This window comes from Electrona antarctica (genome assembly GCF_951216825.1).
Source record: "Electrona antarctica genome assembly, chromosome: 21".
In the NCBI taxonomy this organism is placed as follows: Eukaryota; Metazoa; Chordata; class Actinopteri; order Myctophiformes; family Myctophidae; genus Electrona; species Electrona antarctica.
Genome location: NC_136802.1, coordinates 39,323,541 through 39,467,719, shown reverse-complemented (window position 1 = coordinate 39,467,719; position 144,179 = coordinate 39,323,541). Strand labels below are relative to the sequence as shown.

Below are 144,179 nucleotides of genomic sequence, written 5' to 3'. Positions count from 1 at the left end.
GCTGCCCTCACTTCACACAGGTGTTTTTTATATTATGCAGCTGTTAATTCAAAAATGTACCTAATCCATTAAAACCTGAGGCTGATTCTACAAATGCCCTCTAAATTAGTAGTTCTCACACTTTTAAAAACATTGAAAACATAAAAAAAATGTACTGTACAAAGATGTACTGTACAAGCTTGTGTGAGGTTTCAACTGCATGTGATGTCATCCAAAGTCTCCTTTGACTACGGTGGCCCATTTGGGACACAAACCCTGTAGAGAGTATATAGTTATTATGAAAGACAATCTACAAAACAAATAAGAAGGAAAATAATCTGAGCGATAAAAATAAGCGATTTACATATATGTACATCTGCTATTTTTGAACAGCCACCACTAAATTAAAAAAAATGGACACCAACCCGAAGAAAAGCAAAGGCTCACTTTTGGAATGCTCCAAGTATTTATTTCACAAACACAGCAGGCAAACACATACAACGTTTCGACCGGTATTGGTCTTTTTCAAGTATGAAATGAAGTATACTTGGAAAAGACCAATAGCGGTCGAAACGTTGTATGTCCTGCCTGCTGTGTTTGTGAAATAAATACTTGGAGCATTACAAAAGTCTTCATGATATCTGTTAGTTTGGCTCAGCACCAAGATCGGAGGATGTGTGCTGTTCCATTTTATTCTGACTCGTCACCAACCCACCACTGCCCCCTGCAGACGCTGCTGGTGTATGATCTGTTGAAGAAGAGCTACGTGAGGAGACAGACGGGCATGTCCATCGTCCCCTGTCCCCAGCACGAGTACAGGCTGGTAGAGGACGCCCGCGTCCTCATGGGCCCGTCAGAGACCAGGTGAGACACCGTCCCCTGTCCCCAGTAGTTGAGACAGACACCAGGTGAGACACCGTCCCCTGTCCCCAGTAGTTGAGACAGACGCCAGGTGAGACACCGCCCCCTGTCCCCACTAGTTGAGACAGACACCAGGTGAGACACCGTCCCCTGTCCCCAGTAGTTGAGACAGACACCAGGTGAGACACCGCCCCCTGTCCGCAGTAGTTGAGACAGACACCAGGTGAGACACCGTCCCCTGTCCCAGTAGTTGAGACAGACACCAGGTGAGACACCGTCCCCTGTCCCCAGTAGTTGAGACAGACACCAGGTGAGACACCGCCCCCTGTCCGCAGTAGTTGAGACAGACACCAGGTGAGACACCGTCCCCTGTCCCCAGTAGTTGAGACAGACACCAGGTGAGACACCGTCCCCTGTCCCCAGTAGTTGAGACAGACACCAGGTGAGACATCGTCCCCTGTCCCCACTAGTTGAGACAGACACCAGGTGAGACACCGTCCCCTGTCCCCACTAGTTGAGACAGACACCAGGTGAGACACCGTCCCCTGTCCCCACTAGTTGAGACAGACACCAGGTGAGACACCGTCCCCTGTCCCCACTAGTTGAAACAGACTCCAGGTGAGACATCGTCGCCTGTCCCCACTAGTTGAGACAGACACCAGGTGAGACACCGTCCCCTGTCCCCACTAGTTGAGACAGGCACCAGGTGTGACACCGTCCCCTGTCCCCACTAGTTGAGACAGACACCAGGTGAGACACCGTCCCCTGTCCCCACTAGTTGAGACAGACACCAGGTGAGACACCGTCCCCTGTCCCCACTAGTTGAGACAGACACCAGGTGAGACACCGTCCCCTGTCCCCAGTAGTTGAGACAGACACCAGGTGAGACACCGCCCCCTGTCCCCAGTAGAGACAGACACCAGGTGAGACACCGTCCCCTGTCCCCAGTAGAGACAGTCACCAGGTGAGACACCGTCCCCTGTCCCCAGTAGTTGAGACAGACACAAGGTGAGACACCGTCCCCTGTCCCCAGTAGAGACAGTCACCAGGTGAGACACCGTCCCCTGTCCCCACTAGTTGAGACAGACACCAGGTGAGACACAGTCCCCTTTCCCCACTAGTTGAGACAGACACCAGGTAAGACACCGTCCCCTGTCCCCACTAGTTGAGACAGACACCAGGTGAGACACCGTCCCCTGTCCCCACTAGTTGAGACAGACACCAGGTGAGACAACGTCCCCTGTCCCCAGTAGTTGAGACAGACACCAGGTGAGACACCGTCCACTGTCCTAGTACAAAAGTATTGGTATTAAATGTACTAAAAGTACCAAAAGTTAAAAGTATGCATTATGCAGAATGTCCCATTTCAAGTTTGAAAATGTATACAAATCGTGTATACAAATCAATCGTGTATACAAATCACAAATAGCAAATCTACAAGCTCACAAGGTTTCACACATTGTAAGCTTGTAGGTCTGATATTTTCAATTTATGGCCAAAATGTATAGGGCTGAAGTGGTTAATGTATGTTTTGTAAATCATAATACAAATCTACAAAGTAACTATTACAGTTTTCATCAATTGTAGTGGAGTAAATCGCTGACTGATTATTAACCCATTTTGGGCGGGAACCCCTTTTGGTGTTTGCATTACGTTGTGCTTTAGCTATTGAAAAATCACACCCGTGTGAACTGAGTGGTGCAACTACACATTTATTGTTATAGTTACTGTACATTAGAACCAGGAAAGCATCTGTGTCATAAGTACTCTCCGCATGAATTCAGTCTCAACAGTGTCACTTGAAGGTCACCCACTCAGTGTCGGTGATGTCAGTGACGTCACATACTAACCATAGCAACCATGCTCACCCGTACAGGCACAAACACACACGGGTACTAACAAAGCTACGAGCTTGTAGGTCTGCTATTTTTGAAAAATCGAAGAACGACTGACATAGAAACATAGCTTTTTCAGAAAACTGTCAGGATGTAGAAGACATTTTTAGAATCTGATCTCAGGTCAAAATGGGTTAAAACAATATTTGGATCCAAGATGCAAGGTGCAAAAACTAAGCGCGATTGGGTTAGGTTAGGGTAATTCAATCTGGACGGGAACCCGTTTTGGTGTTTTAACTAAGCATTATGTTATGCTTTTAGCTATTGAAAAATAGCAGATCTACAAGCTCATAGCACGCCACCGAGTGGCGCGCTACGAGCTTGTAGGTCTGCTATTTTTGAAAAGTCGTGAAAATGTAGCGCAAATCTGAATATATTCTTTCAGAGCGAACGTTTTTATGTCAAATCTTTGCTTCTGGGGAGGTCCCTGGAATAACATATTTTCAGATGGGGGTCGGCGGCCAAATACATATAATTCTAGGGGTCCTTGACATTAAATACTTTGAGAACCACTGATACAGAACATAAGGTTTCTCAGAAAACTGTCAGGATTTAGAAGAAATTTGTAGAATCGTTCCCAGGTCAAAATGGGTTAATGAATCTAAAATTAATCTGTTTTGTTTAAAGATATTTTTTTGCGGCTTATGCCTTTTATTGGTTTTTTGAAGGGACAGACAGTAGGCTGACAGGAAACGGGAGAGAGATGGGGGAAGACATGCAGTAAAGGCCGTGTCGGGCTCGGGAGTCGAACCCGCGGCACACTGCGACTGGATTACCAGTCGGGTGCCCAGACGGTTACGCCACCGCCTGGGCCCCAGACCTCATTTTTTACACTTTGTTACTTCCTCCGTTTAGCATCTTGCTTTTTTCCTTTACGGCTGCCACCTAGTGGCTTACCAGAGGAGCTGCTGGAGGCGGAGGAGGACTTTGATCCAGAGATAGAATCTGGTGATCCAGAAGAACCCGTGGACCCAGAGGGCGTGGTCATGAACGTGGAGACATGGGGCACCTCCAGGTTCGGCGCGCTATTCACGGACCGTTCCAACTCCTTCCTCACCTCGGGGTCATCGGCGTCGACCACCTCGGAGTCCTCGGCGTTGCCCACCTTGGTCAGCAGGAAGACGAGCAGCGCGGGGATGACCGCGGCCAGGACGGACGGCTCCGCGAGCCACCCCCACGCCCCCTGCCTCTCTGTGAAGTAGCGGGGCGGGCCGGCGGAGTGCAGCCGGAGCGGGTATGGCCGCGGGACCACCTCGGAGGGCACGACGTAGTTGACGGCGCGCGCCCTGGTCTTCCCCGTGGACGCGATGTCGACGCGGATCGGCTCGAAGCGGTACGCGGGCGTCGTCACCTCCACCACGTAGGACCCCCAGGGGACGTTGTTCACGGCGAAGCCGCCGTCCGTTCTCAGGAAGCCCACAAACTGTCGTCCATGTCCGCCCACCACCAGGACGCTGGCCGCGGAGACCCAGTCGCGGGTGTTCGCGCCAGGAACCGTCGCCGTTCCCTCGATCTTGAAGAGCGCGTTCTCCGGTCCCGGAACCATTTCCGTGCCCTCGATCATGGAGGGTGCGTTCTCTGCTACCGGAACCGTCGCCGTGCCCTCGATCTTGGAGAGTGCGTCCGCTCCCGGAACCGTCGCCGTGCCCTCGATCTTGGAGAGTGCGTCCACTCCTGGAACCGTCGCCATGCCCTCGATCTTGGAGAGTGTGTCCGCTCCTGGAAGCATTGCCGCCGTGCCCTCGATCTTGGAGAGTGCATTCTCCGCTCCTGGAACCGTCGCTATGCCCTCGATCTTGGAGAGTGCGTCCACTCCTGGAACCGTCGCCATGCCCTCGATCTTGGAGAGTGCGTCCACTCCTGGAACCGTCGGCCTGCCCTCGATCTTGGAGAGTGCGTCCACTCCTGGAACCGTCGCCGTGCCCTCGATCTTGGAGAGTGCGTTCTCCTCTCCCGGAACCGTCGCCCTGCCCTCGATCTTGGAGAGTGCGTCCACTCCTGGAACCGTCTCCATGCCCTCGATCTTGGAGAGTGCGTCCACTCCTGGAACCGTCGCCATGCCCTCGATCATGGAGAGTGTGTCCGCTCCTGGAAGCATTGCCGCCGTGCCCTCGATCTTGGAGAGTGCATTCTCTGCTCCCGGAACCGTTGCCCTGCCCTCGATCTTGGAGAGTGCGTCCGCTCCTGGAACCGTCGGCCTGCCCTCGATCTTGGAGAGTGCGTCCGCTCCCGGAACCGTCGCCGCCGTGCCCTCGATCTTGGAGAGTGCGTTCTCCTCTCCCGGAACCGTCGCCCTGCCCTCGATCTTGGAGAGTGCGTTCTCTGCTCCCGGAACCGTCGCCATGCCCTCGATCTTGGAGAGTGCGTTCTCCGCTCCCGGAACCGTCGGCGAGCCCTCGATCTTGGAGAGTGTGTCCTCTCCCGGAAGCAGCGCCGCCCTGCCCTCGATATTGGAGAGTGGGTTCTCCGCTCCTGGAACCGTCGCCATGCCCTCGATCTTGGAGAGTGAGTTCGCTCCCGGAACCGTCACCAAGCCCTCGATCTTGAAGCAATGACCGTTCGGCTGCGTCGATCCACCCGCGCCAAGTCCCGTTTCCGTACCACAGAAACACCACGCCTGAGCCAACACAGCCAGCAATAAAAGACAGAATGCCGCCGTTCTTCCCCCGAGCAACATCTTCTAAGACGTTGTATTACTTAAATTGTATAGCTTTGTTGGAAATGTACTTTGCAGCTTTAGCTGCTCGGTCAGGCTACTTAGTCAGACTACTCAGATTTCTCAAACCGCTGCAAAAGTGGGTAAATGTTTTCTTTCCATGTCATTTGAGGACAAATGACATGTCGTGATGACAATGTAGTGATGTCACTGCATGCCATGGTGGTCATTATGTCGTCTGTCCACAAAGTTATAAAGGTTAGAGAGCGGACCGGCGATTGAGGGCACCATATATGGGGGTCTTTCCCATGTATGGGGAAAGCCCCCATCAACATTCCATATGTTGATCCTTCCCCATCCATCCTTCCTCTTCGGTGTCTCCGTTTTGACTGATACCTGTCCATTCAAACTCTAGACGGGCCTAGTCTAGTTATTAGTGCAGCCGCGCCCGGCAGCCAGGGAAAACTGGAGTTCTCAACAGACCCGAGAATTATGGCCCGGCCCTCATCAAACGCTGTACACATATGGAGCTGACCTGTTCTGACATTCCATATGTTGATATGTTGACCTCATCAAACCCTGTACACTCAATACATGCTCCTTATATGGCCAGTACAGAATACATTACATGTTGATCTGACCCCCCCATGCCATGGGGCGAGCAGACTGCTAAGCGACCTCGCCTTTTAGGGCGACCCCGCCCTAAAAGGCGAGGTCGCTTCTCACCATCAGGAGTCTTTACTGGTAACTCAATGGCTCAAAGTTGAGAGCGGTCTCAAAGAGACACAGACAGAATATGCCCAAATATGGAAATAGTACTGATGTCATACTGACATCATCGTACTGACATCATCAATTAAAAGGTCATCAATATCATGTAATAATGATCAAATAATATCTTTAAGGTTGATAAGGTGCAAGGTTAAGGTGCAAGGTTGATTATTGCGACCGTATGTCGCATTTACTATGAATACCTGCATCTCCCGTCCGTCTGTCCGTTCGTCCGTCACCCACACCTCCATATATGGTCATGCCCCGTGACATCATGTCTCCATATATGGCCACGCCTCGTGACATTATGTGACTTCACGAAGACCCTTAGATCTCCATATCTGGTGCCTCACGACATGTCACGCCACCATATATGGCCATCTCCATATATGAATATCACCACACCGACCTCATCTAACTCTGGATCCATATGGAGAAGACTGGATCTGACCTCATCAAACCCTATACACTCAAGACACGCTCTATATATGGCCAGTACAGAATTCATGTTGATCTGACCCCCCATGCCAAAGCACCAGCAGCACTCACCCAGCGGTCTGTCGTCTGCCACCACCCGGGCGGACGCGCGCACGCGACCTCGCCCTTTGTCGCCCTCAGGGTGTCTCACTGGTATCTTCACATCATGTAGACTCTTCTCCCTTCTGGCCCCAAAACTGTGGAACGCACTTCCCGTTGCAATCAGAACTGCAGCATCACTCCCGATCTTCCGCCGTAGTTTGAAAACCCACCTTTTCAGACTCCACCATGGCCCATAGCACTTACCCTACCCCCTTAGACAGCACTTTTTAGACTTAGATAGCATTTGAAACAGACTTATAGCATGTCATGTAGACAGCACAATAATTGCATTGTATGTAGTCATAGCACTTCATAGTATATATGTACAGCATAGTATAATATATATGTATAGTTTATATGTATAGTGTCATTATATAGATATGTTCTAGTTACGTTCTTAGCTTACGCATGTTTCTTGATAAATGCTTTTTATATATGTGATGTATTCCCATGCTTTTTGGTCTTGCTTAATGTAAGTCGCTCTGGATTAAGAGCGTCTGCTAAATGCCTAAATTGTAAATTGTAATTGTAGATATGAACAATGGACAGGTAGGTTCCTTTCCTGCCTCACACAGTGTGTTAATGTTGATCCAGGGACCACCTGATCCTGTGGGATCTGGACTCAGGTTCCATCAGAGACCGGATCAGAGCCCCCCACGTGGAGTCGCTGCTGTCCGCCAGTGCCGTCCCGACGCAGGGACCACCTCCTCCCGCCCCCAAAACACGTCAGTTGGCTTCCTACAGTACAAACGTTGCTGGGGCATCCTATAGTGGGGTCCGGGGACCCCTGGTGGTACTTGAGGTGTAGTTCAGTGTAGCTCAATTAGAGATAGTTAGGAACCAAATGGACCCTTATGGGTCTGTGACTCAGAGAGTGTACAAATGGAACCAAATGGACCCGTACACTCTCAGAGTTACATTAACAGTGGTTTTACTATATAAATTGGAGGTACCAGAGATGGAAATGCCATTAAATCAGGGGTCCGTAGCATAATGTGTGTGAAACTGGGGGGTCCATGAAATGAATACTGTATGTTTCGGAATCACTGCTAGAGCCGTCAGGGTCACTGGCATATGTTTTCAAATGGGGGTCCGTGGCCTAATAAATGTTGATCTGGGGGTCTGTGGCCTAATAAATGTTGATCTGGGGGTCCGTGGTCTAATAAATGTTGATCTGGGGGTCCGTGGCCTAATAAATGTTGATCTGGGGGTCCGTGGCCTAATGTTGATTTGGGGGTCTGTGGCCTAATAAATGTTGATCTGGGGGTCCGTGGCCTAATAAATGTTGATCTGGGGGTCCGTGGCCTAATAAATGTTGATCTGGGGGTCCGTGGCCTAATAAATGTTGATCTGGGGGTCTGTGGCCTAATAAATGTTGATCTGGGGGTCTGTGGCCTAATAAATGTTGATCTGGGGGTCCGTGGCCCAATAAATGTTGATTTGGGGGTCTGTGGCCTAATAAATGTTGATCTGGGGGTCTGTGGCCTAATACATGTTGATCTGGGGGTCTGTGGCCTAATAAATGTTGATCTGGGGGTCCGTGGCCTAATAAATGTTGATCTGGGGGTCTGTGGCCTAATAAATGTTGATCTGGGGGTCTGTGGCCTAATAAATGTTGATCTGGGGGTCTGTGGCCTAATAAATGTTGATCTGGGGGTCCGTGGCCTAATAAATGTTGATCTGGGGGTCCGTGGCCTAATAAATGTTGATTTGGGGGTCTGTGGCCTAATAAATGTTGATTTGGGGGTCTGTGGCCTAATAAATGTTGATTTGGGGGTCCGTGGCCTAATAAATGTTGATTTGGGGGTCTGTGGCCTAATAAATGTTGATTTGGGGGTCCGTGGCCTAATAAATGTTGATCTGGGGGTCCTTGACACAAAAAGGTTTGGGAACCACTGTCTTATAGGACTTAGAGGAGCCCACCGTCTGTTAGGGCATTAAGCAACTAGTCGACTAGTAAATCCACTAGTCGACCTTGTTGGTACTAGTTGACTAGTTGATAAGAAAAGAAAAAAAGTTTTTTTTTTTTTTTTCCCCCGATTTTGTAGGCCTCAAGATCAGGTAGATTATAGTTATAGTCACCATGTACACAGTTTTTCAATGTACAAATATTTATTTTCAAAAAAAAAAAAAGTTTATTTTTTTAATTTATTTAATTTTTTACATAATAGGTAGTTAAACAACTAGTCGACTAGCCTTGTGGCGCACGAACGCCCTCTAGGGGGTGCGTGACATGAAAAGGGGAATGGCGGTTTTATGGTGTCATTTAGCACAAATGGCAAAATCTGGTAAAACACTGTTGTAAGGAGATGTATAGAGCAGCTGTGTGAGTATACAGCAGCTGCGTGTCTCTCAATGCAGTGGCATTCTGTGATTATTTTGCCATAATCCTATTAAAAATATATATCATTGGCCTGGGCCGTGGCTCAGTGGTCCAGGCACCTTGGCTGGTAATCCAGTCTGGCAGTGTGCCGCGGGTTCGACTCCCGGTCCCGGCGGCCCCCGCTGCGTGTCCCCCCCCTCCCCCCATCTCTCTCCCCATTTCCCGTCAGCCTAATGTCTGTCCCTCCATGAAAAAGGTATAGAATAAAGGCGAAAGCCACAAAAAAAAACATTAAATATATATCATTTTCGGCCAAACACGACTAGACTGAGCGCTGAGCGGTGTGTCAGCGGCGTCAGGAGGTAGCAGGGGGGTGCATGGCCAAAACAGTTAGGGGACCGCTGCGTTAAGATTGATATCTTGGGAAGTTAGCCATGCTTTTGTAGCGAGTGTTGTGTATACGAGGCAGCCGTCTCCGTTTTAGTATCTATTATTTTCGCCTTTGACATGATACTAAACAAAAAAAAATCACACCCGTGTGAACTGAGTGGTGTAAGGTCTTATATAGACTGATCAGCTGTGGTCTGACGTAATGTCTGACGTAATGAAATCACACCCGTGTGAACTGGGTGACCATAGCAACCATGCTCATTTTGGTAGGACAGACACGTAAACGGACAGACACGTAAACTAACAAAGCCAGTTGTAGTAGTGGTTTACACCACTCAAAAAAAACAAACGCTAATTCCACTTCTGTCACCATGTTTCAGTAGTAAACCATAGCTATGGTAAAATAAGGACAGACACAGTATGGGCGTCCAGCGTGTATTGTGGCCCGTGCCAAACATTCCATTCACAGGTTCAATGTCAAGTTCAATGATGTATGACTAGTCGATGGCCTATCACATCGATCTAGCCCCTGTAACAACTGTCACTGTTCTCCATGATGTTAATACAGTGATGTCGTGGGAGCTGCGTACAGAGAGGGCCTCGGCCAAGCGGAGGAGGACGGAGAGGAGCGCCGAGAGGGGGAGAGAGGAGCAGAGGAGGCTGGAGGCTGAGAAACACAACGCCATCGACCAGTACCTCCTGAGTGGAGATCAACAGGTACAGTATATATGATGTTCAACCATTCAGGCCTGACGTCGAAATTTAAAAAAAAAAAGTTTTCTAAATCATGACAATTTTCTGAAAGATTTGAGGCACATTTTAACGATTTTTCAAAAATAGCAGATCTACAAGCTCATAGCGCGCCACCGAGTGGCGCGCTATGAACTTGTAGGTCTGCTAATTTTTCAATCACTAAAGTTTAACGTAACGCTTAAAACACCAAAAGGGGTTCCCGGTTCCCGCCCCGGAATGGGTTAAACCCATTAAGACCTTAGATCAGATTCTAAAAATGTCTTCTACATCCTGACAGTTTTCTGAAAAAGCTATGTTTCTATGTCAGTCGTTCTTCGATTTTTCAAAAATAGCAGACCTACAAGCTCGTAGCGCGCCACTCGGTGGCGCGCTACGAGCTTGTAGATCTGCTATTTTTCAATAGCTAAAGCATAACATAATGCTAACACCAAAAGGGGTTCCCGCCCAAAATGGGTTAAACCCATTAACGGCCAAGCTACACCAGGCTATTCTCGCGCGTTTACCCTAAACACGCGGCCCGCGCGTGCGTTTTTTAAAATAGGAGTCAGGACTGGACCTAAATTAAACGCACGTACGGGAGAAAAAGCCTGGTGTAGCTTGGCAGAGACCAGATTCTACAAAATGTCTTCCAAAGACTTCTGAAAAACTTATCCGTGGTGCACTGCTGCTGCTCAACACCTTTACATGTCAAGGACCCTCAGAATTATCTGGATTTGGCCGTGGACCTTATCTGAAAATATGTTGTTCCAGGGACCCCCCCAGAAGCAAATATTTGAGTTGAAAATGTCCACTGTGAAAGAAAAGGTGAAAACCCACCTTTTCAGACTCCATCATGGCCCGTAGGACTTGCCCTAGCCCCTTAGATAGCATTTTATACAGACTTATAGCATGTTACGTAGACAGCACTATAATTGCATTTTATGTAGTCATAGCACTTTATAGTACATATGTATAGTGTAGTATAATATAGTATGCATAGTTATTAGTTTAATTATATAGATAGATTATATAGATACTTACCCATGTTTCATGGCAACTACTTTGTATGTGTTGTATGCCATGCTTTTTTGTTATTGCTTAATGTAAATCGCTCTGGATTAAGAGCGTCTGCTAATTTAGCTATTGAAAAATCAAAGAACCACTGACATAGAAACATAGCTTTTTCAGAAAACTGTCAGGATGTAGAAGACATTTTTAGAATCTGATCTCAGGCCCAAAAGGTATATATGATGTTATAAAGTACCTTCTGAGTGGAGACCAACAGGTATGAGCTTGTAGATCGACTATTTTGGTGAAAATATGTGGTGTAGAGAGTAGAGACAGAAGAAAGCGCCGTCAAAGTACAGCTCAGACTCGGTAAAACGGTGTTTAGTAATAAACTATGATTTAATTTTGTGATAGACTCCTTCCATATGGGGCGGCAGTGGCTCAGGAGGTAGAAAACCGAAAGGTTCCCACTTCCCAGTATGATCCCTCATCCCGGGCTCCCCCAGAGTGAGTTAGTTAGAGTTAGAGTCAGAGAACCCCTAATCGATGAGCAGGTTGGTTCAGCCTTGCATGGTTTTCTCCGCTATCGCCCATCTGTGTATGAATGTGTGTGTGAATGTGGCTGTGGCGACTGTGGCTCAAGAGGTAGAGCAGGTCGTCCAATGATCCATGGGTCGGCGGTTCGAATCCCGGCTCCTCCTGTCTACAAGTGTCCTTGGGCAAGACACTGAACCCCAAATTGCTCCTGATGTGCTGGTTGGTACCTTGCATGGCTTCCGCCGCAATCGGTGTATGAATGTGTGTGTGAATGGGTGAATGTAATGCACAATCTATGTAAAGCGCCTTGAATAAAGGCGCTATATAAATGCACAATTTACCATTTGTAATGCACAATCTATATAAAGCGCCTTGGATATAAGCGCTATCTATATAAATGCACTATTTACCATTTTAGACTATTGTTCCTGTGTGTGTTCTTCATCATCATCAGGTGGTGGTGTGCTCCTACTTCTCTCACCACCTCAACGTGTTTCGCGTGGCGGCGGTGGGCGGCTCCTCCCATCAGGACCACCTTCTGCACACCCTGGAGGACCAGCCTGCGTCGCTGCTGGGTCTGCGCACGGCCGCCCTCAATCACCCCGGCACCCACCTGCTGCTGGCGGGGTACAGCCACAGCCGGCGCACCCCCCACCTCACCTTGTGGAACCTGAGCACTGGCACGGTGGGTGCAACGCTTAACCCGTTTTGACCTGAGATCAGATTCTAAAAATGTCTTCTACATCCTGACAGTTTTCTGAAAAAGCTATGTTTCTATGTCAGTAGTTCTTCGATTTTTCAAAAAATAGCAGACCTACAAGCTCGTAGCGCGCCACTCGGTGGCGCGCTATGAGCTTGTAGATCTGCTATTTTTCAATAGCTAAAGCATAACATAATGCTAACACCAAAAGGGGTTCCCGCCCAAAACGGGATAACTCATCACACCACTTTTACATTGCCAGAGATTCGAGCGATGAAATCTCATTGGAATGCTTGTTTTTCAATGAGACTGTCGAGTGTGCAGCGACGTCGTCCACCCCTCCTATATTCGCTTGCAGAGTCTCAGTGGCGTGCGCAGACATTTAGAGGGGCAGGTGCTCAAGTGAAAAAAAAGGGCACCTTGTGCAGTGCGTGGAACCGGCCGGTTGCCTTAATAGTTTGAGATTTATAGATTCTGGGGCCTAAATAATATATTAGAAGCTTTTTATCAAGAATTGATCAATGTCACCATGGTCCACATACTGTACTTTTTTTTCAAAAGGGCACATTGTCAAAAGGGCAGGGGGTGCTCTAGCACCCCCTAGTGTCTATCTGTGCACGCCACTGGAGAGTCTATTTGAGCAAGGTTTCGCGGCCCCAAACACTATTGGTTGAGAACTATTGGTTATTTGATTGGTTCAGGTTACGTCACAACGCATGAACGCACTATTGGTTATTTGATTGGTTCAGGTTACGTCACAATTGATTGGTTCAGGTTACGTCACAACGCAATGACCGACACTCCATATCAGGACAGTTCTTTGCGCAATATCACCGTTGGAACGCTTGCTCTTTGTGTGTGCTCTTTTAAATGGACCAAAATAAAGTTGACATACTTTACTCCTCTAAGGTTCAGAAGAGGCTGCAGAATGAGCCAGGGGTGTGCTGCGTGTCCATCACGGATGACGCCTCCAGAGTGGCCTTTGCCGTCACGGGAACTAACAAGTAAGATAGACTTCAGCTATAGAGTGTCGCAGTCTATAGCTGAACCCCTTTTGGTGTTAGCGTTATGTTATGCTTTAGCTATTGAAAAATAGCTCATAGCTACGAACTTGTAGGTCTGCTATTTTTGAAAAATCGAAGAACCACTGACATAGAAACATAGCTTTTTCAGAAAATTGTCAGGATGTAGAAGATTTTTTTTAGAATCTGATCTCAGGTCAAAATGGGAGACATTTAAGCCTCAGAAAAGGCAACTCTTGTTTCGACAAATCGGGACAATAATTTCTTTTACTTCGATGGTTATGTAGACATGTCCAGTAAAACGTTATTGTTGTAACCTCCTCCCTGTCAGAGTGAAGGTGTGGGATCCATCCAGAAGAACTCATAAGAGCATCGCTGGTTATGGTGACCTGAGGATAGACGTGTCCAGTAAACTCTACCTGACGGAGGGAGGAGCCAAAGCCATTCTGCTGTCAGGTACGCGCAGGGGCGGCCTTAGGAATCTGGAGACCCGTTTCAAGACCAAATATGAGGCCCCCGTATATACCCGATAATTACACAGCAACAACACCACCTCTCATCCTGTCGTCCCTTCACAATAAAGTGTCTCCCCTTGACCTCCCAATGCCGCACATTTTACCCAGGTTATTAACCCATTTTGACATGAGATCAGATTCTAAAAATGTCTTCTACATCCTGACAGTTTTCTGAAAAAGCTATGTTTATATGTCAGTGGTTCTTCGATTTTTCAAAAATAGCAGACCTACAAGCTTGTAGCGTGCCACTCGGTGGCGCGCTATGAGATTGTAGATCTGCTATTTTTCAATAGCTAAAGCATAACATAATGCTAACACCAAAAGGGGTTCCCGCCCAAAATGGGTTAAAATATGTGTCAATGTGTTTAGCTACTAGGGGGGCATCAGTCTGTGGGACCTGGACAGACGTAACGGTGTTATGTGTCGTCTCCTCCACTAGGGGGCATCAGTCTGTGATGTAACAGTATTATCGGTCTGTGATGTAACAGTATTACGTGTCGTCTCCTCCACCAGGGGGCATCAGTCTGTAATGTAACAGTGTTATGTTTCGTCTCCTCCACTAGGGGGAATCAGTCTGTGATGTAACAGTATTACGTGTCGTCTCCTCCACCAGGGGGCATCAGTCTGTAATGTAACAGTGTTATGTTTCGTCTCCTCCACTAGGGGGAATCAGTCTGTGATGTAACAGTATTACGTGTCGTCTCCTCCACCAGGGGGCATCAGTCTGTGATGTAACAGTATTACGTGTCGTCTCCTCCACCAGGGGGCATCGGTCTGTGATGTAACAGTATTACGTGTTGTCTCCTCCACCAGGGGGCATCGGTCTGTGATGTAACAGTATTACGTGTCGTCTCCTCCACTAGGGGGGCATCAGTCTGTGATGTAACAGTATTACGTGTTGTCTCCTCCACCAGGGGGCATCGGTATGTGATGTAACAGTATTATGTGTCGTCTCCTCCACTAGGGGGGCATCAGTCTGTGATGTAACAGTATTACGTGTCGTCTCCTCCACCAGGGGGCATCGGTCTGTGATGTAACAGTATTACGTGTCGTCTCCTCCACCAGGGGGCATCAGTCTGTGGGACCTGGACAGAAGCGTTGTGTTGTCTGTGTTGTCTCTGGACGCTCATGTAGACTGTCTGACCGTGCTGGGAGGAAGAGGAGGAAGAGGAGGTAGGTGTTACAATTATTACATAATCCATTAGTTGAGATAATCGCAATAATTTTTTTGCATAATCGTCATATTGTTTCCATGTTGACAAATGGTAGGGGAGAACGGGGTAAGATGAGCCAGCGGGTATGTTGAACCACCCCCTTTATCTAGAAAACTAGAAAACTGTGTTGCCATGTGACTTTAAATCTAGTAAGCATCCATCATTTACACCTGGCTGTGAAGTTGGGAAGCACATGGGGAAAGTAGAAAGCATTCTTTTACACAAAAAAACAGTTTTTGTCGGTGAAAGTAAAATTTCGACACACCCATGTAAAATTACTGTTATACAAAGCAAAATGTACCTAGGTCTAAAATGTAATATCATACACGTTGATGATTTGCCAATGGATATAACCATGTGAATCATTTAGCAAATACATTGTCTGAAGTATAGCTTATTCTAGTCATTGTTTTCTAAAATGGTGGCTGGGGTAAAATGAACCAATGTCCGGGGGGTAAATTGAGTCAATGGGAATCATTATTCATATTTGTTTTATTAAGTCTTTGCTACTCAAATTATACTGAATGACCTTTAATTTGCATGTACATACTCATTTAAGAGAAGTTTGCAATATTGTATTAACAATATTGCAAATTTAAGGTTCTGAATAACAAACTTTATTTAATTGTCTTAGTCTTATTTATTTGTTTATTTATTATTTAAACAATATTATTTGCAAAAGGGAAAACTGTTATTATATTATTATCGATAAGTGAATACATTATCTGCTCAACTTTAAGCTTTTAACATTAAAATATCATGTGGTTCAACTTACCCCTCGACTTGGATCAACTTACCCCTTACCTGGGGCAAATTGAGCCACATGACCACTTTTTTAAAAAGGTCATATTTTCATGGCCCTTTGTCATAGATGCTTACTCATCATTTCAATTGATAGAAGACATCCTGAAATATGGGTAGATCATTAGATTTTACTGCCATCTCATTTTGCCTTGCTTCCAGGACAACTTAAGCAAAAAGTGGTTCATCTTACCCCGTTCTCCCCTACATAGGTTTTCCAAACATTTTCCAAAAACGCAGAAAGAGCTGCGTTTTTGGAAAATGTTTGGACATTTTCGGAAGATGTAATCCAGAATTAATAGTATTTTATTTACCGTTCGTTAGCTGTTTTTAGCATCCATCGCTAGCCTCCGGTGCAGGCTCCCATAGTGTGTAGTCATCGAATATCAACTTGCACGCATGCAATCCAAAGTATTTTTAGGGCTGAGATTGAGATGCACCATGTTTAGAGCTTAAAGGAGCATTCAGTGATTTGGGTGATTTGGAAAACCACCCAGTCCGCCCCGGTAACAAAATGTGCACATGCACACTCTACAGTGGGGGGAAGTGCAACAGGCCAACAGCATGTGCACCAAGGCCCCTCTCATCCTGATTGGATGAAGGTTTTGCCACCTGCCACCAAAACTGAAACTAGGGTTTTTTTGACCCCAGGGCTCACTGGGGACAGGGAGGAACTCCTTATATGGTCAGCACACTCTATAGTAGGGAGGATTATCCAGAAAAAAAGAAAAAATAAGTGATATTTGAATTAAGTCAAATCACTGAATATACCTTTAATATTACTTTATCCAACATCGCGAAAACCATTGTTTACACTGAGGCCTCATTCACACGTACCAAACACCAATCAAGCAATGTTTGGTCGTTTTTTTGTTTTTTTGGGCCACCACAATGCTTTTCCAATGGGAGTCACATGGTTTGATCAAACATTTGTGTTTGATCGCTGATTGCTGATTGCTCCCCCCTCATCAAACAAAAATGTTTGGTCAAACCATGTGACTCCCATTGAAAATGAATTGGAGCAGCAATCAAACAGCAATCAGACATCACACACGGACCGAACATTTGTTGTGTAGGTGTGTACGAAGCCTCAGAGAACACGGCACAGACTGAAGCTATGACTCATCACACAAACACTTCCGGTTCAACGGAAGAGTTCACAATTGCTGTAAAAGTGTTGAAGTTTTCCTCAGGATTTTGGCAACAGTACCGCGTTTAGCCACCAGCATGTTATCGGTTAATTTACAAGAAGTCTACACAATTAGATAACCTAGAAGAATTATTTTTGAGTGGTGCAACCACTCCAACGAACAGCAATGTCCGTGTCTGTGTTTGTGTGTGACCAGTACCAATGAGTACCAAAAGTGGCGCTGTTGTGCCAGAAACGGAGAGAGAGAGATAGTGCTGCATGTTGCCTGCTAATGAGAGAGAGAGAGACAGAGAGAGAGGGGGGGGGGGGGGGGGGGGGGATTTGCACCACTCGGTTCACACGGGTGGGATTTTTATTAAACGCTTGCCTGTTATCTCTCCTAATGGTACCACGGCATGGCATTGTGGACAAAATCTTACCCAACAACAACAATATGCAAAGTTTTTGAGTCTGAGATAGTCTTGCATAGCCAGACAACTATTCCACAATCTCCGAATGCTATATAGAGTCTGGAACTATTCAGTATTTAAGTCCGACGTCATTTTGTAGTGCTACGTTACGTCCGGGTCCAAGTGGCACCAGCTCCCGTCCGCATCTCATTGTAAATAGAATATCTAAACGCGTGAATCTTTTTACAATGACGTTATTTTTCAGAAAGGAAGCCATTGAGGGTTAAAATGGGTCTTAATGCTTCCAACTCGAGTAGAATTATTAATGTTTTGTACAAGTTTCCATGACAAAAAAAAATATGATGTGGAGACAATAAAGACTATTATTATCATTATTATTGAAGGTGGTAACAGTCCATTTGCTCAGTAAAATATTTCGGGGGCATATTTAGAATGTTTGCAGGCTTGAGTATGTTGAATCTAGTTTGCATTAATGAGGATTTAGTTGACACAATGAAATAAAATGGCGATAGTATTCCGTGTGGGGCAGACGGACTGTCACAGCCAGATTTGGGAGAGCAGCGCAGCTTTGTTGTTGCGAGGAAAGCGGTAAAATGAGACTTTCGTGGTTGTTTTCGTCTCAGATTTAGTCCGACGGAGCGTCACAGTATAACTCTATGGGGACACAAAAGCGAGACAGAAGTAGGACCCGGAAGTATCTCACGTGCTCGCGCTCACGTCACAGCTAAAATACTGAATAGGCTACACCTCCCCAAATCCGAGCAAGGAAGCTGCCATTTCCGTTCACGGAAATATATTTTAAAATATCTTTAGGCCTACATTTTATTTTTTATTATTTTCTAAAGCAGCAAGCTATGTATGCTACTACTGTATGCTTAGATGATTGTGACTGTAAAGACAAACCGGAAGTGGGGGAGGAGGCTTCACTTCCGCGTTATCGCTTGCTAATGATCAGAGCTTCCGTTGCTTCAGACTGTATGACCTTAAACATTTGAACATTGTGGCAGGCAACAGTCAGTCTCCACACGAGATGAGTCTGAGAGGCTAAATCTCATCAAATGGTGGTCGGTGGTAACCTGACTCCACCAGATGGGGCAGCAGAGAGTACACTGGCTCCCAGTGTACTCTCTGCTGCCCCATCTGGCGGAGTCAGGTTAGGTCGGTGGCTCAAATGCCCAATAAATAATGGACCCTCGATATGAGATAAAAGGTTGAAAAACCACTGGGTTAAAGTCAGGGGCGTGCTGAAGGCGTATCCTAGTGGAGATAAGCTCCACTATTTCTGAAGGTGCACGCACGCACGCACCCTCCACGTGCACGCGTGTGCCCGGGAGAGTCGTCAGCGCGAGTTGACGCCGCCGCCGCAACACCTAGAACAAAATCCCTCTCCCTCGCTGCTTTGCATAACATTTCTTGAGCTTCAGCCAGGTGAATTTAATCATCACACCAATGTTGTTAATCAAGTTACATATGGGCCACCTGTGACCTGTAGACTAGAGCATGGGTTCCCAACATAGAGTATATAAAAGGATAGAGACTGAACTGGCGCGAAGCTCCGCCCCCCCCAGCTATTCATGTCAGTGGAAGTTGCTCAGTGGCGTTTTGAAGCACCCGGAAGACTGCCGGAAGTACCGTCTCAGCACGTCTACTTCCGCATTTGACCACCAGATTTTGGTGGTCAAATGCGGAAATGCAACCGAGCGCTCAATGTTAAAGCCCAGCTGCACGGGGTTTCCCGGTCATGAATCCACGGGGCCGCCTGTAGTCCCTCCTCCTGCCACTAGGGCCCAGAGCTTCAACGTTGAATAGCCTCACTGGCCCCTTGGTTCCCAACCACTGGTACTAGTACCACTAGTGGTACCCCCCTCTGGTGGTACTCAGAGGAGGGTACCACTAGTGGTACCCCCCTCTGGTGGTACTCAGAGGAGGTAGTTGTTCTGACCAAGCAATTGGTTGAAATAGGCTCTCCAGCCGTGCTGAAATGAGCATGACCTAGCCGTAAGATTGTAGGAGGGATTAATCACATTAGAAATATATCAGTTGTGCATCAGAGCAGCAGCAGAATTGTCTTAGGAATGGAACAAAACAATAAATTACATTTTCCTCCTGGGTTAATAATAGCTGAATAGGATGGGGCAGGTCTACGCTCCTGTATTTCAACATCAGTTATTATGGCGGTACTTGGAGTGCCAGATATTTTCTGTGGCGGTACTTCAGTATAAAAAGTTTGAAAACCCCCTGGACTAGAGGACTGGGAGGACCCTACAGAATCTGTAATCTCTTGGAATGGATCCTTAGCAGAAGACACAAGAACCAGAGCTGTACCAGAAACTCACAAGGTTATCCCTGACCGTTGTTGGAAGTTCTGATTGTTTTTGTGTGATTATTTTAGGTTAGTAGCCTAAAATAAGCTACTTATGTGTCATAAAACTAAAATGGAAAATAATTAATTGAATGCGACTAAATAATATTATAATTACATTTAAAAAAAGGTTTTCCATCCCATAATGTTGAATAGGCCTACAGTATTTCAACTGTAGCGCTGAGCTGAGCGGGTATGTGCAAACGCGCACACATGCATGTGCACATGCACGTGGCGTGCACGTGACGTCATTAAAATATAGCTCCTCTAGTCCACAGCACACCACTGGATAGTTGTTTCTGTGACATTTTACGGTCAACTTACTTTAAATGTTGTAACGGTCTCCCAGCCCTAGGAGGAGAGGTGGGGGCTGCAGGAGGATGCCACCTGCTGGTGGGACTCAGCCACAGCCCTGTCCTCGTCTCCGTCACCCTCAGCTCCTCCCACCCCGTTGCCACGGCGACCGCGGTGGTCCCAGAAGAGGAGGAGGAGGAGCAGCATGAGGAGGAGGAGGACTTCTTTGGGGAGTCCAGCAGCAGTGAGGACGAGGAGGACTCCTGAGACTTCTCCCAACGTTGGGGGGTGGGGGGGGGGGCTTCAAGTGGGGCATCGGGATGGCAATTAGCCATTCGCTAAGCCCCACCCACTGTCAACCCACTGCCAAGCTGTCCTTCTCACCCATTGAGATGCATGTTAAATTACGGGATTTCTCCATATAAATAATCGATCATTTCAGTAGCAAGAACTTCAAAATGTCCTCTAAATCTAGTCAACAAGGCCTGCAGTATATACAGTAGGCCTGTATGCACTGGACAAATGTGCATGTTTTTTTTTGTTTTGTATGTTTGTTTGTGGCGTATCTTTGGTGTACTGTGAGTTAATTTATTGTGTGAGTCTCTTGTAAGCCTGTGCGGGCTGGGCATCTTGTGATGCAGGACACTATAATAAATAATAAAAACAAAAACTGTCGCAGTTTACAATTTAGGCAGTTGGCGACTTACAGTAGGCCTAAGCAAGAACAGCACATGGTAATACATACACCAAATGCATATAAATAGTCATCAAGAAGTTAAGCTAAGAACCTAACATCCGTCTAACAGTAGAATATCTGTACAATGAAACTATGCGTACACACTATAGAGTGTTATGTTTACATAAAATGCCTTACAGGTGTCTACGTTAGGGCGACTGTGGCTCAGGAGGTAGAGCAGGTCGTCCCATGATCCCTGGGTCGGCGGTTGGAATCCCGGCTCCTCCTGTCCACATGTCGAAGTGTCCTTGGGCAAGACACTGAACCCTACATTGCCTCCAATGAGTCGGTCGGTGTGAGCTTGCCACCATTGGTGTGTGAAATGTGGGAAGTGAGGACGCTGGTGTCGACTGTTCGCCGCTTCACCTCCCAATGCATGAATGAATGAACCATTGTAAAGCGCTTTGAGCACTTGGAAAAGCGCTGTGTGTGTGTGTGTGTGTGTGTGTGTGTGTGTGTGTGTGTGTGTGTGTGTGTGTGTGTGTGTGTGTGTGTGTGTGTGTGTGTGTGTGTGTGTGTGTGTGTGTGTGTGTGTGTGTGTGTGTGTGTGTGTGTGTGTGTGTGTGTGTGTGTGTGTGTGTGTGTGTGTGTCTTTTTTTACATGATGATGTATTTTGCATAGAAGTGTATGTCTTTAAATGTTTTGATGAATTGAAAATGGAGGACCCTTATATGTAAACAAGTCTTATAGTGCTTTTTCTCTGGTTTTATCCTCTTGGCAGATTTTGTATTGACCTGTACTTTCCTTGAACTAGTGGTGCATTCAATTAATCGATATGGCAATATATCGATCGGAAATCCGGACGATGGGGGAATCGATCGAGAGGCTGCTGTATCGATACAGCAGTAAACGGCATGAATATCTGGCTGACGCAGTGTTGACCAAACGTAACCCCCCCCCCCCCCCCCCCCCCTTGCAAGTTGGGTGTTAGGATGTTTAGACATTTATTTTAATTGAATGATCTCTGTGCTCATGAAAGTGCTTTATTGTATGGGTGTGACATGGTCATTATTTTGAATAAACGTTTATATCGAGATATATCGTACTGTGGCCTCTGTATCGTGGTACATATCTATCGTGAGATTGCAAGCAATATCCACCACTACCTTGAACTGTACCCATTCTGCAAACTGTTAATACAATTTCCAATCAATCAATTAATCAATCCATTTATGTGCATTTCATTACAATCTGTATTAAACTTTAGCCTCGGTTCAAGACGGTCAGGGACTTTATGGTGAACGATTCTGATGGCTCGTAAATCTCCATAAATGTACACAATCCAACACAAAGTATTTAAACACAAAGTGTGTCTTGTTTGTGTGTCTTTTATTCATGCTAATAATGTGTGTATTGTGATGATGACATGAGACATAAGCCACTCACAATAGCATCGTTTAACCAGACAGACGGACGGACGGATGGGACATCGGCCAGAATGTTTGTTTAAACCCCCCCCCCCCCCCCCCCCCCCCCCCCCCCCCTTGCAAGTTGGGTGTTAGGATGTTTAGACATTTATTTTAATTGAATGATCTCTGTGCTCATGAAAGTGCTTTATTGTATGGGTGTGACATGGTCATTATTTTGAATAAACGTTTATATCGAGATATATCGTACTGTGGCCTCTGTATCGTGGTACATATCTATCGTGAGATTGCAAGCAATATCCACCACTACCTTGAACTGTACCCATTCTGCAAACTTAATACAATTTCCAATCAATCAATTAATCAATCCATTTATGTGCATTTCATTACAATCTGTATTAAACTTTAGCCTCGGTTCAAGACGGTCAGGGACTTTATGGTGAACGATTCTGATGGCTCGTAAATCTCCATAAATGTACACAATCCAACACAAAGTATTTAAACACAAAGTGTGTCTTGTTTGTGTGTCTTTTATTCATGCTAATAATGTGTGTATTGTGATGATGACATGAGACATAAGCCACTCACAATAGCATCGTTTAACCAGACAGACGGGACATCGGCCAGAATGTTTGTTTAAAACTGACTGATCATGAATCAGACTGGAAAACTGCTGTCTGGAGTTGGACGCCATCTAGTGTTCACCAGCAGATACTACATGTGTCTGAAGATGCTGTAAATCAGTGGTTCTCAAACGTTTGAGTGGCGCAAGCAACCAAGACAGCTGTGTGTGTGGCTGTGTTCCTCATGTGTCCGAGCACGGAAATAGCGTTATAGCGTTTGTTCACCACCAAGTGTCACTGTTGCACAGCCTAACACACAGACACACAGGCCAGGGAGGAGGGACAGTACAGTACAGTACAGTACAGTACAGTACCACTCACTTCAGACGGGTCTGATTTTCTCATGTCATGGACCCTCAAATGAATGTCTGTCGGCCAGGGACCCCCATCAGAAAATATGTCGGCCAAAGACCCCCATCTGCAAATATTTAATGTGCCAGGGACCTCCAGAAGAGAAGAATTATGTTAGGAAAAAATTGTATGTCGTCGAAAACCATTTTTCATCTCAACCATTTCATCTCTTTTTTTAAATCGTTGAAAATCATGAAAAACGACATTCTACATGTTTGTGTTATTGTTATGAGCACGAAATGGAGCACACAAAAAACACCAGCTGCTTCATGCTGTCAATGGTTCTGACTGACTGATTGTTTAGTTGGTAGTCTGGTTGGTAGACTGTTGACTGAAAAGAGGGCGCTGTTTTTCCAATTTTGCCGATGCGTTCTCAGGTTGGTTAGTTATTGACTTAATTGTTATGCTTCACTGCCTAATTTGTTTTCAAATGCAGTGTTGCGTGGATTTCTCAGTCCTCGTGCATTGAAATTGATTGATTGATTTTTTTTATTTCACTTCACAGTATGCAGAATATGGGTACATTTCAAACGAAAGCACGTAAGTCAATACAAAAACTGACGAACCATGATAAAGCACTAAACTCGTTTAGGCCTACGACAAGCCAGAAAGGGTCCAGCTGCAATTCATTAACAATGATAATTTGTATTTCTACGTTTGCGTGCAAGTTCAACACAGTGTTTCAGTGTATAGGCTCCATACAGCAGTAGCTGCATGTTGAAATGAAATGAAATGAAATCTATATTTACCCAGGGTATCTGGGCTAAGCTCAAGAACTTGTTTCCAGCCAGGCCCTGCTCATAGAACACATTTCATCGTAGTGGTTGATGCCTTGTTCAAGGGCATTTCAGCGGTGGTAATTTTAACGTGTCGGACGGCTGGTTCGAACTGGGAACCTTCCGGTATCTAGACCGCGCCGCTATCCGTTCGGCCACCGCTGCTTGCGCATACAGTCAGTGGCGACTGGCGAACCTGCCCAACACACGCACGAGCAATAAAAGCAACAGCAATCCGTCAATCAATCAGGTGTTACTGTGGTCTGTGTGGTAGTGGTGGAGTCAGTGCGTGCGTGGTGTCACAGAATTCCACAGGTAACCGTTTTCGTTGTAACAGCGGTTTTGGAGGACTGCTCGACCCTCCCTCCCTCCCTAGTCCCTTGAGCGCACAGCCGCACACACGTTTTACACACGCTCCCTCTCCTCCCCTGCACAGAGTGCGCGGACACGCACACACGCTACAGGGCGCATAGGCCGTCGTAGGAGCGGCTGACAGCGGCGGCATCTCTCTCTCTCTCTCTCTCTCTCTCTCTCTCCTCTCTCTCTCTCTCTCTCTCTCTCTCTCTCTCTCATACCTCACCAGTCGGAGCTGCAGGCGGGCATACAGCAGCGAGCAGCCAACAGGAGAGTAGTACATGCAGGAGCAGCCTAAATAATAACGTTATCCTTTGTAGCGGCGGCGTCCCGGCGCATCTTTTCTAAAAAGAAAAGAGAAAAAAAACAGGACAATATCATAGGCTAATCTTCACCACCACCATCATCATCATCATGGACCTGCTGGACAAGAAGGAACGTCGCGGATCATCAGCCGTGGTGAACCTCAAAGGTTTGCTGAAGAGAAACTGGCTCCTGATCGCCACGGTCGTTTCTGTGCTGTTAGGTATGTGATCGATCCCTCCCACCCACCCATGCAACAATGCATACACGTCCTCACCTATAGCCCAAGATTTAGACTGGTAGATGTATTTAATCAATTCTGACATTGAAAATGTCATAATCGATCAAATACACCACGAGAGTCTACATCTTATAGGATAACATGCACCCCATGCGCAGGCATTGTCTGTCTAGAATCATGTCTGGGGCTGGGGGGGATCCATAAACCCAAGCGGGATAGTAGCCTATATATACTGTCTACTGTCTGTGTATCATAATCTGACTGCTATTCTGCCTTGTAAGACACAAATCAAATCATCTTGCATCTCTATAAGGTTCATGCTCCGGGGGGAGGCATGCAGATAGGGCAGGGGTTTGGGTTAACAGGGTGTGTGTGTGTGTGTGTGTGTGTGTGTGTGTGTGTGTGTGTACGTGCGTGTACGCTACTTTGGATGGGTGATGGCATTGCTTCTCTCTCTCTCTCGCATATGGTGCTGATCTCACTTTCACCAGTGTGTGTCTGTGCCTGTAGCTCTGTCTCAGTCAAACGTGACTAGACTCAAGTGACAGGCTATAGCGTTTTCGCCCCTAAAATCCTCTACTGTGTTCGTTTTAACACTAAAGCGTGTGCAAAATGGGGTTTATACTGTGCAAATGGACCCAAAAAGGGTCCATTTGCTTCCAAATAACGTTTTTGGGTCCATCTGTTTCCATTTTGCACACTCTCAGAGTTACATGTCAATTCAATTCAATTCAAAGGGCTTTGTTGGCATGAGAAAACATACGTTTACATTGCCAAAGCAGAAAGCACAATACAACAATACAGCAATACAATCAAAACAAAAATGATGTACATTTGAAAGTCAGAATCTTCAATAGATCAATTTCTATGTACCAAGATCACTGGATGCAGGTATAGTGCAGGAATATACACAATGATTAGTCTTTAGGGTGGTTGTGTTCCGTTTGATATCCTCCTATCACAGCAACTCACAAATCTGGCAACAAGTCTATAGTGGACACCTTGGACATCATGGGGCACATTGATGTAAAATTGGCTATTCTATCCAAAATGTTAAAGAATATATATCTATTTGCATCACTGAAATGTTTTTTACTTAATGGTCTTAAGTAAAAGAAAGTACACATGATCATTACATGCTTCAACATTAGACAATTAAGGTCTAATATTTCTACAATTGCTACATGTTCACATCATGTATACAATTGACATTACTTAAGAAGACTTCAACATTTTCAAATTGTTTAACATTTTGGACAAAATAGCCAAATTTACATCAAGGTCCACTTGATCTGTATCCGTCTGTCTACCAGTGTTGTTTTTGTCGACTAAAACTAAGACGAAAAATGTTCGTCGACTACCTTTTCTCACTGACGAAAACTAAATGGAAACTAAATGAAAACTAAGCTGACTAAAACTAAGACTAAATGTATTGACAATTTCGTCAACAGATACAACTAGACTAAAATGTTAGGAAGGGACTAGTGGACAAGTCATTTTACACTTGGTTGCATGCTGAAAATAGCAGATCTACAGATCTACAAGCTCAACGCGCCGCGTCGTGTAACATGAGCCATTAGGACACAATCAAGGCCCGCCAAAACACATTTTAGTCGACTAAATCACCTGTAGATTTAGTCGACAATAATCTTATGATATTTAGTCGACTAAAACTAGACTAAACACTAAAACATTCCAGGTGACTAAAATGTGACTGAAACTAAATAAAAACGTTTCAAGAGACTATGACTAAAACTAAAATAGAAATGTGCTGCCAAAAGCAACACAGCTGTCTACCCATGTGGGGTTGTTTGGACCCTGGTATATTGTTGCCCTAACTTGAATGATCAAACATCCTGAGTAATAAAAAAACATGGATTCATGTTTTGGACCCGTATTGGGTCCGTTTGCTTCCATTTCTACACTCTCAGAGTTACATGTGTGTACCTGTGGGCTTGTATACCGTAGGATTGGGTTAGCTCAACCTGCAAGCTATAGACTAATACAATATTGATGATTCACATTTGACGTAGAAAGTCGGGTTTAACCCACTATATTTTAAAGGTATATTCCGTGATTTCACTTAATTCAAATATATATTACCAGTAGGGGCAAAAGTGGTGCTGTTGTGCCAGAAACAGAGAGAGAGAGATAGTGTTGCACTGTTGCCTGCTAATTACACAGAGAGAGAGGGGAGGGGAGTGGGGAGTTGCACCACTCAGTTCACACGGGTGTGATTTTTTTCCTCCAAATCACCCAAATCACTGTATATTTAAGAGATATGCAAGTGGTGTAGTATGAGTGAATGAAAATACATTGGATCACAACCGATTCAGAAATCATTAATGAATGAATGAAAGTAGATTGGACCATTACCAATTGATTTGACCGAGCGGATACAAAATGATCCGAGCATGAACTAAGATGTGACTGTGCCTTAAAACGGCAGTGTTATATTGAGCAGACCTGAGATTTTATTGTAGCTTATGAAGGCAGCAGTGTTTGCATTATGCAAGACAGTGGTCGGGATAAACAGCACAATAAAACCCATGACATTTACAGGAATTGGATTTTGTCCCCCACACACACACACGCACGCACGCACGCACGCACGCACGCACGCACGCACGCACGCACGCACGCACACACACACGGACACACACGGACACACCTGTCTGTGTGATAATAGTGGGATTTTGACAGCTGCTCTCCCCTTTTTGAGTGGTGTAAACCACTCCTACAACTGGCTTTGTTAGTTTACGTGTCTGTTCGTACCAAAAAATGAGCATGGTTGCTATGGTCACCCAGTTCACACGGGTGTGATTTCATTACGTCAGACATTACGTCAGACCACAGCTGATCAGTCTATATAAGACCTTACACCACTCAGTTCACACGGGTGTGATTTTTTCTTTATAGAAATTTGAATGTGGTACTGTACGTACGTACCATATAGAAAAGGAAAACAGGCAGGCAGTGAAGCACATTACGCTACGAGACAAAGCATAATGAAACAATTAAGTACAAGGTATAAAGTGCATCTATGTGGTTTAGCAGCATTTTATAGGGCAATACCTGTAGATTTGTAACTGAAGTAACTTGTGCATAAAGTGCATTATTGCTTGCTTAAAGGACCACTTCACCACTTTTCAACATCTCTTCATATAATTGGTCCTCACTAATGTTCATGATAAAACACCACCATTTTTTCCTACTCAGTCTGTGTCTCATAGGAGGGCTTTGGGCAGTTCGGACACCCGTCCACCAGTGACATCATCATTAGGCAGATTTTTTTTAAACAAGATTTGTTTTAAAATATATTTAGATTTGTATTATCGTGAGAACGATGGCTTCAACTTTTGCATTGCAACTTTTCAGGAAAAGAAAGCCTGACGTTTCTATTAGCTTGGATTCACCATCGATGACACTGGTGGACGGGTTTCTGAACTGCCCACAGCATTCCTATGAGACACAGACTGAGTAGGAAAAAATGGTGGTATTTTATCATGAACAATTAGTTAGGACCAATTATAGGAATAGAAGTTGAAAAGTGGTGAAGTGGTCCTTTAAGTAATTGAGGATACGCTGTCAAGGTGCACTAATAGACAATTAGGGTTCAGGTTTGGTTGTCGAGTAACCTTTTTTAGATTGAACTTCATCCGTTGGAAGAGTGGGTCCTCAATTACTTCAGGTGCACCGTAATTACGTGTATCCAGTCTATCCCATATCCTCCTGAGTCCTGTGTCTGGGAAGTTAACGTTGACAAAAGCATGCATGGGCATGAAATACAATCTCTTATGGTCAAAAGTAAATCATTCCTGGATAAAACAGCCCTGAACCAATTAAACACCATTTGTACACTCTCAGAGTTAACCCATGTTGGTGTTAGCATTATGTTATGCTTTAGCTATTGAAAAATAGCAGATCTACAAGCTCATAGCGTGCCACCGAGTGGCGCGCTATGAGCTTGTAGGTCTGCTATTTTTGAAAAATCGATAGCTTTTTCAGAAAACTGTCAGGATGTAGAAGACATTTTTTAGAATCTGATCTCAGGTCAAAATGGGTTAAATGAACATTGCTTTTACAATATAAATTGGGGGTCCCAGAGATTGAAATGCCCTTAAATGGGAGTAAGTAGCCTTGCCGAGCCATGAGGCCCATAGGGGCAGGAGCCTATCTCCTGTTTCTGTAGCGTGAGGCAGCTTGATGTACAAGTACACTCCCTGGACATAACGCTAGTATGTCGCAGGGACTTACCCCCAATCCAACCCTTGATGCTGAGTGTCAAGCAGGGAGACATTGGGTCCCATTTTTAGAGTCTTTGGTATGACCCGGCCGGGGATTGAACCCCGACCTCCCAGACTCAGGGCGGACACTCTAACCACAAGGCCACTGAGCTTAAATGGGAGGCCGTAGCCTAATTCAGGTCAAACCTGCATGGGGTCCTTGAAATCAAAATGGTTGAACATCACTGTTAGAGCCGTAAAAACCTTCTCTTGTGGGGGTCCTTGGCATATATTTTCTAATGACGGTCCGCGGGGCTAATGAGTGTCGATTTGGGGGGTCCTTGACATGAAAAGGTTTGGGAACCAGCTGCTTTTACACCACTTGAAAGCAGATGACGACGACGATGTCCCAGATGACCTGAGAGGTCTGGATATAATTCTGGACGGGTCACAAAGATGATTTATTTTTAATGTCACTGGCATACTTTTTTGAATTCCCTGTAGCGTGTTTTAACCGAGCATTGATCTTGTCTATGCCCAAAAAGGAGAATGTCAGGTTGCTTTAAAATGCTTACGGGCAAACATTGTAAACATTGACTAAAGATTGATTGACCCAAGGCAACCTTTCTTCACTTTATTATGGTCACTCTCCACTAATGATTATGTTTAACACCAGTGGTGACAAGTAACTAATTACAGGTACTCAAAGTGCTGTACTTAAAGGGGCATTCCACTCATTTTCAACATTTGACTATGTCATTAATATACCTTAGAGCTGTTGTGTGGAAATAATAAAAAAGTCCCCCCATGCTGTGTTTCCTAGAACTGGAGGTCTGAAAAAAATCATTAACATGGTGAAACACATCTTGATGATGTCATCAAGATGTGTTTCACCATGTTAACACCATGTTTCATACTTTTCATACTAGGAAACACAGCATGGGGGTACTTTTTTATTATTTCCACACAACAGCTCTAAGGTATGTTAATGACATGGTAAAATGTTGAAAATGAGTGGAATGCCCCTTTAAGTCAGCATCTTAACAATCAGTTTATCCACTTTGACCCCATTGTTTGGCTATTCAAAAACAGCTGATCTGCAAGCTCACAATGGGTCGCAATGTGACACGTTGTAAACTTGCAGATCTTGCAGAAATTTTAACACAAATCTTCTCTTCTGAGGGTCCCTTTAAACCATTTAAATCAAATTAAGGTAGGCTAAGATAGATGTGTAGTGTGTACCATAGGGAGCTTTAACGCGATTGCCTTCACGACAAGATGAATCACCGTTTCAGCTTGCCTTTACCTGTTATCATTTGTTAATCAAAGTAACATTGTGTGATTAAACGTGTGTGTGTTTTCTAAGACCGAGCAAGTTAAAGTCAAAAGCCTATACCGACTCCAAGGCTTATAACTCTATGCTTGGAGTCTGGAGGCAACTGTGGTTGCACTGACCGTGTCACGTCTCGTCTGCAAGGCTGCAGCTGGGTGCCCCTCTGTCACTGTGTGGTCAGTGTGAAGTCTGTGCAGAGCGGTACGTGCGAGGCAGCTGATTTATTCTTCATTTTTATGCCGGTGTCGCATGGCAAATATAACTAATCTACAAGCTCACAACGTGTTGCATCACCGACGCATTGTGGACTTTTAACTCTGCTCTCGTTTTACACACGGCACTGTCACATGATTAAGTAAAGCTTAGGGGAGACTTCCCAAGGGGCCAGTGAGGCACTCCAACGTTGAAGCACTGGGCCCTAGTGGTAGGAGGAGGGACTACAGGCGGACCCGTGGATTCATGACCGGGAAACTCCGTGCAGCTGGGCTTTAACATTGAGCGCTCGGTTGCACTTCCGCATTGGACCACCAAAATGTGGTGGTCCAATGCGGAAGTAGACGTTTTGAGACGGTCCTTCCGGGTGCTTCAAAACGCCACTGAGCAACTTCCACTGACATGAATAGCGGAGGGGGCGGAGCTTCGCGCCTGATCAGTCTGTATCCTTCTTTATACTCTATGGAGACTTCTCCTGCCTTCTGCCTCTGACTGAGGGTTCCGTGATCTCGCGAGACAAGCCGCCGATTAACGTCACGTGAGCCCAGAGTCTCGCGAGAACTCGCACAGCATTTTTAGTATTATTATTTTTTAAATCCGAACCTTAATTCTTTTACATTCGATTATTCTTTATTTTTTTATATCCGAATATTCTTTCGAATATGGAATATTCGTTGGCAGCACTAATAGCCTTCATAGATTGTGGAATTGTTGTTGTCTGGCCACGCGAGACTACATCAAAGCATCAGAAGTAGCAGATGCGTGTGTTGGGTGGGGTCGGGGATATGGCCTAAGATTAGTGCTTTTGTAAGTTAACACTTGCTATGCATCCCATTGTTTCTCAACCGTTGACTACTACTGGTAAAATGTCCTAATAATACTCAACCAGACAATCCGGTGCACTTCCCCCTTCTTGAGAATCTAACTCCCTTTTTCTGTTGAATTTCTTGAACTCCAACTGACTTACAAGTCAGTAAATGACTACATGGATGGGCTCATCATAGGTCACCAGGTCATGCAGTTCACGGTTTCTCAACTAGTGGAAAGAACATTTAAAGGAGCATTCGGTGATTTGGGTGATTTGGATAACCACCCAGTCCGCCCCGGTAACAAAATGTGCACATGCACGCTCTACAGTGGGGGGGAAGTGCAACAGGCCAACAGCATGTGCACCAAGGCCCGCCCCCACTCGATCATGATTGGAGGAAGGCCCCTCTCATCCTGATTGGATGAAGGCTTTGCCACCCGCCACCAAAACTGAAACTAGGGTTTTTTGACCCCAGAGGCTCACTGGGGACAGGGAGGAACTCCTTATATGGTCAGCACACTCTATAGTAGGGAGGATTATCCAGAAAAAACGAAAAAACAAGTGATATTAAGTAATAACACTGAATATACCTTTAAAACAAATCAACAAATACTACATTACTAAATGCACGGTCAGGGACCACATGCAATACCTCCAAGGACCACCAGTGGTCCACGGACCACCTGTTGAAAACCCTTTCTGTTCACACTGTTGTTTGCAAGTGATCAGATCAGATCCGATCAGTGCAGCTCCCTGCCATAGAGCATCGCAGTCCCGCCCCCTACCCTGGACCAGGAAATGATTCTCCGTTCATTTTCCTCATAGACATTTCAGAAAGTATTTATTTAAAGACGTTTACGCCGCGGACAAAGCCAACTCGAGTCGTGACAAATCATGACAACAAACGCAATTTTTTGGGCCGAACAAATAATTAGAAAGAAGAAAAAAACGACAGGTTACAACACTTTTTTTGTTGTTTTTCTTCTTTGTAATTATTTGTTTGGTCCAAAATATTGTTTGTGTTGTCATGAGTTGTCATGACTCGAGTTGGCTTTGTCCGCGGCGTAACCGTCTTTAAATAAATACTTTTTGAAATGTCTATGGGAAAAATGCATTGGGATTCATTTCCTGGTCCATGGTAGGGGGCGGGACTGCAACGCTCCATTCAGCAACACTCTGTCCAGAAACCTCTTATCTCCATATTCTAACTTGTTGTCTTTTTCGTGAATGAACGGCCCTACTTGATTATCCCATTTAGGCCTGACCTCGACATTTAAAAGAAAATCTTCTAAATCCTCCAGTTTTCTGAAATAAATATTTTCACGATTTTTCAAAAATAGCAGACCTACAAGCTCGTAGCGCGCCACTCGGTGGCGCGCTATGAGCTTGTAGATCTGCTATTTTTCAATAGCTAAAACACCAAAAGGGGTTCACTTCCCGCCCAGAATGGGTTATACTACAGCGTCACACGAAAGCATCAAAAGTATAGCAGAGCTGCTACTTTTGCTATTTTTTTTTCTTTTCATTTGAATCCTAAAAAGTATTGGAACGGTCTTAGACATGAGAGGTTTCCACTCGACAGAGTTTTTCAGTTCAAGCCTGACAAAAGAGTGATTATTTGAAAAAGTGATACAAAACCTTCCAATCGGATGCATGTGTTTGGTGGTCCGACGTACTAACAGTCCGACAAGCATTATAACCGCATGCAGGAAGCCATGGGTGAGTCTTAACCAGCCACACGTGTCTTAACCGGCCACGCACATGTCAGGAGCCACACGTGAGTCTTAAACGGCCAAATATGTTGTCGTAATAATACAGTAATAATGTAATTTGACCTCAATCTAAAAAATCACACCCGTGTGAACTGAGTGGTGTAAGGTTTTATATAGCATGATCAGCTGTGGTCTGACGTAATGTCTGACGTAATGAAATCACACCCGGGTTTTTGTCCGATGTGAGGTATTATATAAGGTAAGGTATTATATAGCCTGATCAGCTCTGATATGACGTAATGAAATCACACCCGGATGTGATTTCAAAACTGGCTTTTTTTGTGCAGAAAAAAATAGCATGGTTGCTACGGTCATCCAGTTCACCCGGGTGTGATTTAATTACGTCAGAAATTATTTTGAACATAGCAACCATGCTCATTTTTTCTGCACAACAAAGCCAGTTGTAGGAGTGGTTTACACCACTCAACAAAAACAATCTCAGCTGATTTTGCATCTTCAATATATCCTGAATAACAGAAAAAAAGGTTGTCTGGAATTGTCTGAGGGGAAAGTGTTGAAATGGCCTGTACAGTATGGCCACCATTGCTGTAACAACTTGCTCAAATGTGCTGACATCATCACATTTGAGCAAGTTGCTATGGGAGTGTTTTTGTGCAAAACCTATGCAAAAGCATAAGGAAATTTAGAAAATATTGCCTTAAATAATAGGATGTCAATGGTGGCCATACTGTACAGGCCATTTTCAACACTTTCCCCTCAGACAATTCCAGGCAACTTCTGTTATTCAGGGTATATTGAAGATGCAAAATCAGCTGAGTTTGTTTTTTTTGCAATTAGATTGAGGTTGACCCTGTATTTTCCATAGATTTCCTGTACTATGTTGCCAATGTATGCACCCCCTTCCAATCTGAATTGGCCAAAAACATGCCCGGTGTGAGCATATACTGTATAGTCCTAAAAAACATTTCTATCAGCCTTTGTTGCTGGCATGGCAAATAAAGACCTTGAAACTTCAATTGCCAAAGTACCTTTTTTTAGTCCATGATATAGTGAAGTGCATGTGTGCTACCTACCTACCGGCCCCTAGATAGCAGTGATGCATTAACCCATTTTGACCGAGTTATACAAAATGTCTTTCTAAATTTTCTGAAAAAATATGTTTCTATGTCAGTGGTTCTCAAACTATTTCATGTCCAGGACCACCAGAATTATATGTATTTGGCCGCCGAACCCCCATCTGAAAACATGTTGTTCCAGGGACCCCCCCAGAAGCAAAGATTTGAATTAATGTTGGCTCTGAAAGAATATATATTCAAAGATTTGCACTACATTTTCATGATTTTTCAAAAATAGCAGACCTACAAGCTCGTAGCGCGCCACTCGGTGGCGCGCTATGAGCTTGTAGATCGGCTATTTTTCAATAGCTAAAGCATAACATAATGCTAACACCAAAAGGGGTTCCCGCCCAAAATGCGTTAAGCAATAAAGGAGTTGCCATCGGCCTCCAACGTTGGCAGACAACCTTAGGCCGGCTCATAATGGCAGTGGATGGAGCGACCGCAGTATCAAAGGTGTCAGGTATGAAATGGATCAGCGCTCCTGGAATCCTGGAACAGATTTTTGTTGGAATGCAACTTCAAAGAATGCTGAACAACCAAGAAAGAATCTTTTTGTATCTTCATATAATGGGAGCCGCGCCTCACTGATGTTCATTAGGAGATGGTACACCATTTCGGTCTATATACCAGTTCAGTGGCCTTGTTGTTAACGCATTCTGGGTGTTAGCATTATGTTATGCTTTAGCTATTGAAAAATAGCAGATCTACAAGCTCATAGCGCGCCACCGAGTGGCGCGCTACGAGCTTGTAGGTCTGCTATTTTTGGAAAAATCGAAGAACGACTGACATACAAACATAGCTTTTTCAGAAAACTGTCAGGATGTAGAAGACATTTTTAGAATCTGATCTCAGGTCAAAATGGGTTAATGTGTCTACCCTGAGACTGTCTGGGAGTTAGGGGTTTGATCCCCACCCCGGGGGATCAAACCCCTACATGTGTTCTCAACATGTTGAGTACACCAACGTTTTATGTTAGAAATGTTTAGTAGCCTATGGGTCCCCAGCATGTAGAAACTGCCGGATGCTAACTTGCATATGTTGACGGCCATGCCCCATCATCAATTTGTGATGACGGCATTGGCCGTTTTTAGCCCAATGAGTGTTTTTTTCTGCAAAACTAATGCTTGGAATGGATTCAGCATCATGAAAACCCCCTAGTTTGACATGTCACATGCTACATAAAGCATGATGACATTTTGAATATTTTGCCTTCTATAGGTTGTAATTGGTATGGTCACATATTATGCCAATTATGAAAATTGCTCAACATATGCAAGTTAGCATCCGGCAGTTTCTACATGCTGGGGAGCCATACTAAACATTTCTAACATAAAACCTTGGTGTACTGTGCGACTGGGCGACTGTGGCTCAAGAGGTAGAGCAGGTCGTCCAATGATCCATGGGTCGGCGGTTCGAATCCCGGCTCCTCCTGTCTACATGTCGAAGTGTCCTTGGGCAAGACACTGAACCCCGAATTGCTCCCGATGTGCTGGTTGGTACCTTGCATGGCTTCCGCTGCAATCGGTGTATGAATGTGTGTGTGAATGGGTGAATGTAATGCACAATCTATGTAAAGCGCCTTGGATAAAGGCGCTATATAAATGCACCATTTACCATTTACTCAACATGTCCGGGTTCACAATGGGGCTCTATGGGCTGGCTACTAGACTATACCTGCTTGGCATTCAGCATCAATAAGGGTTGGATCATTGGCGGACTATATGGACAGTTCAGTGACATCATTCATGGGTTGATGTCACAGCTATAGGCAGGTTTCTGAACAGTATAAGGGTCGTTTTGGGACAGCCTGGTGGACCCTCCGTGGACCCCACACCTGTCACAGTCACAGAATGTTGTCATTCACTGTACAGTCTAGGTCTTGTATTTCTATGTATTGTTCCCTGGTCTAGTTTTCATGGTTCTATGTTTGTTTGCTCCAGCTGTGTCTCATTTTGTAATCAACCCTCATGTGTATATCAGTCTTGTCCCCCAGTCAGTCCCTGTTGAGTCATTGCATCCTGTCACCTGTTTCAGTCTGTTTTAAGTTGTTCATGTTCACCTTGTCTTCTGTATTAAAACACCAATTCATGGTTTTGAACACTACATGCCTGGCTGTCCCGCGTTTGGGTCCTTACCTTTGATGAATTGAACATGGTGGACCCTATTGTAAACACGTGTAATGCTTAATTGGGTCGTCCACTCACAGTTAACAGCCTTTGTATTGAGTTTGTGCTTGAAATGAACTGTAATTCTGCAAACTGTTAATAAATATTTCAATCAATCAATCAATCAATCACTTCACCTACACGTGACAACACCCCACTTTGAGACACACGGTAGTCTAATTTACAAATCCCTCCGTTTTCCTCCATCGAAGCGTCTCGTTTGAAGGACTGGAGTGGAGACACAATCCATCCCATTCTGTCCACATCCCCCTTGGTGCTGCGTTGACCGTGTTCTATGATTACATGCATTCACTGTGTCACTCAGGGGCGTCATTTAATCCATTCTGACCTGAGATCAGATTCTAAAAATGTCTTCTACATCCTGACAGTTTTCTGAAAAAGCTATGTTTCTATGTCAGTCGTTCGATTTTTCAAAAATAGCAGACCTACAAGCTCGTAGCGCGCCACTCGGTGGCGCGCTATGAGCTTGTAGATCTGCTATTTTTCAACAGCTAAAGCATAACATAATGCTAACACCAAAAGGGGTTCCCGCCCAAAATGGGTTAAAGGTCCCACAGGGGATGACAACTGCCATGCCCGGGGCCCTAGCATTCACATTCAATCAAATGTTCTCTCTACCACTCTCTCTCTACCACTGAGTCAAATCATTGCAGATTTGACTGTTGTGTTATTCATACTGGAATCAGACGCTGCGTGCGTGCGTGGATGCATGCACGTTTTGTGTGTGTTCACGTGTGTTAAGGGTGTTCTTTTTTTGGGAAATAGCAGATCTACAAGCTCAGACCAAAAAAGTGAGCTTGTATAGCGATCAGCTATCTTTATATTCAAAACGTGTCGCTTCACACCACGGTCCAAGCTTGTGGGTCTGCTATAGTTTTTTTGTAATGTTTTTTTGTGGTTTTTGCCTTTATTTTATGTTTTTTTATGGAGGGACAGACAGTAGGCTGACAGGAAATGGGGAGAGAGATGGGGGGGGGTGACATGCAGTAAAGGCTGTCGGGATCGGGAGTCGAACCCGCGGCACACTGCCAGACTGGATTACCAGCCAAGGTGCCTGGACCGCTGAGCCACGGCCCAGCGGTCTGCTATAGTTTTGATGCTTTTGTATAGTAGGATGATCAAGTAGGGCGTTCATTTATGGAAGAAAATAATCGTATATATCTCCATCAGTGGCGGATCAACCCCCCCGAAGGCTGTGGCGCAACACCAAATCAAAAGGCCCCATGCATGTACTTTTTTACGTTGCCCATAGTGAATGAACGCGTGTGTGCTCGGCGCACCGCCAGCTCTATCGCCGCTGCTCCTTGCCGCTTCACCGACTGGATCTGCTATATTGGAGCCTCCTCCCGCCGAGTGGATAAGAAACTGTTGGATGACCAAAAACACCACCTGAGGGTTCCTGTGTCGCGTTACATTGAAATGAGAAGCAACAGCTAGCTGTATTTATTTGAAATAGTCTCGCACAGGTGCGGGCCGTAGGGCTTATATAAAGCGCCACTAAATTCCATTGTTAACCCATTGTGGGCGGGAACCCCTTTTGGTATTTTAACTAAGCATTATGTAATACCTTAGCTATTGAAAAATAGAAGATCTACAAGCTCGTAGCGCGCCACCGAGTGGCGCGCTACGAGCTTGTAGGTCTGCTATTTATTTTTTTTAATCGTGAAAATGCGGCACAAATCTTTGAATATATATTCTTTCAGAAGACTTTTTTTTTCTTTTTCTCAACGTCAGTCCAAAATGGGTAAATCCGGGACTGATCTCCATATAAAATATAGAGATGTGAGGTGTCGTGTCTGTTCAATATAAAGAAAGCGGAACTTGTATATTGTCATACTCATATATCGCTGGCAGTTTACAGGAGGAAAGGTTATTGTGTAACACATGACTGTCCTGTCAGTGTTAATTCTGTGTGAGTTTGGACGTCAAGAGGAAGCAGGTGGAGATGACATGACGAGGGCCGTCGCTATGGAAACGTAAAGGCAGTGCATGGAAAAAGTACTCAAATGTTTTCCAAATGTGATACTTTTACTCAAATAGTAAAAGTATCAATACTGCAATATAGAAATGCTATACTACTAAAGCACGGCTATTGTCAATTGGCCGAAATATATATACTGTATAGGGCTGAAGTGGTTAACCCATTTAGGCCTGACATCGAAATAAAAAAAATGTTCGCTCTGAAAGAATATATACTTCAAAGATTTGTGCCGTATTTTCACGATTTTTCAAAAATAGCAGACCTACAAGCTCATAGCGCGCCACTCGGTGGCGCGCTATGAGCTTGTAGATCTGCTATTTTTCAATAGCTAAAGCATAACATAATGCTTAGTTAAAACACCAAAAGGGGTTCCCGCCCAGAATGGGTTAATGTATGGTTTGTAATAATAATCAAAATCTACAAAGTAACTAGTAGCTAACGTTTTCAAATAAATGTAGTGGAGTAAAAGTACAATATTTGCCTCTGAAATGTAGTGGAGTAGAGGTAAAAGTATTGGAAATTGGAAATGCTCTGTAAAGTATAAATACCTCAAAAGTACAGTACTTAAGTAAATGTACTTACCGGTAGTTAGTTGCTTTCCGCTCGCCAACCTTGATGTGGACTGTCCGGCAGTGGCGTGCACAGACATTTAGAGGGGCAGGTGCTCAAGTTAAAAAAGGGCACCTTGTGCAGCGCGTGGAACTGGCCGGTTGCCTTAATCTATTTTGGGCGGGAACCCCTTTTGGTGTTAGCATTATGTTATGCTTTAGCTATTGAAAAATAGCAGATCTACAAGCTCATAGCGCGCCACCGAGTGGCGCGCTACGAGCTTGTAGGTCTGCTATTTTTAAAAAATCAAAAAAAACAAAAAAAAAGGGTTTTTTTTTTTTTTTTTTTTTCCAAAAGGGCACATTGCCAAAAGGGCAGGGGGTGCTCTAGCACCCCCTAGTGTCTATCTGTGCACGCCACTGCTGTCCGGGTTTAGAACGATGCAAAGCACAGTTCTTCATTTGGCATTCTGCAGTGGGGGGAAAAGTACAAAACTTGTTTTACTTAAAGGGGAAAACCACCCATTTTCAACATTTTACTATGTCATTAATGTACCTTAGAGCTGTTGTGTGGAAATAATAAAAAAGTTCCCCCATTCTGTGTTTCCTAGAACTGTAATTATGATTACAGTCCATTAACATGGTGAAACACATCTTGATGACATCATCAAGATGTGTTTCACCATGTTAATGATTTTTTTCAGACCTCTAGTTCTAGGAAACACAGAATGGGGGAACTTTTTTATTATTTCCACACAACAGCTCTAAGGTATATTAATGACATAGTAAAATGTTGAAAATGAGTGGAATGCCCCTTTAAAGTAAAAGTATCAATACCGCAATGCAGAAACACGCTGTTACAAGTAAAAGTCTGGAATTAAATATTTACTTTACCAGAAGTACCAAAAGTACGCAGAAAGTCCTGTTTCACAAGGTATATTTGTCACGGTTCGAGTCAAGACAGTGAATGAGGACCCAAGTGCAAGATGAGAGGCAGAGGTAGCTCAGTTCAAATGAAGGTTTTATTTTCACCAAACCAGAGGAGTAGGCATTCATCAGTGTCCAGGTACAGGCAAAGGTCAAAACACGGGTAGGCAGTCAGAAGTGAACACAGAACAAGGAGTACAAAGGGAAACACTAAACTGGGAAAACTAGGGGATCTGAAATACAGGGCAAACGAGGAGTCAAGGAACAAGGTACTAACAAATACTCACAGTGACAATAAATAACGAACCAACGGAGAACTGAAAACACAAGGGTATATAAATAGACAAGGACTAACTAGACACAGGTGAACACAACAGACAGATCAACACAGGGATTGGCTGGGAGACTAACAAGACACAGGAGGAGAACACTACACTAATCACAGGGTTAGACAAGGCAGGTAAACATGGGCAACACAGGAAACCAAGAGACACTAGATACTACAAAATAAAAGGTAAAAGTACACAAAAGTAAAACCCAAAACAAGGAACATAGGGAAACACATGAGGGAGACAGAACAGGTCACGGATCATGACAATATTTGCATTCAAATCTCTTGAAAATAGCATATCTACAAGCTCACAATGTGTCGCATTGCGACGCATTGTGTATAGTTAGGTACAACAGATGTAGGTTTAGATTTGGAGCATCATTTCGACTGTCTGGTTTGCTTTATTGTTTGTTTGATTGTTCTCAATGTGAGTGCGTTATCCAAGATGTTTTTCTGCAGGTTTGAGGTATTTTGAGATACACAAAGCAGGGGTATAGGACCTGATACGTTTTCATAAAACTTCTTCCTGTGTGTGTGTGTGTGTGTGTGTGTGTGTGTGTGCGTGCGTGCGTGCGTGCGTGCGTGCGTGCGTTCCAGGGATCGCCCTGGGTGTGGTGGTGAGGGAGTACACGTCTCTGTCTCACCTGCACAAGCAGTACTTTGGCTTCCCCGGAGAGATCCTGATGAGGATGCTGAAGCTCATCATCCTGCCGCTCATCATCTCCAGCATGATTACAGGTGTGCCTCATTAACCTTGATAAAGACTTAAAGGACTCGTTTACACGTACCAAACACCAATCAAGCAACTGTTTGGTAGTTTTTGGGGGTTTTTTGGGCCACCACAATGCTTTTCCAATGGGAGTCACATGGTTTGATCAAACATTTGTGTTTGATCGCTGATTGCTGATTGCTCCCCCCTCATCAAACAAAAATGTTTGGTCAAACCATGTGACTGTAGAGGAAATCTTGAAAAAACAATTAGGTGGCCGCACACGCCAATAGCCAATATTTTATTAGGGCCTCACTCAGACCTTCACAGCGTTGTATGAATGTTGTGAGTGTCATGGCCACCCCAATGCATTTCCAATGGAGGTCACATGGTCTGTTGTATGGCTTTCAGCTGTGTTTCGACTGCCCCTCCCCCTCACACAACACAAATGTTGTGTCAAACCATGTGACCTCCATTGGAAAATGCATTGGGCCGGCCATGACACTACACAACATTCATCCAACAAGCATACAGCAATGCAGTAAAGGTCTGAGCTCAGCCTAGGACAGCAGATAAGACAAAAATGAACCCAACGTTTTGGCGGTTAAGCCTTCATCAGGGAATACAGAGCACATAATGGTTCACACTTAAGTATGGTGCCAGAGAGTCATGCAACCAATCAGAAGGGGGTAGGGGAACACAGGTTAAGTCAGACCTGTCCCTGTGATATGAGAGGTAGGGATCATGGTCATGTGGTGTCTCAAGTTCACATACAAGAGGAGTTTATCTCAAAGATGACTATAAGGCCTCATAAGAGGCTCTGGAATATACATTCCTTGTCATAGAGACATAAATAAAATATTCAAAAGTTTTAAAAAAACGTGATCGGGACATCCTATATCTACAGGGGTTGATAACAGATTCTTGTGTGTCTACAGGCGTTGCAGCGCTGGACTCTGAGGTCTCTGGAAAGATCGGCCTGCGAGCCGTCGTCTATTACTTCTCCACCACCATCATCGCCGTCATCCTGGGTGAGAGCACACGTTATCATGTCCTCAATGCTATACGGTTCTGTCATCCTGGGTGAGGGCATGCCATGCGTTATCATCTCCTCATGTCCTCAATGCTATACGGTTCTGTTATCCTGGGTGAGAGCATGCCATGCGTTATCATCTCCTCATGTCCTCAATGCTATACGGTTCTGTCATCCTGGGTGAGGGCATGCCATGCGTTATCATCTCCTCATGTCCTCAATGCTATACGGTTCTGTCATCCTGGGTGAGAGCATGCCATGCGTTATCATCTCCTCATGTCCTCAATGCTATACGGTTCTGTTATCCTGGGTGAGAGCATGCCATGCGTTATCATCTCCTCATGTCCTCAATGCTATACGGTTCTGTTATCCTGGGTGAGAGCATATGTTATCATCTCCTCATGTCCTCAATGCTATACGGTTCTGTCATCCTGGGTGAGAGCATGCCATGCGTTATCATCTCCTCATGTCCTCAATGCTATACGGTTCTGTCATCCTGGGTGAGAGCATGCCATGCGTTATCATCTGCTCATGTCCTCAATGCTATACGGTTCTGTTATCCTGGATGAGAGCATGCCATGCGTTATCATGTCCTCAATGCTATACGGTTCTGTTATCCTGGGTGAGAGCATGCCATGCGTTATCATCTGCTCATGTCCTCAATGCTATACGGTTCTGTTATCCTGGGTGAGAGCGTATGTTATATCAGTGGTTTTCAACCAGTGGTCCAGTTGGTCCCCAGCTAAATGATGGAGTTGGTAACCAAATGGACCCTTATTAGATCTTTAACTCTTGAGAGCATAACATGAACTGAATTGTATGCTCTCAAGAGTAAAATTATTGTTAAACTTACTTAATTTTACAACAAGTCTACATAATTAGAGAATGCAGAATAATTGTTATTTTGATCAACGTTTGCCTGTAATCTCTCCTATGGTACCACATACAGTACCACAATACAGCATGGCATTGTGTACAAAATCTTATTCAACGACAACAGAATATTCTACGTTTGGGTCCGAGAGGCTAAATGGCATTAAATGGTCGTCTACTGTGACTCAAACGCAGAATAAATAATGGACCTTGATGTGAAAAGGTTTGAAAACCACTGCGTTACATCAGCATGTCCTCAATGCTACGGTTCCTATAGTCCAAATTGATTCAAACTCTTTGGACAAGACAAACAACGTGACAATCGTTCTAAAGGCAAGTCAGGGAACCATTTTTTTGTACATACTATAAATAAAACAGTGTCATTTCATTACAAATTCTACAAACAAATCCCTATTTTTGGTCTCGAGACCTCATCTCTGCACAGGAAAATAAGGCTGTCAGGCATCCCACTCTTCTGTGCACTGCCACAACGGCGGCCCACATCGTCTGTGAGCGCTGTAGTCATGTCTGTCACCATCACCAAGCAGTTACTCGTTACTACGAGCTTGTAGGTCTGCTACTTTTTGAAAAGTCATGAAAATGTGGCGCAAATCTTTGAATATATATTTCAGAGCGAACATTTTTAACTAAAATATTTGCTTCTGGGGGGTCCCTGGAACTACATATTTTGAGATGGGGGTCCGTGGCCCAATAGAGATAATTCTGGGGGTCCTTGACATGAAAAAGGTTGAGAACCACTGACATAGAAACATGGGTTTTTCAGAAATCTTTTAATGGATTGTCCAAAATGGGTTAATGGATTAAACACCTGTCCTCTACACCAGGTATCATCCTGGTGATGACCATCAAGCCAGGAGTGAGCCAGACGGCGGACCACATTGAGCGGGAGGGGACCACCCCCAACGTGACCACGGTGGACACCCTGCTGGACCTCGTCAGGTGAGCAGCAAATATTTGCAAATATTTTGTTTAGTCCACCCAACGAACGCACACAGTGACACGCATGTGAGCGAGCGAATAGCATTGCGGGATGGATGGAGGAGCGCGTTTCAGATTGTCGATCAGCTACTTTCGCCGTTTGATTTGTCCTAATGTTGGTGCTAAATAACACTTAGGCCTGGCATCGAAATAAAAAAAACGTTGGCTCTGAAAGAATATATATTCAAAGATTTGTGCCGCATTTTCACGATTTTTCAAAAATAGCAGACCTACAAGCTCGTAGCGCGCCACTCGGTGGTGCGCTATGAGCTTGTAGATCTGCTATTTTTCAATAGCTAAAGTATAACATCATCATCATCCTTCGAGTGCCCTCGAGATCTGCGACACAAGCTGTTTCCACTGGTCTCTGTTGGTCATCGTCACACCAAGTTAATTCACAGTCAGTCCTGTGTCCCTACTCAGAACATCTGGAAATGTGAGAGGTCTAAAGTATAACATAATGCTTAGTTAAAACACCAAAAGGGGTTCCCGTCCAGAATGGGTTAAACTCACTGCCAGACTGGGCGGGTGAAGAGGGGCTGCTTCAGCTCTGAGCAGATCCACATGGGCATACGCATGCAACTCGAGGACGCACGCAGGTTTTCGTTCAAATTTGATCACTTTTGGCTTTTCTTTTCCTTCTTCTTCTTCCTTCATGGGCCCCTATACGGCATCTGGGCCCCACGGTGCAAAGCACAGGTTGCTCCGCCGATAGTTACGGGACTGCACCTGGGAGAAATTATTAACCCATTTTGACCTGAGATCAGATTCTAAAAATGTCTTCTACATCCTGACAGTTTTCTGAAAAAGCTATGTTTCTATGTCAGTCGTTCTTCGATTTTTCAAAAATAGCAGACCTACAAGCTCGTAGCGCGCCACTCGGTGGCACGCTATGAGCTTGTAGATCTGCTATTTTTCAATAGCTAAAGCATAACATAATGCTAACACTAAAAGGGATTCCCGCCCCAAAATTGGTTAACCACTTGAACCCTATAGCATCACTAATTCTGGGGCACAACATGTGGCACAAATAAATATCTGATCTACAAGCTCACAGTGCTAAAAATAACAGAATGTCACAGTATAAATGTGTGAGGATAGAAGTCTCTTAAACTGAAAAGTGTGAATGTGAATCCCTGGGAATCCTTTGGCATTTGGAGGCCTATTTTCGGTCAATATATTTGAAACTGAGTTAGAGATTGTAACTGCAAATTAATTGCAGCCTATTACTGGGCTATATCGGTCAAAGTTATTATTTTTTTATTCACTGTGGAGATTTCTTAAGGAAAACCTTTATTTGTGTATGTATTTGGTTGTGGACCCCCCCATCTGAAAATGTTTTGTAGAGACCCCATAAGAGAATATCAATATTTGTGTTCTAAATGGGGTGCATACTTAGTTTAGACTAGTCATTGGTTAGACATGGGTTAAGGTTAGGTTTAGGTGTGCTGCCCGTGGGAGGTTAGGTTTAGGGTGAGGGTTTGAGATAGGTTGTAGTTGTAGGACTAACCAAATGACTAGTCTAAACTAAGTACTTTCTAAACTAAGTACTGCACCCGTTGTAAATGCCCTATAGCTCTGAGGGGCCAATGAAAAACCTTTGGTTCAAACAATGCACAACACCGGTACAACAGGAGCTTTCTGTTGCTCCAAAAGTGACAGGCAGACTATAATTATGTTCCTCTGTCAGTGCCCACAAAGAGTGAGCTCAGATCAGTAAACAGTAAGCAAGATTATACCACAGTTCGTTTCGAGGAAGCAATCCGATTGGTTGAAACGGCCTTCTAGCCGTGGGTTAAACCAGCACCATTCACCACCTAATCAAAACAAAGAATTCAGCTGCTCTGTTTTCCCAGAGCGCTAGCAAACTCGGTGGCTAGGCTAGCTAGTTTCTTGGGACATGTGTGGTCGTAGTGACCACATCTGTCATTAAAAAAATATATTTTCTTAGTTTTAAGGGTAACTGTTGTATAATTGCAATATTACACGAGAGGGTGTGGTTTAACGTGATTATTGCCACGACAGTGATGCGGTAAGGAACGAGACGAAGTCGAGTTCCGCAAGCATAACTGAAAACCCACACCCTCTCGTGTAATATTGCTTAAACAACACATGGTAACACATCAAATACATAGAAATAGTCATCAAGAATCATACGCACGCTAAAGGACCTCACATCCGACTAACAGTAGAATATCTGTACAATAAAACGATATGAGTATATACACTTTAACAGTCCGTGAGACCAAAACAGAAATTAGATATTCGCCCGTGACCAAAACGAGTGAAAATAGCAGATCTACAAGCTCACAACGTGGCGCTTCACGCCACGTTGTGAGCTTGTACATCGGCTATTTCCACTACTCCTTGAAGGGGCATTCCACTCATTTTCAACATTTTACTATGTCATTAACATACCTTAGAGCTGTTGTGTGGAAATAATAAAAAAGTACCCCCATGCTGTGTTTCCTAGAACTGGAGGTCTGAAAAAAATCATTAACATGGTGAAACACATCTTGATGATGTCATCAAGATGTGTTTCACCATGTTAATAATTTCTTTCATACTTTTCATACTAGGAAACACAGCATGGGGGTACTTTGTTATTATTTCCACACAACAGCTCTAAGGTATGTTAATGACATAGTAAAATGTTGAAAATGAGTGGAATGCCTTGAGTATTTGTTCTAATTTATTGGAATTTAATTTTTCTTTCATTTCTTCATGACATTCATATAGCCTTTGTGATGCATATTGTCCCAGGCAGGTTTTTTGGGCGGGAAACCCTTTTGGTGTTTTAAACATTGTTATAATTTAGCTAGTGAAAAATAGCAGATCTACAAGCTCATAGCGCGCCACCGAGTGGCGCGCTACGAGCTTGTAGGTCTGCTATTTTTGAAAAATCGAAGAACGACTGACATAGAAACATAGCTTTTTCAGAAAACTGTCAGGATGTAGAAGACATTTTTAGAATCTGATCTCGGGTCAAAATGGGGTAAGTCTCAGTCTTGCCCCTCTCAATTGTGGGAGGACTTTCACGGCCGTAATGGTGACGGCCAACCAGATTCGCCTGGAACCAGGCTATAACCAACCAGGACGCAGTATGCAAATATGGGGCGGGGCATTGTGAAAACAAATCTTAACACTGAGAGGGATGAGACTAATATCCACACAGTGATATTAGCCCATTTAGGCCTGACCTCAAAATTTAAAAAAATCTTCTTTTTCTGAAATAAATATTTTCACGATTTTTCAAAAATTAGCAGACCTACAAGCTCATAGCGCGCCACTCGGTAGCGCGCTATGAGCTTGCAGATCTGCTATTTTTCAATAGCTAAATTATAACATAATGTTTAAAACACCAAAAGGGGTTTCCGCCCAAAATGGGTTAGTATCACTATGACATTTAATACTGAAAAACAAAAACAAACAAAAAAAACATTGGATTTTGTTATTAATTCAATGAAAGGTTTTGCTTTTTTGAGATTGTTTTTTTTTTTTATGTTTGGAAATAATAATAATTAAAACTATAGAGTGCTATGTCTACATAAAATGCTATCTGAGTTACATACGTTTGGCCTTTGTCTACGCATGTAAAGTCTTCGAGGCTATTGCAAGTGCTACTGGCTAAGATTTGGAATATTGTGTGAGGGGACATGCCAGTATGTGCTGGTTTTTTTACTACAATATCTGTCCCTAATTTACCCTAATGTGTGCCATATTGCCAATATTTACTATAATGTCAGAGGGAACCTGCATGGGGCTTTGGATGAAAACAAATCACGCTGGATTTATAGACTTTGTTACGGGGCCATGCGCTAAAAATAGCAGAGGTTGTTGATAGGCTATTTTTAGGCGCATGCATGACGCCGGTACGAGACACCCAATGAAGTATATATAAATAAATCATGCTTCAGTGTTGCAGACCAAGGTTATTATAGTTATGACAAAATAACGAAAACTAAAATTGAAGACATTTTCTATTAAATAAACGATAACAAACTGAAACGGTATTGAGTGTTTACAAAACTAACTAAAACAAACTATGCTATTGACAATTCACGTGCCCTTAGTTTTCGTTTGTGGATGGTTGGTGGTGGTTCATCAAGGTTTTATTACACAATACTTACCTTTTCAATCCTGCACCTAAACAAAATAAGTATTAAAAAAACCCTAAAACGAATAAAAAACAAGTAAAACTATTAGCATTTTCAAAAATAGAAACTAATACAAACTGACAAATCCACTCTAAAAAAACTAATTAAAACTAACTGAATTAAAAAAAAAATATATATATATATTCAAAACGATTATAACCCATTTAGGCCTGACGTCGAAATAAATAAAAGGTCTTCTGAAAGAATATATTATATATATATTATATATATACTATATTCAGATTTGTGCCACATTTTCACGATTTTTCAAAAATAGCAGATCTACAAGCTCATAGCGCGCCACTCGGTGGCGCGCTTTGAGCTTGTAGATCTGCTATTTTTCAATAGCTAAAGTATAAGAAAACGGGTTCGCGTCCAGAATGGGATAAGCTTGTTGCAGGCCACTATTCATTCCCACATACTGTTTGTACATTCCCCCATTGCCTCTAAAGACCTATTCATACTCCAGTTTTAGGTGATACGGTGACCACTGTGACCACCGTGTTTAGTAAAAATGAAGTGAGTGGTGCAACTCCGTGTGGGGGTTCCTGTTGGGGGGGGGGGGAGGTTCCAGACCCCCAGGAACGCGCCCAGGGGGCCGGGCCGGTTCCGGCGTGCCGCCCCGCGTCCGAAACGGTTGAGAAATGAGTTACCGTGTGCCGGTCCCTCTACTGTACCCTCTACTGTACTGTACTGTACTGTACTGGCACACCCGAAATCATCATATATACAGTTAATATGTGCGTGTGTGTGTGCGTTAGGTTGCGCACATGTGGTGAAAAACAACCATGCTGTTTTCGTGCTCATACCCACCCACCCAGCCAGCCACCCACACACATAACTCCGTAAGGGAGTGGTTCAAAAACAGAGAGATGTGTTTGGGTGAGTGGCGACTCACTTACCACCGCGGCTCAGTGACGTCATGTTGTAGTTTTCGGTGGTCACCTTATCACCTAAAATTGGAGTATGAATAAGGCTGTTAGATTATCAGACGGCCCACTTTTATATGAGCCCACACGCGATTAGCACTCGCGAGTCGCGATAACAAATGAGACTGATCATCCTTTACATCGTCACGTCAGATTCGTGCCACTTGGGGCGAAGATACAGGACCCTGAAATGGCCCCTTCGGCCATTGCTGCACTGTAGCCTGGGGACTTTGCATATTGTCTATGGCAGGGTTCCCCAATAGGCGGCCCGCGGGCCATTTGGCCCCCTTGTGGCCCCTGGAAGAATAAAGGGGGTCCCAGATATAAATGGCATTAAATGGGGGTCAGTAGCCTATGCATGTCAAACTGGGCATCCTTTTCAAATGGGGTCTTGCCCTGAAAATGAATTTTCAGGGCAAGACCTCGACCTCGTGCGTGCGGACTCGGCCCCCGGCCTGGTACCCTAGTCAAAATATGGCCCTTGAGGAAAATTAATTGGGGAACCCTGGTCTATGGTGTTATGTTGTTCTGTGAAACAGATGCATGAATCAGAAGATGAATATCCTTGAGGGACAATAAATATTCTTTATCATTCCATCATTCCCATCATCACCTCCAACTGTCCTCTTCTCCTGTCAACAGAAACATGTTTCCTGAAAACCTGGTGCAGGCTTGTTTTCAACAGGTCAGTAAAAATACCATACTGTATAAACTCTCTTGGCGAGCACGCCGAGCACACGGCGGCACGCCAGTCACGCCACACACGCCTTTATCTGATGATGTGAATGTGAAACGCTTGTCGTCTCTGTCGGGTGGAAACCTCATATGTCTAAGGCCTCACTCACACCTAGGCCTGGCTCACACCTTTACAACAGATTGATGTATAGCTGATGCAAGCTCGCAATGCATTTCCAATGGGAGTCACATGGTTTGACACAACATTTCTGTTGTATGAGGGGGAGGGGGGAAGTCGAAACACAGCCGAAAGCTATACAACAAAAATGTTGTGTCAAACCATGTGACTTCCATTGGAAATGCTTTGGGGCGGCCATGACACTTACAACTTGCTTACATCTAGCATGCATCAATGTTGTATGCTAGATGTAAAGGTGTGAGTCAGGCCCTATATACAATGTTGTATGCTAGATCGATAGGGCCTGACTCACATTGGACGTTGGATGCTAGATGTAAACAAAGGGTAAGTGTCATGGCCGCCCCAATGCATTTCCAATGGAAGTCACACATGGTTTGACACAACATTTGTGTTGTACGGCTTCGGGCTGTGTTTCGACTGCCCCCCTCCCCCCATACAACAAAAATGTTGTGTCAAAACCACCATGTGACTCCCATTGGAAATGAATTGCGAGCTTGCATCAGTAAAACAAGTCTCATGCATCAGCCATACAACAATCTGTTGTGACCGTGTGAGTGAAGCCCAGCACTGTTGCTTTTCAGGGTTCAAATTCAAAAGCAGCAGATCTACAAGCTCGAAAAGTGTCGCTCTGTGCCACATTTCGAGCTTTCGGATCTGCTATCTTTGATGCTCATGTGTGTGTGACGCTGTCAGTATGATCATACAAGAGCGTTGATTTACGAAAAAACACAAACAATTAGAATATGGAGATGGAGTGAGTGACATTGTGAATCTAATCTCCATTGCAGGGTTAACCCTACTGTTGCGTTCACGCGAGGCATGTGCAAAGGTGCAAAAGATCACAGCATATGTGTTGTTTTGTATATCTGTTGCTCACTGACGTCGTCAGTAAGTAAGTAGCCTTACCAAGCCATGAGGCCAGGAGCCTATCTCCTGTTTCTGTAGCGTGAGGCAGCTTGATGTACAAGTACACCCCTGGACATGACGCTAGTATGTCGCAGGGACTTAGCCCCAATCCAACCCTTGATGCTGAGTGTCAAGCAGGGAGGCACTGGGTCCCATTTTTAGAGTCTTTGGTACTACCCGGCCGGGGATTGAACCCCAACCTCCCAGTCTCAGGGCGGACACTCTAACCACAAGGCCACTGAGCTGGTGGTGACGTCGTCAGGCGTGCGTCCATATAGTGATGTGTGTCGGAGGCGCGGCGGCCGGCGGGGGGAGATTGAGGAAAAACAACAACAATCCAGCATGGAGATTTATTATATTTAAAAGAATCACTATATTATCCACAAATGGCTCAATAAAGGAGAGGATGTTATACTATTCATTATACATGTCTTACATTGAGTAATTGACATTGAGCTTTTTTGTTAAATAAACATTTGACCTCTTATTTAAGTTATTTTATACCATTTTGGAACCGAAATAGGGAACCGTTAAGAACCGGAATCGATAAGCAGAACCGGAATCGGTACCGGACTCACACAAATCCTAACGATACCCATCCCTACCTATACAAGTCCTTTTGGACCTACTGTATAGGTATTATTTTTTGTCAGACAGAACAGGGGAAAAGTAAAGGCGGGGAGGAGGAATATAAAACAATTTGATTGGTTCGTGCTTCGCTGCGTCATTGCAGCTACACAGCTGTAGCTTTGTAACTTTGCATCTGGAAGTTGAACCCGGCTCAGCTTCAATTTGTAGCTTTGTAGCCTTTTGCAGCAGCTTCAGACGTCGGATTTGCTTGGTAGCTTCATGTCGCTAGACTGTATCTTTGCCTCTGTGAACATACCATAATAATACTAACCATTCCACTGAAGTACAAGACTAAAATCTAACATGTGGCCATTATTCCAGCTCAGTGTCCTTGTGGTTAGAGTGTCCGCCCTGAAACTGGGAGGTCGCGGTTCGATTCCCGGCTGGGTCATACCAAAGACTGTAAAGAATGGGACCCCATGCCTCCCTTGCTTGACACTCAGCGTCAATGGGTTGGATTGGGGGGTCAAAGCAACTACCGTAATTTCCGGACTATAAGATGCTACTTTTTTCCCATGCTTTGAACCCTGCGGCCTATACAACGGTGCGGCTAATCTATGGATTTTTACAGCTAACGGCCACTAGGGGACCTTCTAAATCTATCTCTATGGCCTCTCTATAGCCTCCAGTGCGGCTTGTACCGTATATGTACACATTTTGTTTTTTCCCCTACATTTTGCTGGTGCGGCTTATATTCAGGTGCGCTTTATAGTCCGGAAATTACGGTAATCAAATGATTCCGTAATGTAGGTACCCTCACAAAAACATGCAGTAATCCTGGTCTCTAAAACTACCTCCCCCTGGCCAGCCGGGGCGCCTGATGGAGGGGAAAGGAACTGGTCGGAATAACGTGTTCCTTCCGTAAATGCTGCAGCTCACTGCTCCTTGGCTGCGGCTCACCGCTCCAAGAGATGGGTCAAATGCGGAGAACAAATTTCACTGCGGTAACGTGTGTGACAAATCGTACGACTTTGACTTTGATCCCACTGCAGTACAAGACGAAGCGCAAAGAGCTGGAGCCGGCCAGGGTGACGACGGAGAACGCCACTACGACCATCCCGCCTCTCACGACCAGCCTCATGGCAGCCATGGAGGTAGGTGTGAGCGAGTTGCCATGTCGAACGTTGCGAAGTTCGCTTGGGCCAACTCAGCCCTGTCCGAGTTGCGACCCGGTAGGCAAGTCGAATAGTTTACTAGAATAGTAAATTGTCGCAGAACGCTCCCTACCTCTATGACGGTCCGTCTCACCCAATCACAAGCCAATGCTCTCCCTTCAGCCCCAGAAAACGGAGCCGCGTTCCAATCGCCCCCCTATGAGCAAGGCATTCTCACTTCCTACTCCTCCTGCTTAAACACTTGGTCAGGTCAAATTTGAGGTCTAAGGCATGGATATGAAACTCAGACAGCTTGATCCCTTCGAGACCTGAGGAAGTTCCTGCCTTCTTTGACGTTGTTTAACTCGTTTACAATGGTTTTAATATAGCAACATGTTGCCTTGTTATCAATTAGGTCTGCATTCCTTCGTCAGTCACGTGACAAACTTTCAAATTCCATCGTCGGTCACATAACAACCCTGTCTATAAGAGGAATGCAAGAACGCTCACCCCCCAAAATGCATGCTCACAGTGGGTCAGATCTGCCAAATCTCAGTAAAACTTTATGCCTAACCCTGACCTTAATCTCAATAAAACTACGCCAAACCTAACCTTATCCTCAGTAAAACTATGCCTAGGACTAACCTTATTCCTAAACTTCATCTTATAAAAACTATGTATAACCTTAAACTTATCCCTAACCTTAACCCCAGCAAAACAAATACAAGAGTACAAGAACCGCGGGTGGAGGGTGGGGGGTGATATATACGTCTGAACTCAGCGGTGGAGGGTTGTAATGACCCTTCCTGACCCCAATAAGCATATGCTGCATGCAGGGGTCAAAGGTCACTAATCCAACTCGCATACAGACAAACGGACAAAAGGGACACACAAAGCTAATCATTGCATGGAGACGGTGTGCCACTGCTCAAAAACGTGATGTTAAAGGGGTTCTTCTCGGTGTGTCAAAAGGTGATGCCAATAGAGCGTCGCAGTCCCGCCCTCTACCATGGACCAGGAAATGATTCTCTGTTCATTTTCCTCATAGACATTTCAAAAAATTTTATTAAGACGTTTACGCCACGGACAAAGCCAACTCGAGTCGTGACAACTCATGACAACACAAGCAATATTTTGGACCAAACAAATAATTAGAAAGAAGAAAAAAACGGCAGGTTACAACACTTTTGTTGTTGTTTTTCTTCTTTGTAATTATTTGTTTGGTCCAAAATATTGTTTGTGTTGTCATGAGTTGTCACGACTCGAGTTGGCTTTGTCCGCGGCGTAACCGTCTTTAAATAAATACTTTTGGAAATGTCTATGAGGAAAAATGCATTGGGATTCATTTCCTGGTCCATGGTAGGGGGCGGGACTGCGACGCTCTATGGGGTCCCGAACCAAGCATCTGTATGTGTGTGAAGAGAGGGGTTCGAGAATGCGTTGCTGTCAGTTGATAATACATGTGTAAATACAGAGCAACGTGGCAGTCAGACCCATAGATATATATAATCTCTAGATAGCTCACCCGCGCTGTTGGCCAATGGAGAGCGACGTCGTTACGTGGCGGCCATCTTACCTCGGGACACATAACATTGTGTCTATGGGGCATGTACTCTTAAATGACCATAACTTGCTCAATTTTCAACCGATTTTCAAACGGTTTGGTTTGTTATAAACGTCAGAGACGTCCGCATACGTATATGCTTTTATACGACGTTCATATAAAAAAATTAATTAAGCAGATAAGTGTCCTGAATCATAGCCACGTTGACAACGTTTGTAATAAACCAACCCGTTTGTAAATCCGTCAAGATTTGAGCGAGTTATGACTGTTTCTGTTTGAGCTGCCATTGAACATACTGTACTGTAGCCCCGAAGTAAGATGGCTGCCGGGTGAACGACGTCAGAAACTCCGCCTTGAGCCATCTAGAGTTCATATATATATATGGTCAGACCCCCATCAGTATCTTTTCCTCGCAGCTGTGGGAACCATATATCACCGTGCGTGGGTCTGCAGTTTGCCTCAGCACTCTCTGCTCTCAGCCTCAAAACATGACAACAATGGTCCCATTTACACCCTGCATTTATTAACATGCTTCCTGGGTGATTGGTTTTAATTGGGTGTGGTTAAAATGCTACTAAATCCAGTCGTATAATTGCAGCGGAAATGCATTAGCAAACACAATTTACAATTTAGGTATTTAGCAGACGCTCTTAATCCAGAGAGAGACTTAAAGTAAGCAAGAACAACACATGGTATAATACATCAAATATATATAAATTGTCATCTAGGATCATAAGTAAGGTAAGGTAACATCCGTCCAACAGTAGAATCTGTACAATGAAACTATGAGTATGACTATACCCTATAGAATGCTATGTCTACATTATGATATCTAAATTAAATAATTAACACATTTAGGCCTGACCTCAAAATTTAAAAATAGAAGACCTACAAGCTCGTAGTGCGCCACTTGGTGGCGCGCTATGAGCTTGTAGATCTGCTATTTTTCAATAGCTAAAGCATAACATAATGCTAACACCAAAAGGGGTTCCCGCCCAAAATGGGTTAACACATTGAGTGCCATCTGGTGGACAAAAGTGGTGGTGGTACTTGGGTGCCAGGTGATTTCATGACTTGCGTCCGGTTTTGGCTTCCATCTCGGATGCTAAAATATCAGCGTCAATGCTACCGAACTAAAATAAGGCCATAATGCTCTAGAACACACCAATAGTTCCAATCGCGATCACCGGATAATCAGAAATGACCTCCGAACAGTGGCGATTAGTTCAAAACCACGGACATAGTAGTTTCAGAGAAAAGAGCAGTGTGGGTGGGGCCCTGGTGGCAACCTATAGCAACCAGAGCGGTTCTAGAAATGAAACACAGTGAGGCAATCTTATAGCGATGTCAAACACCTTAACCCATTTAGGCCTGATGTCGAAATAAAAAACAAGTCTTCTGAAAGAATATATATTCAAAGATTTGTGCCGCATTTTCACGATTTTTCAAAAATAGCAGACCTACAAGCTTGTAGCGCGCCACTCGGTGGCGCGCTACGAGCTTGTAGATCTGTTATTTTTCAATAGCTAAAGTATAACAAAATGCTTATTTACCAACCCAGTGTCATTAATTTATAGGACAAGTGTACCTGTTCTAGAGATCCAATTTGTTAACCTGCAAGGTCGTCAGACAGACAGACAGACAGACAGACAGACAGACAGACAGACAGACAGACAGACAGACAGACAGACAGACAGACAGACAGAGACAGACAGACAGACAGACAGACAGACAGACAGTGTCTCTATAGAGATTACGCAAAACATTTAAGCTGACCTGCATGTTATCATCCAGGTCAAATTCATCCTTGAATGGAATGTACATAATTAGGAAGCCTGGCACTGCTTGTTGCCATGCGTGCGTGCGTGCGTGCGTGCGTGCGTGCGTGCGTGCGTGCGTGCGTGCGTGCGTGCGTGTGTGTGTGTGTGCGTGCGTGCGTGTGTGCGTGCCTGTGTGTGGCGTGCACAGATCTGCAAGCTCACCGGCGAAGGTCAAAGTGCTCTGATCCCATGCACAGAAAACGGTGCAGCTGATCAATGGCCCTTTAGAGTCAGTGAGCTGAAAAGGTTGTAAAAAAGCAGAGCTTCCTGGAGCCCCGGAATGCTCGCTGACCCAGCATGAATGGTCTTCTCTTCTCTTCTCTTCTCTTCTCTTCTCTTCTCTTCTCTTCTCTTCTCTTCTCTTCTCTTCTCTTCTCTTCTCTTCTCTTCTCTTCTCTTCTCTTCTCTTCTCTTCTCTTCTCTTCTCTTCTCTTCTCTTCTCTTCTCTTCTCTTCTCTTCTCTTCTCTTCTCTTCTCTTCTCTTCTCTTCTCCTCTCCTCTCCTCTCCTCTCCTCTCCTCTCCTCTCCTCTCCTGTTGTCAGAACATCACCAGGGAGTATAAGATCGTCGGGGCGTATACGGACGGAATCAACGTGCTGGGCCTCATCGTGTTCTGCGTGGCCTTCGGCCTCGTCATCGGGAAGATGGGCGAGCGAGGGAGGATCCTGCTGGAGTTATTTGACGCTTTGAACGAAGCCACCATGAAACTGGTCCAGATAATCATGTGGTATATGTATAATGTTATTCAATATTAACCACATGAACCCTATTCTGGTATATGTCGTAAGTAATATAGGCACACGATTGGCAGGTGAAAAGAAGCAGCTTGGACTCCTCATGCATAGAAGAAATCATGAGGACAGTCCGCTGCCCCCCCAGGTTGGCAGAGGAAGTGTAGCGCCCAGGATTACTTTAGATAATTGACACTGGGTGAAAAAATGGGTTGCAAAATCGTGGGATAAAAAAAAAAAAAACTATATTCACAGCTATTTCACACTCACAGTACGCATGCAGCACCTTGTTGGATAATCCTTCAACTGCACAGCGTGCTGTTTACATGTCTGACTGATAAAGTATTACATTCGTTGAACGGCAATCCAGGACGGGAACCCCTTTTGGTGTTTTAAGCATTATGTTATTCTTTAGCTTTTGAAAAATAGCAGATCTACAAGCTCATTGCCCGGCACAGAGTGCCACGCTATACGATCCCGTGAACTTTTGTGGCCAGATGCAACTTGGGGTCTAGTAGGACCATAGTAAATAATACAAAAAAGAAAAAGCTATAACATTTTGTAAAAGAAAAAAATAGCTAAAATCACTAAAACGGAAGAAAGTAGCAAATTACATTGGCTATACGAGCTTGTAGTTCTGCTATTTATTTGAAAAATAAGGGTTAGGGTAACCCTAACCCTTTTGCTGTTTTAAACATTATGTTATAATTTAGCTATTGAAAAATAGCAGATCTACAAGCTCATAGCGCGCCACTCGTGAGCTTGTAGGTCTGCTATTTTTGAAAAATCTTAAAAATGTGGTGCAAATCCACAGTCCCTGAAACAACATATTTCCAGATGGGGGTCGGCGGCCAAATACATATCATTCTGAGGCTCCTTGACATGAAAAAGGTTTAGCACCACTGACATAGAAACACAGGTCTTTCAGAAAACTGTCATGATTTACATTTTTTTAATTTCGACGTCAGGTCTAAATGGGTTAAGTGCTCAGTGTCTGACTTGTCCTTGCAGCTACATGCCAGTGGGAATCCTGTTCCTGATCGCCGCCAAGATCATCGAGGTGGACGACTGGGAGATCTTCAGGAAGATGGGCCTCTACATGGTCACGGTGCTGAGCGGGTAACACGCACGCACGCACGCACGCACGCACGCACGCACGCACGCACGCACGCACGCACGCACGCACGCACGCACGCACGCACGCACGCACGCACGCACCCTGTTATATTACTGTATCCCCCAACCCCACCCCCCCAGTGGTGGAAGAAGTGCTCACAATTTTTTTGGTTGTATTTTTTCAACCAAGGTTCGTGGTTTAGGTCGTAACTAGAAAAAGTGCCCTTCTGGGCACAGGTCTCCACCAGGAGGATAGGACTGTGTGAGATGTTTGGCAAAATGTAGTAATATAAACATGTTTGTTTTTTGCAACAGTTTTCTTCATTTTGTTGAGGAACACAAATCAACCTGTTGGTGGTGCTATAACAGGCCAATGTGAAAAGGGTGGGATATATTCCTCAGCCTAGTAAGAAAATGTGTGAAAGATTTCACGTAAATTGCACGCTGCGTTCATGATTTGAGGCTTTTGTTCAAAAACGGGGCAATCTTGCAAACTGTGAAAGCCAATTATAGCCAATTAGGATGGAATATTAAATATCGGACAGATCCGACTTGAGCACATGACTAGAGATACTGTGTAACGATTTGTGAGATTTCTGGACAGAATCTGGAGGAGTAATATCAAAAAATGTGTTATACAAAAGTCGGCCTCCTGGTGGCGCTATAAAAGGCAGATGCGGAAAATGCAGGTCAAAGGTTTGTCCTTGGCCTCTAGGGAGTGTGCATGCAACGTTTCACGCAGATCGGTGCAGTTTTAGGTAAAAAAATGTGAAAAGCTGCCTCATGGTGGCGCTATAACAGGCCGTTCTGGAAAATGTGGGGCAGAGGTTCATCGTTGGCATCCAGGGAGTGTGTGTGCAAAGTTTGGCATCGTCCGGGTTAACGGTGCCGGAGATTAGCTGGTAACAGACGGACGGAAGGACGGACGGACACACACACACTTGGACGGACACACACACACACGGACGGAGTGCAAAACATACTCTCTCCCCATGCCTTCGGCCTGGTGGAGACAATTATAGAAAGTACAATATGAGAGTTTTTCTTTTTTTCATTTGCTGCTTTTTCTTTCGTTTTTTGAAAAAATATGATGGCGATTTCTTTATTGTTATTTACTATAGTCCTACTAGACCCCAGGGAATTCCATCTGACCACAAAAGATCACAGGATCTACTGAATGTGAAGGTAGAGTACTGTGTGTCGTATAGGCTCAATTTGTCAGTTTGTCACCTCCCCCTTCACATTCAATAGATCCCGTGAACCTTTGTGGCCAGATGCAATTTCTTGGGGTCTAGTAGGACTATAGTAAATAATAAAAAAAAGAAAAAGCTATAACATTTTGTAAAAGAAAAAAATAGCTAAAATCACTAAAACGGAAGAAAGCAGCAAATGAAAGCAGCAATTTATTTTTAATAATAACACTCTTTTATTATAATAAAAAATATAATAATAACACAATTATAATAATAACACAAAAAACTAAAGTTGTCTTTAAGTAAAAGTATCCATACCACAATGTAGAAATACTCTGTTACTTGTGTGAAAGTAGAAAAGTATAGGGATGGGAGGGACAGTAGTAGAAGGTATAGGCATACAAATGTACTTATAGTACCAAGCGTGAAAGTGCTCATTGTGCAGAATGTCTCATTTCAAGTTTTCAAAATGTATAACAATCTTTTGAGAATAGCAGATCTACTAGCTCAGAACACGTCGCTCTGCGACGCGCCAGATATGTACAGGGGCTGAAGTGGTTAATGTACGTTTTGTCATAATAATCAAAATCTGTATAAAGTAACTAGTAACTAAAGTTGTCAAATAATTTGAGTAAAAAGTACAATACCTTCCTCTGAGATGGAGTGGAGTAAGTGAGTAAAAGTAGGCTAGTGAAAAGTGGTACTCCAGCAAATAAAAAAATACCTACAAATTTTGCTTGAGTAAATGTACTTAGTTACTTTCCACCACCACCACCACCACGCACGCACGCACGCACGCACGCACGCACGCACGCACGCACGCACGCACGCACGCACGCACGCACGCACGCACGCACACACACACACACACACACACACACACAGGGATTTACGGCTGACATTTGGGGCTGATTCGCGCTCCAGAGATCCTGTAAAAGAAAAAAAGCTGAGCTCTGTGTGTGCGCTGATAAGGGCCAAGGACATTTAAAAGTGCTCGGGCTGCAGATGCGGTTAATGAGAGCATGGGTCGGCCGTTCAGCCCCTCCGCCTCTAAATCTTAACGGACATATAGGCTTAAATACTATGGACAGTAAATCCCCTCCGCGTTAACTCGGTCGGTGGTGCTTGGGCTTGTGTGTGCTCAGAGGGAGGATGGATGCGTTTGGGAACGTCGCAAGTGTATGTCCACTCACACAGCAACCTAGGGAGGTTAATGGTGAATCGTTTTAACCGTTAAACCAATTATAGGATTTGTAACCCATTGACACATTGACTACCAGTATTTAACCCGTTTAGGCCTGATGTCGAAATAAAAAAAAAACGAAAGAATATATATTCAAAGATTTGTGCCGCATTTTTTACGATTTTTCAGAAATAACAGACCTACAGTACAAGCTCGTAGCGCGCTATGAGCTTGTAGATCTGCAAGTCAAAGTCATACGATTTTTGTCACACACGTTACCGCAGTGAAATTTGTTCTCCGCATTTGACCCATCTCTTGGAGCGGTGAGCCGCAGCGTGCGCCGCGCTCGGGAATCATTTGATTAGTAGATTTGACCCCCAATCCAACCCTTTGATGCTGAGTGTCAAGCAGGGAGGCATTGGGTCCCATTTTTACAGTCTTTGGTATGACCCGGCCGGGGATCGAACCCCCGACCTCCCAGTTTCAGGGCGGACACTCTAACCACAAGGCCACTGAGCTGGTTCAATAGCTAAAGTATAACATAATGCTTAGTTAAAACACCAAAAGGGGTTCCCGCCCCCAAGATTGGGTTAAAACATCTTCTATCCTGTTGCCTGCCGGTTTTCGGAGAGTTTTTTTCACTAACCTTTGAAAAAAAATCATCGAATATTATTTGTGGCTCCGTTCCGCGCACAGATGGCTTCACGCGTGTCCTGGAATCGGAAAATAATCGTGATCCATATACGCGACAATCGGTTTGAAAGCTGTGATCAGATGTCTGTCCCCCTCAGGCTTGTCTCTGATTGGTTGTTTGTCCTCTCAGGCTGGCCATCCACGCCACCGTCTGTCTGCCGCTCATCTTCTTCATCATCGTGAGGAAGAACCCGTTCACCTTCACACTGGGCATGGCCCAGGCCCTGGTCACCGCTCTGATGATCTCCTCCAGGTGTGTGTATGTGTGGCTGTGTGGCTGTGTGTGTGTGTGTGTGTGTGTGTGTGTGTGTGTGTGTGTGTGTGTGTGTGTGTGTGTGTGTGTGTGTGAGTGAGTGTGAGTGTGAGTGTGAGTGTGAGTGTGAGTGTGAGTGTGAGTGCGTGCGTGCGTGCGTGCGTGCGTGCGTGCGTGCGTGCGTGCGTGCGTGCGTGCGTGCGTGCGTGCGTGCGTGCGTGTGTGATGGCCCAGGCCCTGGTCACCGCACTGATGATCTCCTCCAGGTCAGTGTGTCATTTTTTTGAATAGCCAACGTATAAAATCTGGATAAAGAGCTGTATTAACAACTTCAGCTGGGGACCTCCTGGGAAAAAAAAGAATCCACGAAAAGTTGAAATATGGAGATCCAAGTTGTCTGTCTGACCGACTGCTCCTGTGTGTCCCGTAACAGCTCGGCCACGCTGCCCGTCACCTTCCGCTGCGCCGAGGAAAACAACCGCATCGACAAGCGCATCACGCGCTTCGTCCTGCCGGTCGGCGCCACCATCAACATGGACGGCACGGCGCTCTACGAGGCCGTGGCGGCCATCTTCATCGCCCAGCTCAACGACTACCAGCTGGACGTGGGCCAGATCGTCACCATCAGGTGGGTGCCGCTGTTCCCATAGATATTAACCCATTTTGGGCGGGAACCCCTTTTGGTGTTTTAAACATTAGGCCTATGTTATACTTAAGCTTTTGAAAAATAGCAGATCTACAAGCTCATAGCGCGGCACCGAGTGCCGCGCTATGAACTTGTAGGTCTGCTATTTTTGAAAAATCGTGAAAATGTGCCTCAAATCTTTGAATATTATTTCAGAGTTTCAGTTTTTAACTCAAATCTTTGCTTCTGGAGAGGTCCCCTGGAACAACATATTTTCAGATGGGGGTCGGCGGCATATTACATATAATTGTTGGGGTCCTTGACATGAAATATTGAGAACCACTGATATAGAAACATGAGGTTTTTCAGAAAAAAATACATTTTAAAAAGACATTTTTAAAGTTTCGACGTCAGGTCAAAATGGATTAAACAATATCGATGCCTCATTGGGCGCTGCAAGGTCATTGGACCGACGCGTATCGACGCTAAACCACGCTGCCACTCGAGTGACTACATGGCCAATCACAGCGCGACTTTTTCCGGGACTTGTCAGACCCGAACGTCCGCTCTGTGACGCGCAGAAGCTTCTGTATAGCACTATAGTCTCGTGTGACCTTCAGCAGAAGTTGTCTGGCTACGCGAGACTATAGTGAAGCACCAACGCGGAAGCTCGCCCTCACTTGAGTACGCACACGCCCCTGAGCCGAAGGAGGTGTCTATACCTTTCTATGTCTTATTGGTTGTTCCTCCATCAGACGACATGATGAAGATTAGATTATTATTGTCAAGGAGGACACCCACATTCATCTGTATTTGGCCCAAGGGACCCCCATCTGAGAATATTTTCTGCCAGGGGACCCCGTACAAGATTTAGTCAGGATATGTGGGACCCATACTCCGGACGGACGGACGGACGGACGGACGGACGGACGGAAGGAGACAGACGGACAGACGGACGGACAGACAATCACCAAACAAGAGCATGAGGAAAATACACTGGGAAACTCCAGGAAAACATACAGTGATAGTAGCCAGTATCTATCTCTGTTTCTGCTTAATGCTTTTGCTGCCACCCTGTGGCCACTGGTGGTACGATGTCTATCTTTCGCCAGAAACGTTAATGTTTGAATCGTGATGCCGTGGTAAAAACACAAATCAGATCCGAACCTCGGATGGATGATCGACACCACGGACAGTGCCGTAGTTTCCGAGAGAAGATCGTAATTTAAACAGAACTCTATGGGATGCGCCGCGTATGTTTCGTGTGGGGGCGGGGGTGAGCAAGGCGTTGCCTAGCAACCGGGCCAGGGCTAAAAGTAGATTTTCAGCTATATCATAATTATTTGATATGACACGATATCTACAAGACATCTCGTAGTTGGCAGATAACGGGTGTTCATTAAACTACGAGTCAAAGAGATATATAACAGTGACAGTAGCCAGTATCTGTTTGTTTCAACATAACAGTGTCAGTATCCACTCTCTGTCTCTGTTTCTTTTCTTTTTTTTACTAATTTTTTATCACACGATTTTGTAACCAATTTTTCACCCCTGTGTCAATTATCTAATGTGATCCTGGGCTCTACACACCCTCCGCCAACCTAGTCCCCATATATGGGGGACATGGGGAGAGCAACGGACTTGAACTCATGCTTCCTTCATGCCTGAGTGTCCAAGTTGCTCCTTTACACCTGACAGGGGGGAGTTTCCCTGGTTGGACGTAGCGGGTGGAAGGAACACGTTATTCCAACCATTTCCTTTTCCCTCCATGAGGCGCCCCGGCTTCCCTGTGTTACCTCTGTCTCTGTTTCAGTATATATAACAGTGACACTAGGCAGTAGCCAGTATCTGTTTGTTTGTTTCAGCATAAGTGACAGTGACAGTAAGCAGTATCTGTGTTTGTTTAAGCATAACAGTGACAGACAGTAGATCTGTCTCTGTTTCTGCATATATAACAGTATCAGTATCTGTGTCTGTTTCAGTATAACAGTATCTGTATCTGTGTCTGTTTCAGTATAACAGTATCTGTATCTGTGTCTGTTTCAGTATAACAGCACCTGTATCTGTGTCTGTTTCAGTATAACAGTGACAGTATCTGTGTCTGTTTCAGTATAACAGTGACAGTATCTGTGTCTGTTTCAGTATAACAGTATCTGTATCTGTGTCTGTTTCAGTATAACAGTGACAGTATCTGTGTCTGTTTCAGTATAACAGTGACAGTATCTGTGTCTGTTTCAGTATAACAGCACCTGTATCTGTGTCTGTTTCAGTATAACAGCACCTGTATCTGTGTCTGTTTCAGTATAACAGTGACAGTATCTGTGTCTGTTTCAGTATAAAAGTGACAGTATCTGTGTCTGTTTCAGTATAACAGTATCTGTATCTGTGTCTGTTTCAGTATAAAAGTGACAGTATCTGTGTCTGTTTCAGTATAACAGTATCTGTATCTGTGTCTGTTTCAGTATAACAGCACCTGTATCTGTGTCTGTTTCAGTATAACAGTGACAGTATCTGTGTCTGTTTCAGTATAAAAGTGACAGTATCTGTGTCTGTTTCAGTATAAAAGTGACAGTATCTGTATCTGTGTCTGTTTCAGTATAAAAGTGACAGTATCTGTGTCTGTTTCAGTATAAAAGTGACAGTATCGTGTCTGTTTCAGTATAAAAGTGACAGTATCTGTGTCTGTTTCAGTATAACAGTATCTGTATCTGTGTCTGTTTCAGTATAAAAGTGACAGTATCTGTGTCTGTTTCAGTATAAAAGTGACAGTATCTGTGTCTGTTTCAGTATAAAAGGGACAGTATCTGTGTCTGTTTCAGTATAACAGTATCTGTATCTGTGTCTGTTTCAGTATAAACGTGACAGTATCTGTGTCTGTTTCAGTATAACAGTATATGTATCTGTGTCTGTTTCAGTATAACCGCGACAGTCGCCAGCATCGGGGCTGCGGGCGTCCCCAACGCCGGCCTCGTCACCATGGTGATCGTGTTGACGGCGGTCGGACTACCAGCCAATGATGTCACGCTGATCGTCGCAGTGGATTGGCTCCTGTGAGTTCTGCTTCCCTGTCTGTCTGTGTGGTGGTGTCCTTTGATCGGCACTTTGATTTGTGACTTTCAGAAACAGCATTTTACCGTAAATTATGTAACAGTAAAGGCATATGCAATAGGCTCTTTCTCTCTCTCTCTCTCTCTCTCTCTCTCTCTCTCTCTCTCTCTCTCTCTCTCTCTCTCTCTCTTTCTCTCTCTCTCTCTCTCTCTCTCTAGACACAATATCATATGGAGACACAATGTTTCTGTAATTCTTTTGAAGTTTTAGAGCAACACTATGGAAATAAACCCTCGGGGTATCCTCGGTGATGACTGTACGCCTATGTCGGGAAAGTGCTATTATACATACACCCGCTTCGAATGCTATATCAACCCATAATCACCAGTAGGTTACTCATCAAGACCATGCAATGGAGCCAGTAGGCTCTACTGGAGCCTACTCTCTCTCTTGATTCGAAATCAAATTACTGCAGCCAAACATAGTGAAACTAACGTACGGTTAAGACTGAGGTTAGGGTTACGCGGCCGGTTAAGACTGAGGTTAGGGTTAGGGGACTTACGCAGCCGGTTAAGACTGAGGTTAGGGTTAGGGGACTTACGTGGCCGGTTAAGACTGAGGTTAGGGTTAGGGGACTTACGCGGCCGGTTAAGACTGAGGTTAGGGTTAGGGGACTTGCGTGGCCGGTTAAGACTGAGGTTAGGGTTAGGGGACTTGTGTGGCCGGTTAAGACTGAGGTTAGGGTTAGGGGACTTGTGTGGCCGGTTAAGACTGAGGTTAGGGTTAGGGGACTTACGCGGCCGGTTAAGACTGAGGTTAGGGTTAGGGGACTTACGCGGCCGGTTAAGACTGAGGTTAGGGTTAGGGGACTTGCGTGGCCGGTTAAGACTGAGGTTAGTGTTAGGGGACTTACGCGGCCGGTTAAGACTAAGGTTAGGGTTAGAGTTAGGATTATATTTAGGGTTAGTAATAGTCGATCAACGCAACCAACGTCACGTCGGACAATGGCTGACAATAAAAACATCTCCACTAGGGCATTAAGCAACTAGTCAACTAGTTTAATAGTCGACTAGTAAATCCACTAGTCGACCTTGTTGGTACTAGTTGACTAGTTGATAAGAAAAAAAAAGAAAAAAGTTAATCAGGTAGGTTATAGTTATAGTCACCAATGTACACCGTTTTTAAATGTACAAATATTTATTTAAAAAAAAACTAGTAAAAATGACTAGAAGTGAATGCCCTAGTCTCCACTCCACTAGAGCCTACTTGCTCCGTTATATGGTCTTGATAAGTACTACTGGTTGATATGGGATGATAACACTCCAACCCTCTATATTATGCACTAATATTGATTGATACAAATCAATCAATAATCAATCAATAGAGAGATCCTTTCTCAGACGACATCACACTGATAAGAACCGGCATGCGCGCGCGCAGGCCAGCACCACACAAACCACACCACTCATAAGGTGCAACGTAAAAGTGGTCACTAACTGCACTCACATGTAAAAAATCACACCCGTGTGAACTGAGTGGTGTAAGGTGTTATATAGACTGATCAGCTGTGGTCTGACGTAATGAAATCACACCCGTGTGAACTGGGTGACCTTAGCAACCGTGCTCATTTTTTGAGCACAGACAGACAGACAGACAGACAGACTAACAAAGCCAGTTGTAGGAGTGGTTTACACCACTCAAAAATCACACCTGTGTGAAGTGAGGGGCGCTAATATATTAAAGTCTAACTCATGTTGATTAGGTGATGTAATGGTGATGTCAAACAAACGGTGCCAACACAAACATTAAATGCCATTAACAATGAAGAGACAATATGGCGTAATGAGGGACAATATGAAAGTAAATGTTCCCTTCATTGTCAATGGCGTTTTTAAAAACAAACATTGACCTAAAAACAAACCTGTATATATAGGAGGGGCTAGCGCCCCTCAAAAATGCATCCCATCAAACTTTCAGATGCAGTTTTTTCTCCCAGTACGGAGGAAGATTGCGTTGGATTTTTATTGTGATCTCTCGCCCCTTGAAATATAAAATCACTTGGTTTCTGTTCGGCGTACACAATGAAAGCGATTCAAAGCATGAGTTGTCCTCAAAACCACACCTACAGTCACTGTCTTCAGACCGTAGCGGGGGCTTTATGATCACAGCAGCAGAACCTGCTCGTGCTTGCCCATCAAGCCTATTTTAGGTTCCCCCGTCGCGCGAGGGCACGCAGAGAACGGCCGAGAACAGCAGACCTCCACGTTGCACGACGGTCGCATGCGGGACGCGCTGTGAGCTTGTATATATGTCTCACTAGGGTGTGCCTCCCTAGCCAACACACGAGGAGGTGAAGTATATATGTCTCACTAGGGTGTGCCTCCCTAGCCAACACACGAGAAGGTGAATGTCTCACTAGGGTGTGACTCCCTAGCCAACACACGAGAAGGTAAATGTCTCACTAGGGTGTGCCTCCCTAGCCAACACACGAGAAGGTGAATGTCTCACTAGGGTGTGCCTCCCTAGCCAACACACGAGAAGGTGAATGTCTCACTAGGGTGTGCCTCCCTAGCCAACACACGAGAAGGTGAATGTCTCACTAGGGTGTGCCTCCCTAGCCAACACACAAGAAGGTAAATGTCTCACTAGGGTGTGACTCCCTAGCCAACACACAAGGAGGTGAATGTCTCACTAGGGTGTGACTCCCTAGCCAACACACGAGGAGGCAATAGTGTACTTTATGCACTAGGGATGTGCCGATGCACTTTGTTTTATCCCGATCCGATCCCGATACCACAATTTCTATGTTGGCCGATACCGAATACCGATACCACAGAATAATATTTATAATAATAATAATAATAATAATAATAATAATAATAATAATAATAATAATAATAATAATAATAATATTATAATAAAAAATATAGAAGCCAACTCTATGGATGGAGCAGAGTGGCGGTGTTTGTAGACAGATATCTCGTGTTGTGTTTTAGCAATCTAGCTATATATCTCGTGTTGTGTTTATAGCAGACTCCTCACTCAAATGTGCACTTGCAGTTCTGGCAACTTGAAAGCAAACTCCACATGCCCCACATTTTATTTACCTGCCATAGTGTCAATTAACCCCTTAGCCCTGTGTCTTGAACCCACGACCTTTGGCTCACATGGACAGAGTCTTAACAAAGAGCCTGGTGGCTCTCTGTGTTAAGACACTGTCCATGTGAGCCACAGGTCGTGGGTTCAAGTCCAGCCCATGTCCTTCTGCTCAACACATGTTTTAAAGAGTGACGTCCAGAAGAACACCCTAAAACTGCGATAGGTTGTCTACTAAGACACTGGGTATATGATCCACAGGTTGTGGGTTTGAATCCAGAGAAGGCTCATATTCTTTTTAAACTACATACTATAGTATGTCTTCCGAAACCATGAACTATAGTATGTTGTTTTTTCATGATTTTCATAATTTTTTTAAATCCTCGAAAATCATGAAAAGCGACATACTATAGTATTTCTACCGAAACCATGAACTACAGTATGCCGTTTTTTCATGATTTTCATTTATTTATTTATTTTATCCTTCAAAATCATGAAAAACGACATACTACTACTACTACTAGTCCTACATACTTAAGCCTAGAAACCCCATTCAAACCTACTTAGGTTCATCTTACGGTGGACATGTTTGCCTGAAAAGGAATCTTTGAAATGTTTCATAGTTTTAGAAATATAGTGCTTTAAATTTGAGAAATTTATAATGGCAGATAGTGGCACGTCAAAAAATCACTTTCACCTATAAACTCCATTCACACGTTTTATAATTCAGCTTACTGTGGAGACACATGCTGGAACTTTTTACTTTGAAATGTTTTGTAGTTTCTGGGTTATTTAACTTAAAGGTGTAGTGAAATGAAAAATACGTTTTTCACACGTTTAGACCATCTCCGTGGTCATCATATGAGCATACTTAACAATGGATGCCAAAAAAATGGGAAAATTCTCATTTGTGTTTGTTTTTATATCAAAAGTCCATAAAAATATTTTTTTTATTACTTCCTGAAAACGAAAACGTGCTGTGTGATGACGTGTCGAGGCCCACATCGATAAAAGCCAATAAAAATGAAGCTCACCCGTATCCTCTCCATATGTGCGCATCCGTGCAGCACAGCTGCTATTGATTACAGAAAACCTCCGTTTTTATTCCCATTCCAGATAACATCCAGACAGTGTATTACTCGGTTTCAACTTAATCATCACGCTAAAATATGTATCTGAAAACATTATAGGGTAGAAATAAGCCACATAACAGTAAACTGGTACAGCTGGCCGTCTATTTGATTTGTAAACAAACACACACCACGCTGCTGCGTATAGCATAGCAACAGTCCCTAGCTACCGTCCCATCGCCTGAAGGGATGCGACGCTCTGATTGGTTCAGAAACTTCATAGCGGTGTTTCAACTTGAGACCGTCTGAAACTTCAAAATAAAATGTCCACCATTTCCGTTTCACTACGCCTTTAAACGGCCAATGCATTCTTAATGGCAATAGCACAAACTTTGGCATGCTACTAGTCCTACATACTTACGCCTAGAAACCCCATTCAAACCTATTTAGGTTCATCTTACGGTGGACATGTTTGCCTGAAAAGGAATCTTTGAAATGTTTCATAGTTTTAGAAATATAGTGCTTCCAAATGTGATGAATTTACAATGGGGCTCAATGGCAGCTCTATGGCATGTCAAAAAGTCACTTTCACCTAGAAACTCCATTCACACTTTTTATAATTCAGCTTTACTGTGGGCACACATCCTGGAACTTTTTACTTTGAAATGTTTTGTAGTTTCTGAGTTATTTAACTTAAACGCCCAATGCATTCTTAATGGCAATAGCACAAACTTTGGCATGCTACTAGTCCTACATACTTACACCTAGAAACCCCATTCCATAATGGGGCTCAATGGCAGACTATGTCACGCTTTACCGTCACAAACTTTGGCATGCTACAAGTACACCTAGAAACCCCATTCAAACCTATTTAGGTTCATCTTACGGTGGACATGTTTGCCTGAAAGGGAATCTTTATAATGTTTCATAGTTTTAGAAATATAGTGCTTTTAAATTTGACAAGTAAAGATTTGAGTGGGGTTTGAACCAACAACCTCCAGATCATGTAACCAGAGTGCTAAGTCACTGACCTACTTGCTACCTGCCACAACAAAGTCTGCTGTTCAATGTGAGTAACAACATTGACAAAAGAATAAAATAAAAAATAAAATAACAGGAGATTTGTCTACTGCTTCTTGTGCTGTTGTTTATCTCTAGACGTTTGAATGCTTATGAACCACAATGGAAACAAGTCTCTGGATCTTCTATCATTTTCTATTTTGCTTTTCATACACAGCAAGCACAGTAGCTCACTGGGTACAGAGCCTGCCTGGGAATCAGGATGCTACAGGTTCAAGTCCTGGCTCTGACATAGTGTCCCAAAATAATGCAAATTTGACATGCTATAGTATGCTGTCCGAAATTTTTTATAACTTTGGCATGCTATTAGAAATGTACAATGGGGCTCCATGGCAGACATTGGCACGTCAAAAAAACACTTTCACCTAGAAACTCCATTCACACTTTTTATTATTCAGCTTACTGTGGAGACACATGCTGGAACTTTTTACTTTGAAATGTTTTGTAGTTTCTGAGTTATTTAACTTAAACACCCAATGCATTCTGTATGGCAATAGCACAAACTTTGGACTAGTCCTACATACCTACACCTAGCAACCCCATTCTAGCCTACTTAGGTTCATCTTACGGTGGACATGTTGGCCTGAAAAGGAATCTTTTAAATGTTTCATAGTTTTAGAAATATAGTGCTTTCAAATTTGAGGAATTTACAATGGGGCTCAATGGCAGATATTGGCACGTCAAAAAAGCACTTTCACCTAGAAACTCCATTCACACTTTTTATTATTCGGTTTACTGTGGAGACACATGCTGGAACTTTTTACTTTGAAATGTTTTGTAGTTTAGAGTTATTTAACTTAAACGCCTAATGCATTCTCTATGGCAAATAGCACAAACTTTGGCATGCTACTAGTCCTACATACTTACACCTAGCAACCCCATTCTAGCCTACTTAGGTTCATTTTTGAGGATTTGAAAAAAAGACGAAAATCACTCCGATACCATGGACTATATATAGCCCATGGACTTGTAATACACACACACACACACACACACACGTGCGCACACACATACACAGGGCACAGCAGCAGCAGCACAAATCACTGACAAAGGAATCTTTTAAATGTTTCATAGTTTTAGAAATATAGTGCTTTTAAATTTGAGAAATTCAGAATGGGGGTCAATGGCAGATTTTGGCAAGTAAAGATTTGAGTGGGGTTTGAACCCACTATCTCCAGATCATGGAGCCAGTGTGCTAAGTCACTGATCTACTTGCTACCTGCCACAATGCAGTCTTCTGTTCCCTTTGAGTACAACATTGATACAAAAATAAAATAACAGGAGATTTGTCTATTGTTTCTTTTGCTGTTTATCTCTAGACGCTCGAATGTTTATGAACCACAATGGAAACTAATCTCTGGCTCTTCTGTCATTATCTATTCGGCCTTTTAAGAACAGCATGCACAGTGGCTCACTGGGTACAGATCCTGCCTGGTAATCAGGAGGCTGCAGGTTCAAGTCCTGGCTCTGACATAGTGTCCCAAAATCATGAAAATATGACATAATATATTATGCCGTCCCAAACCATGGACTATAGTATGTCGTTTTTTCATGATTTTCATCTTTTTTTCAAATCCTCCAAAATCATGAAAAACGACATGATATAGTATGCCGTCCGAAGCCATGAACTATAGTATGTCGTTTTTTCATGATTTTCATCTTTTTTTCAAATAGTCCAAAATCACGAAAAACGACATGCTATAGTATGCCGTCCGAAAAAAATTATAACTTTGGCATGCTACTAGTCCTACATACTTACACCTAGAATCCCCATTCAAACCTATTTAGGTTCATCTTACGGTGGACATGTTTGCCTGAAAAGGAATCTTTGAAATGTTTCATAGTTTTAGAAATATAGTGCTTTAAATGTGAGAAATTTATAATGGCAGATAGTGGCACGTCAAAATCACTTTCACCTAGAAACTCCATTCACACGTTTTATAATTCAGCTTACTGTGGAGACACATGCTGGAACTTTTTACTTTGAAATGTTTTGTAGTTTCTGAGTTATTTAACTTTAACGCCCAATGCATTCTCAATGGCAATAGCACAAACTTTGGCATGCTACTAGTCCTACATACTTACACCTAGAAACCCCATTCAAGCCTACTTAGGTTCATCGTATGGTGGACATGTTTGCCTGAAAAGGAATCTTTGAAATGTTTCATAGTTTTAGAAATATAGTGCTTTCAAATTTGAGAATTTTACAATGGGGCTCAATGGCAGATATTGGCACATCAAAAAAGCACTTTCACCTAGAAACTCCATTCACACTTTTTATAATTCAGCTTACTGTGGAGACACATACTGGAACTTTTTACTTTGAAATGTTTTGTAGTTTCTGAGTTATTTAACTTTAACGCCCAATGCATTCTCAATGGCAATAGCACAAACTTTGGCATGCTACTAGTCCTACATACTTACACCTAGAAACCCCATTCAAGCCTACTTAGGTTCATCTTACGGTGGACATGTTTGCCTGAAAAGGAATATTTGAAATGTTTCATAGTTTTAGAAATATAGTGCTTTCAAATTTGATAATTTTACAATGGGGCTCAATGGCAGATTTTGGCACGTCAAAAAAGCACTTTCACCTAGAAACTCCATTCACACTTTTTATAATTCAGCTTACTGTGGAGACACATGCTGGAACGTTTTACTTTGAAATGTTTTGTAGTTTCTGAGTTATTTAACTTTAACGCCCAATGCATTCTCAATGGCAATAGCACAAACTTTGGCCTGCTACTAGTCCTACATACTTACACCTATAAACCCCATTCAAGCCTACTTAGGTTCATCTTACGGTGGACATGTTTGCCTGAAAAGGAATATTTGAAATGTTTCATAGTTTTAGAAATATAGTGCTTCAAGTCCTGGCTCTGACATATTGTCCCAAAATCATGAAAATATGACATAATATATTATGCCGTCCCAAAACATGGACTATAGTATGTCGTTTTTTCATGATTTTCATCTTTTTTTCAAATAGTCCAAAATCACGAAAAACGACATGCTATAGTATGCCGTCCGAAAAAAATTATAACTTTGGCATGCTACTAGTCCTACATACTTACACCTAGAATCCCCATTCAAACCTATTTAGGTTCATCTTACGGTGGACATGTTTGCCTGAAAAGGAATCTTTGAAATGTTTCATAGTTTTAGAAATATAGTGCTTTAAATGTGAGAAATTTATAATGGCAGATAGTGGCACGTCAAAATCACTTTCACCTAGAAACTCCATTCACACGTTTTATAATTCAGCTTACTGTGGAGACACATGCTGGAACTTTTTACTTTAAAATGTTTTGTACTTTCTGAGTTATTTAACTTTAACGCCCAATGCATTCTCAATGGCAATAGCACAAACTTTGGCATGCTACTAGTCCTACATACTTACACCTAGAAACCCCATTCAAGCCTACTTAGGTTCATCTTACGGTGGACATGTTTGCCTGAAAAGGAATCTTTGAAATGTTTCATAGTTTTAGAAATATAGTGCTTTCAAATTTGAGAATTTTACAATGGGGCTCAATGGCAGATATTGGCACGTCAAAAAAGCACTTTCACCTAGAAACTCCATTCACACGTTTTATAATTCAGCTTACTGTGGAGACACATGCTGGAACTTTTTACTTTAAAATGTTTTGAAGTTTCTGAGTTATTTAACTTTAACGCCCAATGCATTCTCAATGGCAATAGCACAAACTTTGGCATGCTACTAGTACTTACACCTAGAAACCCCATTCAAGCCTACTTAGGTTCATCTTACAGTGGACATGTTTGCCTGAAAAGGAATCTTTGAAATGTTTCATAGTTTTAGAAATATAGTGCTTTCAAATTTGAGAATTTTACAATGGGGCTCAATGGCAGATATTGGCACGTCAAAAAAACACTTTCACCTAGAAACTCCATTCACACTTTTTATAATTCAGCTTACTGTGGAGACACATGCTGGAACTTTTTACTTTGAAATGTTTTGTAGTTTCTGAGTTATTTAACTTTAACGCCAATGCATTCTCAATGGCAATAGCACAAACTTTGGCATGCTACTAGTCCTACATACTTACTCCTAGAAACCCCATTCAAGCCTACTTAGGTTCATCTTACGGTGGACATGTTTGCCTGAAAAGGAATATTTGAAATGTTTCATAGTTTTAGAAATATAGTGCTTTTAAATTTGAGAAATTCAGAATGGGGGTCGATGGCAGATTTTGGCAAGTAAAGATTTGAGTGGGGTTTGAACCCACTATCTCCAGATCATGGAGCCAGTGTGCTAAGTCACTGATCTACTTGCTACCTGCCACAATGCAGTCTGCTGTTCCCTTTGAGTACAACATTGATACAAAAATAAAATACAAAAAATAAAATAACAGGAGATTTGTCTATTGTTTCTTTTGCTGTTGTTTATCTCTAGACGCTCAAATGTTTATGAACCACAATGGAAACAAGTCTCTGGCTCTTCTGTCATTATCTATTCGGCCTTTTAAGAACAGCATGCACAGTAAATCACTGGGTACAGAGCCTGCCTGGTAATCAGGAGGCTGCAGGTTCAAGTCCTGTCTCTGACATAGTGTCCCAAAATCATGAAAATATGACATAATATATTATGCCGTCCCAAACCATGGACTATAGTATGTCGTTTTTTCATGATTTTCATCTTTTTTTCAAATCCTCCAAAATCATGAAAAACGACATGCTATAGTATGCCGTCCGAAGCCATGAACTATAGTATGTCGTTTTTTTATGATTTTCATCTTTCTTTCAAATAGTCCAAAATCACGAAAAACGACATGCTATAGTATGCCGTCCGAAAAAAATTATAACTTTGGCATGCTACTAGTCCTACATACTTACACCTAGAATCCCCATTCAAACCTATTTAGGTTCATCTTACGGTGGACATGTTTGCCTGAAAAGGAATCTTTGAAATGTTTCATAGTTTTAGAAATATAGTGCTTTAAATGTGAGAAATTTATAATGGCAGATAGTGGCACGTCAAAATCACTTTCACCTAGAAACTCCATTCACACGTTTTATAATTCAGCTTACTGTGGAGACACATGCTGGAACTTTTTACTTTGAAATGTTTTGTAGTTTCTGAGTTATTTAACTTTAACGCCCAATGCATTCTCAATGGCAATAGCACAAACTTTGGCATGCTACTAGTCCTACATACTTACACCTAGAAACCCCATTCAAGCCTACTTAGGTTCATCTTATGGTGGACATGTTTGCCTGAAAAGGAATCTTTGAAATGTTTCATAGTTTTAGAAATATAGTGCTTTCAAATTTGAGAATTTTACAATGGGGCTCAATGGCAGATATTGGCACGTCAAAAAAGCACTTTCACCTAGAAACTCCATTCACACTTTTTATAATTCAGCTTACTGTGGAGACACATGCTGGAACTTTTTACTTTGAAATGTTTTGTAGTTTCTGAGTTATTTAACTTTAACGCCCAATGCATTCTCAATGGCAATAGCACAAACTTTGGCATGCTACTAGTCCTACATACTTACACCTAGAAACCCCATTCAAGCCTACTTAGGTTCATCTTACGGTGGACATGTTTGCCTGAAAAGGAATATTTGAAATGTTTCATAGTTTTAGAAATATAGTGCTTTCAAATTTGATAATTTTACAATGGGGCTCAATGGCAGATTTTGGCACGTCAAAAAAGCACTTTCACCTAGAAACTCCATTCACACTTTTTATAATTCAGCTTACTGTGGAAACACATGCTGGAACTTTTTACTTTGAAATGTTTTGTAGTTTCTGAGTTATTTAACTTTAACGCCAATGCATTCTCAATGGCAATAGCACAAACTTTGGCATGCTACTAGTCCTACATACTTACACCTAGAAACCCCATTCAAGCCTACTTAGGTTCATCTTACGGTGGACATGTTTGCCTGAAAAGGAATATTTGAAATGTTTCATAGTTTTAGAAATATAGTGCTTTTAAATTTGAGAAATTCAGAATGGGGGTCGATGGCAGATTTTGGCAAGTAAAGATTTGAGTGGGGTTTGAACCCACTATCTCCAGATCATGGAGCCAGTGTGCTAAGTCACTGATCTACTTGCTACCTGCCACAATGCAGTCTGCTGTTCCCTTTGAGTACAACATTGATACAAAAATAAAATACAAAAAATAAAATAACAGGAGATTTGTCTATTGTTTCTTTTGCTGTTGTTTATCTCTAGACGCTCAAATGTTTATGAACCACAATGGAAACAAGTCTCTGGCTCTTTTGTCATTATCTATTCGGCCTTTTAAGAACAGCATGCACAGTAAATCACTGGGTACAGAGCCTGCCTGGTAATCAGGAGGCTGCAGGTTCAAGTCCTGTCTCTGACATAGTGTCCCAAAATCATGAAAATATGACATAATATATTATGCCGTCCCAAACCATGTCGTTTTTTCATGATTTTCATCTTTTTTTCAAATCCTCCAAAATCATGAAAAACGACATGCTATAGTATGCCGTCCGAAGCCATGAACTATAGTATGTCGTTTTTTCATGATTTTCATCTTTTTTTCAAATAGTCCAAAATCACGAAAAACGACATGCTATAGTATGCCGTCCGAAAAAAATTATAACTTTGGCATGCTACTAGTCCTACATACTTACACCTAGAATCCCCATTCAAACCTATTTAGGTTCATCTTACGGTGGACATGTTTGCCTGAAAAGGAATCTTTGAAATGTTTCATAGTTTTAGAAATATAGTGCTTTAAATGTGAGAAATTTATAATGGCAGATAGTGGCACGTCAAAATCACTTTCACCTAGAAACTCCATTCACACGTTTTATAATTCAGCTTACTGTGGAGACACATGCTGGAACTTTTTACTTTGAAATGTTTTGTAGTTTCTGAGTTATTTAACTTTAACGCCCAATGCATTCTCAATGGCAATAGCACAAACTTTGGCATGCTACTAGTCCTACATACTTACACCTAGAAACCCCATTCAAGCCTACTTAGGTTCATCTTACGGTGGACATGTTTGCCTGAAAAGGAATATTTGAAATGTTTCATAGTTTTAGAAATATAGTGCTTTCAAATTTGATAATTTTACAATGGGGCTCAATGGCAGATTTTGGCACGTCAAAAAAGCACTTTCACCTAGAAACTCCATTCACACTTTTTATAATTCAGCTTACTGTGGAGACACATGCTGGAACTTTTTACTTTGAAATGTTTTGTAGTTTCTGAGTTATTTAACTTTAACGCCCAATGCATTCTCAATGGCAATAGCACAAACTTTGGCATGCTACTATTCCTACATACTTACACCTAGAAACCCCATTCAAGCCTACTTAGGTTCATCTTATGGTGGACATGTTTGCCTGAAAAGGAATCTTTGAAATGTTTCATAGTTTTAGAAATATAGTGCTTTCAAATTTGAGAATTTTACAATGGGGCTCAATGGCAGATATTGGCACGTCAAAAAAGCACTTTCACCTAGAAACTCCATTCACACTTTTTATAATTCAGCTTACTGTGGAGACACATACTGGAACTTTTTACTTTGAAATGTTTTGTAGTTTCTGAGTTATTTAACTTTAACGCCCAATGCATTCTCAATGGCAATAGCACAAACTTTGGCATGCTACTAGTCCTACATACTTACACCTAGAAACCCCATTCAAGCCTACTTAGGTTCATCTTACGGTGGACATGTTTGCCTGAAAAGGAATATTTGAAATGTTTCATAGTTTTAGAAATATAGTGCTTTCAAATTTGATAATTTTACAATGGGGCTCAATGGCAGATTTTGGCACGTCAAAAAAGCACTTTCACCTAGAAACTCCATTCACACTTTTTATAATTCAGCTTACTGTGGAGACACATGCTGGAACTTTTTACTTTGAAATGTTTTGTAGTTTCTGAGTTATTTAACTTTAACGCCCAATGCATTCTCAATGGCAATAGCACAAACTTTGGCATGCTACTAGTCCTACATACTTACACCTAGAATCCCCATTCAAACCTATTTAGGTTCATCTTACAGTGGACATGTTTGCCTGAAAAGGAATCTTTGAAATGTTTCATAGTTTTAGAAATATAGTGCTTTAAATGTGAGAAATTTATAATGGCAGATAGTGGCACGTCAAAATCACTTTCACCTAGAAACTCCATTCACACGTTTTATAATTCAGCTTACTGTGGAGACACATGCTGGAACTTTTTACTTTGAAATGTTTTGTAGTTTCTGAGTTATTTAACTTTAACGCCCAATGCATTCTCAATGGCAATAGCACAAACTTTGGCATGCTACTAGTCCTACATACTTACACCTAGAAACCCCATTCAAGCCTACTTAGGTTCATCTTACGGTGGACATGTTTGCCTGAAAAGGAATATTTGAAATGTTTCATAGTTTTAGAAATATAGTGCTTTCAAATTTGATAATTTTACAATGGGGCTCAATGGCAGATTTTGGCACGTCAAAAAAGCACTTTCACCTAGAAACTCCATTCACACTTTTTATAATTCAGCTTACTGTGGAAACACATGCTGGAACTTTTTACTTTGAAATGTTTTGTAGTTTCTGAGTTATTTAACTTTAACGCCAATGCATTCTCAATGGCAATAGCACAAACTTTGGCATGCTACTAGTCCTACATACTTACACCTAGAAACCCCATTCAAGCCTACTTAGGTTCATCTTACGGTGGACATGTTTGCCTGAAAAGGAATATTTGAAATGTTTCATAGTTTTAGAAATATAGTGCTTTTAAATTTGAGAAATTCAGAATGGGGGTCGATGGCAGATTTTGGCAAGTAAAGATTTGAGTGGGGTTTGAACCCACTATCTCCAGATCATGGAGCCAGTGTGCTAAGTCACTGATCTACTTGCTACCTGCCACAATGCAGTCTGCTGTTCCCTTTGAGTACAACATTGATACAAAAATAAAATACAAAAAATAAAATAACAGGAGATTTGTCTATTGTTTCTTTTGCTGTTGTTTATCTCTAGACGCTCAAATGTTTATGAACCACAATGGAAACAAGTCTCTGGCTCTTTTGTCATTATCTATTCGGCCTTTTAAGAACAGCATGCACAGTAAATCACTGGGTACAGAGCCTGCCTGGTAATCAGGAGGCTGCAGGTTCAAGTCCTGTCTCTGACATAGTGTCCCAAAATCATGAAAATATGACATAATATATTATGCCGTCCCAAACCATGTCGTTTTTTCATGATTTTCATCTTTTTTTCAAATCCTCCAAAATCATGAAAAACGACATGCTATAGTATGCCGTCCGAAGCCATGAACTATAGTATGTAGTTTTTTCATGATTTTCATCTTTTTTTCAAATAGTCCAAAATCACGAAAAACGACATGCTATAGTATGCCGTCCGAAAAAAATTATAACTTTGGCATGCTACTAGTCCTACATACTTACACCTAGAATCCCCATTCAAACCTATTTAGGTTCATCTTACGGTGGACATGTTTGCCTGAAAAGGAATCTTTGAAATGTTTCATAGTTTTAGAAATATAGTGCTTTAAATGTGAGAAATTTATAATGGCAGATAGTGGCACGTCAAAATCACTTTCACCTAGAAACTCCATTCACACGTTTTATAATTCAGCTTACTGTGGAGACACATGCTGGAACTTTTTACTTTGAAATGTTTTGTAGTTTCTGAGTTATTTAACTTTAACGCCCAATGCATTCTCAATGGCAATAGCACAAACTTTGGCATGCTACTAGTCCTACATACTTACACCTAGAAACCCCATTCAAGCCTACTTAGGTTCATCTTACGGTGGACATGTTTGCCTGAAAAGGAATATTTGAAATGTTTCATAGTTTTAGAAATATAGTGCTTTCAAATTTGATAATTTTACAATGGGGCTCAATGGCAGATTTTGGCACGTCAAAAAAGCACTTTCACCTAGAAACTCCATTCACACTTTTTATAATTCAGCTTACTGTGGAAACACATGCTGGAACTTTTTACTTTGAAATGTTTTGTAGTTTCTGAGTTATTTAACTTTAACGCCAATGCATTCTCAATGGCAATAGCACAAACTTTGGCATGCTACTAGTCCTACATACTTACACCTAGAAACCCCATTCAAGCCTACTTAGGTTCATCTTACGGTGGACATGTTTGCCTGAAAAGGAATATTTGAAATGTTTCATAGTTTTAGAAATATAGTGCTTTTAAATTTGAGAAATTCAGAATGGGGGTCGATGGCAGATTTTGGCAAGTAAAGATTTGAGTGGGGTTTGAACCCACTATCTCCAGATCATGGAGCCAGTGTGCTAAGTCACTGATCTACTTGCTACCTGCCACAATGCAGTCTGCTGTTCCCTTTGAGTACAACATTGATACAAAAATAAAATACAAAAAATAAAATAACAGGAGATTTGTCTATTGTTTCTTTTGCTGTTGTTTATCTCTAGATGCTCAAATGTTTATGAACCACAATGGAAACAAGTCTCTGGCTCTTTTGTCATTATCTATTCGGCCTTTTAAGAACAGCATGCACAGTAAATCACTGGGTACAGAGCCTGCCTGGTAATCAGGAGGCTGCAGGTTCAAGTCCTGTCTCTGACATAGTGTCCCAAAATCATGAAAATATGACATAATATATTATGCCGTCCCAAACCATGTCGTTTTTTCATGATTTTCATCTTTTTTTCAAATCCTCCAAAATCATGAAAAACGACATGCTATAGTATGCCGTCCGAAGCCATGAACTATAGTATGTAGTTTTTTCATGATTTTCATCTTTTTTTCAAATAGTCCAAAATCACGAAAAACGACATGCTATAGTATGCCGTCCGAAAAAAATTATAACTTTGGCATGCTACTAGTCCTACATACTTACACCTAGAATCCCCATTCAAACCTATTTAGGTTCATCTTACGGTGGACATGTTTGCCTGAAAAGGAATCTTTGAAATGTTTCATAGTTTTAGAAATATAGTGCTTTAAATGTGAGAAATTTATAATGGCAGATAGTGGCACGTCAAAATCACTTTCACCTAGAAACTCCATTCACACGTTTTATAATTCAGCTTACTGTGGAGACACATGCTGGAACTTTTTACTTTGAAATGTTTTGTAGTTTCTGAGTTATTTAACTTTAACGCCCAATGCATTCTCAATGGCAATAGCACAAACTTTGGCATGCTACTATTCCTACATACTTACACCTAGAAACCCCATTCAAGCCTACTTAGGTTCATCTTATGGTGGACATGTTTGCCTGAAAAGGAATCTTTGAAATGTTTCATAGTTTTAGAAATATAGTGCTTTCAAATTTGAGAATTTTACAATGGGGCTCAATGGCAGATATTGGCACGTCAAAAAAGCACTTTCACCTAGAAACTCCATTCACACTTTTTATAATTCAGCTTACTGTGGAGACACATACTGGAACTTTTTACTTTGAAATGTTTTGTAGTTTCTGAGTTATTTAACTTTAACGCCCAATGCATTCTCAATGGCAATAGCACAAACTTTGGCATGCTACTAGTCCTACATACTTACACCTAGAAACCCCATTCAAGCCTACTTAGGTTCATCTTACGGTGGACATGTTTGCCTGAAAAGGAATATTTGAAATGTTTCATAGTTTTAGAAATATAGTGCTTTCAAATTTGATAATTTTACAATGGGGCTCAATGGCAGATTTTGGCACGTCAAAAAAGCACTTTCACCTAGAAACTCCATTCACACTTTTTATAATTCAGCTTACTGTGGAGACACATGCTGGAACTTTTTACTTTGAAATGTTTTGTAGTTTCTGAGTTATTTAACTTTAACGCCCAATGCATTCTCAATGGCAATAGCACAAACTTTGGCATGCTACTAGTCCTACATACTTACACCTAGAAACCCCATTCAAGCCTACTTAGGTTCATCTTACGGTGGACATGTTTGCCTGAAAAGGAATATTTGAAATGTTTCATAGTTTTAGAAATATAGTGCTTTCAAATTTGATAATTTTACAATGGGGCTCAATGGCAGATTTTGGCACGTCAAAAAAGCACTTTCACCTAGAAACTCCATTCACACTTTTTATAATTCAGCTTACTGTGGAGACACATGCTGGAACTTTTTACTTTGAAATGTTTTGTAGTTTCTGAGTTATTTAACTTTAACGCCCAATGCATTCTCAATGGCAATAGCACAAACTTTGGCATGCTACTAGTCCTACATACTTACACCTAGAAACCCCATTCAAGCCTACTTAGGTTCATCTTACGGTGGACATGTTTGCCTGAAAAGGAATATTTGAAATGTTTTATAGTTTTAGAAATATAGTGCTTTCAAATTTGATAATTTTACAATGGGGCTCAATGGCAGATTTTGGCACGTCAAAAAAGCACTTTCACCTAGAAACTCCATTCACACTTTTTATAATTCAGCTTACTGTGGAGACACATGCTGGAACTTTTTACTTTGAAATGTTTTGTAGTTTCTGAGTTACTTAACTTTAACGCCCAATGCATTCTCAATGGCAATAGCACAAACTTTGGCATGCTACTAGTCCTACATACTTACACCTAGAAACCCCATTCAAGCCTACTTAGGTTCATCTTACGGTGGACATGTTTGCCTGAAAAGGAATATTTGAAATGTTTCATAGTTTTAGAAATATAGTGCTTTCAAATTTGATAATTTTACAATGGGGCTCAATGGCAGATTTTGGCACGTCAAAAAAGCACTTTCACCTAGAAACTCCATTCACACTTTTTATAATTCAGCTTACTGTGGAGACACATGCTGGAACTTTTTACTTTGAAATGTTTTGTAGTTTCTGAGTTATTTAACTTTAACGCCCAATGCATTCTCAATGGCAATAGCACAAACTTTGGCATGCTACTAGTCCTACATACTTACACCTAGAAACCCCATTCAAGCCTACTTAGGTTCATCTTACGGTGGACATGTTTGCCTGAAAAGGAATATTTGAAATGTTTTATAGTTTTAGAAATATAGTGCTTTCAAATTTGATAATTTTACAATGGGGCTCAATGGCAGATTTTGGCACGTCAAAAAAGCACTTTCACCTAGAAACTCCATTCACACTTTTTATAATTCAGCTTACTGTGGAGACACATGCTGGAACTTTTTACTTTGAAATGTTTTGTAGTTTCTGAGTTACTTAACTTTAACGCCCAATGCATTCTCAATGGCAATAGCACAAACTTTGGCATGCTACTAGTCCTACATACTTACACCTAGAAACCCCATTCAAGCCTACTTAGGTTCATCTTACGGTGGACATGTTTGCCTGAAAAGGAATATTTGAAATGTTTCATAGTTTTAGAAATATAGTGCTTTCAAATTTGATAATTTTACAATGGGGCTCAATGGCAGATTTTGGCACGTCAAAAAAGCACTTTCACCTAGAAACTCCATTCACACTTTTTATAATTCAGCTTACTGTGGAGACACATGCTGGAACTTTTTACTTTGAAATGTTTTGTAGTTTCTGAGTTATTTAACTTTAACGCCCAATGCATTCTCAATGGCAATAGCACAAACTTTGGCATGCTACTAGTCCTACATACTTACACCTAGAAACCCCATTCAAGCCTACTTAGGTTCATCTTACGGTGGACATGTTTGCCTGAAAAGGAATATTTGAAATGTTTCATAGTTTTAGAAATATAGTGCTTTTAAATTTGAGAAATTCAGAATGGGGGTCAATGGAAGATTTTGGCAAGTAAAGATTTGAGTGGGGTTTGAACCCACTATCTCCAGATCATGCAGCCAGTGTGCTATAAGTCACTGATCTACTTGCTACCTGCCACAATGCAGTCTGCTGTTCCCTTTGAGTATAACATTGATACAAAAATAAAATACAAAAAATAAAATAACAGGAGATTTGTCTATTGTTTATTTTGCTGTTGTTTATCTCTAGACGCTCGAATGTTTATGAACCACAATGGAAACAAGTCTCTGGCTCTTCTGTCATTATCTATTCGGCCTTTTAAGAACATCATGCACAGTGGCTCACTGGGTACAGAGCCTGCCTGGTAATCAGGAGGCTGCAGGTTCAAGTCCTGGCTCTGACATAGTGTCCCATAATCATGAAAATATGACATAATATATTATGCCGTCCCAAACCATGGACTATAGTATGTCTTTTTTTCATGATTTTCATCTTTTTTTCAAATCCTCCAAAATCATGAAAAACGACATGCCGTCCGGAAAAAATAATGTTTTAATGAATTTAACTTAAACGCCCAATGCATTCTTAATGGAATCTTTGAAATGTTTCATAGTTTTAGAAATATAGTGCTTTCAAATTTGAGACATTTATAATTTGGCTCAATGGCAGAGAATGGCATGTGAAAAAATCCACTTTCACCTAGAAACTCTGATTTCCATTCCTAGATATCCTCAGTTGTTTTCCTTTTTCCATGTTCTATAAGTCTCTTGGTTGATCCAGTAGGTGGTGGTGGTGGCATGAGGGTTGAACCTGCAAGTGCTGCAGCACAAACATCCAGGTATCAGCAATCTATCCACTCCACCATCACTACCTTTGCCAGATAGATTGAGATTTCCGGGGACTTTTATCTTCTTCTTTGTTCAAAATAAAATTTCAGAGTGAAAAGCAGAGTGGGGTTTGAACCCACAATGTCTGGATCATGGGGACAGACGCTTAACACTGTGAGCTACCACTCTCTCTGTGTTCTATCATGGTTTCTCCTCTCTTTTATCTGACTAACATCCATGATAACAAAGCACTAAAGACACGTGATGTACCAACAAACTCTGTTAAGATGTACATGATCCCAAGGCATCATTTTTTTAAATCCTCGAAAATCATGAAAAACTACATACTATAGTATGTCTTCCGAAACCATGAACTATAGTATGTAGTTTTTTCATGATTTTCATCACTTTTTTTAAATCCTCGAAAATCATGAAAAACTACATACTATAGTATGTCTACCGAAACCATGAACTATAGTATGCCGTTTTTTCATGATTTTCATCAGTTATTTAACTTAAACGCCCAATGCATTCTTAATGGCAATAGCACAAACTTTGGCATACTACTAGTCCTACATACTTACGCCCAGGAACCCCATTCAAACCTATTTAGGTTCATCTTACGGTGTTTCCCTGAAAAGGAATCTTTGAAATGTTTCATAGTTTTAGAAATATAGTGCTTTCAAATTTGAGACATTTATAATGGGCCTCAATGGCAGCTCTATGGCACGTCAAAAAAATCACTTTCACCTAGAAACTCCATTCACACTTTTTATAATTCCGCTTACTGTGGGCACACATGCTGGAACTTTTTACTTTGAAATGTTTTGTAGTTATTTAACTTAAACGCCCAATGCATTCTCAATGGCAATTGCACAAACTTTGGCACGCTACTAGTCCTACATACTTACACCTAGAAATCCCATTCAAACTTTTAAATGTTACAGTGGACATGTTTGCCTGAAAATGAATCTTTGAAATGTTTCATAGTTTTAGAAATATAGTGCTTCCAAATTTGGGAAATTTATAATAGGGGTCAATGGCACGTCAAAAATACTAGGAGTATACTGTATACTAGTAGTATATATTGTTTGGCAGAGCTTTATTCACCAGCATGCACACATGTGGTCAACAGTAACACAATACAGGAAGTGACAAAAAAAATACAGGAAGTGACTCTTCTCTCTTTTACAAGCAGTCTGCAGAGGTGGAATGAATAAACATTGTTTCTCCAATAGTGCCATCTATTGGAGAAACAATTGGAAAACTACTGCATAACAGTATAATAGGAGTATACTAGAAGGATTCGGGTGACAAAAAAGCTCATCCGCAGGTCTCTAATGCTTTTTGTTTTGTTTTCCAGGGATCGGTTCCGCACTATGATCAATGTGCTGGGGGACGCCTACGGCGCCGGCATTGTCCAGAAGCTGTCACGGCGGGAGCTGGACCGCATGGACGCCGTCGCCGGGATGACGCCATCCGGCTCGGAGGACCTGGCCAACCCCTTCGCCCTGGAGACCGACGACGAGGACGCAGAGAAGAAGTCCTACGTCAACGGAGGCTTCACCGTCGACAAGACGGACGCCATCTCCTTCACCGAGACCTCGCAGTTTTAAAGAGGCGACTCCGCCTTCACCGTCGACAAGACCGACGCCATCTCCTTCACCGAGACCTCGCAGTTTTAAAGAGGCTCCGCCTTCCCTTCCTTCCAGGGGTGGGGCGGGGCTGGGCTCCAAGAGATTTGGGGATTGATTGACGGGGCCCGGGTGGGGAATGGGGGACGTGCACACAGAAAAATAAATGTTTCCTTAGATGGTTCTTTTACATGGCGATAATTAGGAATGTCCCAATCACGTTATTTTACTCCCGATCAGATTCCGATTATTTGATTTTGAGTATCTGCCGATACTGATTTTTCCCAATCCGATATTTATATTTTTTAAAGAACACGTTTATGCCATATCACAATAGTATAGGCCTACAATATCCAAAATCACAGAGAATATCCAGTCTAATTATATCCATGATATAGAGGGATGTGCCGATCACGTTTCCTTGCTCCCGATCCAATTCCGATCTTTTGAAGATGACGTGATCGGCCCCGATTTCCGATCACGTGATCGGATCTGGAAAACCCTACCGATAGAGGTTTCCGAGAAGAGCCATCACCCTGCTAAAGAACCGTTTAATTTAGTGAATGGTTCTTTTTTTTGATGAGTCATTTTTTGAGGCACCTCTAGCCACTTCAACCCAGTTTCAGGGGTTTGTCTTCCTAATAGAGCGTCGCAGTCCCGTCCCCTTTCAGAACGACAAGGGTACCAGGAAATAATTCCCCATTCATTTCCCCCCATATACCAGACGTTTCAAAAAGTATTTATTTAAAGACCTTTAAAGCCTTGGACAAAGCCAACTCGGCAGGTGACAACTCAATAAACAAATTTGTTTGGGCCGAACAAATAATTAGAAAGAAGTTAAACAACAAAAAAAGTGTTTATTGACATGACTTGTCACCTGTCCGAGGCTTTAAAGGTCTTTAAATAAATCCTTTTTGAAACGTCTATGGGGAAAATTAATGGGGAATTATTTCCTGGTGCCCTCGCAGGGGGGCGGGACTGCGACACTCTATAGGCGAAACATTTACAGAAAGTAGCAGATCTATAAGCTCACAATAACGTGACGCAACAGCGGCAACACTGTGCTTTGTGCTATTGTAGATGGGCTATTATCGAGCAGGAGATTTGGTGTAGAGGGGGGGGGAAAGGAGCGGACCAAGCATAGAGCCCTGGGAGACACCGGTCATTGTTGCAGAAACCTCTCCATATTTTTTAACTTTCTTTTCCCCGTAAATTATTGCCTTACTTGATCACACTACAGCGTCACACAAAAGCATCAAAAGCAGCAGATATACAAGCTCGAAACGTGGCACCAAGCGATGCGTTTCTTTTTAAAGCTTTTTAAAGATCTGCTACTTTTGAATTTGAATCCTGAAAAGTACCAGTTTTTGACATTATGAGGTTTCCACCCGACAGAGACGATATTAGGGCTTTGAGGCGTCATGGTTTCTTTATAGAACCATACAATTAATTATTCGTTAAAGAACCTTTGGTCCGGTTCGTTCTGGAACCAGAATAAAACGAATAAACAGTTTGGATTCCTTTATTTTTCTGTGTGTGTCGAAAAATAAATAAATAAAAAGTGCCATTCTGCTTCCAAAAGGGGGACCACCTGCACCCACCGCCCATGATGTGCTGTCACAGTGCCATAAACGAACGAGAGAGTGGGGACCACCATTCCACGAGACCCCCTTAACCTCCCGAGACTCAAAACATTAGCAATATACCGTAGCTGCACCCGCTTCGAATGTCATCAACCGTTAATCACCAGTAGGTTACTTATCAAGACTATCTTATCGACTTATACTGCATGTATTCTGGGAGCCTATTGGCTGCCATTATAGGTAACACAGAATTTAAACTGACCTACGTGGCCGGTTAAGACTGATATGAGGTTAGGGGATTTATGTGGCCGGTTAAGACTGATATGAGGTTAGGGGATTTACGTGGCCGGTTAAGACTGATATGAGGTTAGGGGACTTACATGGCCGGTTAAGACTGATATGAGGTTAGGGGACTTACATGGCCGGTTAAGACTGATATGACGTTAGGGGACTTACGTGGCTTGTTAAGACTGTATGAGGTTAGGGGACTTACATGGCCGGTTAAGACTGAAATGAGGTTAGGGGACTTACGTGGCCGGTTAAGACTGATATGAGGTTAGGGGACTTATGTGGCCGGTTAAGACTGATATGCGGTTAGGGGACTTATGTGGCCGGTTAAGACTGATATGTGGTTAGGGGACTTACGTGGCCGGTTAAGACTGAAATGAGGTTAGGGGACTTACGTGGCCGGTTAAGACTGATATGCGGTTAGGGGACTTACGTGGCTGGTTAAGAAGGAGGTTAGGTTTAGAGTTAGTTTCGTCGGACAATGCGACCAACGCCACGTCGGATGTCTCGCAGTGGCGCAGCCAGTAGGCTGCCAGTATACATGCAATAGGTCGATAAGATCGTCTTGATAAGCAACCTACTGGGGATTATCGGTGGATTTTCATTCGAAACCGCTAGTAGCTGCCTCCCTTCTCTCGCCGCACGCTCTCCTTCAAAAGCTTTTTTCTCCACCACGAACGAACATACCCTTCAACGCCCTTCGTAATCACGTTGTGGGGGGCATGTAATCTATATGCGGTGCACTAGATGAAACAAAGCGCTTCCTTAATTCCTATCACCGCTGACATGTGCCAAAACCAAGCAAGATCTTTCGTTCCTTCAAATAAAATACTTTTTTAATCCTCTTTTTCTTTGCACAGGCGCAAAGAGCCATGTCTCATCTGCGTGTGTGTGTGTGTGTGTGTGTGTGTGTGTGTGTGTGTGTGTGTGTGTGTGTGTGTGTGTGTGTGTGTGTGTGTGTGTGTGTGTGTGTGTATGTGAGAGACATTTTTTGACATCATTTAACAGTGTCACAAAGCTGAAGTTGAATGCATTTTGCGACAAAAAAGCATGAGAAATTAGAAATAGGGTAGATGTTGACATGAAGCAACTTGATTCAAAACTCTTCAATCCATTTTTTTTTTTTTTTTTTTTGAAACAAGATCTGAATTCTGTGTTTTTACAGTCATACGGTGTAATGTTCATTTTAGTTATTTTTTATTTTCTACTTTTTATTCAATTATTTGGGGACATGTTGTCAGATCCCGTGTCTATACAGTTGGAGGCCATCGATATTGTCCTTTTCTTTTTGCTGAGGTTTGCGTGATCTGCGCAAAAGGACAGTTAACCCATTTTGGGCGGGAACCCCTTTTGGTGTTTTAAACATTATGTTATAATTTAGCTATTGAAAAATAGCAGATCTACAAGCTCATAGCACGCCACCGAGTGGCACGCTACGAGCTTGTAGGTCTGCTATTTTTGAAAAATCGTGAAAATATTTATTTCAGAAAACTGGAGGATTTAGAAGGATTTTTTTTTAATTTTGAGGTCAGGCCTAAATGGGTCAAATGATAAGGGACAATATCGGTGGCACCCAACTGTAGGTGATAGTTTGACACGATCTAAATGTCTCAAAAAAAGAGAAGGTCGACAAAATACAACCACCCTATTATATTGTATTAAAGGGATAGTTCAGATTTTTTGAACTTAAGTTGTATGAAATACTTGCCATTAATATAGTGGTTGCAACTGTATTAATTGATTGCCCGAGTCCTGATGTGGGAGTTCTGCTCTGGTTTTGGTGAAATATCAAGTAGTTCCGGTCATTTTGTGGGGGGCACTGGGGCCACGCAGTAAAAGTAAATTAATCCACAAAACTAACGTAATTTGTATGGTTGACCTATTTCTAAAATATTAGTGCAACTTCCTTTTTTTACCCCTCTATCACACAGAACTATGTTTTTTGTGTCCATATCACTACTCCCAAAAAATAGTTCCATGTGATAGAGGGGTCAAAGTTGAACGAAAGTCGCGCTAATATTTTAGAAATAGGTCAACAATACAAATTACGTTCGTTTTGTGGATTCATTTACTTTTACTGCGTGGCCCCAGTGCCCCCCACAAAATGACCGGAACTACTTAATATTGACCAAAACCAGAGCAGAACTCCCACCACAGGACTCGGGCAATCAATTAATACAGTTGCAACCACTATATTATTGGCAAGTATTTCATACAACTTAAGTTCAAAAAATCGGAACTATCCCTTTAACATACAAATTGGACATAACATAACAACAAAACAACAACAAAAAGTAAAAAAAATAGTGCCGCCTTAAGATACATAAATACACATTTTGTATTCATTTCCGGTGCCTGTGTCATGGAGTGCTCATGAATAAAACATTTTGTTTAACACATTTATGTGAAATGGTTATTGTGGAAAAAAAGATGAGACTATATCAAATTTAACGTGTTGATTTGAAAAAGGTTACACGGTATGACTTTAAAACTTTGCTTTATCTGTTATTTGTCTGTTTTAAAGATGGAGTGCTGTGATTTTTTTGTACTTTTTCGCTAGTCGCGTTAGAAGTAATCATATACCTTATACGTTGGCTGCCAATCCTCCAAAGGGTCTTTTGGCTACGTCTAGCTACTTCTAGCTCCTTCCAAGATGGCGCCGTGCCACCTTGAAATGGGTGTGGCCACATAAAAACATAATAGAAGAAAATCTTCCTCTTAGTGTAATCATAATACTTAATGATCATGTATTAGGGGGGGGGGATCACGGTACTCCATCTTTAAGGATAACTGAGTGTGTATCCGTCCAATCTAAGGCCTCGTTTACACGACAGCGGCCTCTAAAGGAAATATCATTCTGTGCGTTCCGTTCAGTTCAGACGCCAACGCCATTGTCGAGGATTGAACACGCAAACAAAGCGAAACCCCCTTCCAGAGTGGAAATCTGTGAAGAACGCTACGCCTCGCATCTCCATGTAAACGGGGCAACACGGGGGAATCAGCAAAACAGCCATGGGCTCACATCGGCTATGCTATTATATGTTGGCGCCACAAAACAGCTGTGATGGGAAGTAGAACGGAAGTATAATCTGCCTTTGCGTCGCTCCGCCACCTAGCATGCACACTACAGCGTTTTCAACAGTGCTGGAAAAATAACTCACATTCTTTACTTAAAGGTATATTCAGTGATTTCACTTCATTCAAATATCACTTATTTTTTCTTATTTTTTGGATAATCCTCCCTACCATAGAGTGTGCTGACCATATAAGGAGTTCCTCCCTGTCCCCAGTGAGCCCCTGGGGTCAAAAAACCCTAGTTTCAGTTTTGGTGGCGGGTGGCAAAGCCTTCATCCAATCAGGATGAGAGGGGCCTTCCTCCAATCATGATCGAGTGGGGGCACATGCTGTTGGCCTGTTGCACTTCCCCCCACTGTAGAGCGTGTGCATGTGCACATTTTGTTACCGGGGCGGACCGGGTGGTTGTCCAAATCACCCAAATCACTGAATAGCAAAGGTATCAATACTACATAATGTAGAAATACTCTGTTACAAGTACAAGTCTGGAATTCAAAATGTACTTGAGTAAAAGTACAAATAAAGTATTGGTATCTAAATGTACTTAAAGTAGCAAATGTATAATTATGCAGAATGTCCCATTTCGCCGCCACCTAGCCACCTGGCGTGCACACTACACTACAGCGTTTTCGGTCACCGTGGCGTGCAAACGCGGGATAAAAAATGAGAATGCGACGGCACTTTGTCGCTTTCTGGTTCCGATCGTTGCCGTGTAGGCGTGGCCTCAGTGTCCGATAATCTAGTGCTTTATATCTCTGACTATTATATATTCAAACTGTGCCAAACATAAAGAGAAAAAAATCTTCATAGGCCTACATTTGCTTGACGCAGAAGATCACAGATTTTTTTGTAATGTGTTCTGTAAGTGTTCTTATCAATTAAAGACTGAAAAGAAGAGCAAATAATATATATATATACTGTAAGTCAGCACAAGAATCGTACGAAATCATTGAACACTGTGAAATATTTGTTATTTTCTCATAATCAAATTACTAACCAACTGAAAAGTTCATGCGTGTATTGAACTATAGGATGAAGGCACAACAATGCATTATATCGTTTGTCTGTCAGGCAGAAACCTCTTATCTCCATATTCTGCTTTTTTTAATAGGCTTGCAGAGCTGATCTCCATTTACTAACGACTGTAAAGACGACAACCTTAATAGACACTTTTTCATGATTGGCTACCCAAGCCAATGGGAGACTTACCCATACAAAGTAAAAACCCATACTCTGAACGGTGCAACGTGATGGTGGAGGCTGTGTTGTGAACTTGTGAATCAATACCGCCCCCCCATCTGATGGAGTCAGGTTAAATCTATTCATCACCTAAACAGATCGACTCATTATATATATATATTTTGTATCCTTTATTTACCCAGGGAAGTAGCTGAGCACAGGTGCTCATTTTCAGCAACGCCCTGCACATAGAAACACACAGACAGACACACACACACACACACACACACACACACACACACACACACACATTAAAACCTGGGAGCTGACCAGTACAACCACAGTCCTATACTGCCACTAAGCAGCTCCAGGGGGAGCAGTTGGGGGTGCAGTGCCTTGCTCAAGGGCACTTCAGCGGTGTTGGGTGAGTGATGACAATCACTTCCCCACCCAGATTTGTCCTGCCCGTCCGGGGAATTGAACCGGCAACCTTACGGCAACAAGGGTGCTCCTCTAACCCTTAGGCCACCGCTGCCCCAAATATTACTTGAGTACCATCTACTACCATGCTATTGCTCAACTTTTTTTTTAATTCATAAACGAATGGCCTACTTGGTCATACTACAGTGTTCCTGAAAAGTAGCAGATCCACAAGCTCCGAGCGCAGTGTGAAGCCACACGTCTTTGAGCTTATGTACGTCTGCTCCGTTTTGCCATTTTTCAATTTGAATCCTGAAAAGTAACAGTTTTGGACACGTGAGCTTTCCTTTTCCACCCCGACTGAGACGATATTTTTGTGATATTTATATGGATCTGTAGCGTGCACGCGCGCTAGGGGGGGCCCCCAAAAAATTTACCAGGGCCATGGGGCCCTTTTGTGGGGGTTAATCCGTCCCTGGGGCGGGGCAGTCTGCCCTCTATCCTTTATAACTCCATGGTTGTGCTTCCTTAAGACCGTCCCATTTCACTTTTAATACCCATTTTGAGGCATTGGTGTCAAACATTAAGCTATCTTAAGAGATGCATTGAACATGTTTTATTCTGTTGTAAACACATCTACGCACATTCATTCATCATGTATCATTGTTAGGCTTCCTTTGCTTAAATCTTTGAAAATTATGTATTATGTTTTTTTGTTTTTTTTTAATTCAGACTCAACATGCTACGTGTGTCACCAGAGTGGAAAAAGTACTCGAATGTTTTACTTAACTAATTTACTGCCATCTGGTGTCTGAATTGTGTACTCCAGGACCGCCACACATTGATTTTATATTGGGGATAACTTTAGTTTGAAAGACGTTTCACTCGGAAACCGAGGAGCAGGAAGTGATTAATCGTTATGTAACGGGTCCCGCAAATGTTTGTTAATTCACCCAAAACATACATTTTGTAAACATTCATATCGTTTCAGAGAGAAATGAGGTGCAAATCGCACCTCATTTCGCATTTTCATCGTACCCGAACGGAGTGTTATGAGTGCATATAGAGAACATAGTTGTGAACCGTACTCAATTTATATTTAAATAGAGGGTATGCGTGTGACATCATCATCAAACCCGGAATTTATGCGGGAACGCCTATCGAGTGGCACAAAACTACTTTCTGGCTTTGACAGTCCATACATCCAAACAGAAAAGTCCTATATGATTGCATTAAACTACGTTAACCCATTTTGGGGCGGGAACCCCTTTTGGTGGTTACATACATTATGTTATAATTTAGCTATTGAAAAATAGCAGATCTACAAGCTCATAGCGCGCCACCGAGTGGCGCGCTATGAACTTGTAGGTCTGCTATTTTTGAAAAATCGTTAAAATGTGCCTCAAATCTTTCATAAAATTGTCATGATTTAGAAAACGTATTTTTTTTAAATTCGACGTCAGGCCTGAATGGGTTAAACTCACTTTGCCACTAAATTTTGCCATTCACTTTATGCATGTGCATACCCTCGTCAAAAGGCCATCTTGGCAGGGAGGGCATTTAGACCAGAAGGCGTCAAAATCTCGCCGGTAAAAGAGTTAAGTAAAAGTATCAATACTGCAATGTAGAAATATAAATGTTAGTAAGGCCTCACTCAGACCTTTGCAGCATTGCTGCATGCTTGTTGTATGAATGTCGTGAGTGTCATGGCCGCCCCAATGCATTTCCAATGGAAGTCACATGGTTTGAGGACTACATTTTGGACTACAAGCTGTTGTATGGCTTTCGGCTGTGTTTCGACTGCGCCCCTCCCCCTCATACAACACAAGTGTTGTGTCAGACCATGTGACTCCCTTTGGAAATGCATTGGGGCAAGCTGTGTCACACCCTTTGCATACAACAAGCATACAGCAATCTGTTGTAAAGGTCTGAGTGAGGCCTGAAAGTCCTGAATTCAAAATGTACTTTACAAAAGTATTGGTATCAAAATGCACTTAAATTAACAAACGTATAGAAAGTGCTCATAATGCAGAATGTCCAATTTCAAACGTGAGAGACACAATATACTTGAGATGTAGTGCAGTAGAAGTAAAAGTACTGACATTTGGAAATACTGAAAATTGGGAATACCTCAAAATTGTACTTAAGTATACAGTACTTGAGTAAATGTACTTAGTTACTTTACATCACTGCTTGTTGTTACCAACTCATCCTGACAGCTCACATACAGTACATTACAGTATACAGTACAGTACAGTACAGTGTGGTACTCTTTGCCCTATGGGTTCATTACCGACTTGTTGGTGTCGTTCAGTGCCATTAAAAATGAGGTGAAGAAAATATGTATTTTTTTTATTGCTGAACTAACCTTTAAGTTGTTAAAAATGAGGTGCAGTCTTCGAGTGAAGGTTGAGCATTCCAGGGTTTAACCCATTTTGGTGTTTTAACTAAGCATTATGTCAGTTATATATACTTTAGCTATTGAAAAATAGCAGATCTACAAGCTCATAGCGCGCCACCGAGTGGCGCGCTACGAGCTTGTAGGTCTGCTATTTTTGAAAAATCGTAGAAATGCGGCACAAATCTTTGAATATATATTCTTTCAGAGCGAACGTTTTTTTTTTTTTTCTCGACGTCAGGCCTAAAATGGGTTCCGGTTAAGAGGAAGTGTGCTTAACACGAGGCCTGCCGGGAACATAGGAATTTTAAAACGTAGAATCTTGTGGCCTGCCACAAACGGAAAAGCCGTTTTAACAGCGATGTATTAATTAATGCATGTTTTAATACGATCGTATCGAAATCTACCGTCAGTTAGCTTTGTTATGCTTCTGACACAATGGGCGCGGCCATTTTGAAAATGCGCGCGCATCCACTTACATTGCCGGCTCTGGTTTCAGACGGCTTTATCTCACAGAAGCGACATTGCAGAGGACGCTTTGTCCCAGACAAGCGTTTTCAACGGCCTGTAGCAGGCGCTGTGATACTCGCGGTCAGCTTTTTCCACCGCCGAGCGAGACAACAACAACCGGTCATGATACCACACACAGCAGCTTTTCACAGGAACAATGCGATTACGGATATTTGGATCTTCAAAGTAAGTGTTACGCGCGATAAAACCTTGGCAATACGCAATCGAGGGATTAATGAATGGCGGCAGGCAGACGGTTAATATTGGTCCACTGTGAAACAGATAAGAGTCCTAAACGAGACTCAATAAAGGGGCAAGACAAGACATGGAGGCTAGTGCCTCAAGTTGGATTCATTCATTCTAGGGCTAAAGCAAAGCAAAGCAAAGTTACTATATTTACCCAGGGTAACTGGACTAAGCATCAGATACTTGTTTACAGCCAGGCCCTGCTCATAGAACATTTCATGGTAGTGGTTCAATGCCTTGCTCAAGGGCACTTCAGCGGTGGTAATTTTTAACGTGCCGGTCCGGGGATACGAACTGGCGACCTTCCGGCATCAAGACCGCTCCGCAAACCGTTCGGCCACCGCTGCCACTGTCAAACGATTAACATTTTGAATCAGATTAATTACACCTTGAGAAAGCATCAATCATGATTAATAATCACCATTCGAACTAGCCCTGGTCCATCATAGCCCTAATGCTAATTCTACCCTGCATTGACTATATGGAACCGATGGCGTCTAGCTCTCGCATGAAATGCAGTCAGACCAGCCTCTCTTCTGTAGCGGGAATATAAAGAACGTTGTACCTCACCAATACAAAGACGGGTTGTGTAATTAGAAAGCCTATACTTTCCTTAGTGCAGGGGTTCTCAACCCGTGGGTCGCGACCCCTCGGGGGGTCGCCAAAATATTTTAGGGGGTCCCCAAATTATTTTCAAAAAATAATAATAATAATAATAATAAAAAAAATCCACGATTTTTTAAAAATAGCAGACCTACAAGCTCATAGCGCGCCACTCGGTGGCGCGCTATGAGCTTGTAGATCTGCTATTTTTAAATAGCTAAATTATAACAATGCTTAAAAAACCCAAAAGGGGTTCCCGCCCCAAAATGGTTTAAGGTTATTGTAGCAGTCAATTTATATTGGGGGTCGGGAGGGGGCGGGGCGGGGGTCCCGAGACGTTGCCAAAGCATTTCCGGGGGTCCCCGGCCAAAAACGTTGAGAACCCCTGCCTTAGTGGACGCACTCTGAGCCCCCCCCCCACCACACGTATACTTTTTGCCCAGAAAGGGATTGGTTTTTCCACCCAGTTGTCGTGCTTGACTTGTGTTTTTCCTCATCCAGATAGCCGGGGCTTCTCTTTCCATCTTGTTTGGATCTATCAGCCATCATGCAGACACCAGAGATATATGTGCAGAGTGGATGGGATCATGGGATGTATGGGGCAGGTCATATAACCCATTTAGGCCTGACCTCAAAATTTAAAAAAAATCTTCTAAATCCTCCAGTTTTCTGAAATAAATATTTTCACGATTTTTCAAAAATAGCAGACCTACAACTACAAGCTCGTAGCGCGCCACTCGGTGGCGCGCTATGAGCTTGTAGATCTGCTATTTTTCAATAGCTAAATTATAACATAATGTTTAAAACACCAAAAGGGCCCAGGCGGTGGCGTAACCGTCTGGGCACCCGACTGGTAATCCAGTCGCAGTGTGCCGCGGGTTCGACTCCCGAGCCCGACACGGCCTTTACTGCATGTCTTCCCCCATCTCTCTCCCGTTTCCTGTCAGCCTACTGTCTGTCCCTTCAAAAACCAATAAAAGGCGTAAGCCGCAAAAAAATATCTTAAAAAAAACTACACAAACTACACTAAACAAACTAATTAACTCAAGTTATTTTGACAGCCCTATAATTCATTAATTCATGCATGGAAGGAAACCATCATGGATGAACAAACTCAGTAATAGCTGCAGTGGGACTGCATGTTTTATGAAAACGTAACACAGCGCCTCGCTGGTCAGGGTTGGTAGGACGTCTTGTCCAACCCATCATCGGTTGGACAAGCCATGTGTGTTTTCAGACATTTAGGGCATTATTGTGCGTGTCTTAAAGGGGCATTCCACTCATTTTCAACATTTTACTGTCATTAATATACCTTAGAGCTGTTGTGTGGAAATAATAAAAAAGTCCCCCCATTCTGTCATATAACCCATTTAGGCCTGACCTCAAAATTTTTAAAAAAATCTTCTAAATCCTCCAGTTTTCTGAAATAAATATTTTCACGATTTTTCAAAAATAGCAGACCTACAAGCTCGTAGCACGCCACTCGGTGGCGCGCTATGAGCTTGTAGATCTGCTATTTTTCAATAGCTAAATTATAACATCATGTTTAAAACACCAAAAGACACAAAATCTTATCCAACGATAATACACTATTCTTTAGTTTTGGGTCTGAGAGGCTAAATGTCATCAAATGCCGAATAAATAACGGACTTTGATATGAAAAAGGTTGAAAACCACTGTCTTAAACCCTCAATACTTTGTAAACTCAGTGGCTGATTCGATCTGCCCTTTTCTCTGAGGACCCCCGGGCCCCCTTGTTGAAGACCCCTGGCTATAGACACATAATATCCGACGTCTTCCACTTGTAGTATGTTTTGTTAAAGGTATATTCAGTGATTTTACTTAATTCAAATATCACTTATTTTTTCTTTTTTTCTGGATAATCCTCCCTACTATAGAGTGTGCTGACCATATAAGGAGTTCCTCCCTGTCCCCAGTGAGCCCCTGGGGTCAAAAAAACCCTAGTTTCAGTTTTGGTGGCGGGTGGCAAAGCCTTCATCCAATCAGGATGAGAGGGGCCTTCCTCCAATCATGATCGACTGGGGGCGGGCCTTAGTGCACATGCTGTTGGCCTGTTGCACTTCCCCCCACTGTAGAGCGTGCATGTGCACATTTTGTTACCGGGCGGACTGGGTGGTTTTCCAAATCACCCAAATCACTGAATGCTCCTTTAATTGTTAACGCAAAAGCACAATATAATGTTGGAATTGCAACAGTTTGAATTTTAACGACTTTCACTCTCACCCAGAACTTTGGACTTCCAGTTATGGGCAAGTCAAGTCAAGTCAAGTCAAGTCAATTTTATTTCTAGAGCACATGGTTTTTTATGCTGGACAGCATAAAAAAACAAACATATACAGTAGGCAAAATGCACAAGAAGATACAGTAAAAACCTTTTTCACGAGTAAAATAAAAGAAGTACATAACAAGACTGTAGAATGGGAGAGCACAGCAACACATGATTAAAAAGTGGGGAGGGGCATAAAGCAAAGCAAAGCAAAGTTACTATATTTACCCAGGGTATCTGGGCTAAGCTCAAGAACTTGTTTCCAGCCAGGCCCTGCTCATAGAACATTTCATGGTAGTGGTTCAATGCCTTGCTCAAGGGCACTTCAGCGGTGGTAATTTTAAAGTGTCGGACCGCTGATTCGAACTGGCGACCTTCCGGTATCAAGACCGCTCCGCAATCCGTTCGGCCACCGCTGCCAGGGTGGCATATGGTGTTAAAGGGGCATTCCACTCATTTTCAACATTTTACTATGACATTAATATACCTTAGAACTGTTGTGTGGAAATAATAAAAAGGTTCCCCCATTCTGTGTTTCCTAGAACTAGAGGTCTGAAAAAAATCATTAACATGGTCAAGATGTGTTTCACCATGTTAATGATTTTTTTCATAATTACAGTTCTAGGAAACACAGAATGGGGGGACTTTTTTATTATTTCCACACAACAGCTCTAAGGTATATTAATGACATAGTAAAATGTTGAAAATGGGTGGTTTTCCCCTTTAAAGGGCCAGGGAGAACATGTGTGTTTTTAGACGAGATTTAAAAATTTCCATAAACAAACAATCCTGTGTAGGAAGGTCTGGATAATTAAACACTTCACATCACACTGATCACAGTGCTTATCAAGTCATGCTTTCTCATCATTACAACCAGGTGGATCCATTTTGTTTTTATTTCTTATTTTTCCCGGTGGGGATATAAATGATTTTCCCCTGCTTCCAGTCAGACTGAATTACGATATACCTATAGTACATGCATTTCCTTTTGGGAAATGTAGAAAATGTAGATGTGTTTTATATTTAATATGATTGATATCAATTTTGTTTTTACAATTTGATTAAAAATGCTTTACACTGGTATACGGGGCAATTTTTCTAAATGTCTCAATATGTCACAAAATAAAAATATGGGTTGTGAGCTTGTAGCCTGGCTAATAAACCAGACTAATATCACACAACACTGTCGCGGTATATTAGTCTGGGCTGGCTCCACTTGGATTTCATTTCCCGGGGGGCGGGTTCAAACATTTTCTCTTTGACGCAATTGGTCAGAGCTACTGTCAGTCAAAGGTCTCAAGCATTGAACGTCACTGTACCAAAGCCCGCCCATATTGCATACCGTGTCCCGATTGGCCCGACCTGTTCTCGGTTGTAGGAAAGAGGCGTGCTACTGAGCCTCGCCAGACCCTAATCCGCTGGCAGGCAAATTTTTTTTTGCCAACGGCTGATTCGGTCTGGTTTATTAACCAGGCTAGTGAGCTTGTAGATCGGCTACTTTCGCTATATCACTAAAAGGATATAGAGCTTAAAGGGATAGTTCACCCAAAAACAAAAATATAAAAAAAAAAATTACCAGCAGACTTTGTCTCTCCATAGGTCCACTGGTCACTGGTTATATTACACGGCTTGGTTGCTTGATGGTGATTGGTCAATCACTGAATTCAGCAGTGTGTTATTTATTTCTTGATAATGACCGCTCCGCAATCACTGAAGCCAAGCTTCAGGATGATTGTCATACATAACATTAGGCATAAACCCCCCAGTGTCTTGTTCCCCCAAAATGGATCAGATCACTGCAAACAAAAGATCAGCTCCCAGGTAAAGTTCCAGCAGCACAATGGCATACTGTTAAGGTGGCCTTACACTAGCCGATAATCGGGCATTTTTGACGCTCGGGGGGTGCCCGACCGCTCAAAGCGCGATCGGCCCGATCAACATCAAGAATGTTTGATATTTGCTCTGCCCCGCTCCGATTATCCTGTAGTGTGTGGTGCTATCAGATTTCAGATTGAAAAAAATCGGCTAGTGTAAGGCCACCTTTAAGGTGGCCTTACACTAGCCGATTCCGATCGCGCTTTGAGCGGCCCCGAGCAGATCGATTGAGTCGGGCACCCCCCGAGCGTCAAAAAATGCCCGATTATCGGCTAGTGTAAGGCCACCTTTAGTCTCACTGACTCCTTCCTCGTTTTCTAATCTAGACACCCAACGTGCCACATTTTTTAAAAAGCAGGGAAATCCACCTGCCACGAGGCTCAAAGAACCACCTTGGCCTGTATAGTCACTTACTGCACACGTCGGCCATCTTGCCATTAAGTTAATGGCAGGGTGGCAACTAGCCGTAATTTGCCATTGACAGCACATCCAAAACAGAAAATCATGCAGATCGTATTATACGACGTCAAACTGCACCAACATTGCAGCTGTATAAAAAGCTTGAATTAGATCTGCAAAGTGTTTGTTTCATAAAAAATCCACCATAGACATGTTATTAGCTATACTTTCTGACAAGAAATTCCTTGCAGGTTATTATTTTTTCAAGGTGTTGGGGGTTTGGAAGCACTCGTTAGATATCGGTCAACGGCCATGCGTACCACCTGTTTTGAATTTGCACATAACGCAGGAGGCAGCAGGACGTCGCTTTTCTCAAAGCAACGTCGTATGGCAAAATTGCGTCTAGTTGCCACCCTGCCATATTAACCCATTTTGGCCTTTTTTTGGGATCATGTCAAGGATCCCAAAAATAGCAGACCTACAAGCTCGTAGCGCGGCACTCGGTGCCGCGCTATGAGCTTGTAGATCTGCTATTTTTAAATAGTTAAAGCATAACATAATGCTTAAAACACCAAAAGGGGTTCCCGCCCAAAATGGGTTAACTAAAAGACAAGATGCCAGCCATGTGCATATGGTTTCTAGAAGGTAATTTCATAATATGACAACCTGTGTGAAAAAGCTTTGCGGATCAGGTTCTATATATTCTTGCATTTTTTAAAAAGCACACCATGAACAAGTCTTTGTCAGAGTCATGTCTCTCCTCTGTACAGTACAACATCAAATGTATTATGAAACAACGATATTTACCGGATGTGTATAACTGCAAGCCAATAAAGACTATAATAATTGCTCGATTTCTGTTTTCTACGCCCCACGCCTCTGGTCTGTATTTTGTGTTTCTGTGTGTGCGGGCGAGACCTGTGTTACGCGTGGTCTGTCTGGGGACCCCCTGGTACCCCCCCCCCCCCCAAGGACGACAAGCTTGTGGATCTGCTACTTTTGATGCTTTTTAACCCATTTTGACCTGAGATCAGATTCTAAAAATGTCTTCTACATCCTGACAGTTTTCTGAAAAAGCTATGTTTCTATGTCAGTGGTTCTTCGATTTTTCAAAAATAGCAGACCTACCGAGTGGCGCGCTATGAGCTTGTAGATTTGCTATTTTTCAATAGCTAAAGCATAACATAATGCTAACACCAAAAGGGGTTCCCGCCCCAAAATGGGTTAATTTGAATCGTGAAAAGTAACAGTTTTGGACATAAACGTTTCCAAATGGATCCCGTGGGTTGCACTTGTATACTCTCGGGTGTCTGAATTACAGCCCCGTAAGTGTATAAGGGCCCATTTGGTTCCATATGCTCTCGGTGTTACATGCCCGTCTAAGGGCCGATTCATACTCCTATTTTAGAGCCGAATAAAAGTTGGTTCGGCCTACAATGTGACGTCATTTGAGGTTCGGGGGGGGGGGGGGGGGGGGGGGGGGGTCGGCTCTTCGGTGCTACTGAAAATTTCTGACGAGCCGAAATCATTTCGGCACTACAGCGCCGAAACAGCGGTGAAATAGGAGTATGAATCGGCCCTCAGGCTACCTCAGTTTCGATGCAAAAAAGGTTTATTCAAACTGAACATCAATCACTTTCCTAGTTCACTCAAATCACCAATACAGGATCCTTTAGGAATTAATCGCACACAGTACACACACACCACTACAATCAATCATTCATGATAGCACTATGGCTTAATTAAACAGAACACTCGGTGACACGCTGTCTGTCGTCACTCAAATACACTGGCACGCGCGCGCGCACACACTCGTGCACGTGCACACGCACGCGCAGGCATGCATGCGCGTGTGTGTGTTCATTCAGTGTGTGTTCATTGGAACTGAAGAGGGGAAGGGGTTATACAAAGTAGGGAGACACATATGACATCACGAGTAGCACCAAATCAGTTGGCCTGTTGTGAGGCCACTGTACATAAAAACCCAAATATGATGAGAATGCCTGATTGTTCGCACGCACGCACGCACATGCACACACGCACACGCACACGCACACACACACACACACACACACACACACACACACACACACACACAAAATTGCTTGAAGGTCTGGAGAATTCAGTGTTGTGGTGACGTCATCCTCTGATAAATGGAAAGGGGGACAAGCAGAAATGTTGCCATTAATCCAACAACATCCCATAATACAAAATATAATAATAATAATAATAATAATAATCACCTGGCTGACCTTAACCCATTTAGGCCTGACCTCAAAATTTTTAAAAAATCTTCTAAATCCTCCAGTTTTTTTAAATACATATTTTCACGATTTTTCAAAAATAGCAGACCTACAAGCTCATAGCGCGCCACTCGGTGGCACGCTATGAGCTTGTAGATCTGCTATTTTTCAATAGCTAAATTATAACATAATGTTTGAAACCCCAAAAGGGGTTCCCGCCCAAAATCGGTTAATGCTAGAACTGCTGTAGCCTACTATTACATCGCTCACAATATGCCTCACAATACATTAACGATACAGTAACTGAAAAATCGATTTACAATGCAAATAAGCAGTATCGAATCGTTTTGCAATGCAAGCAATCAATTGTATCAATACTAAGTAGGCTACGTGTGTGTGTTGTAATTTAGCGATTTTTAGAAGACAAATTAAGAGAAGGATTTAATTACTTTTCCATTCCATATCGCTACACTTGGTCTATAGGTAAATGTGTGTATTCTGTGTTCATGTCAAGGTACGGGTTTGTCCATATGTGTTCAAATATAATGTCCATGTATTTGCCAGAGAATCACTGTTTACATATTCATATCCATATTAATACATTTTCCCCTTAAGAAAACCTGCACCATCTACATGTTTCACACAGTTTTAATTTCTTTGCTAAATAGTTACTGTATACATTTTAAATTGTATCACCATAATAAACCAATACTTTCAATGTTATCGTTGATCGTCGTTACACCCCTACAATACATGAAGTATTTAGCTATATGGAATTTTCACTTCCGGTTATTTTCCTGAAGTATCTGTTGCTTAGCAACCAAGGACCATTGATTAGTTTGGCGAAGAGCGCCATAAACCACTGAAAAGACCACATGACCTACATTTACGTCATCAGTTAACTGTTGGATTGCATTACATTTTGGTACCATGAGGGATGAAGTTTGAAATAAAACGTTTATCCACACACTTGTTGTTTTTATTCTATATCACATCACTGATCCTTAGGATGAACAGTGTTCTGTGTTGCTTTCTTCTATAGTTTCTTGGAAACTAGTCTTGTAGTTACTGGGTTAACTTGTTTATTAATTGCTTTGTCTAACAATCATTTTTATTGTACAAAAATCTCCATTCGCTTTATATATATACATATACATATATATATATATATATATACAGGCGACTGTGGCTCAAGAGGTAGAGCAGGTCGTCCAATGATCCATGGGTCGGAGGTTCGAATCCCGGCTCCTCCTGTCTACAAGTGTCCTTGGGCAAGACACTGAACCCCAAATTGCTCCCGATGTGCTGGTTGGTACCTTGCATGGCTTCTGCCGCAATCGGTGTGTGTGAATGGGTGAATGTAATGCACAATCTATGTAAAGCGCCTTGGATAAAGGCTATATAAATGCACCATTTACCATATATATATATATATATATATATATATATAACCTGCACACGCCATCAAAAACAATTCACAGCACATTATTACATGTGACCTCCCTTGTTTTGGTTTTTTAATCGTTGTACAAAACTAAATCAAGTAAGTGAACTGACCGCTCTTGGTCACGTGACCTCCCTCACCTCTCCTATTGGTCATCTATTAGGTCATGTGACCTCTCTCACCTCTCCTATTGGTCATGGAGCTCATGTGACTGCTCTCAGCTCTCCTATTGGTCAGGGAGGTCCCGGGGAGATGGATCTTCTGGCCAACACCTCGTTGACCTCCGACCCTGTAGCTCCCTGAAAACACACACACACACACGCACGCACGCACACACACACAAGGGTGTACTATGTATATGATCAAGTAGGGCATTCAATTATGAAAAAAAAACACCAAAATCTAATAGTCTCAAACTCACTGGTATACTGTAGCCTATAGGTCAATAATACTCTGGAATGCTCTGCCCCAAAAAACATCATTATCTACAATACATTTACTTTGTTTAATTTGACTGGACTGTTAGATTTGATTTTATAATGTGATCTTTTATTTTTCATTTAGTTGTATTTGCGTTTTTAATTTGTGTATTTAGTTGTACATCTGTATTGTGTGTGCTTTGTTCAGGACCCCATAGGAAGACTAGAGGGTCTTTCATGTGTCTCCTAATGGGGACCCTTTAATAAACATAAACATCTGTAATAAAATAACCACCAGGTGGAAAACCATTTTGTGTACAAACGGAAGACGCATGACTCTGAGCCAAACTGCTGTCTGTCTAAATCATATACTGTTAGGCCTGACGTCTGAAAGAATATATATTCAAAGATTTGTGCCACATTTTCACGATTTAAAAAAAATAGCAGACCTACAAGCTCTACGAGCTTGTAGATCTGCTATTTTTCAATAGCTAAATTATAACATAATGTTTAAAACACCAAAAGGGGTTCCCGCCCCAAAATGGGTTAATCATACTAGAACAGTGCCCGTTGGGGTGATCAGGTGTGAACAATTGGCTAAATAAAGGGCGAAGTCGTGCCTCGTTATGATGTCAGAACATCGTTGTGATGTCAGAACAGGCCAGCTCCATTTACGCAGATCATATATGGAGTTCTTTGTCTAGGCATGCCCAAATATGGAGTCTATGCAGATGTCAGAACACCATTGTGATGTCCGAACAGGCCAGATCCATATATGGAGCCTGGGCCGACTCGACACCGGGCACTGCACTCCCCGTGGTGGTGTGGAACGCGTGAAGTCGGTGGGGGCGAACGGTTCTCGAGTTACGTGGATTACAGACGTACAGAGACGTGGTGCATTTGGTGCATTTATAGATATAATCTTTGAAACACAGATCCGAGTTTTTGTGGGGTCAAACGCGACGTTGATCCCCTTCCCCTATTCGCTCATATTAGGACATATACTGTAACGTATTTGTAGGCAGAATAATTTGGTGCATAACATATGATGTAAGTAAGTATTGATAAAAAGTATTAACACATTGATTATATACCTGGCAAGTAATGTGTTAATACTGTCATTGTTTGAAATGCATTTTCTTAATCCATTTTGGGCGGGAACCCCTTTTGGTGTTTCAAGCATTCTGTTATACTTTAGCTATTGCAAAATAGCAGATCTACAAGCTCATAGCGCGCCACCGAGTGGCGCGCTATGAACTTGTAGGTCTGCTATTTTTGAAAAATCGTAAAAATGCGGCACAAATCTTTTAATAGGTATATATACTTTCAGAGCGAACGGTTTTTTTTATTTCGACGTCCGGCCTAAATGGGTTAAATGGATAGATCCACCTTGGAGGGGACCTTCATACCATCATACCTAAAACAAACCGTGAAACGAACCTGCCATTGTTTGTTCCACGACAACGACGCTGCCGAAACCCTGAGCGTGTGCGTGCGGCCGTCATCTCTTTTACAAGTGAACAATGAAAATCGATCTCATACACTTCCATTAACCAAATGTCCCGGAGGTACAATGGCAGGAGGGTGGGTTACTCTGCGTGTGTGCGTGTGTGTGCGTGTGTGTGTGTGCGCGTGTGAATGTGCGTGCGCGTGTGCGTACATGCGCCGTTGCATGTGAAAATCTTTACTGGGCGGCAGGGCAGGCTGAGCCAATGGAAGACAATAACGTCATTACAAAGGACTCAGTGACTGACAACAGCGAACAGTTTGGCCTCACTCAGACCTTCAAAACATTGATGCATGCTTGTTGTATAAAACATTGATGCATGCTTGTTGTATGAATGTTGTGAGTGTCATGGCCACCCCAATGCATTTCCAATGGAAGTCACATGATTTGTAGTCCACATTTTGGACTACAAGCTGTTGTATGGCTTTCGGCTGTGTTTCAGCTGTGTTTCGACTGCGCCCTTCCCCCTCATACAACACAAATGTTGTGTCAAACCATGTGACTCCCATTGGAAATGCATTGGGGCAAGCTGTGTCACACCCTTTGTATACAACAAGCATACAGCAATCTGTTGCGACCGTGTGAGTGAGGCCTTACAGTGGTTGAAAAAGTAATACATTGTTTTACTTAAGTCAAAGTATGTCAATACTGAAATGTAGAAATACTTGAGTATTCACTGTGCAGAATGTCCCATTTCAAGTTTCAAATGTATACAAATCTTTTGAAAATAGCAGATCTATACAAGCTCACAATGTGTCAGACTGTGAGCTTGTAGATCAGCTATTTTCAAATATATAAAATATATATATAGGGCTGATGTGGTTAATGTATGTTTTGTAATAGAGCGTCGCAGTCCCGCCCGGCCTTTTCATGATGACAAGACCAGGAAATAATTCCCCATTCATTTCCCCCATAGACATTTCAAAAAGTATTTATTTAAAGATCTGTAAGCCTCGGACAAAGCCAACTGGGACCGTGACCAATCATGACGACAAACACAATATTTTGGGCCGAACAAATAATTACAAAGAAGAAACACAACACAAAAAAGTGTTGTAACCTGCCCTTTTTTTCTTCTTTCTAATTATTTGTTCGGCCCAAAATATTGTGTTTGTTGTCACGATTTGTCACGACAAGAGTTGGCTTTGTAAGCCTAAGGGCTTACAGGTCATTAACCCATTTTGGGCGGGAACCCCTTTCGGTGTTAGCATTATGTTATGCTTTAGCTATTGAAAAATAGCAGATCTACAAGCTCATAGCGCGCCACCGAGTGGCGCGCTACGAGCTTGTAGGTCTGCTATTTTTTAAAAATCGAAGAACGACTGACATAGAAACATAGCTTTTTCAGAAAACTGTCAGGATGTAGAAGACATTTTTAGAATCTGATCTCAGGTCAAAATGGTAATTACTTTTTGAAACAACTATGGGGAAAATGAATGGGGAATTAGTTCCTGGGTCCCTCGTCGTTCTGAAAGTGGGCGGGACTGCGACTCTCTATAATAATCAAAATCTACAACTAAGTAGGCTAAGCTTTACTGAGCCATGAGGCCCATAGGGTAGGAGCCTATGTGCTGTTTCTGCCGCAGGGACTTACCCCCCAATCCAACCCTTGATGCTGAGTGCCAAGCAGGGAGGCACTGGGTCCCATTTTTAAGTGTCTTTGGTATGACCCGACCGGGGATCGAACCCCCGGCCGACCTCCCAGTCTCAGGGCGGGCACTCAAACCACGAGGCCACTGAAGCTGGTGAGTAACTAAAGTAACTAAAGTTTTCAAATAAATGTAGTGGAGTAAAAGTACAATATGGAACCGGTATGTAGTTGAGTAGAAGTAAAAAAAAGTGGAAATTGGAAATACTCAAGTAAAGTACAACATACTTCAAAATTGTACATTAAGTACAGTACTTAAGTAAATGTACTTAGTTACTTTCCACCACTGGTGACAATGACGGCACCATTTCCGCATGAGAATGCTTCTCGTTGCTAATGGACCTGATTAAAAACCCTCAGAGTTACAGACTACAGAGCCACAAATAATAATATGATGCGATAATATAATGTCTGATTTAATGCATGCTCTGTCACACAATGGTATCTAAAAGCTCACGGCCCGTCGCGGATGTGCCTAAAACAAGCTTATACTGTAGATCGGCTATTTTAGGCTCCGTCGTCAGCCTCAAAGGTATAGTGATTTTTTGGGAGGTATGGATGTTAATAATTAATCGTTGATCGATTAAACGCAGTAAAGAAATTCGAGGAAAAGTCTCTGCTTGTGCATGTTATGTGACAGACAAGACAGTGCAGTTTACATTTCATTTGATTCCTCATTGCCTGGCCCTGTATCTTGAATGGTCTAAAATAATATTTGATTAAAGGAGCATTCAGTGATTTGGGTGATTTGGAAAACCACCCAGTCCGCCCCGGTAACAAAATGTGCACATGCATGCACGCTCTACAGTGGGGGGAAGTGCAACAGGCCAACAGCATGTGCACCAAGGCCCGCCCCCAGTCGATCATGATTGGAGGAAGGCCCCTCTCATCCTGATTGGATGAAGGCTTTGCCACCCGCCACCAAAACCTAAACTAGGGTTTTTTGACCCCAGGGGCTCACTGGGGACAGGGAGGAACTCCTTATATGGTCAGCACACTCTATAGTAGGGAGGATTATCCAGAAAAAAAGAAAGAATAATTGATATTTGAATTAAGTAAAATCACTGAATATACCTTTAAGGAATATAATATGCCTTTTGTATTCTTTCTGTATGTCAGCAAAATGTAGATTGATATAGACATTGAGGGAAAATAAGATTCTCAGATAAAAAATAAAACAAAACGCTGCTTATCAACTACCGGTTAATCGATTCATAAGGTCATCAAAGCGTATCAATTAATGCATTAATTCCCATCCCTATTTGAGGGTCAAAATAAAAGTTTTGTTGTTGTTGTTTAATAGTTAAAGCTGCATATTCTGATAGTAATCAATGTTATAGAGACAGTACTGTCAGTGCACAGAGGCCCCTTTTCCACTAGCCTCGGAAACCCATACGTTTTTATTTCCAGGGAGAAAAAAAAAGACTTCTTCTTCTTCTTTTTGGTTCTTAGTAATGAGCCAGAGCTCCAAAATTGGAACATTAATTATGAATTGAGTGGAGCAAAACCATACCTATATTAGATTGTTATCACCATGAAACTTCCCCAGTTGATTACTTACACGAAGAGAATGATTTATTGTATTAAACATTTGACATTTTTGAGTGGTGTAAACCACTCCTACAACTGGCTTTTTTGTGTTGAGTGGTGTAAACCACTCCTACAACTGGCTTTTTTGTGCAGAAAAAATGAGCATGGTTGCTATGTTCAAAATAATTTCTGACGTAATTAAATCACACCCGGGTGAACTGGATGACCGTAGCAACCATGCTCATTTTTTCTGCACAAAAAAAGCCAGTTGTGAAATCACATCCGGGTGTGATTTCATTACGTCAGATCAGAGCTGATTTAAGATATTTTGTGGCTTTCACCTTTATTTTATTGAGTGGTGTAAACCACTCCTACAACTGGCTTTGTTAGTTTACGTGTCTGTCTGTCCGTCTGTTCGTACCAAAAAATGAGCATGGTTGATGCTGAATTCATTACGTCAGACATTACGTCAGACCACAGCTGATCAGTCTATATAAGACCTTACACCACTCAGTTCACACGGGTGTGATTTTTAAATATGCAAATGGGGCATTATGTAGGAAAATATGTAAAATAATAGAAAATATGAAAAAGCTACTACTGTGGAAGGGTTATCATGTATTAATTTACTTGTATTGATCCTATAAACAATTTAATATAATGTCTAGTTTTTCCCACCAATTTTGGAGCTCTGGCTTATGGACTAAGAACCAAAAAGAACTGAACTGGTTCCCATTGGGAACCAGACGGTGGAAAAGGGGTCAGTGAGTGCGTGCGTGCGTGCGTGCGTGCGTGCGTGCGTGCGTGCGTGCGTGCGTGCGTGCGTGCGACATTACTCACGTAGTTCAGTCGGTGCATGGCCTTCGGTGTGGTCAGCAGTCCACGGACTCGTTCATGGACCTGGGACCACTGGTCCTGAGGACCCCTCAGTGACCTACGGTAGAGTAACCCCCAAAACACAATTATCCATAATGTACCTGTATACAGTACATTATGAGTAAGGGATCAGGACAGATAGGCCATTTTGGAATGAATTATGGACTTAGATTCTTTGTATCAACTGCTCAGGAATATTACAGTAAGAAAGAAAAGTGCAGTATCTAGGTTAGGTATTAGGTCAAAATTTCAGTTATTTTAGGTCAAAGCAGCTGTCCCATAGCCTGAAGGGGTATATGTGACGCTCCGATTGGTTCAGAAACGTACAGGCTTCCGTTTCAGACTGAAACTTAAAAAATGCCATTTAACTACGTCTTTAAGGACATTTACACCAGTATTTGTTGAGTGAGGTGGTGGGGGGGTGGTACTGACCCGTTATGTCTGTCTCTATGGGACCGCCACATCGCTGACGAGCTACGGACTTGTGGGTAGTCGTCCAAGTTGTCCGAGGAGCTGGAGGTCCCGCCCCCCTGCAGACGACATCAGAAATGACACGGTGCGAGGTTGGGGGGGAATCGAACCCCCGGCCTCCCCGAGTGTCCCCCGTCTCAGGGCGGACACTCTTAAAACTCATTCACCGCCACCAGGGGGCGCCAAAAGTCCCAGACCGCCACCATATATATATTTTTTATTTCATTATTTTTTTTATTTTTTTTTGCCAACGGCTGATTCGGTCTGGCTTATTAGCCAGGCTACTGTGCTGCTGCAACAGCAGTGACTACAGAATAAATGTAACCTGACCCTGCAGACACTTCACAATCATATTTGTTTCACAGCGTACTTCGTCTGGGATCACTGACTGTAGCCCAATCGCTGAAGAACGTGGGGGCCTTTTTCAAGCTACTCGGCAGGTGATTGGATTGAATAACCAGTGAGGAGGTCATGTATAGGAATCTTGTTCTTTTGGTTGACTTTGTTGATTACGTTGGTGGCCATTTTTATCACCGGAAAGATTTCCCTCGCACGTTTGAAATCACTACTATTACCGCTATAGAGCGTCGCAGTCCCGCCCCCTCGAGAGACCCGGAAAATAAATCGCCGTTCATTTTCCTCATAGACTTTTCAGAAAGTATTTATTTAAAGACGTTTACGCCGCGGACAAAGCCAACTATTGTCGTGACAAAGAAGAAAAACAAAAGTGTTGTAACCTGCCGTTTTTTTCTACTTTCTAATTATTCGTTTGGTCCAAAATATTGTGTTTGTTGTCATGATTTGTCACGACAAGAGTTGGCTTTGTACGACGCTTATAAGGTCTTTAAATAAATACGATTCGAAATGTCTATGGTAAAAATGCATTGGGAATTATTTCCTGGGCCTGGCGTCGTCATGAAAGGGGGCGGGACTGCGACGCTCTATACTTACTTACTACTACCACCACTACTGATGTTACACCACTGCTGCTATTACTATTACTACCGCTAAATATGAGCTATTATTAGTACTTCTATCGCTTTCAACTCCAAACAACAACACTAGTAAAAAATGTCTTCTTTCTGCTTCGTGGGAGCGGATCGGATGGCTGTGGGATGCCTGTCTGTCTCGCATGAAAAGAAAATGAGAACCAATGATAAGATAACCAGTTCCACATCTGTTGATCTAAAAAAAAAAGAAAAAAAGGACAAATAAAATGAATTCATCTTACCACACCATTGGTGGGGGAGGAGTATCTCCCTGTGTAGCCAAAAGGAGGGAGAAAACTATTTCAGACAGATTCATGTTTATACTGCAGTGCATATTGTTCTCCATATTCTTACCTTTTGGGTTTTTATCATAAATTAACTACTTTGATCACACTGCAGCGTCACACAAAATAATCAAAAGTAGCAGATCTACGAGCTTTGCGCAACGTTTTTTCATGCCTGAGTGTCCAAGTTGCTCCTTTACACCTGACAGTGGGGAGTTTCCCTGGTTGGAAACACGTTATTCCAACCAGTTCCTTTCCCCTCCATCAGGCGCCCCGGCTGGCCAGGGGGAAGCATGTTTAGAGACCAGGATTACTGCATGTTTTTTGTGAGGGTACCTACCCTAGGGTACACGGGGATAACATGCAAACTCCACACAGAAAAGCCCTTTTGCCAACTCCTCCTCGGGTATGGGCAATGATGGAGGAGGAAACACGCCGCCAGCACCCACAGCACCCCGAGCGGGAATCGTAACCCAGGACCTTCTAGCTGTGAGGCGACAGCACTACCAACTGTGCCACCGTGCCCCCTCTTTGCGCCATGTTTGACGTGGTGTGAATAAATAGGCAGCCTATATAGCCTATACCTGCTGCAGATGGAGCCCTGCTGGGTGAGGGGGATCTCCGGGCCGCCGACCAAGACTCCAACATCTACATAGAGGAGAACAATCATTCATGCAGCGGAGGAATGGAATTGATGTAAAAAGAGGAAATATGTCATCCAGGCTCGCAAAGCTATCCATCCCTATAGCCGCCTGGGATTGATGGGTGCATGTGTTTGTTCTGACGTACTAAGAGACCGACAGGCATTAGTCCGACACCCTATACCTACCCCAAAAACTAGCGAACCTTAACCTCACGGGGAAGCCACACGTGTGAGTTTTAACCTGGCCAAGCATGCGTTGTAACCGGCAATGCATGTCGGGAGCCACGGGAACCCCTTTTGGTGTTAGCATTATGTTATGCTTTAGCTATTGAAAAATAGCAGATCTACAAGCTCATAGCGCACCACCAAGTGGCGCGCTACGAGCTTGTAGGTCTGCTATTTTTGAAAAATCGAAGAACCACTGACATAGAAACATAGCATTTTCAGAAAACTGTCAGGATGTAGAAGACATTTTTAGAATCTGATCTCAGGTCAAAATGGGTTAACCAACTCGGACTCACGCATGTGATCGGACTGTCGCATGTCGGACCAACGTCTGCGCCCCGGGATCAATACCATTCCGGCTTTCTGATCCGGTCTGGAACCGAAATAACTTGATCGGAACATATACGACTGGAACTAAGGAACGAACCCGTTTCCCGCCCCACGGGGGCCGTCAGTGGGGTATAGGGAGCACTCCGGCTGTGTTCATTGTAGGTGGTATGAGGATTTACTCTTTGGAACTCACTCCCAACTCACATCAGAGCTGCCCCCCCCACCTTCGAAATGTTCAAAAGCACACTCAAAACCCACCTTTTCAAACTGGCTTTCCCTACATAACCCCCCCCCCCCCCCCACACACACACACACACACACCCTTCTTGTTTGTCCTTTTTTGATTTTCATTTCTAGTTTTTAAACTTTTAACTTATAATTTTTGTAACCCATTTTTCACCCCTGTGTCAATTATCTAATGTTATCCTGGGCTCTACACACCCTCCGCCAACCTAGTCCCCATATATGGGGGACATGGGGAGAGCAACGGACTTGAACTCATGCTTCCTTCATGCCTGAGTGTCCAAGTTGCTCCTTTACACCTGACAGGGGGAGTTTCCCTGGTTGGACGTAGCACATGGAAGGAACACGTTATTCCAACCAGTTCCTTTCCCCTCCATTTATTAGAAAAACTAGTTTTTCTAATAAAAATATCTGTACTTCTGTTCTGTAAAGCGACTTTGGGTACCAAGAAAAGCGCTATATAAATCGTATATATTATTATTATTATTATTAGTACTATTCTGTGCCTATCGGGGTTCGCAACACGGACAGGGCTGAGTAGGCGCGCAAGCCAACTTTGCAACGTTCGACGCGGCAACTCGTTGGCTTTATAGCGCTCTCTGTGGCGTCTCTCGGGGCTCAAGTACGCTTGAGACGGTGCCTCTCCGTAGCGGTCTAAAACCATAGGGGCGAAAGTCCCACCCACCACGGGGCATGAAGCCAGTTTGGGGAACTAAAAGTGCCATGAAACTCCAAAATGACTCCCCTATAGGTCCAAATTTGTTTTAGTTTGGTATTACTTACTTGGTTTGGTATAATTGCTTTGTTGTGTTGGTGGTATATTACTCCTTTAGTTAAGTTCAGTACCGGTATATGCATATTTTATTATAACTCGTAATGTGATTGGCGAGACTAAACTAGTAACTATGTATTATTGTAAAATGTATTGTTCTTGCTTACTGTTAAATCGCGTTGGATTAAGAGCTGCTAAATGCCTAAATTGTAATTGTAAACGTATTCATCTGCACGTTTTACAGTCGTAGTTTTACAATGAATACTAGCACTAATACTAATAATAGTTTTACAATTGGTTTACCAGCTCAGTAGCCTAATGTCCGGCCCTGAAACTGGGAGGTCGGTGGTCGATCCACGGTCGGGTCCCAGTGCCTCCCTGCTTGGCACTCAAGGGTTATCGGGAGGTTAGATCAACTACAAAATGATTCCCGAGCGCGGCACGGCTGCGGCTCACCGCTCCAAGAGATGCGGAGAGCAAATCTTGCATATAGAGCATGTGACAAATAGAAGGACTTTAACCTTATAGTCTTTCCTCCGTGGTGGAAAGCCTGGTGACACTGGCATCTGACATCTTTTGGGGCAGCTGTGGCCTAAGGGTTAGAGGAGCGCCCTTGTTGCCGAAAGGTTGCCGGTTTGATTCCCCGGAAGGGCAGGAAAAATCTGGGTGGGGAAGTGATTGTCATCACTCACTCAACACCGCTGAAGTGCCCTTGAGCAAGGCACTGAACCCCCAACTGCTCCCCCTGGAGCTGCTTAGTGGCCAACAGTATACAAGACTGTGGTGGTTGTACTGGTCAGCTCCCAGGTTTTAATGTGTGTGTGTGTGTGTGTTTCTATGTGCAGGTCGTTGCTGAAAATGAGCACCTGTGCTCAGCTACTTCCCTGGGTAAATAAAGAATAATACAAAAAATCCATCTCCATATCTGGAGTCTTTGGAGAAGGTATTTATTTTTACCTGGCGAGGGGGGGGTCCGGGGTCCGAGGCGGTGGACCTGTCCCAGCCGAAGGGGGAGGGGCTCCGAGTGGAGGAGCCCCCCAGGTTGAGCCGGGCCAGGCGCTCCTCTGTGTTCCCCTCATGGTAGCTGGTGGTGAAGTCAAGGTAAAAAAAAAAAAAAATGTTTAAATGGGAAATTCTACAGCAGATAAAAACACAGTAAGTAAAACATACACAAACAAGCTCAGATAATACGTATATTATCACAAGATCCAGATGGTATTACAGTTTAACCCATTTTGGGCGGGAACCCCTTTTGGTGTTTTAAACATTACGTTATAATTTAGCAATTGAAAAATAGCAGATCTACAAGCTCATAGCGCGCCACCGAGTGGCGCGCTACGAGCTTGTAGGTCTGCTATTTTTGAAAAATCGTGAAAAGGCCTAAATGGGTTAAGTGCACCAAGTGCAACTACAACCGTCCTCACCACTCACCCCGGACACTAAACAGCATCTATACCTCCTCCTCCTGCTGCTTTCCTTGATGATGGCACGAATGGTCTGAATGATAATTTGTACCTATTGTTTTTAGATGCAGCCAGCCATTAGCCATTGGCCAGAAGGCAAGAATTCATATTCCCGGTTTAGCGGGTGACAGAGCCATATAGCTGAGAGAGTTGAGCCATTGAGGTGTCAGAAAACGGCGCTCGAGCGCTGTTCATTCATGCAGCCCTGGAGTGTGACAAGCTGGAGTTTGAAATGCATTGTTTTCAACGAGGGGCGACGTAAATATCAGCAATTTTAGGCATGTGTGCAACATGACAACTGTTTTAAAGTATTGCACAGTGACAACTAAAGTCTCTGTAATGTTTATATTGTATTATTACTAAAAAGAAACTATCTAAAATAAAGGAATTTAAGATCATTAAAGCTAGCTGGGCTGTTGCCTGAGCCCAGTGCATTCTGCCAACTTCCGGTCCAGGACTGGCCCTATGAAGTCTCGTATTTAACCCATTTTGGGCGAGAACCCCTTTTGGTGTTAGCATTATGTTATGCTTTAGCTATTGATGGCAGATCTACAAGTTCATAGCGTGCCACCGAGTGGCGCGCTACGAGCGGCACGCTACGAGCTTGTAGGTCTGCTATTTTTGACTGACATAGAAACATAGCTTTTTCAGAAAACTGTCAGGATGTAGAAGACTTTTTTAGAATCTGATCTCAGGTCAAAATGAGAGGTGTCTGCTCTCATAGATGATGCTTTTTTGAGCACCTGCTCGTCATACATTTACCCCCACAATCTTGCTAGCCCTCTAACAACCCCCGTTAAGGGCATGTTTCTGTCTAGCGCCAAAGGTCACCATACCTGAGCGGGGACAGGGAGCGGGACCTGGGCTGAGAGGAGGAGGAGTGGCGCCCCACTCTGGCCGCCGTCCGTCCGCCGTGTCGTCTTCTCTCTGCCGTGCGCGAGCGTGCCGCCGTCGTCGCCCGCTGAGGAGACGCTGTCCTGGGCCGCCGTGGCCTCCTCGCGCGCCTCCTCGTCGTCGTCGTCGACACGGGCCTCTGCAAACAAATGTATACGGAGTCGTTTGTCATGCACCTGTCCACCCATACTACCTATCTTCATATCATTAATGTCCTCACTAATGTTCATTCATGATAAAATAGCATATAGTCTCATAGGAGGGCTGTGGGCAGTTCAGAAACGAGGTTTTTTTTTTCAAACATATTTCGATTTTTATTATCGGGAGAACGATGGCTTCCATTATCACATTGCAACTTTTCAAGCCTCCAGTTTCTATTAGCTTGGATTCCCCATCGATGATGTCACTGGAAGATCGGTTTCTGAAACGAACGCGTACCTAGAATGAACGCAACAGAATGTGGCGTCCACATAATAATTACTTGCGCAAGCAGAGCGGCAAGTAAAGTGGTCGTTCCGACTTTTCTATGCGTATGCCGTGGTATATATACTGATTTTGAGAGTGACGTAATGAAGATATGTATGAATGCCGGGGTATATGGTGACGTAATAGATATGTTTCAGTGTCGGGTAGATTAAAGGTAATTATTATTAGGTCAAATGTCCGCCAAATATGATTTGTGGCAACAAATCGGAATGAGAATGAGATGATACATGATGATGTACAATGATAAGAGCGCCCCTCACTTCACACGGGTGTGATTTTTACGTTTTGATTGGGTGTTCCATCATGCTCGTTTGAAGCACGGCTGGATGGCTACTTCAACAATCAGATTTCTTCCTCGAGACGACCAGTTGTATAATATATATTCAAATATTTGCGCCATGTTTTCACAATTCTTCAATAATAGCAGATCTACACACCTAGCGGCCATTATACTGATACTGCACATGTGTGATTCCTGCAGGTCGAGTGAAAACCTCATCTGGCTAACGTTCATCCGTTTTTATTGTGCTAATATACTGTACATCGACACGGACATTGGACATTTTCAGCTCGATCTGGTATCTAATAATTGATTCAGCAATGCATCGCGATTGTCATTACATTCACCCATTCACACACACACACATTCATACACCGATGGCGGAAGAAACCACGCAATTAGGGGTACATTGTCTTGCCCAAGGACACTTCGACACCGACTCTGGGGGAGCCCGTGATCGAACTGGGAACCATCCGGCTGTTCTACAGTAAGCCTACCCTTATCATGGGGACGTTGGGATTGCTATAAATGACTGTATACAGTAAGCCTACCCTTATCATGGACACATTGGGATTGATATAAATGACTGTATACAGTAAGCCTACCCTTATCATGGGGACGTTGGGATTGCTATAAATGACTGTATACAGTAAGCATACCCTTATCATGGGGACGTTGGGGTGAACGTTGGTCTCCGTGTCCGCTGAACACTCGCTGATGGTGGTTTTGGTGGAGAACTCCAGCCTTGGAGCAATGCCCTGCAACGCAAAACCATCACAGTCCATTTGGTTTGCATAGAGCACATGTCATACAGGGTTCATACGTTGGTTAGACATATACCAACAGTCCGACAGGCATTAGTCCCACCGTGGCTCCCGACATGCGTGGCTGGTGAAAACTAACCTGTGGTAGGTTAAAACTAACCTGTGGCTTCCTATGAGGTTAGGTTTAGGATTTGGTTTTGGGTTAGGGTGTCGGACTAATGCCTGTCAGACTGTTAGTATGTCGGACCAAACACATGTCATGCACACATGTCATACCAGGTCTACTTCACAAAGAAGTATAATTAACTTGCCTTTAATTTGTGGTAAAAGCTAAACAAACATTTAGTTGTACAGGTTTGTAGCAAAGGCTTGTCAATATCTAGGACCCATACAGGGGAAACCCTTTACCTGTACAGTTTGTGGTGAAAGCTTATCTCAAACTCTCCTTTCTCCCCCCCAGCCTCTTGATCTCCTTAACCCATTTTGACCCGACATTGACATTTAAAAAATGTCTTTTTAAAATGTATTTTTTCTGAAAAACCTCAGTAAGTAGCCTTGCCGAGCCATGAGGCCCATAGGGCAGGAGCCTATCTCCTGTTTCTGTAGCATATATCTACATTTCTGTACCCGTTCTGACATTCCATATATGTTGATCCTTCCCCATCCATCTTTGATGTCTCCCTTTTGGACTGATACCTGTCCATTCAAACTCTAGATGGGCCTGACCCAAAGTTTTTAGTGCACCCGCGCCCGGCAGCTGGCAAATACTAGAGTTCTCAACAGGCCCGAAAATTAAACCCTGTTCACTCAAGAGAATGTCCCCGCTACCACCCTTAGATCTCCATATATGGAGCTGACCTGTTCTGACATTCCATATGTTGATCTGACCTCATCAAACCCTGTACACTCAAGACATAGGCAACATTCCATGTTGCATCTGACCCCCCCATGCCAAAGTGCCAGCGCTCGCTCAGCAGTCTGCCGTCAACTGCCCTTAGGCCTCTTACTGGTATTATCGTTTTAATTTGTTATATTATTGCTCTTAAACAACTCCAATATTTTCTTTTGCTCCTAAATTTCTTCTCTTATCATCTTTTCACTTTTCACTATAGCAAATGACTAACAACTGTATTTTTCTTTTAACACCTCGAATGCCCGGATGTAGTAAATCAGCGCGCCCAGCGATTTGCAGCTTCAGAGCCCATTTCAAGGTGCACAAGGCGCCATCTTGGAAGTAGCCAAAATACCCTTTGGAGGATCGACAGCAACCAATTCACGATATATATCGTTACATGCCTGGTGGTTACGTAACGCTACGTTATGCTACGCTACTCTACGTTACGCTACGTTACGCTACGTTACGTAACATACAGGAAAGTACAGCGCGCCGCCCCTCAGGACTTCATGGTGGTTATGTTAGGTAGGGCTGTGAATCTTTGGGTGTCCCACGATTCGATTCGATTCCGATTCTTGGGGTCACGATTCGATTCAACTCGATTCTCAATCGAATTTTATTTTATTTTATTCAAAAGCATTTGTTTTCCAGATTCAAAACGATTTTCTATTCAAAATGATTCTCGATTCAATACATAGGATTTCATTACAATCTACTACAGTCTTGAACTGAAGTGACTATACTACAGTAACTTGAAAATGACTGAAGACATGATGTTTACTGTCATTAGGGTGAGCTTACATTTCATATCACAAACACCATGTAGTGAAAACTCCTGTAACTGTAACCAGAAAAATAAATCTAAAAAAATAAATCGATTTTTAATCGTTCATAACGGAATCGCGATTCTAATTCGAATCGAAGCTAGGCTATGCTACGCTACATTACGCTGCGTTACGTACAGGAAAGTATGGCGCGCGGACCATCAGGACCTCCCTCTCTCCTCCGGAGAAGCACGGAACCAGTCTGGGTTCTGGGAACAGGAAACTGCGAGCGTCCTCCACGAAGCAGGCCAGAGCCTCGCCCCCTGGTGGTGGGAACACACCACAACATTATGAAATAACTTACTTAATAAATGGTAACGTTTCCAGCCAAAGCTCTTCCTCAGACCTTCACACACGATTCATTTGGGGGGGGGGGGTCTGCAGATCGAATATGATTATGTTGGGGCGTCCACAGTTCAAATTATTATGGCACATCACATTTAAACAGTCATACTGTACATGAAAGGTTGAGAACCACTGTGTTAGACCATGTAAATACATTCATATATCGTACCTGGAGGTGTGAGCTGGACCAGTTCCACCTTCACCGTCTCATCTTAAAAACAGAAAAACACTTCAAGTTTACAAAAGTACAATACCATGATACAAATACTTCAAACCCACTTCAATACAGTTAATATAACAAAAGTACAACAATACCATGATACAAATACTTCAAAACCACTTCAATACAGTTAATATAACAAAAGTACAACAATACCACGCTACAAATACTTCAAAACCACTTCAATACAGTTAATATAACAAAAGTACAACAATACCACGATACAAATACTTCAAAACCACTTCAATACAGTTAATATAACAAAAGTACAACAATACCATGATACAAATACTTCAAAACCACTTCAATACAGTTAATATAACAAAAGTACAACAATACCACGCTACAAATACTTCAAAACCACTTCAATACAGTTAATATAACAAAAGTACAACAATACCACGCTACAAATACTTCAAAACCACTTCAATACAGTTAATATAACAAAAGTACAACAATACCACGCTACAAATACTTCAAAACCACTTCAATACAGTTAATATAACAAAAGTACAACAATACCACGCTACAAATACTTCAAAACCACTTCAATACAGTTAATATAACAAAGGTACAACAATACCACGCTACAAATACTTCAAACCCACTTCAATACAGTTAATATAACAAAAGTACAACAATACCACGCTACAAATACTTCAAAACCACTTCAATACAGTTAATATAACAAAAGTATACAACAATACCACGCTACAAATAGACGACACTTCAAAACCAAACCTTTTTCAAGGTAATACGGCAGATGTCTATAAATAGTTAAAGCTGCTCTGGTGGACTAAGAAAGGGGAGGAGCCAAACAGAGTTCATGTTACTTACTACACAAAAAGCTGGTGGTGCCCCAAGAGGCAAAATACAAAGTGGGGGGAAAAAAACAACAACGAATGGGTTACCAGACTGGGATTTAGGAACCAAATGGACTCTAACTTGGATGGTGTACAAATGGAACCATAATATATCTTTGCTTTTTCTTTTGACATATTTCTTCACCATGTTTTCAGGATTCACGCTCTCCCTCTCTCTGCCCCACCCCTTTTTTCATTCCTGAAAAAACAAATGATGGAGCTTGCACAAAAGTTAAATTAACAGGGTAGATTTGGGGCCTGAAATTGAGATTGTATAAAATGGGGTTGGTCCGTGGCCTAATATGTATCGTCTCTGTCGGGTGGAAACCTCGTATGTCCAAAATTGTTACTTTTCAGCATTCCAATTTAAAAAAATGGCAAAAGTAGCAGATCTACAAGCTCAAAATGCAGAGCGAAGCAAGCTTTTAAATCAGCTACTTTTGATGCTCTCGTGTGATGCTGTAGTATGATCAAGTACGGCGTTGATTTACGAAAAAGCACAAAAAGTCAGAATACGCCGGGAGATAAGAGGCTTCTGCCCGGCAGAGACGATATCACAATGGGGTCCTGGGAATGAAACCGGTTGAAACGTACACTCCCCGTGTCCCCTAAGGGTAGGTACCCTCACAAAAAACATGCAGTAATCCTGGTCTCTAAACTGCCTCCCCCTGGCCAGCCGGGGCGCCTGATGGAGGGGAAAGGAACTGGTTGGAATAACGTGTTCCTTCCACGTGCTGCTACGTCCAACCAGGGAAACTCCCCCCAGTCAGGTGTAAAGGAGCAACTTGGACACTCAGGCATGAAGGAAGCATGAGTTCAAGTCCGTTGCTCTGCCCATGTCCCCCATATATGGGGACTAGGTTGGCGGAGGGTGTGTATAGCCCAGGATCACATTAGATAATTGACACAGGGGTGAAAAATGGGTTACAAAATCGTGGGATAAAAATTATAAAAAAAAGAAACGTACACTCCAGCATAAGAGCGATGTCCCCAGGGTCCACAGCATGTGTGAATATCTGGAGGGGAGAAACAGAAAGAGGACTTGGCTGTGTGCTGTACATATCTTGCATGGGGTCCCTGATACAAAATATCGTCAGATTAGAGGGCTACATGGCCAATTAACCCATTTAGGCCTGACCTCAAAATTAAAAAACAATATTCTAAATCCTCCAGTTTTCTGAAATAAATATTTTCACGATTTTTCAAAAATAGCAGAACTACAAGCTCGTAGCGCGCCACTCGGTGGCGCGCTATGAGCTTGTAGATCTGCTATTTTTCAATAGCTAAATTATAACAATGTTTAAAACACCAAAAGGGGTTCCCGCCCAAAATGGATTAATACATATTCATTTGGGGGTAGTCTCTCTCGTCATCTAATTCAAAGATGGTGCTGTTTTTCCTTTATTTATTTTTGCATTGATTTGGGGATGAAAAATGTTTGAGGATCTCTGCTGTCACTTCTCATGACGACAGCATTCCAAATTCCATCTGTACAATGCAAAAGGCGTCAGATGTAAAGGTGAATACGGTAGGTGGTTTATGAGACAATGAGCCCTGGCACAGACTTGTAAAAGGCCCATTCGATAAGGTGACCACCGAAAACATCACGTCACTGATCCGCAGTGCTAAGCGACTCACTGCTCACAGAAATACTGTACATCTCTCTTGTTGCGAACGCAGTGAGCACTAACTATGAGACCTATAGCAGAACATGTCTGTGTCTGTCTGTCTGTCTGTGTGTCACGCTGTAACACCACCCGCCCGCCACCAGAGGGCGCAGCTGTATCACACAAAACACACACACACACACAAACACAAAAAACTTAACATAAAAAAACTTAACTTAAAAAAAACTTAAGAAAAAACTTGAACAAAAAATAACTTAACAAACAAACAAACTTAACTTAAAAAATAAATCTAAAAAAAAAACATTAAAAAAGTACGTAATTTATTCTAATTGTTATTGCAATTTACGAGCTGCGTTCGCTTCCCGCGTTCGCGCGTCTTACTTGTTTCTACTAACCATCGTGGTCACCATATCACAGTTATCACCTAAAGCTGGAGTATGAATAGGCCATAAAAGCCCCATCCCTCTGACTTACAGTCAACACCACAATAACTATGTTCAACTGCAAAATGATCTACAGTGAACATACAGTATAGGCTACACGTTCACCCTATTAACTCAATGGTCGCCAAGGACTTATTTAACTTCTTTTTCATGATGTCCTGGAGCGCCAAGGACGTGTTTTTCGTGTTTTATAACATGGTAAAAAAGAAATATATATATATATATAAAATAAAATAAAAGATATATGGTGGCGGTCTGGGACTTTTGGCGCCCCCTGGTGGTGGTGAATTAATGATAATTACACACCTGCATCTCAACAGGCTTTTAGAAGCTTTTTAAATGGCGCTATATAAATGCACCCTTTTACCATTTATGTATCGTTTTTGTATTGTGAATTATGGAGCCCCCAACCTATAGGTTTTTTTCCCCCACAGTGCATACATGCACTCGTTCATCCTTGTGTCAATAATACATACGGTGGAATCTTGAAGCAGATCTTTACCTTTTCGAAGGTCATCTTCTCGTAGAAGAGCAGCGGGAAGACGGCGGGCAGCCACTCTGACCGGCGGTACTGACCCAGGAAGCACATGCTCAGGTACACATCGTCCCTGGACGGCAGATACACACCTGGACATGACACCTGAGAGGGGGGGGGGGGGGGGGGGGGGGGGGAGCAAGGGGCCAGTGAGGCTATTCAACGTTGAAGCTCTGGGCCCTAGTGGTAGGAGGAGGGACTACAGGCGGACCTGTGGATTCATGACCGGGAAACCCCGTGCAGCTGGGCTTTAACATTGAGCGCTCGGTTGCACTTCAGCATTTGACCACCAAAATGTGGTGGTCAAATGCGGAAGTATAGACGTTCTGAGACGGTACTTCCGGCAGTCTTCCGGGTGCTTCAAAACGCCACTGAGCAACTTCCACTGACATGAATAGCTGGGGGGGGGGGGGGGGGCGGAGCTTCGCGCCAGTTCAGTCTCTATCCTTTTATATACTCTATGGGGGGAGTCACAATGTAAAGGATCTGCTATTTTCAAATGGCCGAATGTATGTCGGGCTGAAGCTTATATACTCTAAGGGCTGAAGTGGTTACTGTATGATTTGTAGTAATAATAATAATAATACAAAATGATAATATTTGGATCCAAGATGTAGTGGAGTAGAAGACAAGTAAAAGTATTGGAAATTGGAAATACTCAAGTAAAGTACAAATACAGTGCTTAAAGGTATATTCAGTGATTTTACTTAATTCAAATATCACTTATTTTTTCTTTTTTTCTGGATAATCCTCCCTACTATAGAGTGTGCTGACCATATAAGGAGTTCCTCCCTGTCCCCAGTGAGCCCCTGGGGTCAAAAAACCCTAGTTTCAGTTTTGGTGGCGGGTGGCTTCATCCAATCAGGATGAGAGGGGCCTTCCTCCAATCATGATCGACTGGGGGCGGGCCTTTGTGCACATGCTGTTGGCCTGTTGCACTTCCCCCCACTGTAGAGCGTGCATGTGCACATTTTGTTACCGGGGCGGACTGGGTGGTTTTCCAAATCACCCAAATCACTGAATGCTCCTTTAAAGGGATAGTTCAGATTTTTTTTAACTTAAGCTGTATGAAATACTTTTTGGTATAGTTCCGGTCATTGTTGACCTATTTCGAAAATATTAGCGCAACTAAATATTACTTAATATTTCACCCAAACCAGAGCAGAACTCTCACCACGGGACTCAGGCAATCAATTAATACAGTTACAACCACTATATTAATGGTAAGTATTTCATACAGCTTAAGTTAAAAAAATCTGAACTATCCCTTTAATATAATTAGTTATTTTCCACCACTGCAAGTCACAACCCAACTCTGGGTGTATGCGTGAATTCGATAGAACGTTATGTTTGTTATTTCACGTCTTTGCTTTTTTCCTATATTAAAATTGCCTAGTATGAAAAAAAAGTAAATTAAATCTACTAAGAGGCTTATGGTAGTTGCATTTGCAGAGGCAGGGTTAATACAATCTTAATAGTGGATATCAGTTAGATTTTGTTTGTCAGACTATATCTGTACCACAGTACCAGACACCAAATTACCTTTGTGTCTTTTCTAGACTAAACGGAATGCTAGTGGTTTTCAACCAGGGGTTCTTGAGGGCTTACATGTCGTCCCCAGTTAATTAAACTTAAATAATGGGGCGGTGGTAACCAAATGGACCCTTATAGATATTTAACTCTCAATGGTCAAATTATTGTTAAACATTTGCATTACTTAACTTACCAGAAGTGCACACAATTAGAGAATGCAGAATAATTTATTTTGATCAACGTGTGCCTGTTATCTTTCCTAATGTCAACATCAATACAGCATGGAATTGTGAACATCTTATCCCATTCTGGGCGGGAACCCCTTTTGGTGTTAGCATTATGTTATGCTTTAGCCATTGAAAAATAGCAGATCTACAAGCTCATAGCGTGCCACCGAGTGGCGCACTACGAGCTTGTAGGTCTGCTATTTAAAAAAAATCGAAGAACGAAACATAGCTTTTTCAGAAAACTGTCAGGATGTAGAAGACATTTTTAGAATCTGATCAAAATGGGTTAAGCAACAACAAAAACTTCCAAGACAAGTTTTGGGTCCGAGAGGCTTAATGTCATCAAATGGTGGTCCGTGGCTTAAATGCAGAATAAATAATGGACCTTGACATGACAATGGTTGAAAACCACTGATAGTGGAGCCATGTAAAAAAGGGGAAAAAAGAAAGAAAAAAAAACATGCCGAATAAAATATGTCTTACCGCCCTGAATTTTACATCAACCACCACTCTCAAGGCTTTTCTCGGCATTGTTAAGGCACTAACGTATATTTAAAACTATTCTTGGCCGGTGGATAGACTCCCCCTCACGTTTGGATGTTGCCATGGATACCAAAACATCCGGTATGCACTGCAGACATGAATGGTCCATGTGATGGATTCACTATGATTCACTCTCGGCAGCATGCTGTTGGCGCCCTCCTGTGGTGAATATAGGTAAACACACTGAAGTCCTGCTAAAGTGAAATGTAGCCTCTATCTCCTGAGCAGTGGTGGAATTAAATTGGTACTTAAGTAAAAGTATCAATACTGCAATACATACTTACGTTACAAGTAGCCGGAATTCAAAATGTACTTGAGTAAACGTACAAAAGTATTTGTATCAAAATATAAAAAAAGTATTCATTATGCAGAATGTCCCATATCAGAAGTTTTCACATGTATAAAAATCTATTTGAAAATAGCAGATCTACAAGGTCAATGCGTCGCACCGTGGTCCGTGACACACTGTCACTGTAGATCGTCGAATGGCCGAAATGTATATAGGGCTGAAGTGGGCAATGTTTGTTTTGTAATAATAATCAAAATCTACAACATAACTAGTAACTCATTTTTTTAAAATAATTGTTCTGGAGTAAAAGTACAATATTTGGACCTGAGATTTAGTGGGTTAGAAGTCAAGTCAAAATACCTTAAAATTGTACTTAAGTAAATGTATTTAGTTACTTTCCACCACTGCTCCTGAGCACGAGGGCCACGCATTCAAAATAAATGAATCCACAAAACTAGCATCATTTGTATTGTTTCCATTTCGTTTGGCCCCCCTGTCACATGGAACTATGGTTTTGTGCTGCTGCTGGTGTAGTGATAATGGACACAAAAAATCCATTTGAACACTCAGTCAGACCTATTATTGTAATTCAGGGCTAGCCAATGCGTTGTGAGCTTGTAGATCTGCTGTTTTTTGCTTGAGATCTGGTGTAGAGTAGCCTGTGAGGCATACTATTTTTGGGTTCATGATCTGTCCGGGAGCAGATGGACTTACGTCATGTTGTAGTCACTGGTTTGTAGTCATCAGGCAGGAAACCACAAACCGGGATCAGAAGTACCCAAACTTCCCTGTGATCAAGGGCATCGTAATTTTAGGGCCTACCCAATAAAAGCCTTGAATCAGACACGCTTCTTCAAGTACTTTTTGGAATAGTTAGTTTAGTATATCCATCTTTTATTTCAACTCGTAGCGACTGGCAAGACTAAAAACAAAGAGGGGGGACCAAAACAAAGCAACGCCAAAAAAACAAAAACAGAAACCATAAACCGGAATAAGATTTGTTTTTTTGTTTTGTTTTGTTTTTTGGTCTCTGCTCTTTGGTCTCAAGAGTCTACATCTCAAATGGTGGTCCGTGGCTCAAATGCCGAATAAATAATGGCCTTGATACGAAAAGGGTTGAAAAGCAAGGCTTTAGAGTTTAGATCAGGGGTGGGCAACTGGCGGCCCGGGGGCCACATGCGGCCCCCACCTTCACTTAATGCGGCCCGCATGTTAATATCAGAATACTGATATAGTATTGATTTCAGCTGTTACAATTCCAAACCCGCTTTAATTACTTCATGACTAGTATTAAATGACTATAGTACTTAATGACTAGTATGAAAATGTTATTGTCTTTTTGTGTCCAATGTAGTTATGTTAACAGTTCATAAAGTTAACATAACTATAACTAAATGCATTTGAAATTCAATAAAAAAGGTTACTTTTCAGGATTCCAATTAAAAAATAGCTTGTGCTGTTGCGACCACGCAAGTGGTAACGGGATGGGATGGGGAAAAAACTATGCAAAGCTGAATAATACCTCTAAATAAATACAAATATTTGAATGAAAAAATTATATGACTCGCCATTCATACTCCGATTAAGACCTGGAATGCATCTGTGTCACATTAGCTAACCATAATTTTATACTTAGGTTTATATCATAGGTTTTTCAGTTAGGATTTAGAAAACATTTTGTAGAATAGCCGGGTCTTCAGGGTTTAACAACTTAACCAGACATCCTGGGAATAAAGACCATGGGGTGCAAAACACGTGTATAGGCGTCCTTGGTCTTTTTATGGATACATAAAATAAAAAATAATATATATATATACTCTTTTTTTTTGGCCTTTCCTTTGGCAGTTTATTCCTTGTGTTTTGCGCATGCGCAATGCCGTTCACTTCCTTGTTTACGTCTCCATTATAATGGCTCGTAAATCGAAATCTAGGGAGCTCTCCATGGTTTTGACCAAAAGCACAATGCTCTGGCTTCATGTCAGCATGGATCTCGTTTGGAATATAAACGCTTCTAGAGAGACTTTAGATGAATCAGCGTGAGCTAAGAACGGAAGATCATGACTCCCGGTTTTGGGGGGGGAACGGAAGGGAGGGGCTTTTCAGAGTAAAATCTGCCATATCTGCTGGCACTCTAGTGCCTTTATTTTGAAGAATTCCCCGGCAAAAGTTGTGTTTAGACTGCTTTACTCTTTGTCTGCAAAAGATAGCCGATCTACAAGCTCACACAGCACGTCGCGTCGCTTGTAGATATGCCATTTTTGCTCACGACACATGCCCACAATACAGTAGGAACATCAGGTTGAAGTGTTCAAATGTAATAATAAAAATAATAATTTAAAACAAATCAGGAATTATCAGGAAGAATCTGATGTATTCTAAAAAGAAAAGAAAAAAAATCTCTGCAGCAGATATCATTCACAAAAATCTTGGCAAGCACTTATTCACTCCCATCTTCTTCAGTTCATACGTGTCCGTGTTACGAGTCTGTCTGGGCTGCTGTGCCGACGTCTCAGTTAGTCCGTTCCCCCCCGTCCCGTGGCTTCTTATCCGTGTGAAAAGCCTGGGGAAAACCATTGGATATTTGCCATAGGAAGTGGGAGTCAACTTGTATTTCGCTAACCAGTAACAGTACAGAGGGGCGTCGCTCCAAATTTGGTGAAGTCAGTGTTCTCCACTGTTTTCTACCGGGGAGGGGGGGAGGAGGAGGAGGGGGGCGGGTGCTCATATCGGCGAACCAATAGGATCCATCGCCGATCCTATTGGTCCATCCCATCGATCCTCGCCCCTCCTATACCAGAAATCACACAGGCTGGGCCAGGCTATTGTCCTGTGGGTTCTGTGTCCCGGTTCCATTTTGGTCTTGGGGGTCGCGTGTCCCGGCGCTGTTCTTTTTGATCGTGCTACCGTCCTCGGCGTCAGAGTCGCTGTCGGAGTCTTTGCCGCCGCCGCCGTCGTGGTCCAGGGGCGTGGCTCCTTTCCTCTGAGGCAGCACGCTGAAGAAGGCCTCCTGCCAGTCGCCTTTCTCCAGGTACGCCAGTATGATCTCGAACACTGCAACGACGAGAGAAACGCTAAAAACGTTAAGTCACGTTACGCCAGAATGATCTCGAACACTGCGATAAGAGAAACGCTAAAAACCTTAGCCGCGTGAAGCCGGAATGATCTTGAACACTGCAATAAGAGAAACACTAAAACGTTACGCACGTGAAACCCATCAACTCATCCACTGCCATATTAACCCATTTAGACCCGAGTTAAAAAAAAAAACATTCACTTTGAAAGAATATATATTCAAAGATTTGCGCCACATTTTTACGATTTTTCAAAAATAGCAGATCTACAAGCTCGTAGTGCGCCACTCGGTGTCTCAACTGCGCATGTTTCTTTCCTTCCATGGAGCACCATGTGAGCAACATGGCGTCGCCCTTACGGTCTTCGCGTCTTGTCCTTCTTAGACAGTCCTTGATGTAGACCAGGAAGTAAGTGAGCCCAGTGTCCATGACATCATGGACACTTGGAAATACTAAAATGTCTAAAAACACATATTACCCACATAAAAACCCCAGGAAAGTGTTTCTTGTCTCCCAAACATCATTAAAATAAGATCTGGTTGCAAAAGGGGTGAAGTGTCCCTTTAACCCATTTAGGCCTGACATCAAAATAAAAAAAAATGTCTTCTAAATTCTAACAGTTTTCTGAAATACATGTGTTTTCTGTATTAGTGGTGCTCAATATTTCATGTCAAGGACCCCAAAAATGATATGTAATTGGCCTCCGACCCCCATCTGAAAATATGTTGTTCCAGGGACCCCCCCCCCCCCCCCCCCCTCAGAAGCAAAGATTTGAGTTTAAAAAATATATATATTCCAAATTTGTGCCACATTTTCATGATTTTTCAAAAATAGCTAAATTATAACATGTTTAAAACACCAAAAGGGGTTCCCGCCCAAAATGGGTTAAGGGACTTAACTCTTGAGTGTACAAACGGAACATAATTGACCCTTACAGGTCTGTAACTCTGAGGGTGCACAAATGGAACCAAATTAAGGAACCCTGAGGGTCCTTGGATCCCACTTTGAGAACCAGCTTTAAATTACACACTCAAATCGGGACGGTATTCAGTACTCGTATCGACTTGCGATACGCAAGTTATGGGATTATCGGAATCAATATCGGGTAGGAAGAAATGGTATGGGTAAATCTCTAAGGTACAACATGGCTGCCTGTCATACATAGAACAGGCTAAAGTACATTATAATGTGTAAAACATAGTCCTCCTCACCGTGGTTGACAGCCAGCACTTTACGGCTGTTCATCTTCACAAAGCTGTTTAGTGGGAGCTGTGCATGTTCCACGCCCAGTTCCTTGGCCTTCTCAAAGGTTATGCCCTGCAAAGACAGGCATAGCATTAAGACATGCCCAGTTCCTTGGCCTTCTCAAAGGTTATGCCCTGCAAAGACAGGCAAAGCACTAAGACATGCACAGTTCCTTGGCCTTCTCAAAGGTTATGCCCTGCAAAGACAGGCAAAGCATTAAGACATGCCCAGTTCCTTGGCCTTCTCAAAGGTTATGCCCTGCAAAGACAGGCAAAGCACTAAGACATGCCCAGTTCCTTGGCCTTCTCAAAGGTTATGCCCTGCAAAGACAGGCAAAGCATTAAGACATGCCCAGTTCCTTGGCCTTCTCAAAGGTTATGCCCTGCAAAGACAGGCAAAGCACTAAGACATGCCCAGTTCCTTGGCCTTCTCAAAGGTTATGCCCTGCAAAGACAGGCAAAGCATTAAGACATGCCCAGTTCCTTGGCCTTCTCAAAGGTTATGCCCTGCAAAGACAGGCAGAGCACTAAGACATGCCCAGTTCCTTGGTCTTCTCAAAGGTTATGCCCTGCAAAGACAGGCAAAGCACTAAGACATGCACAGTTCCTTGGCCTTCTCAAAAGGTTATGCCCTGCAAAGACAAGCAAAGCATTAAGACATGCCCAGTTCCTTGGCCTTCTCAAAGGTTATGCCCTGCAAAGACAGGCAAAGCACTAAGACATGCCCAGTTCCTTGGCCTTCTCAAAGGTTATGCCCTGCAAAGACAAGCAAAGCACTAAGACATGCCCAGTTCCTTGGCCTTCTCAAAGGTTATGCCCTGCAAAGACAGGCAAAGCACTAAGACATGCCCAGTTCCTTGGCCTTCTCAAAGGTTATGCCCTGCAAAGACAGGCAAAGCATTAACCAATTCAGGACGGGAACCCTGTTTGGTGTTTTAAGCATTGTGTTATACTTTAGCTGTTGAAAAATAGCAGATCTTCATGGTGCCGCGCTACGAGCTTGTAGGTCTGCTATTTTTGAAAAATCGTGAAAATATGGCACGAATCTTTGAATATATATTCTTCCAGAGCGAACGTTTTTAACTCAAATCTTTGCTTCTGGGGCTGGAACTACATATTTTGACATGGGGGTTGGCGGCCAAATTCTGGGGGTCCTTGACATGAAATAGTGGTAACCCTTCATTTTACGGTACGGTAATTACCAGGTAACTACCAGGTAATTACCTGGTAATAATAGGTAAGTACCTGGTATTATCTGGTAACAACCAGGTAGTAGTTATAAGTATTTACCCATTAATTACCTGGTAATTACATGGTAACTTCCAGATGCATTACTCATTAATTACGATGTAATTACCAAGTATGTATAACTATTTACTGTATAATCTCCAGGTAATTATATGGAATTTACCATGGTAAATGACACACTGGTTGCCAGGTAATTACCAAGTATGTTCCTGACAATTACCAGGTATGTATACGTTTTTACTATGTAATTACCAGCTAACTACCCGGTATTTATAAGTATTTACTCTGCAACCAGGCACGATACCCTGGTTGCAGGTACTATAGGTATGTAGGTACTATAGGTATACAAAGTATTTTCAACAACTACCAGGTATTTACCCAGTAGGTACTAGGTCATTACCAAGTATTTTCCTGACAACTACCAGGTATTAACATGGTAACTGTATTCACTGTGTTTACATGGGTACTACCCATGAAACACATGGGTAGTAGCCTACCAGGAAATTACCAGTTGTTACTAGGTAATTTCCTGACAACTACCATGTAATTACCTGATAGGTACCCAGTAAGGAAGGAGGAACTGTACTGTAAAAGGAAGCGTGCTCAATTTCCATGATATTACCATGTACCTACCTGGCAATTGTAGATTATAATCACTGGTAATTTCCTGGTAGGTTACCCATGCGTTTACATGGGTAGTACCCATGTAAACACAGTGATTACAGTTACCATGTAATTACCTGGTAGTTGTCAGGAAAATGACCAGTTGTTACTAGGCAATTCCCTGACAACTACCATGTAATTACCTGATAGGTATCCAGTAAGAAAGGAGGAACTGTACTGTGAAAGGAAGTGTGCTCTATTTCCATGATATTACCATGGCATGTACCTACCTGGTAATTGTAGATTATAAATTATAATCTATAATTTATAATCCTCCCCATTACCCATCAGGGTGTATTTTGAACTTTGAATTTTGAACTGGCAAAAACTGTTAATTACCAGGTATTTACTGTATAAATTAACAGGTAAAACCAAGCAAGTTACCGTGTAAGAAAGGTGGAATTGTACTGTGAAAGGAAGCGTGGTTTGTTACAGTGAAAGTACAGGGTAATATTATGGAAACAAACCACGCTTCCTTTCACAGTACAGTTCCACCTTTCTTACATGGTAACTTGCTTGGTTTTACCTGTTCATGTACACAGTAAATACTTGGTAATTAACAGTTATTGCCAGTTCAAAATTCAAAGTTCAAAGTTCAAAATACACCCTGATGGGTAATGGGGAGGATTATAATCTACAATTACCAGGTAGGTACATGGTAATATCATGGAAATAGAGCACACTTCCTTTCACAGTGCAGTTCCTCCTTTCTTACTTGGTACCTATCAGGTAATTACATGGTAGTTGTCAGGAAATTACCTAGTAACAACTGGTCATTTTCCTGACAACTACCAGGTAATTACATGGTAACTGTAATCACTGTGTTTACATGGGTACTACCCATGTAAACGCATGGGTAGCCTACCAGGAAATTACCAGTGATTATAATCTACAATTGCCAGGTAGGTACATGGTAATATCATGGAAATAGAGCACGCTTCCTTTTACAGTACAGTTCCTCCTTCCTTACTGGGTACCTATCAGGTAATTACATGGTAGTTGTCAGGAAATTACCTAGTAACAACTGGTAATTTCCTGGTAGGCTACTACCCTCGTGTTTCATGGGTAGTACCCATGTAAACACAGTGAATACAGTTACCATGTTATTACCTGGTAGTTGTCAGGAAAATACTTGGTAATGACCTAGTACCTACTGGGTAACTTGCCTGGTCGCAGAGTAAATACCTGGTAGTTGTTGAAAATACTTGGTATACCTAGTACCTACATACCTATAGTACCTGCAACCAGGGTATCGTGCCTGGTTGCAGAGTAAATACTTATAAATACCCGGTAGTTAGCTGGTAATTACATAGTAAAAACGTCAGGAACATACTTTGTAATTACCTGGCAACCAGTGTGTCATTTACCATGGTAAGTTCCATATAATTACCAAGAGATTATACAGTAAATAGTTATACATACTGGGTAATGTATCTGGAAGTTACCATGTAATTACCAGGTAATTAATGGGTAAATACTTATAACTACTACCTGGTTGTTACCAGGTAATACCAGGTACTTACCTATTATTACCAGGTAATTACCTGGTAGTTACCTGGTAATTACCGTACCGTAAAATGAAGGGTTACCGAAATGGTTTGAGAACGACTGACATAGAAACATGGATTTTTCAGAAAACTGTCAGTATTTAGAAGGCATTTGTAGAATCGTTCCCAGGTCAAAATGGGTTAAGACATGCCCAGTTCCTTGGCCTTCTCAAAACCTAACAACTGTAACATACAGTATGTCAAAAACAGTGGGCACATATATGGTGAACCAATAGGGAGCCAGTGTTTATTACCGGCACTAGCTTTATCTTCCCTCTATGCCATGAAAAGCTCGGGTACTTTCAGGCTCGAAAATAGGCAAGAGTGAATATCTTAGGGGCATGGTGGCACAGTCGGTAGTTAGCGAACCTACGTGGCCGGTTAAGACTGAGGTTAGGGTTAGTCTTAGTAATCGGTCGGACTAGCGGGAGGTCGGAAACAATGACATGTTACCGGGCCGGTCGGCCTCCCGTTCGGCGTGGTGGTTCCGCTTTATTGTTTCAACCGACCGGGGCCCGGCACAGAAATATAAAATAAAGTACCTTGTGGTGGTTGTGGTCGACCAGGCCTCCTATGACGTAGGCCTTTGAGTGGTCCAGGTGGGTGAGCACGTTGGGAGAGTCAGACGTCAGGTAGACCACCTCTTCCTTGGACAGGACCTCGTGGTAGTGCTCCGCCTTGACGGTGATGTCCTGCACGCGCATACGCACACACCACACGTGCACACACACACACACACACACACACACAGAGGATAGCAAACAGAGGCCAGTTTAACCCATTTAGGCCTGACGTCGAACTCAAAGAAACGTTCGCTCTGAAAGAATATATATTCAAAGATTTGTGCCACATTTTCACGATTTTTCTAAAAATAGCAGACCTACAAGCTCGTAGAGCTATGAGCTTGTAGATCTGCTATTTTTCAATAGCTAAATAATGCTTAGTTAAAACACCAAAACAGGTTCCCGTCCAGAATGGGTTAACCCATTTAGACCCGAGGACGATTCTACAAATGTCTTCTAAATCCTGACAGTTTTCTGTGTCAGTGGTTCTCAAACTATTTCCTGTCAAAGAGCCCCAGAATTACATGTGTTTGGCCGCCAACCCTCATCTCCAAATATGTTGTTCCAGGGACCCCCCAGAAGCAATGATTTGAGTTAAAAACGTTCGCTCTGAAAGAATCTATATTATTAATATATAGATTTGCGCCTCATTTTCGCGATTTTTCAGAAATAGCAGATCTACAAGCTCGTAGCACGGTCGCACGCTATGAGCTTGTAATTCTGCTATTTTTCAATAGCTAAAGTAAATAATTCCCACCCTGAATGGCTTACAATTGTGGTTTCTTGTGGTTTAGATGCATGCGGCAGGCATCTTCTGATTATTATTATTTTTTGCTCAAATTATAATAAGATATATCATATAATTACACGGCTTGGTTGAATGCTTGATTCCGATTGGTCAATCGCTGAATTCAGCTGTGTCTTATTTCTTGATAATGAGACCGCTGAGCCTCAGCCTCAGAGCACCTGCTGCGCTGCTTGGATTTTATGTTGAATTAAACATGACAGCCATGTAAACCAAGCACACAATGTAATTTACAGCTAAACGTTGCTCTCTCAAGAATTTGAAAACATTAAATAAGAGAATGCCGTAACCGAAAATGTATTCTATTTGATCAACACACACTTCCTTGTTTTCCAAGGCAACGGTGCTGCAGCTGGGCAGACAGCCAAGCGCGACACCAATATGGAATACTTAGTTTCATTACCGTCCGTAAGCAAGGAAATAACCTCGTTTTACTGTTAGTTACACAATTTATTAATTTATCAATAAAGTAGCCGTGTAATAAGTGGGATAATGTATGACGCGGCGGTAATTGTTTAACCCATTTAGGCCTGACGTAGAAATTTAAAAAATGTCTTTTTAAAATGTATTTTTTTCTGAAAAACCTCATGTTTCTATATCATTGGTTCTCAATATTTCATGTCAAGGACCACAAGAATTATATGTAATTCTGACCCCCATCTGACAATATGTTGTTCCAGGAACCCCCTCAGAAGCAAAGATTTGAGTTAAAAACGTTGGCTCTGAAAGAATATATATTCAAAGATGTGTGCCACATTTTAACGATTTTTCAAAAATAGCAGACCTACAAGCTCGTAGCGGCGCCACTCGGTGGCGCGCTATGAGCTTGTAGATCTGCTATTTTTCAATAGCTAAAGTATAACACAATGCTTAAAACATCAAAAGGGGTTCCCGCCCAAAATGGGTTAAACATCCCTTTGGTCATTATTTCTCAACAACTGGCTTTATCCATTAGAAATGGATTATAAATAATGGAATCTTTGATGCATTTACAAACGGCGCAGAATGAGGAGAGGTCTGCTCACCTTCCAGTTGACCCAGCCTTTGTCATTGTCGTCCATGTCCCGTTTCAACTGTCCACCCATGCTCGTCAGATAGAACTGGAGAGAGGAAGGAGAGAGCTCATCAGCAGTGTCTATTTTGACAGCAAATTTAGATTTTTGTTTTATATTAGTCATAGCCTTTTGAATAGTTTTCATTTAGTTTTAGTCACATTTTAGTCACCTGGAATGTTTTCGCGTTAGTCGACTAAATGTCATAAGATTTTAGTAGACTATATCCTACAGTTGATTTAGTCAACTAAAAATGTATTTCGGCAGGCCTTGATGCCATCGTAATGGCTGATTTTACACTTACTGAAAATGTTGTAATATTTTCAGCATGCAACCAAGTGTAAGGCATATTACATATATTTTTTGGGGTCCTTGACATGAAATATTGAGCACCACTGATACAGAAACATAAGGTTTTTCAGAAAACTGTCATGATTTAGAAGACTTTTTTTTTTTTTTTTTTTGACGTCAGGCCTAAATGGGCCGACAAAATGGACACCGAGTCAAACACCAACCTGAACCGGGTGTAAGGCCCGTCGGTTCTCTGCATAGCACCTCTGGATCTGTTTGTGAAGCTTCCGGATGTCCTGAAGATGAAAACGGAAAAATGTCATCATTTAACCCATTTTGACCTGAGATCAGATTCTAAAAATGTCTTCTACATCCTGACAGTTTTCTGAAAAAGCTATGTTTCTATGTCAGTCGTTCTTCGATTTTTCAAAAATAGCAGATCTACAAGCTCGTAGACTGCCACTCGGTGGCACGCTATGAGCTTGTAGATCTGCTATTTTTCAATAGCTAAAGTATAACATAATGCTAACACCAAAAGGGGTTCCCGCCCCAAAATGGGTTAAATGCATTTATCGCCAACCGTCAGTAAGCAGATGCGATGCTGACAAAGCGGTCAGCTTTTCTGTGTATGTATGTCTACATTTCCTGAACAAACTGCAATGTATACATCACACTGGGATGTATACATTAGAGGTGCTCCGATTGGCCACCGTTCAGTAATTTTCACTCCAATCAGTGATCGGCAATTCACCCGATCAGGAGAAACCGATATTTTATACCGTTAAAGTGGTATAACAGTCAATCAGATATATAGCATTATATTGTTTTGCAATCTTCCTAGTCCCCACACATACAGGAACGGTTTTGACATAATAGTTTTATTCAAATGCTCCCCTTACGGCCGATCGTGAGAAAAACTATCGGTGATCCATCCCAAAAAACCTGATGGAAACACCTCTAGTATAAATTGCAGTTTGTTGACATACATTGCATTAAGCATTGCAGAATTCTGTGACTGGGGATGATCCCAGTCACAGAATTCTGCAATCATGATTATTTTAACTTAATAATCATGAAATTAAAAAAAAAAAAGTCTTCGGAAAGAATATATATTCAATGATTTGTGCCGCATTTTTATGATTTTTCAATAGCTAAAGTATAACATAATGCTTAGTTAAAACACCAAAAGGGGTTCCCGCCCAGAATGGGTTAATTTCTGACTTCAACATGCCTCTCGCCGGGAAAATTAACGCTTCTAGAGACTCTATCGTAATCATAGTAAGGTAAGCAAGCAACATTATGCCTCCCGGTTTTTGTACGGAACGGAAGCCCCCGGCTTTCAGAGTAAAAGCTGCCATATCTGCCCGGCACCCCGAGCTTCTATTTTGAAAGAAATCACGGCGCTGACTGTGTTAAGCACATGTGTAATGCAATACGAATGATATAATTACTATTGTTAATCATAGAGTGTAGAGCACTAGTAGACTAGACTGCTAGTCTATAGTTTAATATAGTTTCATGCACACAACATAGTTGCGTTCCATGCCCAGCCCCCTCTGGAAACACCATGGAACTCGAAAATCCTGATCCGCCATCTTTGAGCCAGTCTGGAGCCATTCGGTGCTGCTAGAAGCGCTAATATGCAAACCGCGGGTCATCAAAGCCTTTTTATTGCGGTCCAAATATCGCCAAATTGCCAATCCAGGTGCGGATGGAGAAAAAGATTCAGAGAAAAGCACCGCTAAAGATCGTGGTTATAACAGGAGAGAATAGAAGGGTAATTTTTGGATCGCCGCCCTTAGCGGAATTAACTAGTCTCCTACGGAAGAAGTCGTCAACGGTACAGATTGACACTTTAAAAAAAAGGCGTCAAAGGCGTTATGGGCATGGAAAGAGTTTAACATCGGTCACCTTGAGCAACATGAGGCTGCCTGTCATAGCCACAGTCCTCCCCACCAGGTTACATAACATCACCACCAGTACGTCACCTTGAGCGACATGAGGCTGTCGAAGCCACAGTCCACCACCAGGCGCAGAGAGCTGGCCTCCAGTGGCCGGCGGAACCTCTTCCTGGAGCTGCAGTCTTCATCGCCGGCCTGTCCCATCTGGGTCTGTCTCTCAGCGCGCCGCTGCTGCTTCTTCTCCTTACGCTTCTGCCTGGAGGCGAGGCGACACGACACGTTTGAGTATCATTAGAGTAACATTTGAGGTTGGCGGAGCGTGTGTACTGTGTAGAGCCCAGGATCACATTAGATAATTAACACAGGGGTGAAAAATGGGTTACAAAATCGTGGGATAAAAAAAAGAAAAAAGAAAGAAAGTGCAACATTTGAGTACTTTTTTCACCACTGTAATGTAAAGAATGCTTACTTTCTGGCATCTCTCTCCTCCTCCCATTTCTGGTGTTTGAGCAGCTTCTTGCGTTGCCGTTTGGAAAGAGCAGCCGCGCTTTCACTCACTGCACTGGTGCTACTGGTGCCAGTTGTTACTGGTGGCCCACCATCACTGGTACTGGTCATTATACCTGCCAACGTCAGAGACCATCAGATAAAAGGATGATAAAGAAATAAGAGACATCTTTAATAATAACCAGTAATAGAGGGTATGCGCACGCTTAAAGTGAATGGCACATCGAGTGGCAAAGCAACAGGCAAAGTGAGTTTAACATTGTTTAATGCAATCAGATAGGACTTTTCTGTTTGGAATGCATGGGCTGTCAAGGCCAGAAAGTATTGTCTTGTAGATCGGCTATTTTTGCTAGAACAGTAATATGCAATGTGGCCCCTCTGGAGTGAGTGAGGAAATATAGTGGCCCTATCCATCGTCAAAGTTGCCCACCCCTGCTCTAATGCTTCTATGATTCTTCTATTTGTGGCAGCGGTGGCCGAACGGATAGCGGCGCGGTCTTGATACCGGAAGGTTCCCAGTTCGAATCAGCCGTCCGACACGTTAAAATTACCACCGCCGAAGTGCCCTTGGCCTTGAACAAGGCATTGAACCACTACGATGAAATGTGTTCTATGAGCAGGGCCTGGCTGGAAACAGGTTCTTGAGCTTAGCCCAGATACCCTGGGTAAATATAGATTTCATTTCATTTCATTTCTGCCCTGCATTAGGGCAGAATCATAGAAGCATTAGAGCTATGGACCAGAGAGCTACCTACGTCGCAAATAAACATTATGGCTGCATATCAGTGGGGACTATAAAGTGTGTGGGGGTATATGGGCCGTCGACACATGGGTTGACCACGCAAAAAGGGTGAAATCCCCCAAAAGTAAACGCAATCAAACTGTCAAATAAAGGGATAGTCTCCTGCAAAATGCAGGAGTGTTGGCAGTACCTTGTGGTCCCTCGTCATCACTGGTTCTGTTGTGTCCGTGGCGGTCCTCCTGTCGAAGCGACGAAGGAACACCTTCTTCCACAGTCTCACCAGACATCTGTTGTTGTAATTTGTTTTAACAAATAAACAACAACAACATCACACTAAACAACAGCAATCACTGTCTGTCTGTGTGGCTATGTATTAGCTCGTCGGCTAACTGTGTAAACAAACCAACAAGGACACTCTCTCTTCCTTCCCTGTGGCTTTCTAAAGTCACTTTAATGTTAGAGTCACTCAATCACACTCAATCTTGTTAATATAGAAGTATCAATAATGTTGGAGCTGTATAGAATGCAGTAAATATATACACAGGCAAACCTAGATGTTTTATACTGTTGCTAAATGCTAACAACAGTGGAAATCCACATGTACCATTGGTGAGTGACGAATCTGGCGGCGCATAATTGACGTAATCATACCGCGCCGCGCCCAGAAAGTAGCAGATCTACAAGCTCACAGTGTTATGAGCTTGTAGATCTGCTGCTGAAGTCATAGCCGGCAAGATTTGTGAGCAGATCCGGAGATATCACACACACACACACACACACACTGACACACACACACACACACACACACACACACACACACACACACGCACACAAAAAATGTTAGAAATGATGGAGATACTTTTTTTGCTTTTGCCTGACAGCGACGATATGCTATCTGGGTATAAGATACCAAGAAATGTCATGGCCACAACATCCTCCGCCTATAGGCTACTGAATTCAGGCCATAATAGCTCTAAAATGCACCAGCTTATTTCATGCCACTTAAAGAAAACAATACTGCCAGACAGACAAAAATTGTTTTACTTAAGTACATTTATCAATACTCCAATGTAGAACTAGTACTCCTTTACAAGTAAAAGTCCAGAATTAAAAATAATACTTGAGTAAAAGTACAAAAGTATTGGCATCAAAATGTAGACACTTAAGTAACAAAAGTACTATGCAGAATGTCCCTTAAAGTGTTAAATACAAATATTTTGAAAGTAGCAGATCTACAAGCTCACAATGCGTCACATCGCAACGCATTGTGAGCTTGTAGATCGGCTATTTTAAAATGTCCGAAATGTAAATAGGGCTGAATTGGTTAATGTATGTTTTTAATAATAATCTAAATCTACAAAGTATATGGTAGTAGCATAATACAATATAACTTATACAGTCTGTATATGGTAGAGTATGTTAATACAAAATAACTTATGGAGTGGTTGTAGTTTGTTTTCTTTGTTTGGCCGGGAGCCAGTGAAGGTCATGGAGATCGGTAGCCCCATATGTGCCCTCTCCCTACACTCATTCTGTAGCTCCGAGATGAGGTCACACACAGGGCCCCTCCCACCCCGTTCAGAAACGGCGCATGTTTCCACAATTCCACGATTCTTACCTTTTCTAAACAATTAATCAAAAACGTGAAGTGGTGTGAAGGGTTTACACTAATTCAACGTCAACAACGGCAAAGAAAATCCAACTTTAAACGGTTACACGAGCGTCTAGCGGTTGTTTAGCATGTTTTTCAAGGAAGTTGAAAAGCTTTAGCGCCTCCCCGGCGCCTCCCCTGGTCGAAAATTTCCAACTGACTTCAGTTCACTCGACATGCACGCGCACACGCACAAATCCCTTGATAAACATGGAAGCGGCTGACTAAACCAACCGCTGTAACGCTCGTAACCGTTTAAAATTGGATTTTCTTTGCCGTTGTTGACGTTGAATTAGTGTAAACCCTTCACACCACTTCACGTTTTTGATTAATTGTTTAGAAAAGGTAAGAATCGTGGAATTGTGGAAACATGCGCCGTTTCTGAACGGGGTGGGAGGGGCCCTGTGTGTGACCTCATCTCGGAGCTACAGAATGAGCGTAGGGAGAGGGCACATATGGGGCTAGGAGATCTGGTGTAAATATGATCTCTGGAACGGGTACTGGTGAGCAGGCGGGCAGCTGAGTTCTGGACATATTGAAGTTTATTGAGGACTTTGGAGGTGGTGCCATAGAGGATACTGTTGCAGTAATCGAGGCGGGATGTGATGAAAGCATGGATGAGTGTTTCAGCTGCAGAGAATGACAGAGAGGGTCGGAGACGGGGCATGTCCTTGAGGTGGAAGAAGGCAGTTTTGGTGACTTGGTTGACATGGGGGAGGAATGAAAGGGTGGGGTCAAAAATGATGCCAAGGTTGCGGGTGGAGGGTGTGACAGTTGATCCATCAATGTTGAGTGATAAATCTTGGGTGGAACTGTTGAGGGAGTTGGATCATCATCTTGTCTTCATCTTCTCATCTTCTGTGCCCAGTCTGAGACACTGTAAATTGCCACTTGCGTTTACATTTTGTATTTTGTTTTATTGCTGCAAGAAAACTATGCACAGCATCACTATACAGTGCACGCACACGCGCACACACACACACACACACACACACACACACACACACACACACACACACACACACACACACACACACACACCTGTCCTCTTTCATTCCTTAGCCTATACTTTCATTATTTTTACTTTAATTTAACTTTTTTGGTGTTGGTTCTTAATGATGGGCAGTTGAGTGTGTTTTTGTAACATTAAAGAGAGATCGATATCATGAGGCTATACAGGAAAACTGTGGTCTGTGGTCTTCTGTCAAGACCGTACAGTGCAGCCTAGTGAGCCTACTGATAAACTAGAATCAGATTATAAAAAGTGTGTGCGTGCGTGTGTGTGTTTTCATAATGTGCACAACAGAGTGTGATATGTTATATGTGATAGAAACGTAACAGTGCTGTCTACGTTCAGGACAGTGAAGATACGTCCTCCTCAGTGTGTCGTGAAGAGGTGGAACATATCAAATACCTGCCAGAAGGATTCAAGACACGTCATATAAAGATAGAAATGGCTGAACATTCTGACAACCTTGAGCTCCAAGAGGTAGAAAACATAATCTATGAGAGTGTTGAGACCATCACTGCCATTCAGAAGAGGGATCTAAAGAAGATACTGCAGTCTGGTAAGAGATGTTATACTAAAACCAAAATGTCACTATGAAAATAACCGTTAACTTCTTTAAACAAGAGCAGTGGTGGAAAGATTATACTCAAATGGGTATTGGCATCAAAATGTACTAAAAGTGTCATTATATATACCTCATTTCAAGTTTGAAAATGTCCAAATCTGAAAATAGCAGATTTATAGTTAGTATATAGCGCTGAAGTGCAGATTACTGTATGTTTTGAAATAATAATCAAAATGTAACTATAGTGGGCCTAACTAAAGTTTTCAAATATAGTGGAGTTCAAGTTGCCTCTGAGATGTATAGTGGAGTAGAAGTGAATACTGGAAATTGGAAATACTCAATTAAAGTACATATAACTCAAATTATGACTTAAGTAGGCCTACAGTACTTAAGTTAAGTAAATGTACTTAGTTACTACCACTGCACAAGAGTTTGAAAACATTTAACTGGTCTC

General features: G+C 42.7%; 3 protein-coding genes across 3 annotated transcripts; 1 reads left to right on the top strand and 2 right to left on the bottom strand.

Annotated features, from left to right (window-relative positions):
* Nucleotides 1–24,774: 24,774 nt before the first annotated feature.
* On the top strand, nucleotides 24,775–86,129 carry slc1a1 (solute carrier family 1 member 1; the record flags this gene model as incomplete). The annotated part of the gene is made up of 12 exons (XM_079491011.1): nucleotides 24,775–24,933; nucleotides 40,953–41,093; nucleotides 42,003–42,095; nucleotides 43,816–43,930; nucleotides 49,698–49,740; nucleotides 52,458–52,559; nucleotides 56,486–56,670; nucleotides 57,686–57,793; nucleotides 60,990–61,112; nucleotides 61,546–61,740; nucleotides 64,653–64,787; nucleotides 85,877–86,129. The coding sequence occupies exons 1-12, from the start codon at nucleotides 24,822–24,824 to the stop codon at nucleotides 86,127–86,129; spliced, it is 1,605 nt and encodes a 534-aa protein (XP_079347137.1). The 5' UTR covers nucleotides 24,775–24,821.
* A 16,926-nt stretch (nucleotides 86,130–103,055) lies between these two features.
* Nucleotides 103,056–126,565, bottom strand: spata6l (spermatogenesis associated 6-like; the record flags this gene model as incomplete). The annotated part of the gene is made up of 12 exons (XM_079491369.1): nucleotides 103,056–103,156; nucleotides 104,880–104,996; nucleotides 110,642–110,735; nucleotides 111,110–111,207; nucleotides 115,592–115,718; nucleotides 116,929–117,128; nucleotides 118,417–118,515; nucleotides 120,379–120,503; nucleotides 120,755–120,796; nucleotides 122,636–122,684; nucleotides 124,242–124,379; nucleotides 126,518–126,565. The coding sequence occupies 11 exons, from the start codon at nucleotides 126,563–126,565 to the stop codon at nucleotides 104,931–104,933; spliced, it is 1,086 nt and encodes a 361-aa protein (XP_079347495.1). The 3' UTR covers nucleotides 103,056–103,156; nucleotides 104,880–104,930.
* A 2,126-nt stretch (nucleotides 126,566–128,691) lies between these two features.
* trmt10a (tRNA methyltransferase 10A) lies at nucleotides 128,692–141,128 on the bottom strand. Its single transcript, XM_079490903.1, has 8 exons — nucleotides 140,691–141,128; nucleotides 139,721–139,874; nucleotides 139,339–139,507; nucleotides 137,575–137,646; nucleotides 137,033–137,107; nucleotides 135,182–135,331; nucleotides 131,149–131,254; nucleotides 128,692–129,917 (listed from the first exon to the last, which is right to left on the bottom strand). The coding sequence occupies exons 1-8, from the start codon at nucleotides 140,785–140,787 to the stop codon at nucleotides 129,667–129,669; spliced, it is 1,074 nt and encodes a 357-aa protein (XP_079347029.1). The 5' UTR covers nucleotides 140,788–141,128; the 3' UTR covers nucleotides 128,692–129,666.
* Nucleotides 141,129–144,179: the final 3,051 nt, after the last annotated feature.

Bases quoted from the DNA above. Each gene is read 5' to 3' on its own strand.
- trmt10a (XM_079490903.1), bottom strand. From the start codon at position 140,787: ATGTCTGGTGAGACTGTGGAAGAAGGTGTTCCTTCGTCGCTTCGACAG. The intron at 135,332-137,032 runs GTGAGCAGACCT...ATGCGCGTGCAG, and splicing joins AAGGCTGGGTCAACTGGAAG to GACATCACCGTCAAGGCGGA. The intron at 129,918-131,148 runs GTGAGGAGGACT...TCGTCGTTGCAG, and splicing joins AGTGCTGGCTGTCAACCACG to TGTTCGAGATCATACTGGCG.